This window comes from Pezoporus flaviventris, unplaced genomic scaffold (assembly GCF_033815535.1).
Source record: "Pezoporus flaviventris isolate CSIRO_AGI_PZ_B2104156 unplaced genomic scaffold, CSIRO_AGI_Pfla_v1 ptg000037l, whole genome shotgun sequence".
Taxonomy (NCBI): Eukaryota; Metazoa; Chordata; class Aves; order Psittaciformes; family Psittacidae; genus Pezoporus; species Pezoporus flaviventris.
In genome coordinates, this window is record NW_026892585.1 from 12,416,975 (window position 1) to 12,556,489 (window position 139,515).

The 139,515-nt window shown below is 43.9% G+C and overlaps 10 protein-coding genes across 10 annotated transcripts; 6 read left to right on the forward strand and 4 right to left on the reverse strand.

The window, feature by feature from the left end:
* Positions 1-3,791: 3,791 nt before the first annotated feature.
* LOC133275244 (U6 snRNA-associated Sm-like protein LSm5) lies at positions 3,792-4,910 on the reverse strand. The gene is made up of 3 exons (XM_061465090.1): positions 4,774-4,910; positions 4,041-4,136; positions 3,792-3,823 (listed from the first exon to the last, which is right to left on the reverse strand). The coding sequence occupies exons 1-3, from the start codon at positions 4,817-4,819 to the stop codon at positions 3,792-3,794; spliced, it is 174 nt and encodes a 57-aa protein (XP_061321074.1). The 5' UTR covers positions 4,820-4,910.
* An 8,196-nt stretch (positions 4,911-13,106) lies between these two features.
* Positions 13,107-18,990, forward strand: LOC133275198 (heat shock factor protein 5-like). The gene is made up of 7 exons (XM_061465055.1): positions 13,107-13,614; positions 14,650-15,029; positions 16,393-16,395; positions 16,766-16,849; positions 17,710-18,060; positions 18,147-18,288; positions 18,926-18,990. Exons 1-7 carry the CDS (start codon positions 13,107-13,109, stop codon positions 18,988-18,990), a joined length of 1,533 nt encoding a protein of 510 aa, XP_061321039.1.
* Positions 18,991-34,388: 15,398 nt separating this feature from the next.
* LOC133275246 (uncharacterized) lies at positions 34,389-34,910 on the reverse strand. Its single transcript, XM_061465091.1, has one exon. The coding sequence runs from the start codon at positions 34,908-34,910 to the stop codon at positions 34,389-34,391; it is 522 nt and encodes a 173-aa protein (XP_061321075.1).
* LOC133275226 (heat shock factor protein 5-like) lies at positions 34,909-40,753 on the forward strand. Its single transcript, XM_061465073.1, has 7 exons — positions 34,909-35,416; positions 36,451-36,830; positions 38,194-38,196; positions 38,567-38,650; positions 39,476-39,823; positions 39,910-40,051; positions 40,689-40,753. Exons 1-7 carry the CDS (start codon positions 34,909-34,911, stop codon positions 40,751-40,753), a joined length of 1,530 nt encoding a protein of 509 aa, XP_061321057.1.
* A 15,404-nt stretch (positions 40,754-56,157) lies between these two features.
* Positions 56,158-56,679, reverse strand: LOC133275247 (uncharacterized). The gene has a single exon (XM_061465092.1). It carries the CDS (start codon positions 56,677-56,679, stop codon positions 56,158-56,160), a length of 522 nt encoding a protein of 173 aa, XP_061321076.1.
* LOC133275231 (heat shock factor protein 5-like) lies at positions 56,678-62,532 on the forward strand. The gene is made up of 7 exons (XM_061465078.1): positions 56,678-57,185; positions 58,220-58,599; positions 59,963-59,965; positions 60,336-60,419; positions 61,255-61,602; positions 61,689-61,830; positions 62,468-62,532. Exons 1-7 carry the CDS (start codon positions 56,678-56,680, stop codon positions 62,530-62,532), a joined length of 1,530 nt encoding a protein of 509 aa, XP_061321062.1.
* Positions 62,533-77,939: 15,407 nt separating this feature from the next.
* On the reverse strand, positions 77,940-78,461 carry LOC133275248 (uncharacterized). Its single transcript, XM_061465093.1, has one exon. The coding sequence runs from the start codon at positions 78,459-78,461 to the stop codon at positions 77,940-77,942; it is 522 nt and encodes a 173-aa protein (XP_061321077.1).
* Positions 78,460-84,324, forward strand: LOC133275233 (heat shock factor protein 5-like). Its single transcript, XM_061465079.1, has 7 exons — positions 78,460-78,967; positions 80,002-80,381; positions 81,745-81,747; positions 82,118-82,201; positions 83,047-83,394; positions 83,481-83,622; positions 84,260-84,324. Exons 1-7 carry the CDS (start codon positions 78,460-78,462, stop codon positions 84,322-84,324), a joined length of 1,530 nt encoding a protein of 509 aa, XP_061321063.1.
* A 16,378-nt stretch (positions 84,325-100,702) lies between these two features.
* On the forward strand, positions 100,703-106,568 carry LOC133275230 (heat shock factor protein 5-like). The gene is made up of 7 exons (XM_061465077.1): positions 100,703-101,204; positions 102,240-102,619; positions 103,983-103,985; positions 104,357-104,440; positions 105,291-105,638; positions 105,725-105,866; positions 106,504-106,568. The coding sequence occupies exons 1-7, from the start codon at positions 100,703-100,705 to the stop codon at positions 106,566-106,568; spliced, it is 1,524 nt and encodes a 507-aa protein (XP_061321061.1).
* Positions 106,569-122,667: 16,099 nt separating this feature from the next.
* Positions 122,668-128,530, forward strand: LOC133275238 (heat shock factor protein 5-like). Its single transcript, XM_061465085.1, has 7 exons — positions 122,668-123,175; positions 124,211-124,590; positions 125,956-125,958; positions 126,329-126,412; positions 127,250-127,600; positions 127,687-127,828; positions 128,466-128,530. Exons 1-7 carry the CDS (start codon positions 122,668-122,670, stop codon positions 128,528-128,530), a joined length of 1,533 nt encoding a protein of 510 aa, XP_061321069.1.
* Positions 128,531-139,515: the final 10,985 nt, after the last annotated feature.

Below are 139,515 nucleotides of genomic sequence, written 5' to 3' on the forward strand. Positions count from 1 at the left end.
TAGTAAGAAGTTTTCAATGTATTTCAAGGCAAGACCCAGCTAGCAGAAGGCAGAGTTTCTGACAGATAAAGCAAGGCAAAAGGATCTTCCTTGCAGTCTCTTGCTCCTGAGCCCCCTTCTTCAACTCCTCTTCTGGTGGCAGGAAGGCAAAGCATGTCCTGTCTCTGTGAGCCTGTGCGCTCCTTGGCTACGGTAAGAGCAGGCACCTGTGATTCCTTCTCCAAAGACATTTACACATTGAGATCAGTTGAATTCTGCATTCTGAAAGCATAAGCTGCAGTGGACATGATTTAGAATCAGTTACTTTTTTGCCCATCATGACAAAATAGAAATGGCAATTCCTTACTTTACAGACATTCTCTTGATGCAGCAGTTGCTCCAAACATCTGTCAAGTTTTTATATCCCAGGAGAACAGATGCAGCCAAAAGAATGTTTATTCTAACTCCTCTGAACTTCACAAGCAGGCAGGGGCAGCTCCCAATTCAAACATACACACAGCAACTCCCAGTTCAATTAAGGATACACAGCGCCACCTCGTGGTGAAAGCAGTCACCACTGACGTGGATGAGAAGTACCACCAGCCTTTTTCTTTACTCCCCCCAAACACGAGCCAGGTCTGCTCTGTCTCTCCTCGCTAGCCAAATACTATTACAGTGTCTTTACTACAAGAAAGCGTATCTACCAAGCAAAAGACGTCCAAGAGAGCTGAACCTCAAGGCCAGTAGAGCGAAAGGCTGCTGAGTATCAAACAGATGCATCCACTTTGAAGAGCTTTTCAGCATTCTCCAGCACTGTACCAGTTCCTGGTGACACAACCTCAAGCAGTGTTTAATCAAATGATCCAGCTTAGTATCTGCCTGTACTTCAAAGAACAGCAATGTCTTGGCTCACGACTTGTCTTTTATATAGACTTGGGTCATCAACAAATGCAACAGATGCAGAAAAACTAAAGACCGACTTTCCACCCCATCAACCAGTTATAAAAACTAACTTGTGCACTTACATAACAAAACACAGTAACTAAAAGAAAGCCTTTCATTCAGGACAGATTAGTGCATCTTTACAAGAATGTAATGACTTCAACTGACAAAGTCAGCATCATCACTAGCAGCGCACCTTTCCTGAAGAGGAAATCCCTGTCTGTTATCAAATATCAACTGCAAGAGCGCGTAAACAAAATAAACAACCAACAAACACACCCATACCCCAAAAGCTCTATTTATATTATATTCTATACATATATATATACATATGTCTTCATAGATGACAACTGTATCGATTTATACTTCAGGTCCTTCTCCTCCAGGAACCAGCTATAAAAGAATAAGACAATTGTGTGTTAGTGCCATAGATTAAAGTTTTACAAACTCGTATGCGACTGTTCTTCCTTTAGAAGATTTTAGCAGATGGAGACTTCATGGTAGACCACAAAAACGGTGTTTAGATTTTATATTATCTTCCTCTGGCAACAGAAGTCAGTTACTACCAGAGAAACACATGCCAAAAAGAACCTCCAAAATACAAAGACTGTTTAACAAGACACAAAGGAGTTCCTAGATAAGACACGGTTTGGGTTTTGTCTTTGTTATTCACTTCAAGGAGATTTTTTTGTCTAGAAACACTACAGCTTGTTTTCAGAAAGACATAGAACTTCTTTCCCACTTTCAGAAATCATGTGGGATTTCTCCAATTGCTCATTCTTCCCCAGACTGTCGCTATACTGGGAAGCTGGTTTTCCCCTTCTGAGTTCTATTGCTAAGCACAGCCCAAAAACTAATAGAGCCTGAACCCTTCTACAGGCAGCAGGGTAAGTCAGCACAGCATTCTCCTGTGAAGAGAGTAAAGAATTTTCTTTAAGTAAACAACTGAACATCAGAAAAAGAAATGGAAAAGGAAAAATATGACTAAGGGGAAAAAAGAAGAGGATCATTTCTTTCACTGACACATTCTTAATAGTTAGCTGAGCACTTCTAAAGACAAAGAGCTCTGCTGCTTTTGGGACCAAAATAAGAAAACATCTAAAGCGTAGTTTCCCTTATGTGGAAAGGTGTGTCCCCAAAACAGACACCAGATCTAATATAGAAACATATTCGTGTCTTACTGAAAATCTGCACTCTAAGAATCCCCAGCTTCTGCTTCGTGGGCAGCATCCCACCAGCTGAACTGGAAGGTAGTACCCCATACAAGGGGTCACAACACGCACTGTTCTTCAAGGACGCAAAACAATAACCAGAAAAAGGATTAAAAATGAAGTCAAGATGGCACTTGCTGAGACACACAGTGAGGAGGCGCAAGGCAGGTACAACAGCAAAACGGAGATTATTCCTCATTCACACAAAGCCAACTGGAGTCTAAGTCAGTCTTCCTCTTATCTTCCTACAAAATTAGGAACACCCTTATGTAGGAATTCCGGACTTCAGCGCAGACAAGCAAAAAACTCTGGGTCTGCTTCTGCAGTACTTAGGAAGTTGCAGACTCCAGTTTAAGGATGCATAATCATAATATCTAATTACTGTTTCAGTACTGATCTACATACATCAGCACATGATAAACAAAACCTGTAGTGCTTTCCATCTGGCATCATCCAACAGGCCTCCAAATCCTTTTTCAGAGCATGTAAAGGTACGCACAGCTCTCTGAGCATCAGGTGGATAATCATCACCAAATCACTCAACAAGCTTGTAAGCATCCAAACTTCTGCAAACACATTTATATACACAATAATGGATAAAATCTATTCCACCTACATACTTAGGCAAGCAAACACTCACAGGAGTTTAAAGCCACTGTATGAACCAGCCTCCAGAGTGGGTAACAAAACCAGTGATTCCATTGCACATCTCAAGACTGGAAAAACAGTCACCTAAGTAAAATCAGGGTCATGCTCTTTTTGTTATTATTCTTTTTAAGCTGTAACATGAGCCAAGTAAGGCAATAATACCACTTTTCCAGCACCACTCATAGACAAATATGCCCTGGAAGGGAAAATACCTTATGCAATGGAATTCTCTGGAAAACTCAGCTTAAAGTAACCTAATTGCTGACAGACTTACAGGTACAGAAAATAAATGCATGCTGCCTTTTAACCACGATGACTTACCATTGTTCTGATACTTCCATTTAACAAAATCTGGTCTAGTTTTGTGATTCTTCTGCCCTCAGGTGTAATCTCACTGAAGCAGCATTAGAAAAAGAACATGAGAACATGTAACCAGGGACAATGATTCACGTTTTGATTACAGAACTGACAAACATCTCTGCATTAAGATGACAATTGCTGGAACTAATGAAGAAATCACCCACCCTGAGGTGTAACTGACCACCTGGGTAAAGAAAGCTACCTGGCAACTATAAAGTTCCATTGTACTTTTCTGCTCAGTACATAAAGACACAGATTCACCCTGTAAATCCTGGCAATTTCTTGAATACCACCAACACTCAAAATAGGTTTCAAATATAAACATGGCACAGCAAAGTAATAAATACTTAACTTTACGTCTGCCAGCTTTTTAAATCTTTGCTTAGACGTTAAGAAAATGTAAAAGCAAACAACCAGCTAGTTCTACACACAAGCCATGCAAAATTAAGGCTACAAAATAGGAACCTGATTACAAGTATATATCATGCAACAGCTACTCTATGACACAGCTGTCCTGAATACATCACCACTATAGTTGAACTCCAAGATATAAACTATTCAGCTGGCAAGTATTCAAAAAAATATAAATCCACTTTGCTTATAGATTTTATACAATATTTTTTTCCTCAGGAAACTAAATAGAAATAATGCTTAGAAATCTGTAACATCTTCTAACACCACATCTGAATACCCAGCTTCAAAGAAAATAAGGCCCAGTCTTAAAATCAAAATAAAGTTATTTTCATTTTTACTGAACTGTGATTCTATCTGTAAAATAAAAACACCAGAATAATACAACCCACCCATACAAAAAGTTTCTATCCAGTGAACTCAAACCTCTCCTCTCACATACGACAAATGAATTGAGCAGAAGCATAAAACATTTCCATCAAAGGATACTGACAAAGTCATCAAATCCTAGAAGTGTTCCAACAACTTCTTTATCACTCTTCATCACAACATGAATGCGGGAGCCCATGCATTTGCCCACGAGCTCTGCAAATAAAAACAAACAATAAAGTTGAAAGGGACAAGAGACTGTTTTATAGAACAAGACATTCATCTGAACAAAACCCCTGAGACTGTGTGCAGTGAAAATATATTTTTAAAGGTGCACCCGTACTGCTAGTACACGACCACGTTTCTTGAGGCTGGAACTCTGCAAGGAGACGTTCCCGAGGCTGGAACTCTGCAAGGAGACGTTCCCTTCAGTGAGAACACTTTAATGCCATAGAATCATAGCTTGGGTTGGAAGGGACCTTTAAGCTCCCCCGGCTCCAACCCCCTGCCACAGGCACGGACACCTTTCACTACAGCAGGTTGCTCCAAGCCCCGTCCAGCCTGGCCTCAAGCACTGCCAGGGTGCGCAGTTCATTACCGCACACCGGCCGAGCACCAACACTTGGCCCCAGCTGGTGTCTGCTCCGCACTCAAAGACATCCACCGGGATTTCCGTTTGCTGCAGGCGCCTCCCGAACTCGTCCACCCCATTCAAGCTTCCCGCCAAGCGACAGCGCCGCTCACACCAACCACAAGTGCCCGTAAACAGGCTTTCCCTCCTCTCCCTTCCGTCCCGTTCCATGCTGTCCCGTCCCGTCGCACACCGGAGCAGCGCAGCAGCACCACCGATTACCGAGCGGCAGCAGCTGAGACGGGTTGCTGGTCGCGGTGGCCGCCATGTTGGACCCACGCCTGACCAATCGCTGCCACCTCCCGCTTCAGATGTGAAGGGCGGTGCGGCAGCCCCGATGAGCGGATGACAGAGCAATCGCTCCGCCCTTTTCCCCTGATTAAATACACTTACCCACCCTTCAAATAGCTCTTCTTTTCGCGGGGAGTGCCAGGGGGAAGGATTTTAATCGCTGTACGCCATAGTTATCTTTATTTCCCCACCCAGATTTGTTCATTAATTCACAAGTGGGCTGCAGCAAGAAGGATTTTTGGAAGCCCTTTTGGATACACACATGGCTTGGAGCAAAAATCACTGGCTGTTCGAACACGCTTTGCTTGCTTCATACTGCAGCACTGAGCAACCTGCTCTAGTGAAAGGTGTCCCTGCCAAAGGCAGGGGATTGGAAGTGGGTGAGCTTTAAGGTCCCTTCCAACCCAAACCAGTCTATAGTTAGATAACACTGGTATTTCAACACCTAGAGGCATCACACATTTTGTGCCAGGCTGCCTCTGGAAGAATCAAGCCTAAATAAATTCCATCCTCTGCCTTAGAGGAAATGAACCTTTGGAGGATGTAGAGCTGCTGGGTGCAGGGCGGCTAGCTCAGTTCTTGTGTGGTTAGTTCCCAGGCAAATCTGAATGTTCACAAAGTCAAATCCAACCTCTAGCATCAGCAGATGCCGCGCGGCTCCACACAGGATCACTTCACGGTTACCAAAGCAATGTGAGGAGAGGCTTGTCTCATAGCGAGGGTGCAGGGCTGTGTCTCTCCCTGGAGCAGAGTGCGTACAAAGTTAAAGTCAGGGTAGTTGTAATGATGACGTAAATTGGCACAGGCAGAGTGCAGAGACAGCCACAGAACCACAAGTGAAATGCATAGAGTAAGCTTATTTTCTTTATCTCACCAAACACAGGATCTAGTGAGCAGAACCCAGGCAGAGCCACTTAAGCAGGGACACAGGCATCACGGAGCTTGATCAATGCTGAAGGATCACCAGCACTGCTGTTTTCCCTGTCAATCATGGATTCATGCAGGCTTCATTTACCACTGTGCTTTGATCTTCTCCATAACAAGGCAGGAATTTCAAGTGTATCCGATAGGATGCCTCCATGTATATTATAGGCCTATGTTACCTAAATACAGATGCTCTGCTTGTCAAGCACACAAAGACAAAGCACAGACTTCACTGGACTGCGAACGTCCAGATCCTGATACTAAGCCTAAGGTACCAAGAGAGAAAGCTGGTGCTGGGCAACAGCTATACAGGGTGCCCTCTGCAAGTGACACCAACATGGCAAATCCACCCTTGCTTAGCCATGTAAACCTCCATCTCTGTACCACCACATAGGGCAGTGCTCTTAACCAACATGGATATTCTCAATTCCTCATCCACCTAAAAATCCATCTGTGTAAAGCCTCACAGGACAGCACTCTCTGGTGACCAAGATACCAGCTCCCTAAGTGCAAATGTCCAGATCCCAATGCTAAGACTAAGGTGCCAGGACAGAAAGCTGATGTTGGGCATCAGCTATACATGGTGCCCTCTGCAACAGTGACACCAATGGCAATCAGCCCTTTCTTAGCCATGTAAACCTCCATCTGTGTACGACCTTGCAGGCAGCACTCTCAGATGCTCCATAAACAAGGTCCCTAAGTGCAAATCTCCAGAGTTTTTTGCTGCCATGAGCAGCCATGAGCAGCGATGCCTCACACTTGACCATGTCACCCAAGGCTCTGTCCAACCTGGCCTTGAACACTGCTAGTGTTGGAGCATTTACCACTTCTTTGGGCACCCTGTGCCAGTGTTTCACCACCCTCAAAGGAAAGAACTTCTTCCTTATACCTAACCAGAACATCCCCTGTTTAAGTTTAAACCCATTACTCCTTGTCCTATCACTACAGTCCCTAATGGAGAGTCCCTCCCCAGCATCCTTATAGGCCCCCCTCAGATACTGGAAGGCTGCTATGAGGTCTCAATGCAGCTTCCCTTCTCCAGGCTGAACAGCCCCAGCTTTCTCAGCCTGTCTTCATACAGGAGGTGCTCCAGCCCCCTGGTCAACCTCGTGGCCTCCTCTGAACATACTCCAACAGCTCCATGTCCTTCTTATGTTGGTGACACCAGATCTGGACTTAACCGCTTTTTGTTGCATAACGTTTCAAGAACAGTATTACTGCTGTACACAAGTGCATTATAAATGCTATCAATGTTAGTCTCATCCCTCCTATACCTTAGCGCCAGGTTTTTTGCTTTCATTGAGCAGAGACCTTCACTGAACCATCCATAACAATTCTGTTCCATTTCAGAGCTGCTGCACTTAACTGAGAATCCTCTTAAATCTTAAGGACCCTGAAAATTGTAGAAAATAGACTGGACGGACTGGACGGGATGGTCAGAAGTATCGGTTCCCTTGGTAACCACTGGATGCTTTTAACAGCGCGGCTCCTTACTTCAGCCTTAATTGCAATAGTTGAAAAAAAGCAAGCACAATTGGAGAAGGGGAGTCATAGTGAAGGAAAAATTACTTCAGCAAATGCACAAAAGCACAAACAAATCATTACGTCTGTAGACCTTTTATTACTAAAACTGAGAGAAGGAAGGGGGCGCTCCATGCGTCAAGTCACCTTGCACAGAACCTGAACACTGCAGCAGCACAACACTGGAAGCCAATAATAGAGAGCATACCAAAAAAGAGTCATTCTCAGTGGAAAGGTGATTTTCTCCGAAGAACAACTTTTACACTTGCTGTCAAGTTGAAGAGGAGCCCACAGCAGAAAACAATACCTGACAGCAACCACAACTTGATTGCTTAGAAAACTGCTAACTAAGCACACAGAGTATTTATTTGCCTCTCCGAAATGTGCAACTTGCCATGGCAATTTAAGTCTGTGGGAAACTATGTCTATCAGAATCCACAGAAATGCTTACTCACTGCAACAATGTTCTGTGTCCTAATGAGACGCCTTTCCTGAGGCAGTACAGCATTACAAATACAGTACTTTTAGGTGCCCGCTTTCAAGTTGACTTTTCCCTGCATTTGCAGTAACACCAACACTGCAGACCTCTACCATTAAAAAAAAAAACCAACACAACTACTGTGTGAATATTGAAGTCCATTTTTAAGTCCATGTAATCAGTCACAACTGAGTACTGATGGACATCCTTTTGTTGACCATTCTTCCCTCGCAGAGGCTGTATCTTTAGGTAGACATCAGTAACAAACTGCAGAGGAGTGAAGTTTTTCCACATCTCACATAATGAACCAGGGAAGATCTGGGTCTGTGGAGAATTCCTGGTACTCTGAGTAAATATATTGTTAATGTGAAGGACAAGAAAGGCACTGGGGAAGGGGTGACTTCCCTTCACATCCCTCCCTCTCCCTTCTGATCCAGAACAACTTGTGAAGCCCTGACATGCTTTGCAAGGCTGCTGGGCCATTAGGTGAGCCCCAATTACACAACCGACTCCTTGGGAACCCCCAAACTCGATGCTGAACTCTTCCGAGTCCTTCTACCCCTTTCAGCAAGGTTCTCCTACCATGTCCCCTTGGTCACTTGCACCTGAGGCTGGCTGTGTTCCCACCAGCACCTCTGAGGACCCGCTCCATCCATCAGCTGATCCCAGTTCAGTGTCCAGGTGATGCTGTTTAAATCAGGGCAGGCTCCAGCCTAGAACACCTCGGGTGGGGAAAGACAGGGTTCTTGTTCTCAGCCAGGACCAGCTCTTACAGGAGTTAGGTGTGGAAAGGGCAGCAGTGTATGTTTCCTTTTGGAAGGAAGAGCAGTAGCAGCTCAGCCTGCAGAAAGAAGAAGGAACAGGGGAGAAAAGTGGGGGGGTTGGAAAACTCCACCAACCAGAAGGGAAAAAAAGGGTAGGGGAAAAAGGGGGAGGGGGAAGTGTGTGTGTGGGGAAAAATGTGGAACAAAAACCATGGATAAAATATAAATAAAATAATAATAAACTAAGGAGGAGTGTGGAGGAGAGGAGAAAAAGGCGGGGGAGAGAAACTGGGAAAAAAAAGAGGGCCCTCACCAACCGGTGGAGATAAAAAAGCGGGGGGGGGGGGGGGGAGGGAAAAAGCTGTGGGGTTGAAAAATGTGGAGCAAAAAACTGGGATGAAAAAAAAATCCTGGAATAAAGAACCCTGAAAAAAAAAAAAGGAGGGGGAACCCAAACAAACAGGAACTCCACCTAAAACCCTACCCCAGCTTGGTGCAAAATCCCAGCTGAAATAAAAAAGGGGGGTGAGGGATAACCCCAACACTGTGGGGAAGAAATCAAACAACCAGTGGGGGAAAAAAAAGTCGTTGGGGAGGGGGAATAACGTGGATAAAAAACAGAGATAAAATCCAGCAAAATATAAATGAAATAATAGTAATTTAAAAAATGGATAAAAGGAATAAAGAAAAAACAAAACGCAAAAAATCTTTGGGGGGAAGAAAAACCAGAAAAAAAAAAACCAAACTTCACAATCCCAGAAACCCAACAAAAAACACACCACATACCAAAAAAAACCCAAACAAACAAAAAGCACTCACCCGGGGGAAACCCAGCAAAAGAAAAGGAAGGGGAAGGGGGAAAACCCCAAGAATAAAAAAAAACACCAAAAAACCCCACCCCCTGGGGTTGGAAATGGCGGGGTGGAGGTGAAGTGTAGAGGGGAGGAGAAAAAGGCAGGAGGAGAAACTGGAAAAAAAGACACACACCCCCCTCCCTACCACCACCAACCGGTGGAGAGAAAAAAATGGTAGTGGGGGGGGGGAGGGGAAAAAACCCGGGGAGAGGTTAAAAAATGTTGGACAAAAAAATGTGGGAAAAAATACAGGAAAAAAAAGGAACATGGAAAAAATTAAAAACCAAACCCAACCAAACAAAAACTGCACCCAAAGCCCCACACCAACTTGGGGAGAAAAACCCAGTCTGAAAAAAAAAAGGGGGGGCGGGGGGGGGGGGTGGTGGGCAAAAAAACCCTCACGCAAAACCATCAATAAAAACAACCTCCCCAAAAAAACAAATGAACCCCCCCGGAGGGGAGGGGGGGGGAGAGAGGAAAACAAAAGGGGGGGGTGTCAAAAAATCCCCATCCTTGTGGGGAAAACCCAACCAAACAATGAGGGGAAAAAAAAGAGGGGGAGGAATGGGGAAGAAAAGTGGCAGGGGGAAACTGGGGGGAAAACCCCCACCAACCAGAAGGGAAAATCTGTGTGAGAAAACAAGTGGGGAGGGAATTGTGCATGTGGGAAACCTTGGGATAAAAGCCTACCAACCTGGGGGGAAACAGTGGGAGGGAGAAAGGGGGAGGGAGGAAAATGTGTGTGTGTGGCGGGAAGTGGGGGAAAAAAAAGCGTGGAACAAAAAACACCATGGAAAAAACTCCAGCAAAAGTAAGAAAACCATCGAAATAAACAAAAAACAACAAACACCGCCCCCCCCCCCAAAAAAAAAACCCAACAAAAACCCAACAAAAACACCTAAAAAAAAAAAAAAAAAACAAAACGGGGGGGGGGGGGGGGGGGGGGAAGAAAAAAAATCCCCGAACAACTCTGGAGGGAGAGAGAAAAAAAGGAGAGACCTGTGGGAAAAAAAAAATAATTAAAAAAAGGGGGGGTGTGTGAAGATGGGAGCAGGAGGGGAACTGGAAGGGGGAAAACGTGGGGATAAAATAACCGTGGGGGTAAAAAGAGTGGAACAAAACCCGTGGGGAAAACCCCAGGAAGAAAAAAAAAAAAAAAAAAGGAGAGGTGGTTGACACCGAAATGGATTGCCCTGTTGGTGGCACTGTTGCAGAGAGCGCCGTTTGTGGCTGATGCCCGGCATCATCTCTCTGTCCTGGCACCTTAGGCTTAGCATCAGAGTCTGGACATTCACGCTCAGGGAGCCGGTGTCTCGGTCACTGAATGGTGGTGTCCAGTGAGGCTTGAGAAATGGAGTTTTATGTGAGTTAAGTAAGTGAGGATATCCGTGTTGGTGGCACCCTTCCAGAGGGCTCTCTGTGTAGAACATGCCCAGCTATTTGTTTCTGTCCTAAGACATGAGGCTTAGGAGCAGGGTCTGGCTATTCGCACATAGGGGCCTGCTTTATGGCGTGTCTGAGAGTGCTGCCGTGTGGCCGTACACAGGTGTAGGTTTAAGTGGCTAAGCAAAGGTGGATTGCCATGTTGGTGTCACTGTTGAGGAAGGCACCTTGTTTACGTGATGCCAAGCACCAGCTTTCTGTTTCTTACTGTATTCCGAGCATGGGAATTTGGACGGTCACACTTTGGGAGCTCTTTTGTGGATCATCAGAGAGTGCTGTTCAGTGAGGCTTTCCAGGGATGGGGTTTTAGGTGTGTAAGTAAGTGACGCTATCCATGTTGGGAGCACTGTTCCAGAGGACTCCCTGCGTAGAACATGTCCCGTTACTTGTTTCTGTTCTAACCCATTAGCCTTAGGAGCAGGATCCGGACATTTCCACTTAGGGAGCTTGGTTCTGTGGCGCTTGAGAGTGCACTCTGTAGGCAGCACGCAGATGCACTTCTATGTGGCTAAGCAAGGGTGGTTTGCCATGTCGGTGGCACTGTTCCCAAGGTCTCCGTGTGTAGGTGATGTGCAGCAAGAGCTTTCTGTCCTGGCACATCGCGCGTGCATGTTCCAGGCCACCCGTGTGCATTCAGCAGAGGGGCGGAACGCAGATGGTGGTTTTGGTGGCAAACAAGGTCTCTTTGCCGCGTTGGCAGCACCATTCTGCAGGTCTCCCTGTGGAGGTGCTGCTCAGCGACTGCTTTCTGTCCTGGCACTACGTCCTTTGGAACAGCGGCTGCACGTTGGCACTGTGGAGCCGCGCTCCAGGACACCAAAGCGATGCAGCAGAGGATCAGTACGGCAGTGGTGTTTAAGGTGGCAAGGCAAGGGCAAATTACCGTGTTGGGGGCACCTTTCTGGAGGTCCCCACGTGTAGGAATTAAGTTGATATTTCCGTAAGTCCTCATAAAGCCCGCTGGATTATTTTTGGTGGGCTTCAGCTACAGAATGAGCAGTGAGAAGAGTGGGAGCAAGGTGCTCACAAGTGGGCTTTGTTACCCTTAGCAGGCACCAGAAGGTTCCCTGAAGCTGCTGATTGTTCCGGGAGAGTTGAGCTTGGAGAGAGAGGAAGGTGTGCAGGGAGTTGGCTTCATTTTATCGTGTTTTGCTGAGATGAAAAGCATGAGTTGAATTTGGCTTTGCTTTGGGAAGAAAGGAGTTTTGGTTTTGTTGGAGTGCTGGGGTCTACCGATGTCCATGGGCTTCTCCTTGGCTTCTCCTCCGCTTGCTGCCTTGAGCCCTCGCTGTGCTTATGAGGGAGAGTTTAGTGGTTCCTTCTTCCTTGAGGTCTAAGAACAACAGCACGGCAGAGAAAGGAGGTAAGGAGATGCGGAAGGAGATTGCCTGCTGCCCTTAGAGTGCTATGGAGAAAGCAAGTTGTCTCTTTTCTGAAGGTCTTAAAGCTCTGAAGAATTAGTTTGACCTGGCATGACGGGAATGGTATGGAATAAGGGGTGGACACTGTCCTGGTTTTGGCTGGGCTAGAATTGATTCTCTTCCCCGTGGCTGGCGCAGTGCTGTGTTCTGGCTTGGTTCTGGGAAGCACGCTGGTAGCGCACCGATGTTTTAGCTGTCGCTCAGTAGCCCTTCGGCTGAGCAAAGGACTTTGCAGTCTCTCCTGCTCTGCCAGTGAGGAGGGGCACGGGAAGCCATGAGGAAGCAGAGTCAGGACACCTGACCCAAGGCAGCCAGAGGGGTATTCCATAGCAGAGCACGTCATGGCCAGTATAGAAAGTGGGGGGAGTCAGCCGGGAGGCGCAGGTCGCCGCTCGGGTCAGGTTGGTTATCGCTGAGCGCGTGCCGAGCAGTTGCATTGCGCATCAGTGCTGGTTCGTGTTTCTCTTTTCCCTGCCTAGACGTAGAGGAGCAAAGTTTGTTGGAGAGCTGTTCATAGCGATGAGATTTGAGCTTTTGTCTTGGTGCTGCAGGTTTGGTTTTTAACTTGTTGTCGTGATTTTGTTCTTGGGGCTGAGGGACCGGGGAGCGGCCGAGGGGAGCGGCGGGGCTGGGGGAGCGGGGAGGCGCTGCGGGCCCGGCGGGCTCCGGCGATGCTGCAGGTGCGGCTGTGCCGAGGCGGTGGCGGGGCCGGGGCCGGCGGACAGCGCGGGCTGAAGCCGGTCCCGTGCCGGGCGGCGCTCGGGCCGGTGTCGCTCCCCAGGGCGGGCCGACGGGGCCGGGCGTTGCCCGGCGGCCGCTGGAGCGCGAGTGGCCAGTGCGTCCGTTGTCGGGGAGCGCCATGGAGGGCCAGCGGCTGCCCGCTGCTCTCAACCCCAGCCATTTCCCGGCCAAGCTCTGGGAGCTGGTGAACAGCCCGCGCTGCGGCTCCGTGCGCTGGGATGCCCGCGGCGAGGGGCTGCTCATCGACCAGCGGCTCTTCGAGCGAGAGCTGCTGGGCGCGGAGGCGGCCGGCGACGGGGCGGCGCTGGACGGCGAGGTCTTTAAGACCAGGAACTTCGCCAGCTTCATCCGCCAGCTGAACCTCTATGGGTTCCGCAAGCTGGGGCCGGGGCCGGGGCCCGGGCCCCTGCAGGACCCGGCGGGGGGCGATGGCGGCAGCTCCGCCGGGGCTCTGCTCCATTTCTACAGCCCCCATTTCCGCCGCGACCGCCCCGAGCTCCTCGTAAACCTCAAGCGCCTGACGAGGGCCAACAAGGCGAAGCTGGCGGCCGGCCTGGAGCTGCCCAGCCGCCCGGCACAGCGCTCCCAGCTCCCGCCCTCGACGCTCGGCGAGGCTGCCAGGCCCGGTGAGCTGGGGTGGCCCCGGGCTGCGGGGCCCCGAGAAGCACTGGGTGCTGCGGGGTTTCTAGATCGGCACCCCCGCAGGCAGCAGGCTTGCCTGACCTTGCTGGCGGCCGCTCAGCTCCGCCGCTGCGGGAAAGCCGTTGTTGTTCATGCAGGGAGATGGGCTGCCGGCAGGCACGGGGAGCGAGGTTCGCGTGTGGTTCCGTCTGCCCCTCGGCTGCAAGACAGCCTCCGTCGGGGGCTGCAGTAACAACACCCTCACCCTGGCTCTGTGGAGCTGGCACAGCCCTACCAGATGGACGTTCCTTCTCCTTGAAGGGTTGCTCCATAAGCTGTCGTTAAATCTGTGTGAAGCGATGGGTAACCGTGTGAGGGCAAGTACCATTTCATGAAACCGTAACTGACCGAGAGAGGAAACCAGGGAAGATGAAAGGGAATATCTTGGAAGTAACAAAACGGCAAAGTCTGAGCTTTTTTACACTCAACCGGTTGAGCTACCTGGAAAAAAGCTGGCTTTGGTTTTGTTTTCCTTGACAAACTGAAGGACTTGTGATCAAGTGCTCTCAGAGTCACGTTTAGGATTTGGACATTGCCCCTGCCTTGGCTGCCCCTGTGCTGTCCGCACTGGAGTTCGGTAGAGCCCCGCTTCACCATTCCCCCTTTATTTTACCTTACTGCCTGATGTAACGCGCTGCACTTCCTAAACGGCTTGTGCCGGTTTGGTCAGCTCCTGCGCATTTTGATTTCTAATAGCGCATTTCTAAGTAGGGATCACTTGCTCCTGAGGGTTTCAGGAGACTGAATGCTCCAGAGATGGCTGTGTGTTGGCACAGCACTGGTGTTCCTGTGTGTTCAGGTGGTAGTGCTGCAGCAGTTACTGTATGTTTAGGTGTAAGAATAGAGTCTGTTTCTGGATGAAGAATATCGGAGCAAAGGTGGTCTTCCCAGGGAACGTTGTGGAGCCTTGGCTCCTCATCCTGCCTTTCAGGGCCAGTGAAAACTCCTTCCCTTAGTCCTTGTTTCCCTTTGTTTTGCAGGACTGGTGACTGCAGGAGAGGCTCCTCAACCTTGTCATCCAGACAGCTGCTTTCTGCCCTCCAGCACAGCCGCCTCATGCCAGGAGCCCCCTGCTTTCCAGGCAGCGACTTCCCAGCAGCCTCCGGTCCCTTCCAGACCATGGCAGGGTTCTGTTGCGTGGCTGCCATGGCACGGGGCTCTCCCAGCTTTCCCAGGCCAGGGGGCTCCCTTTCCCGTCCTCCACAAGTGTTGCACGGAGGTCACGTACACTCTCCAGACCGTGTGCTCACTTCTGCCGCTTCAGCGAGGGGCTCCAGCCGGTGCTGCCCTTCCAGAACGGGGCAGCTGCGCGTCTCCAGGGCAGTGCTTGCAAGGCCGGGATCCAACAGGTACGGCAAAAGTTCTCCGCTTGCTGCTCGAGAAGTTCCTGCCAAGTGATGCATGAAATGTTTTCCGCCAGTGCTCTGTCACTGCGTGTGTATCTGACGCGTGTGCTCGCAAAGAGATGTGTGTTCCCTGTCCGTATACTTGCAACCAGCCTGTGACAGAATGTGCTTTAGCCGCTCATTTCTTCTGGCTCTGATGAGATGAGCTGTATCAGAGACAGGAGAGCTTAGAAATGCCTTCTCTGCAATGAGCAGGGAAGGACAAAAGCGTGTGGGTGAAGCAGGTGTGTGTGGAATCTTGATTCAGCTGGAGCACTTGAAGTATTACAAAAGAATTGGCCCCTTTGCCAGCCGAGCCCATCAGTGGGATTTCCACAGGTGCAGTTTTTCTTGCTGTTAGATCAGGCACTGCTGCAGCTGGCAAAAAAAAACCAAGAAAAGGTGGTGTGAGTGCAAACCGTTCTTTCTGTGCACCCTTCTGCACTTCAGACCCGGTCAGAATCGCTCACCAGTCTGGGCTGCTACACGGTTACCTGTGTTCTCGTCCCCTTGATGTACAGGCATTACAGCGCGTTTGATTCACGAGCTGCTTTCACTATAAGCTCTACTAAGTGCAAGAGTTGTGCAATTTCTACTTTACTCATAGCTTTTTATAGCCTATGGTGAGGACGTTACGTTTTACACCTGCCTCCTGTTTCACAAGCGCTTTTTCCCTTTGGGTTCTTCCTTTTCTTCTCTTAGAAACTAGGCTCTTTGTACTACATGTTTGTTTCCTTAGGATCACTCCAGCAGGTTACAGCCAATCTCTCCTTTGCTCTCTCGCCCTGTTTTTACAGTAGCCCTTTAGGTTTCTTTGGTGGTTTGCTTGCCTTTGTCAACATCCTTTGGCGTTCCCAGGGAGTGAAGCCCAGGTATCATTCGATTTTTGGCACAATCCAGAACTGTAATATGTTTGCAGGTCACAGGGTGTTCTTCTGAAAGATGTCCAGATTTCATCCTAAGGTTGCTCAGAACGAGCTTTTGAGGTAGCAGGAGTCAGACACGTGTCTCGTGCTGCTGTGGAAGGATGTCCACGAGCTCGCTCCCTGTTGTTTAGCTCTTGTGTTTGTTGCTCCAAAATGGACAAAAGTTCCCCTGATCACGTGGCCGCCTCAAGTCACACTTGTACCATTTAATTACTGTGAACATTGGCCTAGATTTGATTTCATGGGGGATTTCTCTCTCGCCCAGAAGGACTGCAGATTTTAAAGATTCTCTGTCCTGCCAGTAGTGCCTTTCCTTGTAAGTTCTCTCTGCGTGGCACCAAAACCTGAGACCCGCAGAAACTGCTTCATCTACAGAGCTGCTTTTTGGAATAAGATCCCATTTTCATTCCAGTGTGTGTGCGTGAACATGCATGCCCTTCCTGTCTGAATCCCCTTTCTGTGGCGTGTTGTGTTGAGACAGTCGAGCAGCCAAATCCAAAAAAGGTGATATTAAGATAGAGAGGAGTGAATATGAAGATTCCGTGTGTGTTGGTTAATTCTGCAATGCGTATGTTGGATCTGTGTCTACATACTTTAGAAGAAATATGTTTTAAGGTGGAGAACTCAGTCTTACAATCGGCGGGGAGGTCATAATCCATTTCAGGGAGTTGGCTTACAGAGCGGTTACTGCAGTGTTTAATGCAAGTAAGCAACAGAACTGTACACCCTGGGCACCAGTTCTGGCAGTCTGATCCCTGTGTTTGAATTTTGCAGGCACCCCGCAGTGTTCACCCCCTGCCCAGGGAGGTCTTCTGAGTGTCAGCGCCAGTGCTGCTGCTGCGGCGTCCACCGACTTCGTCTTTGTGCAGGTGAGTGCAGCGCACAGAGAGCAGGGGGAAGGGAGGAGACCCCATGCATGGACCGCAGGGTTCTGGGTTCTTGCAGCAGGAAGGAGAGAAGTTTGGGACTGGATCTGCTTTCGAAAGGGAAAGTAACGTGGTTTGCCAATGGCCATTTGAAAGCACCGCTTTGAAACACGAAAGGGGCAGTGCTGTAATGCAGGTGAGGTTTCAGGGCAGTGGGATTGCGGGTGTCCTCATCGGCAGAGTGTTCTTTTCCTCGAAAAGTGTTATGTTTGACTTCACCATAATTCGCTTTAGTTCACGAGTCTCCGTTTATCTTTGAAGAAAGTCCTTGCCTGCACAAAATGGGATTCTTTAATGTTATGATACTGGGAATCAGCTCCACTTCTGTGTCCCAGACAACTTGTGGCAGTCCTGAGTTTCATTGTCTGCGTGAGAAGAACCAAGTTGACTTTTGGAGTTGGCCCCAGCTCAGAGCTATCCTATCCTATCCTATCCTATCCTATCCTATCCTATCCTATCCTATCCTATCCTATCCTATCCTATCCTATCCTATCCTATCACTGGAGAGCTCCAGTGCTACCTGTCAATGCTTTCTAGAATTCTGGTGGAAACTGCACCTTATTGGGTGGCCTGGCTTATGAAATAGTAAAAGAACCTCAGTAAAAATGCCAGGGCTTCCTTTCGCATTCCAGCAGCTTGGAGATACTTTTTTCCTCAGAGGGAATAAGCAAAGCAAGCTCTGCTGGTGTGTGCTGAAAAAGGGTTGACCTGCACAGTCCTCAGAAGCAGTAAAGCCATCAGCCCTGACTCAAAACGATTGTGATTTTTTGATCTGGAAATTCCCTGTGTTTTGTTTCTCGCAGAGTCCTGAATTGCAGCCACCTTCTGCAGCTGAATGCCTGCCTTCTGATGGGGCACATCATGCATCTGAGGACGAGGAGAAGTTGCCGGAATTAAGTTACGAAGATGTGTTTCAGTTTCTCGAGGAGATGTATGCATCACAGAGCGCTGATGTAGTGACACCGGAGCCTGCAGAAAGCTGGGATGGAGAGCTGTTGGAAAGCTACATCAATGCGGCCATAGAAAGCGCTGCTGCTGCTGAAACAGCGCAAGACTCTGTGAGCACACAGGGAGCCCCTGAAGAACAGCTGGATCACAACCCAGCTCAGCCATCTGAAATGTTTGCTGTGGATGAGCTGTTCAGTGCAGAGCAAGTAAGTGCTAAATGGAGGTAAAACTCCCCAGGAAACTATTGAGTGGTCTTTGGGTTTATTTCATTTGTTGGTGTGTTTATTTAAAGGAGAATGAGAGTGTTAAATGTGGATCTGCGAGGGAAGAGAGAGAGCTCACTTCAGGAAGCGAGGCAGTGAAGAAAGCTGCGGAAGAGCCAGGGTCCTCTGCAAAACCTCCGTGCAGGAAGAGAAGACACAGCTCACAGCAGGGTAAGTCCCTGCTAAGAGAGCCTGCCTTTTTTAGAGGTGGCCAAGACAGCTGCTCTGAAACTCTTGCGGCAAGGGGAGATCACAAGAGCTGAGTTATTGTCTGCAGTGTTAAGTACCTCACTGGGCCTTCAGTTCAACTCTTGCACTCGTAGGAGCTCTCGGCGTACTTGCCGACACGCTTCTATACGCAAGCTGGTGGTGAGGACTCCTAGGTGGACCAGGGAATAAATTCTCTCAGTCAATAAACGCTGAAGTTGTGGGAGTTGTGTCAGAGCCCTGCATGTCACAGTACACAGCAGTGAGATGCAGGCTGTGGGTATGTTTGCTGGAGGGTGAGAGTGCCACAAAGGGAACTCCGACTAATGAGGTGACTGTTGACGTAAGAGGGGAAAACCCCACCACGCTGCCCAAGTGAGTGCCCGAGCGCAACCTTTGTGGCTCAGATCACTAAATAAATGTCACAGCAGCCTGCTGATACGTGTGCTGCAACACAGGAGAAAAACACGCTCAGATTTTCAAGTCGCAGGCCGCCTTTGGCCAGATTGGACTGTCCCTGATGGCAGCAGAGGTGCTGTGCGTGCTGCCAGCTGAGCCGTAGGCAAAGCCTGCCACTTCCTCGGTGGTGTTTGCTTCCTAGATCCCCAGGAGCCGGAAGGTGGAGCCTGTAAGCGGGGCTGCTTCTGGAGGAAGACGGCGGAGTGAGGAGCGTGTGAACCCGTGGAGCGGCTGGCGGCTGGTTCCCTCCTGCGAGTCCGGCAGCAGCGCTCGGCACAGAGCTGGAGCCTGGGTTCAGGGTCAAACCTCTTCTGTTCTGTTTCCTAACTCTTATGTCCTTGATAGCTCTATTCCTCAATTTATGTGTTATTTCTAGCTTTATTCCTAAATCTGTATGTTATTTATAGCGTTATTTATAACTTAATAAGTTATTTATAGCTTTAGTCATAAATTTATATCTTATTTATAGCTTTAGTCATAGATTTGAATCTTATTTCTAGCTTTATTCCTAAATTTGTATGTTATTTATAGCGTTATTTATAAATTATTTTATTTATAGCTTTAGTCATAAATTTATATCTTATTTATAGCTTTAGTCATAGATTTGTATCTTATTTATAGCTTTAGTCATATATTTATATCTTATTTATAGCTTTAGTCATAGATTTGTATCTTATTTATAGCTTTAGTCATAAATTTATATCTTATTTATAGCTTTAGTCATAGATTTGAATCTTATTTATAGCTTTAGTCATAGATTTGTAGCTTATTTATAGCTTTAGTCATAAATTTTTATCTTTATTTATAGCTTTAGTCATAGATTTGAATCTTATTTCTAGCTTTATTCCTAAATTTGTATGTTATTTATAGCGTTATTTATAAATTAATATGTTATTTATAGCTTTAGTCATAAATTTATATCTAATTTATAGCTTTAGTTATAAATTTGTATATTATTTATAGCTTTAGTCATAGATTTGAATCTCATTTATAGCTTTATTCATAGTTTTGAATCTTATTTGTAGCTTTAGTCATATATTTATATCTTATTTATAGCTTCAGTCATAGATTTGAATCTTATTTCTAGCTTTATTCCTAAATTTGTATGTTATTTATAGCCTTATTTATAAATTAATATGTAATTTATAGCTTTATTCCTAAATTTATATCTCATTTATAGCTTTATTCATAGTTTTGAATCTTATTTGTAGCTTTAGTCATAGATTTGTATCTTATTTATAGCTTTAGTCATAAATTTATATCTTATTTATAGCTTTAGTCATAGATTTGAATCTTATTTATAGCTTTATTCCTAAACCTGTGTTATTTATAGCGTTATTTATAAATTAATATGTTATTTATGGCTTTAGTCATAAATTTGTATCTTATTTATAGCTTTAGTCATACATTTGAATCTTATTTATAGCTTTAGTCATAAATTTTTATCTTTATTTTTAGCTTTAGTCATAGATTTCAATCTTATTTATAGCTTTATTCCTAAATTAGTATGTTATTTATAGCGTTATTTATAAATTAATATGTTATTTATAGCTTTAGTCATAAATTTATATTTTATTTATCGCTTTAGTCATAAATTTATATCTTATTTATAGCTTTAGTCATAGATTTGTATCTTATTTATAGCTTTAGTCATAAATTTTTATCTTTATTTTTAGCTTTAGTCATAGATTTCAATCTTATTTATAGCTTTATTCCTAAATTTGTATGTTATTTATAGCGTTATTTATAAATTAATATGTTATTTATAGCTTTAGTCATAAATTTATATCTAATTTATAGCTTTAGTTATAAATTTGTATCTTATTTATAGCTTTAGTCATACATTTGAATCTTATTTCTAGCTTTATTCCTAAATTTATATCTTATTTATAGCTTTAGTCATAGATTTGAATCTTATTTCTAGCTTTATTCCTAAATTTGTATGTTATTTATAGCGTTATTTATAAATTAATATGTTATTTCTAGCTTTATTCCTAAATTTATATCTTATTTATAGCTTTATTCCTAAGTTTGTATGTTATTTATAGCGTTATTTATAAATTAATATGTTATTTATAGCTTTAGTCATAAATTTATATCTTATTTATAGCTTTAGTCATAGATTTGAATCTTATTTCTAGCTTTATTTCTTAAGTTTGTATGTTATTTATAGCCTTATTTATAAATTAATATGTTATTTATAGCTTTATTCATAAATTTATATCTCATTTATAGCTTTATTCATAGTTTTGAATCTTATTTGTAGCTTTAGTCATATATTTCTATCTTATTTATAGCTTTAGTCATAGATTTTTATCTTATTTATAGCTTTAGTCATAAATTTATATCTTAATTATAGCTTTAGTCATTGATTTGAATCTTATTTATAGATTTATTCCTAAATCTGTGTTATTTATAGCGTTATTTATAAATTAATATGTTATTTATAGCTTTAGTCATAAATTTGTATCTTATTTATAGCTTTAGTCATACATTTGAATCTTATTTCTAGCTTTATTCCTAAATTTGTATGTTATTTATAGCGTTATTTATAAATTGATATGTTATTTCTAGCTTTATTCCTAAATTTATATCTTATTTATAGCTTTAGTCATAGATTTGAATCTTATTTCTAGCTTTATTCCTAAATTTGTATGTTATTTATAGCGTTATTTATAAATTAATATGTTATTTATAGCTTTAATCATAAATTTATATCTTATTTATAGCTTTATTCCTAAGTTTGTATGTTATTTATAGAGTTATATATAAATTAGTATGTTATTTATAGCTTTAGTCATTAATTTATATCCTATTTATAGCTTTAGTCATAGATTTGAATCTTATTTATAGCTTTAGTCATAAATTTATATCTAATTTATAGCTTTAGTCATAAATTTGTATGTTATTTATAGCTTTCTTCAGAAATTTATATGTTATTTATAGCTTTATTCATAGTTTTGAATCTTATTTATAGCTTTAGTCATACATTAATATCTTCTTTATAGCTTTAGTCATCAATTTGTATGTTATTTATAACTTTAGTCATAAATTTATATCTTATTTATAGCTTTATTCATAAATGTGTGTCTTATTTATAGCTTTCTTCAAAAATTTCTCTTATTTTTAGCTTTATTCATAATTTTATGCTATTTATAGCTTTATTAATGAATTTATATGTTCTTTATAGCCTAATTAATAAATTTATATCTTATTTGTAGCTTTATTCATAATTTTATGATATTTATAGCTTTATTAATAATTTTATGATACTTATAGCTTTATTAATGACTTTATAGCTTTATTCATAAATTTGTATTTTATTTATAGCCTTCATAAATTTTTATGGTATCTATAGCTTTAGAAATAATTTTATGTTATTTATAGCCTTCATAAATTTTTATGTTCTTTATGGCTTTATTCTTTTTTTCTGTTATTTATAGCTTTATGTATAAATTTATTTCTTCTTTATAGCTGTATTCATTAATTTGTATCTTATTTATAGCTTTATTCATAAATTTAAATGATATTTATAGCTTTAGTAATGACTTTATAGCTTTATTCATAAATTTGTCTTTTATTTATATCCTTCATAATTTTTTATGTTATTTGTAGCTTTATTCATAAATTTATATGATATTTATAGCTTTAGAAATAATTTGGATCTTATTTATGGCTTTCTTCAGAAATTTATATCTTTATTTTTAGCTTTCTTCAGAAATGTACATCTTATTTATAGCTTTATTCCTAATTTAATGATATTTATAGCCCTATTAATGAACTTACATGTTCTTGAGAGCTTTATTCATAAATTTGTATGTTATTTATAGCCTTCATAAATGTTTATGTTATTTATAGCTTTCTTCATAATTTTATGATATTTGTAGCTTTATTAATGAATTTGTTATTTATAGCCTTCATAAATTTTTATGTTATTTATAGCTTTATTCTTTTTTGTTATTTATAGCTTTGTTTCTAAATTTATATTTTATTTGTCGCTTTATTCATAATTTTATGATATTTATAGCTTTATTAATGAATTTATATGTTCTTTATAGCTTTCTTCAGAAATTTTTATGTTATTTATAGCTTTCTTCAGAAATTTATATCTTATTTATAGCATTAGTAATAAATTTGTATTTTATTTTTAGCTTTCTTCAGAAATGTATATCTTATTTATAGCTTTATTCACAGTTTTATGATATTTATAGCTTTATTAATGATTTTATGTTATTTATAGACTTCATAAATTTTTATGTTATTTATTGCTTTATTCTTTTTTTCTGTTATTTAGAGCTTTATATATAAATTTATTTCTTATTTATAGCTGTTTTCATAAATTTATATCTTATTTATAGCTTTATTCATAAATTTAAATGATGTTTATAGCTTTAGTATTGACTTTATAGCTTTATTCATAAATTTGTCTTTTATTTATATCCTTCATAAATTTGTATGTTATTTATAGCTTTATTCATAAATTTATATGGTATTTATAGCTTTAGAAATAATTTGGATCTTATTTATGGCTTTCTTCAGAAATTTATATCTTTATTTTTAGCTTTTTTCAGGAATTTACATCTTATTTATAGCTTTATTCATAATTTAATGGTATTTATAGCTCTATTAATGAATTTATATGTTCTTGAGAGCTTTATTCATAAATTTCTATGTTATTTATAGCCTTCATAAATGTTTGTTATTTATAGCTTTATTCATAAATTTAAATGGTATTTATAGCTTTATTCATAAATTTGTATTTTATTTACAGCTTTCTTCATAATTTTATGATATTTGTAGCTTTATTAATGAATTTGTTATTTATAGCCTTCATAAATTTTTATGTTATTTATAGCTTTATGTATAAATTTATTTTTTATTTATAGCTTTATTCGTAAATGTGTATCTTATGTATAGCTTTATTCATAAATTTCTATGTTATTTATAACTTTACTCTTTAGTTTATATGGTATTTATAGCTTTAGTAATAAATCTGTATCTTATTTATAGCTTTATTCATAGATTTTTATCTTATTTATAGCTTTATTCATAAATTTATATCTTACTGATAGCTTTCTTCATAAGTTTGTATTTTATTTATAGCTTTATTCTTATTTTTTTATGTTATTTATAGCTTTATGTACAAATTTTTTTTTTATTTATAGCTTCATTCTTTAATTTGTTTCTTATTTATAGCTTTATTCGTAAATTTCTATTTTATTTATAACTTTACTCTTTAATTTATACGGTATTTATAGCTTTAATAATAAATTTGTATCTTATTTCGAGCTTTAGTCATAATTTTTATGTTATTTATAGATTTATTAATATTTTTTGTTATTTATAGCTTTATTCATAATTTTTATTTATTTATAGCTTTATATATACATTTTTTTCTTATTTTTATCTTTATTCATAAATCTGTGTCTTTTTTATGGCGTTATTCATAGATTTGTTATGTATAGCTTTTTTCATAAATTTGTTGTTCATAGCTTTATTAATAAATGTAAATGTTATTTTTAACTTTACTCCTAGCATTATATGTTATTTATAGCTTTATTCATTTTTCATTTATAGCTTTATTCTTAAATTTGTATGTTAATTATAGCTTTATTCATAAATTTGTGTGTTATTTTTAGCTTTATTCATAGATTTTTATTTTATTCATAGCTTTATTAATAAATTTCTTTTATAGCTTCATTCATAAGTTTGTGTGTAATGTATAGCTTTATTAATAAATTTCTGTTATTTATAGCTTTATTCATAAGTTTGTGTGTAATTTATAGCTTTACTAATAAATTTGTTATTTATAACTTTACTCGTAAATTTGCCTGTTATAGCTTTCTAAATTTGTTATTTAGCGCTTTATTCTAAATTTGTATGCTGTTTATAGCTTTATTAATAAATTTATGCTATTTTTAGCTTCATAAATTTCTCTCTTATTTATAGCTTTATTCATAAGTTTGTATCTTATTTTTAGCTTTATTCATAAATATGTTATTTTAACTTTTTTCATAACTTTGTATGTTATTTATAGCTTTATGTATAAATTTGTGTTATAGCATTATTCATAACTTTGTTATGTGTAGCTTTATTAATTTATTTTATTTATAGCTTTATTCATAACTTTATTGCTTTATGTATAAATTTGTTATAGCTGTATTCATAACTTTGTTATGTATAGCTTTATTAATTTATTTATAGCTTTGTTAATAAATTTATCTGTTTCTACCTTTCTTCATATATTTGTATGTTACTTATAGCTTTATTTCTATATTTATATGTTATTATTGCTGTCTGCGTAAATTTGTATGTTACTTATATCTTTATTAATAAATTTATGTTATTTATAGCTTTCTTCCTAAATGTGTATCTCATTTATAGCTTTATAGCTGCGCAGCACGTGTCCAGCTCCTGTTTCTGTCCTAAGACATTAGGCTTAGGAGCAGGTTCTGGACACTGGCACTTAGGGAGCTGGAGTCTTGATTACTGGAGTGTGGTGTCCAGTGAGGCTTTACAGGATTTTAGGTGTGGAAGGAAGTGAGGATATCCATGTTGTTGGCGCTGTTCTGCAGGACACACTGTTTAGAACATGTCCGGGTATTTGTTACTGTTCTGACACATGAGGCTAAGGAGCAGGATCTGGACATTCACACTTAGGGAGCCGGGGTCTCGATTGCTGGAGAGTGGTGCCCTATGTGGCTTTACAGGGATGGACTTGTGTAAGTAAGTGGGAATATTCAAGTTGGTGGCAGTGTTTTGGAGAGCACTGTGTGTAGGACATGCCCAGCTGTTTGGTTTTGAACTAACGCATTAGATTTCGGATCAGGATCTGGACATTCACCCTTCGGGAGCTTGGTTCTGTGGTGCCTGAGAGTGCACTCTATTTAGGCAGGACGCAGAAGTATGTATGCGGCTAAGCAAGGGTGGATTGCCATGTTGGTGGCACTGTGTCCCGAGGTCTCCCTGTGTAGGTGATGGGCAGCACGAGCTTTCTGTCCCGGCACATCGGGTGTCAGAGCAGGTGCCGGGCGTTTGCAGTCTGTGAGCCGTGCTCCCCAGGTTTTCCGTGCGGGTCCTTCCCTCCGTGCGTGTCCCGTGCCCGCCCTCGGGTCTCCGCCAGCAGGCTGGCCGCGGTGCGGAGCGGCTCCAGCTCCCTGGGGCCGTAGTTGTGGTGGCTGCCGTTTCCCTGGCACGAGCAGGTTCTCAGCCTGCAGGTGAGGGTTGCTGTTCTGCAGGGGTGTCTTGTTTGGGGCTGGGGCGGGGGGGGAGCTTCCCCCGGCTGTGCGCGCTGTCGGCTCTGGCCACGGGACCGAGGGTTGAGCCAGCGGGGTTTGTGTTCATAGTGCCCAGCGTAGGGAAGGCAGGAATCTTGCTTGTTTTCCATGCGGACTGCAATAAAAGGAAGCCCTTGATGTGACGGAGCCATCCCTTTCTTACGGAGCTGCGGGATGAAGGATGCTGCGAGCGTGCTGCGGAGCACAGAGCGGCTGCTGCGGGGCCCAGCGGTTTGTCTCCCAGGGAGACTGACTCCGCAGGTTCCCCAAAGGCTCTCCGAGCCGCGGTGCCCAGGAGCAGCCCCCGGGAGCAGCACGGGCAAGGCTGGATGCAGCCCTCCGCGGGGGGGACACGACCCTGCGGTTTGCCCGCGATGAACAAGAGCCCTCCCTCCGCCGCTCCCCGCGTTGGTGCCCCCCGCTTCCCCCCAGCCCCCGGGGCCTCCCGCCGGGGCTCTCCGCGCCGCTGCGCTCCGCTCTGCCGCTCCCGGCTCCGCTCCCGCTCCGAGCCGCTGCCGCTGGGTCTGGCGAGGCAGCACCGGCCCAGAGAAGGAGCCCCTGGAGCGGCTGCACCGCGTGGGAGCGCTGCTGGGCAGCGGCGGCTCCGGGTCCGTGCCCTCGGGGTCCGCCCCGCCCGTCCGACAGCGCCCCGGTAAGTGGCGGGGAGGCGGCGGGGCGGGGTCAGCTCAGCCCCGCGCTGCCCTCGGCTTGCAAGTGGCGGTCAGAGGCGTGCGGCGGGAGCGCATCTCCTGTGCGGGGGTGAACCGGTGGGAGCGGGAGGGGGGCAGCCGGGACAGCGCCAGGGGAGCGGGCAGGGAGGCCCCGGGGGTGCCCGGTCCCGGTGTGTCCGGGAGGGGGTCACCGGAGCATCCCCCAAAGCATCTCACTGGAGGGTGCTGGCCGGTGAGAATTTACAGAGATGGGCTTTTAGGTGCCTAAGTAAGCGAGGATATCCGTGTTGGAGGGGCTGTTCTGGAGTGCACCACCTGTAGGACTTGCCCAGGTCCTGGTTTCTGTCCTAACACATTAGGCTTAGGAGCAGGGTCTGGACATTGCTACTTAGGGAGCTGGTGTGTCGCTCGCCAGAGAGCGGTGCCCAGTGAGACTTCACAGAGAAGGAGTTTTGGGTGACTAAATAAGTGAGGATATCCATGTTGAAGGGACTATTCCGAGAGCAATCTGCAGAGAACATGCCCAGCTCCTGCTTCCTCTCCTAACGCATTAGGCTTAGGAGCAGGGGCTGGACATTTGCATTTAGGGAGCAAGTGTAGCAGAAGAACCTTTTTGTTCCATTCAAAAGATTGCTTTTCAGCTGTTCCTTTTTCTTTCACAGACACCGAGCTGGATGGTTCCCCTTTAAGCAGGAGTGAGGCCAAGAGCAGGTAGCCATTAAGGTGGATGTGAATCGTGATGGGCAACATGCAAATAACTCTCATTTGAAGAGATGGTGAGTAAAGAGCAGACGTGTCTTCTGAGACTCCTATGGATTATAAAGTATGCTGTAATGCCTGCACAGAAAGTCAACTTCAATGAAACGGAGTCAAATTAACCCCAAAGCTTTCAGTTTGGGTCTCAGTGTTGTGCCTGCAGCTTAAATCCTGTGTTTTTCTAGGCTGACAATTGCCGATGGTCTCTACTTCAATGGCAGACTCTTTTCGTGCTAGTTATTCTTCAGGAGGTTGTTCTGAGAGAAGTTGCTTAACATAGGAAGGTGCTGCTGGTGACCTCGTGTTAGAGGTCTGAAAAGAAGCAGCTGAATTGCTTCCATTTCTGTTTTTAAAGGAACGACTTATGGATGATGGGATTGATGAAGACAGTGGAGAAGATGCAGGTGAAGATGCCATACATTTAGTATGTTACCTTTCTGATCACGGTGTACCAAAATGCGTGTGTTTCTTGTTTCCTTTTGGCTTTCTGATGCATTGAATATTTTAAGCACAAGAGGACTACTGCATGCTTTCTTTTAAGACTCTTTTTCTGAGGAATAAAATGTAAAGATATTGGTCTTCCGTGGTTTATTTTAATTAAAAATGTGTATTATACTGAGGCAAAAAGCTTGTACTTAATCTGCACCATTAGGTCTTTAAAGAGCTGTTAAAAAAAAACGTCGATGGATCTTGCAGTACTCGCCATCTGCATAATGTATCTTGTGACCTTGGGTTAGTTTTGTGCAGGGTGTGAATTCTCAGCTGAGATTTGGAGTTGAGACCATTCCTGAAAGAAGGCTGTAAACACAAGGATTACTTGCTAATGGCAGGTTGTCTTCATGCCACAAAAGACGAAGCCTCTTGTCATACATTTAGAAAGCTAAAAACTTTTTCTTGAGACTCTTCTGAAGTTCATTGCAGTTGAGATGTTTGACAGTTCTTCAAAGACAATTGACAGTGATGGGATAAACCTTACAGTTTTGATACATACAATACTTTTTAAGGAAAATATAGCTGTACTGGGGAAAAAAACATGAACATTAGGCTTTTTGATAAAAACTCATGGTAACTCTTTTGGATGTTTCTATGCATATTTGAATGCAAACGACTAAGTAGTGCATCATTAAGGATGAGCATATGTTTCATTTGAGAGTGGAATAAAGCTATCACGGTGGCATTACTAATGGTGACTGAAGTGGTGTGTTTGTAGCAGCGCATCCGCAGTTACAGGTATGATATCAAGAGCAGGCTATCTCTATTCTTAAACTTAACCTAATTAAAACTGAGGAAAGAGAACTTGTACATGAGATAACAGCACAGTGGAACTGTCAGGTTTTTGGATGCTTTCTTTAGCTTTTGACCATGGTCAAGAAGTTACATTTGGTTTTGTTCCTAACCCTAAAGTTAACCATGTGCTGTCTTAACTTTAAAATGGCTGCAAAGACTCTGTTACACTATAAAGCTCTTCAATAAGTCTGAACAAGTGAGAAGTGGGGGTTCCTTTTTTGCTTGCTCATGTCCAGCTGCTGCAGTTTTCTTTGCTTTTATCCTCTGAAACACCCGTCAGGATTTCTAGGCCTTCCTGAAAGTTGACTCAATTGGAGAAATGTGAACAGTGGTTTGAATTTAAACAGGCCAGACTTCCAGGAGTATGTTTAAAGGACATGGAACCTCCCAGCTTCCAGAACCGTACCAAGATCTGAGCAAGGAAAAGAAAAAAGATGGAAAATGAGTCAGAAAGAAGAATGAGATACAAAGCATTCCCAAAAAGCAGTGAAGGAGTTGGAGGCAGGGGAAAGCCAAAGGGTGGATCAAAGAGAAGATGTGATCATGAATGGATATGAAGCAAGCAGCAAGGAGCAGATTGAGGTACAAGAGGTGCAATTTCCTTTTCAGAAAAAAGAAAGAGCTTGATGAGAATTAATCCCATCAGGTCTTTGTTTTATGGGTTTGTGAGGAATTTGGGTATAGAGTTGAACAGTGTGAAATATGTAACAGATGGTGATGGAAGAGAAATGAAAACCCTAGGAAAACAGTTGCTTTTTCTTAGTTGTCCTAACTGTTCTATGACATAAAGCAGAATACAGTTACGTAGTACATGGCTGTAGGCAAAGCTAGAGGCTGAATTCTAGCAAATCTCTAGCATGAAGTGGAACAAAAGGTTTGAGGATTAAGGCAGGCTAGGCTGTACCCCCGGTATTAATGGTTCTGTAACATACCTGTGCATCACCCGCTTTTACAACTCTGAGTACAGCAAAAGTGATTGAAATTCATGCTTTTCTTTACCTTCCAAAGAGGCCGTTTGCTTTTGTTCCATTCCTTCGGAGCAGAGACCAGCCCCCTCCTGGCTCCATCCTCTTGTCAGGCGGTTGTAAAGAGTGATAAGGTCCTCCCCGAGCTTTCTCTTCTCCAGACTAAACACCCCCAGGCGCTGTTACCTGGGTTTTCTCATCCTCGCGTAGCTTTAGGCGTTCAAGGAATAAACTGCAATGTGAGTGGTTGTTTCTGGAGCAGGGCGCTGCAGCTGGAATCTCAAGGTGTGTAAATAGGACAACACATGCAGAAAGCCTGTTGGCTTTCAATACACACACACACACGCACCCCCACCCCACCCCCCCACACCCCCACCCCCACCCCGCGCCTTTGCAGAAATCCTGGGAAGTAGAATCTAGGTGTGAGAAGTTTGTAAGATGGAAGTAAGCTGTGGGCATGTTAGTTTGTAAAATCGGGGGTGGGGGGGTGGTTCGGGCTGTTTGGGGTTTATTTATGTGTGTGTGCCTGTGGGGGTTGGAATGTATCAAAGCTGTCAGAGAGCATGGGAAGGAGGAACTACAGCAGGCGATTAAGAGTGACCTGTCCCTGACTGGTACTTGGAAGACGTTGGAAGTGGCAAGGAACGAGGACGTCAGAACTGGAAAGAGGATGTCGATAAGAAAATCAGATAGACCTTTCACCTGATGTAACCGCAAGGCAAACGCAGATGTGCTTGGCTAATTGCTTGGAAGCATCTAAATATCGTGTCATCTTTTCAATAAACGATCCAGCTTGCACTCTACCTCTGGGTGCGTGCCTCCATTCTCACGTGTGCCCGTGTGTTCTTCACCCCTTTAGACTGCTGAACTTAACTGCTGCCTGCGAAGGGCAGGCAAAACCTGGTTCTTTGCGACAAGGTCAGCGCGCTTGGGTGGCTTTCTTGAAGTGCTTTGGTTAGTAACGTGGCCCGAGGTTCAACTGCAGTAACGCACTAACCGCAGCACTGTGAAAGCATGCTGCTGCAACAATACAATGCGCCTTGCGCCTTGCCGAGGGCACCGGGTGCGCTCATGTGTTCCACCGAGGTAAACGAAGGGGATGAGTAGTAACGGCTCCGGGGCGGAGCGGGCGGCGCTGCTCCAGAGCGCCGCTAGATGGCGCCGTCACACAGCCCCGGCGCGGCACTCGGCGGCGACCGACGGACGGGGCCCGGGACCGCGGGCGGGGGGTTCCGTAGTCCCCGGTGGCGGCGGTCGGACACGGGTGGTGCTGGCTGGGCCGCGGGAGGCAGCCCCGGGCGCGCTGCTCGTGTGCTGCAGGACGAGGGAGAGCTCGTCCTCCTGCATCAGCGAGCGGTGGAATCGCGGGATGGATCCCAGACTGGTTTGTGTCGAAGGGACCTCAAAGCTCATCCAGCTCCAAGCCCTGCCACGGGCGGGGACACCTTCCACTAGAGCAGCTTGCTCCAAGCCCCGTCCAAGCTGGCCTTGAACGCTGCCAGGGATGGGGCAGCCACAGCTTCTCTGGGAGCCCTGGGCCACCTCCTCAGCACCCTCACAGGGAAGAACTTCTGCCTAGGAGCTCATCTAAACCCTCCCTGGATTCTGCATAAGAGAGCAGGAGTAAATTTAGCACTTGTTATTGCTTCTTACTGTCCTTACTCAACGTTCAGTATTACCTCCTGAGGCAGAGAAAGGGGTTACCTTGGCACAGACAGAGCAAAAGGCATCCACGGTGGTACACAGCAGCTTGGCACTACCTGCCCTGCCCTGTCCTGGTTGACCCTGCCTTTAGCAGGAGGGTTGGACTAGAGGATCTGCAGAGGCATCTTCCAACCACAACTATTCTGTGGTATTAACCATGACAGCATCACTGACCACGCCATATTTACAGCTTGTAACTGTTCAGTTTACAGCAGATCTGGCCAGAAACTTTAACAGTAGCAACTAGCACAGCCTTGTAAAACGGGGACGCAGTTCTCAGCCAGTGGAGATTTACAAAGCCATCTTTGATTTTACATCTGTAACATGGGCATCATAAAACCTCACAAGGGCACTGCAAGGTGCAAAGGCACTTCAGCGCCTTTGTAATACAGACTGTGATACTGAGCTTGTTAGGTATTTAAACTGACAGCAGAGTACAGATACATCTTCCTGAGCATATGGTCTCCGTTTTCTCACATAACCCTTTAGGAAACAATCTTTAGCAAAAAAGTCACAACCGACCGCATCTCTGTTGAGAAGTGTCACGCCACTTTAGGAGCTGTTTTGTGGATCATCAGAGAGTGCTGCTCCCAGCCGAAATAAAAAAGGTGGGTGGGGGATAACCCCAACACTGTGGGGAAGAAATCAACCAACCAGTGGGGGAAAAAAAATCATTGGGGAGGGGGAAAAACGTGGAGAGGGGGAGATTTGGGGGGCAGAAGGGACAGGGGAGAAAACGGGGGGGGAAGGGGCACGGTCTGTGTGGAAAAAACGCACCAACCAGAAGGGGGTAAAATGTGCGAGGGGGAAGGGGGGAGAAAAAGTGGATAAAATGCATAGATAAAAAACGGGGGGGGGGGAGGGGAGGGGGGGAAGAAAAAAAATCCCCGAACAACTCTGGAGGGAGAGAGAAAAAAAGGAGAGACCTGTGGGAAAAAAAAATATTTAAAAAAAGGGGGGGGTGTGTGAAGATGGGAGCAGGAGGGGAACTGGAAGGGGGAAAACGTGGGGATAAAATAACCGTGGGGTTAAATCAGAGTCTGGACATTCACGCTCAGGGAGCCGGTGTCTCGGTCACTGAATGGTGGTGTCCAGTGAGGCTTGAGAAATGGAGTTTTATGTGAGTTAAGTAAGTGAGGATATCCGTGTTGGTGGCACCCTTCCAGAGGGCTCTCTGTGTAGAACATGCCCAGCTATTTGTTTCTGTCCTAAGACATGAGGCTTAGGAGCAGGGTCTGGCTATTCGCACATAGGGGCCTGCTTTATGGGGTGTCTGAGAGTGCTGCCGTGTGGCCGTACACAGGTGTAGGTTTAAGTGGCTAAGCAAAGGTGGATTGCCATGTTGGTGTCACTGTTGAGGAAGGCACCTTGTTTACGTGATGCCAAGCACCAGCTTTCTGTTTCTTACTGTATTCCGAACATCGGAATTTGGACGGTCACACTTTGGGAGCTCTTTTGTGGATCATCAGAGAGTGCTGTTCAGTGGGGCTTTCCAGGGATGGGGTTTTAGGTGTGTAAGTAAGTGACGCTATCCATGTTGGGAGCACTGTTCCAGAGGACTCCCTGCGTAGAACATGTCCCGTTACTTGTTTCTGTTCTAACCCATTAGCCTTAGGAGCAGGATCCGGACATTTCCACTTAGGGAGCTTGGTTCTGTGGCGCTTGAGAGTGCACTCTGTAGGCAGCACGCAGATGCACTTCTATGTGGCTAAGCAAGGGTGGTTTGCCATGTCGGTGGCACTGTTCCCAAGGTCTCCGTGTGTAGGTGATGTGCAGCACGAGCTTTCTGTCCTGGCACATCGCGCGTGCATGTTCCAGGCCACCCGTGTGCATTCAGCAGAGGGGCGGAACGCAGATGGTGGTTTTGGTGGCAAACAAGGTCTCTTTGCCGCGTTGGCAGCACCATTCTGCAGGTCTGCTCAGCGACTGCTTTCTGTCCTGGCACTACGTCCTTTGGAACAGCGGCTGCACGTTGGCACTGTGGAGCCGCGCTCCAGGACACCAAAGCGATGCAGCAGAGGATCAGTACGGCAGTGGTGTTTAAGGTGGCAAGGCAAGGGCAAATTACCGTGTTGGGGGCACCTTTCTGGAGGTCCCCACGTGTAGGAATTAAGTTGATATTTCCGTAAGTCCTCATAAAGCCCGCTGGATTATTTTTGGTGGGCTTCAGCTACAGAATGAGCAGTGAGAAGAGTGGGAGCAAGGTGCTCACAAGTGGGCTTTGTTACCCTTAGCAGGCACCAGAAGGTTCCCTGAAGCTGCTGATTGTTCCGGGAGAGTTGAGCTTGGAGAGAGAGGAAGGTGTGCAGGGAGTTGGCTTCATTTTATCGTGTTTTGCTGAGATGAAAAGCATGAGTTGAATTTGGCTTTGCTTTGGGAAGAAAGGAGTTTTGGTTTTGTTGGAGTGCTGGGGTCTACCGATGTCCATGGGCTTCTCCTTGGCTTCTCCTCCGCTTGCTGCCTTGAGCACTCGCTGTGCTTATGAGGGAGAGTTTAGTGGTTCCTTCTTCCTTGAGGTCTAAGAACAACAGCACGGCAGAGAAAGGAGGTAAGGAGATGCGGAAGGAGATTGCCTGCTGCCCTTAGAGTGCTATGGAGAAAGCAAGTTGTCTCTTTTCTGAAGGTCTTAAAGCTCTGAAGAATTAGTTTGACCTGGCATGACGGGAATGGTATGGAATAAGGGGTGGACACTGTCCTGGTTTTGGCTGGGCTAGAATTGATTCTCTTCCCTGTGGCTGGCGCAGTGCTGTGTTCTGGCTTGGTTCTGGGAAGCACGCTGGTAGCGCACCGATGTTTTAGCTGTCGCTCAGTAGCCCTTCGGCTGAGCAAAGGACTTTGCAGTCTCTCCTGCTCTGCCAGTGAGGAGGGGCACGGGAAGCCATGAGGAAGCAGAGTCAGGACACCTGACCCAAGGCAGCCAGAGGGGTATTCCATAGCAGAGCACGTCATGGCCAGTATAGAAAGTGGGGGGAGTCAGCCGGGAGGAGCAGGTCGCCGCTCGGGTCAGGTTGGTTATCGCTGAGCGCGTGCCGAGCAGTTGCATTGCGCATCAGTGCTGGTTCGTGTTTCTCTTTTCCCTGCCTAGACGTAGAGGAGCAAAGTTTGTTGGAGAGCTGTTCATAGCGATGAGATTTGAGCTTTTGTCTTGGTGCTGCAGGTTTGGTTTTTAACTTGTTGTCGTGATTTTGTTCTTGGGGCTGAGGGACCGGGGAGCGGCCGAGGGGAGCGGCGGGGCTGGGGGAGCGGGGAGGCGCTGCGGGCCCGGCGGGCTCCGGCGATGCTGCAGGTGCGGCTGTGCCGAGGCGGTGGCGGGGCCGGGGCCGGCGGACAGCGCGGGCTGAAGCCGGTCCCGTGCCGGGCGGCGCTCGGGCCGGTGTCGCTCCCCAGGGCGGGCCGACGGGGCCGGGCGTTGCCCGGCGGCCGCTGGAGCGCGAGTGGCCAGTGCGTCCGTTGTCGGGGAGCGCCATGGAGGGCCAGCGGCTGCCCGCTGCTCTCAACCCCAGCCATTTCCCGGCCAAGCTCTGGGAGCTGGTGAACAGCCCGCGCTGCGGCTCCGTGCGCTGGGATGCCCGCGGCGAGGGGCTGCTCATCGACCAGCGGCTCTTCGAGCGAGAGCTGCTGGGCGCGGAGGCGGCCGGCGACGGGGCGGCGCTGGACGGCGAGGTCTTTAAGACCAGGAACTTCGCCAGCTTCGTCCGCCAGCTGAACCTCTATGGGTTCCGCAAGCTGGGGCCGGGGCCGGGGCCCGGGCCCCTGCAGGACCCGGCGGGGGGCGATGGCGGCAGCTCCGCCGGGGCTCTGCTCCATTTCTACAGCCCCCATTTCCGCCGCGACCGCCCCGAGCTCCTCGTAAACCTCAAGCGCCTGACGAGGGCCAACAAGGCGAAGCTGGCGGCCGGCCTGGAGCTGCCCAGCCGCCCGGCACAGCGCTCCCAGCTCCCGCCCTCGACGCTCGGCGAGGCTGCCAGGCCCGGTGAGCTGGGGTGGCCCCGGGCTGCGGGGCCCCGAGAAGCACTGGGTGCTGCGGGGTTTCTAGATCGGCACCCCCGCAGGCAGCAGGCTTGCCTGACCTTGCTGGCGGCCGCTCAGCTCCGCCGCTGCGGGAAAGCCGTTGTTGTTCATGCAGGGAGATGGGCTGCCGGCAGGCACGGGGAGCGAGGTTCGCGTGTGGTTCCGTCTGCCCCTCGGCTGCAAGACAGCCTCCGTCGGGGGCTGCAGTAACAACACCCTCACCCTGGCTCTGTGGAGCTGGCACAGCCCTACCAGATGGACGTTCCTTCTCCTTGAAGGGTTGTCCATAAGCTGTCGTTAAATCTGTGTGAAGCGATGGGTAACCGTGTGAGGGCAAGTACCATTTCATGAAGCCGTAACTGACCGAGAGAGGAAACCAGGGAAGATGAAAGGGAATATCTTGGAAGTAACAAAACGGCAAAGTCTGAGCTTTTTTACACTCAACCGGTTGAGCTACCTGGAAAAAAGCTGGCTTTGGTTTTGTTTTCCTTGACAAACTGAAGGACTTGTGATCAAGTGCTCTCAGAGTCACGTTTAGGATTTGGACATTGCCCCTGCCTTGGCTGCCCCTGTGCTGTCCGCACTGGAGTTCGGTCGAGCCCCGCTTCACCATTCCCCCTTTATTTTACCTTACTGCCTGATGTAACGCGCAGCGCTTCCTAAACGGCTTGTGCCGGTTTGGTCAGCTCCTGCGCATTTTGATTTCTAATAGCGCATTTCTAAGTAGCGATCACTTGCTCCTGAGGGTTTCAGGAGACTGAATGCTCCAGAGATGGCTGTGTGTTGGCACAGCACTGGTGTTCCTGTGTGTTCAGGTGGTAGTGCTGCAGCAGTTACTGTATGTTTAGGTGTAAGAATAGAGTCTGTTTCTGGATGAAGAATATCGGAGCAAAGGTGGTCTTCCCAGGGAACGTTGTGGAGCCTTGGCTCCTCATCCTGCCTTTCAGGGCCAGTGAAAACTCCTTCCCTTAGTCCTTGTTTCCCTTTGTTTTGCAGGACTGGTGACTGCAGGAGAGGCTCCTCAACCTTGTCATCCAGACAGCTGCTTTCTGCCCTCCAGCACAGCCGCCTCATGCCAGGAGCCCCCTGCTTTCCAGGCAGCGACTTCCCAGCAGCCTCCGGTCCCTTCCAGACCATGGCAGGGTTCTGTTGCGTGGCTGCCATGGCACGGGGCTCTCCCAGCTTTCCCAGGCCAGGGGGCTCCCTTTCCCGTCCTCCACAAGTGTTGCACGGAGGTCACGTACACTCTCCAGACCGTGTGCTCACTTCTGCCGCTTCAGCGAGGGGCTCCAGCCGGTGCTGCCCTTCCAGAACGGGGCAGCTGCGCGTCTCCAGGGCAGTGCTTGCAAGGCCGGGATCCAACGGGTACGGCAAAAGTTCTCCGCTTGCTGCTCGAGAAGTTCCTGCCAAGCGATGCATGAAATGTTTTCCGCCAGTGCTCTGTCACTGCGTGTGTATCTGACGCGTGTGCTCGCAAAGAGATGTGTGTTCCCTGTCCGTATACTTGCAACCAGCCTGTGACAGAATGTGCTTTAGCCGCTCATTTCTTCTGGCTCTGATGAGATGAGCTGTATCAGAGACAGGAGAGCTTAGAAATGCCTTCTCTGCAATGAGCAGGGAAGGACAAAAGCGTGTGGGTGAAGCAGGTGTGTGTGGAATCTTGATTCAGCTGGAGCACTTGAAGTATTACAAAAGAATTGGCCCCTTTGCCAGCCGAGCCCATCAGTGGGATTTCCACAGGTGCAGTTTTTCTTGCTGTTAGATCAGGCACTGCTGCAGCTGGCAAAAAAAAACCAAGAAAAGGTGGTGTGAGTGCAAACCGTTCTTTCTGAGCACCCTTCTGCACTTCAGACCCGGTCAGAATCGCTCACCAGTCTGGGCTGCTACACGGTTACCTGTGTTCTCGTCCCCTTGATGTACAGGCATTACAGCGCGTTTGATTCACGAGCTGCTTTCACTATAAGCTCTACTAAGTGCAAGAGTTGTGCAATTTCTACTTTACTCGTAGCTTTTTATAGCCTATGGTGAGGACGTTACGTTTTACACCTGCCTCCTGTTTCACAAGCGCTTTTTCCCTTTGGGTTCTTCCTTTTCTTCTCTTAGAAACTAGGCTCTTTGTACTACATGTTTGTTTCCTTAGGATCACTCCAGCAGGTTACAGCCAATCTCTCCTTTGCTCTCTCGCCCTGTTTTTACAGTAGCCCTTTAGGTTTCTTTGGTGGTTTTCTTGCCTTTGTCAACATCCTTTGGCGTTCCCAGGGAGTGAAGCCCAGGTATCATTCGATTTTTGGCACAATCCAGAACTGTAATATGTTTGCAGGTCACAGGGTGTTCTTCTGAAAGATGTCCAGATTTCATCCTAAGGTTGCTCAGAACGAGCTTTTGAGGTAGCAGGAGTCAGACACGTGTCTCGTGCTGCTGTGGAAGGATGTCCACAAGCTCGCTCCCTGTTGTTTAGCTCTTGTGTTTGTTGCTCCAAAATGGACAAAAGTTCCTCTGATCACATGGCCGCCTCAAGTCACACTTGTACCATTTAATTACTGTGAACATTGGCCTAGATTTGATTTCATGGGGGATTTCTCTCTCGCCCAGAAGGACTGCAGATTTTAAAGATTCTCTGTCCTGCCAGTAGTGCCTTTCCTTGTAAGTTCTCTCTGCGTGGCACCAAAACCTGAGACCCGCAGAAACTGCTTCATCTACAGAGCTGCTTTTTGGAATAAGATCCCATTTTCATTCCAGTGTGTGTGCGTGAACATGCATGCCCTTCCTGTCTGAATCCCCTTTCTGTGGCGTGTTGTGTTGAGACAGTCGAGCAGCCAAATCGAAAAAAGGTGATATTAAGATAGAGAGGAGTGAATATGAAGATTCCGTGTGTGTTGGTTAATTCTGCAATGCGTATGTTGGATCTGTGTCTACATACTTTAGAAGAAATATGTTTTAAGGTGGAGAACTCAGTCTTACAATCGGCGGGGAGGTCATAATCCATTTCAGGGAGTTGGCTTACAGAGCGGTTACTGCAGTGTTTAATGCAAGTAAGCAACAGAACTGTACACCCTGGGCAGCAGTTCTGGCAGTCTGATCCCTGTGTTTGAATTTTGCAGGCACCCCGCAGTGTTCACCCCCTGCCCAGGGAGGTCTTCTGAGTGTCAGCGCCAGTGCTGCTGCTGCGGCGTCCACCGACTTCGTCTTTGTGCAGGTGAGTGCAGCGCACAGAGAGCAGGGGGAAGGGAGGAGACCCCATGCATGGACCGCAGGGTTCTGGGTTCTTGCGGCAGGAAGGAGAGAAGTTTGGGACTGGATCTGCTTTCGAAAGGAAAAGTAACGTGGTTTGCCAATGGCCATTTGAAAGCACCGCTTTGAAACACGAAAGGGGCAGTGCTGTAATGCAGGTGAGGTTTCAGGGCAGCGGGATTGCGGGTGTCCTCATCGGCAGAGTGTTCTTTTCCTCGAAAAGTGTTATGTTTGACTTCACCATAATTCGCTTTAGTTCACGAGTCTCCGTTTATCTTTGAAGAAAGTCCTTGCCTGCACAAAATGGGATTCTTTAATGTTATGATACTGGGAATCAGCTCCACTTCTGTGTCCCAGACAACTTGTGGCAGTCCTGAGTTTCATTGTCTGCGTGAGAAGAACCAAGTTGACTTTTGGAGTTGGCCCCAGCTCAGAGCTATCCTATCCTATCCTATCCTATCCTATCCTATCCTATCCTATCCTATCACTGAAGAGCTCCAGTGCTTCCTGTCAATGCTTTCTAGAATTCTGGTGGAAACTGCACCTTATTGGGTGGCCTGGCTTATGAAATAGTAAAAGAACTTCAGTAAAAATGCCAGGGCTTCCTTTCGCATTCCAGCAGCTTGGAGATACTTTTTTCCTCAGAGGGAATAAGCAAAGCAAGCTCTGCTGGTGTGTGCTGAAAAAGGGTTGACCTGCACAGTCCTCAGAAGCATTAAAGCCATCAGCCCTGACTCAAAACAGTTGTGATTTTTTGATCTGGAAATTCCCTGTGTTTTGTTTCTCGCAGAGTCCTGAATTGCAGCCACCTTCTGCAGCTGAATGCCTGCCTTCTGATGGGGCACATCATGCATTGGAGGACGAGAAGTTGCCGGAATTAAGCTACGAAGATGTGCTTCAGTTTCTCGAGGAGATGTATGCATCGCAGAGCGCTGATGTAGTGACACCGGAGCCTGCAGAAAGCTGGGATGGAGAGCTGTTGGAAAGCTACATCAATGCGGCCATAGAAAGCGCTGCTGCTGCTGAAACAGCGCAAGACTCTGTGAGCACACAGGGAGCCCCTGAAGAACAGCTGGATCACAACCCAGCTCAGTCATCTGAAATGTTTGCTGTGGATGAGCTGTTCAGTGCAGAGCAAGTAAGTGCTAAATGGAGGTAAAACTCCCCAGGAAACTATTGAGTGGTCTTTGGGTTTATTTCATTTGTTGGTGTGTTTATTTAAAGGAGAATGAGAGTGTTAAATGTGGATCTGCGAGGGAAGAGAGAGAGCTCACTTCAGGAAGCGAGGCAGTGAAGAAAGCTGCGGAAGAGCCAGGGTCCTCTGCAAAACCTCAGTGCAGGAAGAGAAGACACAGCTCACAGCAGGGTAAGTCCCTGCTAAGAGAGCCTGCCTTTTTTAGAGGTGGCCAAGACAGCTGCTCTGAAACTCTTGCGGCAAGGGGAGATCACAAGAGCTGAGTTATTGTCTGCAGTGTTAAGTACCTCACTGGGCCTTCAGTTCAACTCTTGCACTCGTAGGAGCTCTCGGCGTACTTGCCGACACGCTTCTATACGCAAGCTGGTGGTGAGGACTCCTAGGTGGACCAGGGAATAAATTCTCTCAGTCAATAAACGCTGAAGTTGTGGGAGTTGTGTCAGAGCCCTGCATGTCACAGTACACAGCAGTGAGATGCAGGCTGTGGGTATGTTTGCTGGAGGGTGAGAGTGCCACAAAGGGAACTCCGACTAATGAGGTGACTGTTGACGTAAGAGGGGAAAACCCCACCACGCTGCCCAAGTGAGTGCCCGAGCGCAACCTTTGTGGCTCAGATCACTAAATAAATGTCACAGCAGCCTGCTGATACGTGTGCTGCAACACAGGAGAAAAACACGCTCAGATTTTCAAGTCGCAGGCCGCCTTTGGCCAGATTGGACTGTCCCTGATGGCAGCAGAGGTGCTGTGCGTGCTGCCAGCTGAGCCGTAGGCAAAGCCTGCCACTTCCTCGGTGGTGTTTGCTTCCTAGATCCCCAGGAGCCGGAAGGTGGAGCCTGTAAGCGGGGCTGCTTCTGGAGGAAGACGGCGGAGTGAGGAGCGTGTGAACCCGTGGAGCGGCTGGCGGCTGGTTCCCTCCTGCGAGTCCGGCAGCAGCGCTCGGCACAGAGCTGGAGCCTGGGTTCAGGGTCAAACCTCTTCTGTTCTGTTTCCTAACTCTTATGTCCTTGATAGCTCTATTCCTCAATTTATGTGTTATTTCTAGCTTTATTCCTAAATCTGTATGTTATTTATAGCGTTATTTATAACTTAATAAGTTATTTATAGCTTTAGTCATAAATTTATATCTTATTTATAGCTTTAGTCATAGATTTGAATCTTATTTCTAGCTTTATTCCTAAATTTGTATGTTATTTATAGCGTTATTTATAAATTATTTTATTTATAGCTTTAGTCATAAATTTATATCTTATTTATAGCTTTAGTCATAGATTTGTATCTTATTTATAGCTTTAGTCATATATTTATATCTTATTTATAGCTTTAGTCATAGATTTGTATCTTATTTATAGCTTTAGTCATAAATTTATATCTTATTTATAGCTTTAGTCATAGATTTGAATCTTATTTATAGCTTTAGTCATAGATTTGTAGCTTATTTATAGCTTTAGTCATAAATTTTTATCTTTATTTATAGCTTTAGTCATAGATTTGAATCTTATTTCTAGCTTTATTCCTAAATTTGTATGTTATTTATAGCGTTATTTATAAATTAATATGTTATTTATAGCTTTAGTCATAAATTTATATCTAATTTATAGCTTTAGTTATAAATTTGTATATTATTTATAGCTTTAGTCATAGATTTGAATCTCATTTATAGCTTTATTCATAGTTTTGAATCTTATTTGTAGCTTTAGTCATATATTTATATCTTATTTATAGCTTCAGTCATAGATTTGAATCTTATTTCTAGCTTTATTCCTAAATTTGTATGTTATTTATAGCCTTATTTATAAATTAATATGTAATTTATAGCTTTATTCCTAAATTTATATCTCATTTATAGCTTTATTCATAGTTTTGAATCTTATTTGTAGCTTTAGTCATAGATTTGTATCTTATTTATAGCTTTAGTCATAAATTTATATCTTATTTATAGCTTTAGTCATAGATTTGAATCTTATTTATAGCTTTATTCCTAAACCTGTGTTATTTATAGCGTTATTTATAAATTAATATGTTATTTATGGCTTTAGTCATAAATTTGTATCTTATTTATAGCTTTAGTCATACATTTGAATCTTATTTATAGCTTTAGTCATAAATTTTTATCTTTATTTTTAGCTTTAGTCATAGATTTCAATCTTATTTATAGCTTTATTCCTAAATTAGTATGTTATTTATAGCGTTATTTATAAATTAATATGTTATTTATAGCTTTAGTCATAAATTTATATTTTATTTATCGCTTTAGTCATAAATTTATATCTTATTTATAGCTTTAGTCATAGATTTGTATCTTATTTATAGCTTTAGTCATAAATTTTTATCTTTATTTTTAGCTTTAGTCATAGATTTCAATCTTATTTATAGCTTTATTCCTAAATTTGTATGTTATTTATAGCGTTATTTATAAATTAATATGTTATTTATAGCTTTAGTCATAAATTTATATCTAATTTATAGCTTTAGTTATAAATTTGTATCTTATTTATAGCTTTAGTCATACATTTGAATCTTATTTCTAGCTTTATTCCTAAATTTATATCTTATTTATAGCTTTAGTCATAGATTTGAATCTTATTTCTAGCTTTATTCCTAAATTTGTATGTTATTTATAGCGTTATTTATAAATTAATATGTTATTTCTAGCTTTATTCCTAAATTTATATCTTATTTATAGCTTTATTCCTAAGTTTGTATGTTATTTATAGCGTTATTTATAAATTAATATGTTATTTATAGCTTTAGTCATAAATTTATATCTTATTTATAGCTTTAGTCATAGATTTGAATCTTATTTCTAGCTTTATTTCTTAAGTTTGTATGTTATTTATAGCCTTATTTATAAATTAATATGTTATTTATAGCTTTATTCATAAATTTATATCTCATTTATAGCTTTATTCATAGTTTTGAATCTTATTTGTAGCTTTAGTCATATATTTCTATCTTATTTATAGCTTTAGTCATAGATTTTTATCTTATTTATAGCTTTAGTCATAAATTTATATCTTAATTATAGCTTTAGTCATTGATTTGAATCTTATTTATAGATTTATTCCTAAATCTGTGTTATTTATAGCGTTATTTATAAATTAATATGTTATTTATAGCTTTAGTCATAAATTTGTATCTTATTTATAGCTTTAGTCATACATTTGAATCTTATTTCTAGCTTTATTCCTAAATTTGTATGTTATTTATAGCGTTATTTATAAATTGATATGTTATTTCTAGCTTTATTCCTAAATTTATATCTTATTTATAGCTTTAGTCATAGATTTGAATCTTATTTCTAGCTTTATTCCTAAATTTGTATGTTATTTATAGCGTTATTTATAAATTAATATGTTATTTATAGCTTTAATCATAAATTTATATCTTATTTATAGCTTTATTCCTAAGTTTGTATGTTATTTATAGAGTTATATATAAATTAGTATGTTATTTATAGCTTTAGTCATTAATTTATATCCTATTTATAGCTTTAGTCATAGATTTGAATCTTATTTATAGCTTTAGTCATAAATTTATATCTAATTTATAGCTTTAGTCATAAATTTGTATGTTATTTATAGCTTTCTTCAGAAATTTATATGTTATTTATAGCTTTATTCATAGTTTTGAATCTTATTTATAGCTTTAGTCATACATTAATATCTTCTTTATAGCTTTAGTCATCAATTTGTATGTTATTTATAACTTTAGTCATAAATTTATATCTTATTTATAGCTTTATTCATAAATGTGTGTCTTATTTATAGCTTTCTTCAAAAATTTCTCTTATTTTTAGCTTTATTCATAATTTTATGCTATTTATAGCTTTATTAATGAATTTATATGTTCTTTATAGCCTAATTAATAAATTTATATCTTATTTGTAGCTTTATTCATAATTTTATGATATTTATAGCTTTATTAATAATTTTATGATACTTATAGCTTTATTAATGACTTTATAGCTTTATTCATAAATTTGTATTTTATTTATAGCCTTCATAAATTTTTATGGTATCTATAGCTTTAGAAATAATTTTATGTTATTTATAGCCTTCATAAATTTTTATGTTCTTTATGGCTTTATTCTTTTTTTCTGTTATTTATAGCTTTATGTATAAATTTATTTCTTCTTTATAGCTGTATTCATTAATTTGTATCTTATTTATAGCTTTATTCATAAATTTAAATGATATTTATAGCTTTAGTAATGACTTTATAGCTTTATTCATAAATTTGTCTTTTATTTATATCCTTCATAATTTTTTATGTTATTTGTAGCTTTATTCATAAATTTATATGATATTTATAGCTTTAGAAATAATTTGGATCTTATTTATGGCTTTCTTCAGAAATTTATATCTTTATTTTTAGCTTTCTTCAGAAATGTACATCTTATTTATAGCTTTATTCCTAATTTAATGATATTTATAGCCCTATTAATGAACTTACATGTTCTTGAGAGCTTTATTCATAAATTTGTATGTTATTTATAGCCTTCATAAATGTTTATGTTATTTATAGCTTTCTTCATAATTTTATGATATTTGTAGCTTTATTAATGAATTTGTTATTTATAGCCTTCATAAATTTTTATGTTATTTATAGCTTTATTCTTTTTTGTTATTTATAGCTTTGTTTCTAAATTTATATTTTATTTGTCGCTTTATTCATAATTTTATGATATTTATAGCTTTATTAATGAATTTATATGTTCTTTATAGCTTTCTTCAGAAATTTTTATGTTATTTATAGCTTTCTTCAGAAATTTATATCTTATTTATAGCATTAGTAATAAATTTGTATTTTATTTTTAGCTTTCTTCAGAAATGTATATCTTATTTATAGCTTTATTCACAGTTTTATGATATTTATAGCTTTATTAATGATTTTATGTTATTTATAGACTTCATAAATTTTTATGTTATTTATTGCTTTATTCTTTTTTTCTGTTATTTAGAGCTTTATATATAAATTTATTTCTTATTTATAGCTGTTTTCATAAATTTATATCTTATTTATAGCTTTATTCATAAATTTAAATGATGTTTATAGCTTTAGTATTGACTTTATAGCTTTATTCATAAATTTGTCTTTTATTTATATCCTTCATAAATTTGTATGTTATTTATAGCTTTATTCATAAATTTATATGGTATTTATAGCTTTAGAAATAATTTGGATCTTATTTATGGCTTTCTTCAGAAATTTATATCTTTATTTTTAGCTTTTTTCAGGAATTTACATCTTATTTATAGCTTTATTCATAATTTAATGGTATTTATAGCTCTATTAATGAATTTATATGTTCTTGAGAGCTTTATTCATAAATTTCTATGTTATTTATAGCCTTCATAAATGTTTGTTATTTATAGCTTTATTCATAAATTTAAATGGTATTTATAGCTTTATTCATAAATTTGTATTTTATTTACAGCTTTCTTCATAATTTTATGATATTTGTAGCTTTATTAATGAATTTGTTATTTATAGCCTTCATAAATTTTTATGTTATTTATAGCTTTATGTATAAATTTATTTTTTATTTATAGCTTTATTCGTAAATGTGTATCTTATGTATAGCTTTATTCATAAATTTCTATGTTATTTATAACTTTACTCTTTAGTTTATATGGTATTTATAGCTTTAGTAATAAATCTGTATCTTATTTATAGCTTTATTCATAGATTTTTATCTTATTTATAGCTTTATTCATAAATTTATATCTTACTGATAGCTTTCTTCATAAGTTTGTATTTTATTTATAGCTTTATTCTTATTTTTTTATGTTATTTATAGCTTTATGTACAAATTTTTTTTTTATTTATAGCTTCATTCTTTAATTTGTTTCTTATTTATAGCTTTATTCGTAAATTTCTATTTTATTTATAACTTTACTCTTTAATTTATACGGTATTTATAGCTTTAATAATAAATTTGTATCTTATTTCGAGCTTTAGTCATAATTTTTATGTTATTTATAGATTTATTAATATTTTTTGTTATTTATAGCTTTATTCATAATTTTTATTTATTTATAGCTTTATATATACATTTTTTTCTTATTTTTATCTTTATTCATAAATCTGTGTCTTTTTTATGGCGTTATTCATAGATTTGTTATGTATAGCTTTTTTCATAAATTTGTTGTTCATAGCTTTATTAATAAATGTAAATGTTATTTTTAACTTTACTCCTAGCATTATATGTTATTTATAGCTTTATTCATTTTTCATTTATAGCTTTATTCTTAAATTTGTATGTTAATTATAGCTTTATTCATAAATTTGTGTGTTATTTTTAGCTTTATTCATAGATTTTTATTTTATTCATAGCTTTATTAATAAATTTCTTTTATAGCTTCATTCATAAGTTTGTGTGTAATGTATAGCTTTATTAATAAATTTCTGTTATTTATAGCTTTATTCATAAGTTTGTGTGTAATTTATAGCTTTACTAATAAATTTGTTATTTATAACTTTACTCGTAAATTTGCCTGTTATAGCTTTCTAAATTTGTTATTTAGCGCTTTATTCTAAATTTGTATGCTGTTTATAGCTTTATTAATAAATTTATGCTATTTTTAGCTTCATAAATTTCTCTCTTATTTATAGCTTTATTCATAAGTTTGTATCTTATTTTTAGCTTTATTCATAAATATGTTATTTTAACTTTTTTCATAACTTTGTATGTTATTTATAGCTTTATGTATAAATTTGTGTTATAGCATTATTCATAACTTTGTTATGTGTAGCTTTATTAATTTATTTTATTTATAGCTTTATTCATAACTTTATTGCTTTATGTATAAATTTGTTATAGCTGTATTCATAACTTTGTTATGTATAGCTTTATTAATTTATTTATAGCTTTGTTAATAAATTTATCTGTTTCTACCTTTCTTCATATATTTGTATGTTACTTATAGCTTTATTTCTATATTTATATGTTATTATTGCTGTCTGCGTAAATTTGTATGTTACTTATATCTTTATTAATAAATTTATGTTATTTATAGCTTTCTTCCTAAATGTGTATCTCATTTATAGCTTTATAGCTGCGCAGCACGTGTCCAGCTCCTGTTTCTGTCCTAAGACATTAGGCTTAGGAGCAGGTTCTGGACACTGGCACTTAGGGAGCTGGAGTCTTGATTACTGGAGTGTGGTGTCCAGTGAGGCTTTACAGGATTTTAGGTGTGGAAGGAAGTGAGGATATCCATGTTGTTGGCGCTGTTCTGCAGGACACACTGTTTAGAACATGTCCGGGTATTTGTTACTGTTCTGACACATGAGGCTAAGGAGCAGGATCTGGACATTCACACTTAGGGAGCCGGGGTCTCGATTGCTGGAGAGTGGTGCCCTATGTGGCTTTACAGGGATGGACTTGTAGTTGTGTAAGTAAGTGGGAATATTCAAGTTGGTGGCAGTGTTTTGGAGAGCACTGTGTGTAGGACATGCCCAGCTGTTTGGTTTTGAACTAACGCATTAGATTTCGGATCAGGATCTGGACATTCACCCTTCGGGAGCTTGGTTCTGTGGTGCCTGAGAGTGCACTCTATTTAGGCAGGACGCAGAAGTATGTATGCGGCTAAGCAAGGGTGGATTGCCATGTTGGTGGCACTGTGTCCCGAGGTCTCCCTGTGTAGGTGATGGGCAGCACGAGCTTTCTGTCCCGGCACATCGGGTGTCAGAGCAGGTGCCGGGCGTTTGCAGTCTGTGAGCCGTGCTCCCCAGGTTTTCCGTGCGGGTCCTTCCCTCCGTGCGTGTCCCGTGCCCGCCCTCGGGTCTCCGCCAGCAGGCTGGCCGCGGTGCGGAGCGGCTCCAGCTCCCTGGGGCCGTAGTTGTGGTGGCTGCCGTTTCCCTGGCACGAGCAGGTTCTCAGCCTGCAGCTGAGGGTTGCTGTTCTGCAGGGGTGTCTTGTTTGGGGCTGGGGCGGGGGGGGAGCTTCCCCCGGCTGTGCGCGCTGTCGGCTCTGGCCACGGGACCGAGGGTTGAGCCAGCGGGGTTTGTGTTCATAGTGCCCAGCGTAGGGAAGGCAGGAATCTTGCTTGTTTTCCATGCGGACTGCAATAAAAGGAAGCCCTTGATGTGACGGAGCCATCCCTTTCTTACGGAGCTGCGGGATGAAGGATGCTGCGAGCGTGCTGCGGAGCACAGAGCGGCTGCTGCGGGGCCCAGCGGTTTGTCTCCCAGGGAGACTGACTCCGCAGGTTCCCCAAAGGCTCTCCGAGCCGCGGTGCCCAGGAGCAGCCCCCGGGAGCAGCACGGGCAAGGCTGGATGCAGCCCTCCGCGGGGGGGACACGACCCTGCGGTTTGCCCGCGATGAACAAGAGCCCTCCCTCCGCCGCTCCCCGCGTTGGTGCCCCCCGCTTCCCCCCAGCCCCCGGGGCCTCCCGCCGGGGCTCTCCGCGCCGCTGCGCTCCGCTCTGCCGCTCCCGGCTCCGCTCCCGCTCCGAGCCGCTGCCGCTGGGTCTGGCGAGGCAGCACCGGCCCAGAGAAGGAGCCCCTGGAGCGGCTGCACCGCGTGGGAGCGCTGCTGGGCAGCGGCGGCTCCGGGTCCGTGCCCTCGGGGTCCGCCCCGCCCGTCCGACAGCGCCCCGGTAAGTGGCGGGGAGGCGGCGGGGCGGGGTCAGCTCAGCCCCGCGCTGCCCTCGGCTTGCAAGTGGCGGTCAGAGGCGTGCGGCGGGAGCGCATCTCCTGTGCGGGGGTGAACCGGTGGGAGCGGGAGGGGGGCAGCCGGGACAGCGCCAGGGGAGCGGGCAGGGAGGCCCCGGGGGTGCCCGGTCCCGGTGTGTCCGGGAGGGGGTCACCGGAGCATCCCCCAAAGCATCTCACTGGAGGGTGCTGGCCGGTGAGAATTTACAGAGATGGGCTTTTAGGTGCCTAAGTAAGCGAGGATATCCGTGTTGGAGGGGCTGTTCTGGAGTGCACCACCTGTAGGACTTGCCCAGGTCCTGGTTTCTGTCCTAACACATTAGGCTTAGGAGCAGGGTCTGGACATTGCTACTTAGGGAGCTGGTGTGTCGCTCGCCAGAGAGCGGTGCCCAGTGAGACTTCACAGAGAAGGAGTTTTGGGTGACTAAATAAGTGAGGATATCCATGTTGAAGGGACTATTCCGAGAGCAATCTGCAGAGAACATGCCCAGCTCCTGCTTCCTCTCCTAACGCATTAGGCTTAGGAGCAGGGGCTGGACATTTGCATTTAGGGAGCAAGTGTAGCAGAAGAACCTTTTTGTTCCATTCAAAAGATTGCTTTTCAGCTGTTCCTTTTTCTTTCACAGACACCGAGCTGGATGGTTCCCCTTTAAGCAGGAGTGAGGCCAAGAGCAGGTAGCCATTAAGGTGGATGTGAATCGTGATGGGCAACATGCAAATAACTCTCATTTGAAGAGATGGTGAGTAAAGAGCAGACGTGTCTTCTGAGACTCCTATGGATTATAAAGTATGCTGTAATGCCTGCACAGAAAGTCAACTTCAATGAAACGGAGTCAAATTAACCCCAAAGCTTTCAGTTTGGGTCTCAGTGTTGTGCCTGCAGCTTAAATCCTGTGTTTTTCTAGGCTGACAATTGCCGATGGTCTCTACTTCAATGGCAGACTCTTTTCGTGCTAGTTATTCTTCAGGAGGTTGTTCTGAGAGAAGTTGCTTAACATAGGAAGGTGCTGCTGGTGACCTCGTGTTAGAGGTCTGAAAAGAAGCAGCTGAATTGCTTCCATTTCTGTTTTTAAAGGAACGACTTATGGATGATGGGATTGATGAAGACAGTGGAGAAGATGCAGGTGAAGATGCCATACATTTAGTATGTTACCTTTCTGATCACGGTGTACCAAAATGCGTGTGTTTCTTGTTTCCTTTTGGCTTTCTGATGCATTGAATATTTTAAGCACAAGAGGACTACTGCATGCTTTCTTTTAAGACTCTTTTTCTGAGGAATAAAATGTAAAGATATTGGTCTTCCGTGGTTTATTTTAATTAAAAATGTGTATTATACTGAGGCAAAAAGCTTGTACTTAATCTGCACCATTAGGTCTTTAAAGAGCTGTTAAAAAAAAACGTCGATGGATCTTGCAGTACTCGCCATCTGCATAATGTATCTTGTGACCTTGGGTTAGTTTTGTGCAGGGTGTGAATTCTCAGCTGAGATTTGGAGTTGAGACCATTCCTGAAAGAAGGCTGTAAACACAAGGATTACTTGCTAATGGCAGGTTGTCTTCATGCCACAAAAGACGAAGCCTCTTGTCATACATTTAGAAAGCTAAAAACTTTTTCTTGAGACTCTTCTGAAGTTCATTGCAGTTGAGATGTTTGACAGTTCTTCAAAGACAATTGACAGTGATGGGATAAACCTTACAGTTTTGATACATACAATACTTTTTAAGGAAAATATAGCTGTACTGGGGAAAAAAACATGAACATTAGGCTTTTTGATAAAAACTCATGGTAACTCTTTTGGATGTTTCTATGCATATTTGAATGCAAACGACTAAGTAGTGCATCATTAAGGATGAGCATATGTTTCATTTGAGAGTGGAATAAAGCTATCACGGTGGCATTACTAATGGTGACTGAAGTGGTGTGTTTGTAGCAGCGCATCCGCAGTTACAGGTATGATATCAAGAGCAGGCTATCTCTATTCTTAAACTTAACCTAATTAAAACTGAGGAAAGAGAACTTGTACATGAGATAACAGCACAGTGGAACTGTCAGGTTTTTGGATGCTTTCTTTAGCTTTTGACCATGGTCAAGAAGTTACATTTGGTTTTGTTCCTAACCCTAAAGTTAACCATGTGCTGTCTTAACTTTAAAATGGCTGCAAAGACTCTGTTACACTATAAAGCTCTTCAATAAGTCTGAACAAGTGAGAAGTGGGGGTTCCTTTTTTGCTTGCTCATGTCCAGCTGCTGCAGTTTTCTTTGCTTTTATCCTCTGAAACACCCGTCAGGATTTCTAGGCCTTCCTGAAAGTTGACTCAATTGGAGAAATGTGAACAGTGGTTTGAATTTAAACAGGCCAGACTTCCAGGAGTATGTTTAAAGGACATGGAACCTCCCAGCTTCCAGAACCGTACCAAGATCTGAGCAAGGAAAAGAAAAAAGATGGAAAATGAGTCAGAAAGAAGAATGAGATACAAAGCATTCCCAAAAAGCAGTGAAGGAGTTGGAGGCAGGGGAAAGCCAAAGGGTGGATCAAAGAGAAGATGTGATCATGAATGGATATGAAGCAAGCAGCAAGGAGCAGATTGAGGTACAAGAGGTGCAATTTCCTTTTCAGAAAAAAGAAAGAGCTTGATGAGAATTAATCCCATCAGGTCTTTGTTTTATGGGTTTGTGAGGAATTTGGGTATAGAGTTGAACAGTGTGAAATATGTAACAGATGGTGATGGAAGAGAAATGAAAACCCTAGGAAAACAGTTGCTTTTTCTTAGTTGTCCTAACTGTTCTATGACATAAAGCAGAATACAGTTACGTAGTACATGGCTGTAGGCAAAGCTAGAGGCTGAATTCTAGCAAATCTCTAGCATGAAGTGGAACAAAAGGTTTGAGGATTAAGGCAGGCTAGGCTGTACCCCCGGTATTAATGGTTCTGTAACATACCTGTGCATCACCCGCTTTTACAACTCTGAGTACAGCAAAAGTGATTGAAATTCATGCTTTTCTTTACCTTCCAAAGAGGCCGTTTGCTTTTGTTCCATTCCTTCGGAGCAGAGACCAGCCCCCTCCTGGCTCCATCCTCTTGTCAGGCGGTTGTAAAGAGTGATAAGGTCCTCCCCGAGCTTTCTCTTCTCCAGACTAAACACCCCCAGGCGCTGTTACCTGGGTTTTCTCATCCTCGCGTAGCTTTAGGCGTTCAAGGAATAAACTGCAATGTGAGTGGTTGTTTCTGGAGCAGGGCGCTGCAGCTGGAATCTCAAGGTGTGTAAATAGGACAACACATGCAGAAAGCCTGTTGGCTTTCAATACACACACACACACGCACCCCCACCCCACCCCCCCACACCCCCACCCCCACCCCGCGCCTTTGCAGAAATCCTGGGAAGTAGAATCTAGGTGTGAGAAGTTTGTAAGATGGAAGTAAGCTGTGGGCATGTTAGTTTGTAAAATCGGGGGTGGGGGGGTGGTTCGGGCTGTTTGGGGTTTATTTATGTGTGTGTGCCTGTGGGGGTTGGAATGTATCAAAGCTGTCAGAGAGCATGGGAAGGAGGAACTACAGCAGGCGATTAAGAGTGACCTGTCCCTGACTGGTACTTGGAAGACGTTGGAAGTGGCAAGGAACGAGGACGTCAGAACTGGAAAGAGGATGTCGATAAGAAAATCAGATAGACCTTTCACCTGATGTAACCGCAAGGCAAACGCAGATGTGCTTGGCTAATTGCTTGGAAGCATCTAAATATCGTGTCATCTTTTCAATAAACGATCCAGCTTGCACTCTACCTCTGGGTGCGTGCCTCCATTCTCACGTGTGCCCGTGTGTTCTTCACCCCTTTAGACTGCTGAACTTAACTGCTGCCTGCGAAGGGCAGGCAAAACCTGGTTCTTTGCGACAAGGTCAGCGCGCTTGGGTGGCTTTCTTGAAGTGCTTTGGTTAGTAACGTGGCCCGAGGTTCAACTGCAGTAACGCACTAACCGCAGCACTGTGAAAGCATGCTGCTGCAACAATACAATGCGCCTTGCGCCTTGCCGAGGGCACCGGGTGCGCTCATGTGTTCCACCGAGGTAAACGAAGGGGATGAGTAGTAACGGCTCCGGGGCGGAGCGGGCGGCGCTGCTCCAGAGCGCCGCTAGATGGCGCCGTCACACAGCCCCGGCGCGGCACTCGGCGGCGACCGACGGACGGGGCCCGGGACCGCGGGCGGGGGGTTCCGTAGTCCCCGGTGGCGGCGGTCGGACACGGGTGGTGCTGGCTGGGCCGCGGGAGGCAGCCCCGGGCGCGCTGCTCGTGTGCTGCAGGACGAGGGAGAGCTCGTCCTCCTGCATCAGCGAGCGGTGGAATCGCGGGATGGATCCCAGACTGGTTTGTGTCGAAGGGACCTCAAAGCTCATCCAGCTCCAAGCCCTGCCACGGGCGGGGACACCTTCCACTAGAGCAGCTTGCTCCAAGCCCCGTCCAAGCTGGCCTTGAACGCTGCCAGGGATGGGGCAGCCACAGCTTCTCTGGGAGCCCTGGGCCACCTCCTCAGCACCCTCACAGGGAAGAACTTCTGCCTAGGAGCTCATCTAAACCCTCCCTGGATTCTGCATAAGAGAGCAGGAGTAAATTTAGCACTTGTTATTGCTTCTTACTGTCCTTACTCAACGTTCAGTATTACCTCCTGAGGCAGAGAAAGGGGTTACCTTGGCACAGACAGAGCAAAAGGCATCCACGGTGGTACACAGCAGCTTGGCACTACCTGCCCTGCCCTGTCCTGGTTGACCCTGCCTTTAGCAGGAGGGTTGGACTAGAGGATCTGCAGAGGCATCTTCCAACCACAACTATTCTGTGGTATTAACCATGACAGCATCACTGACCACGCCATATTTACAGCTTGTAACTGTTCAGTTTACAGCAGATCTGGCCAGAAACTTTAACAGTAGCAACTAGCACAGCCTTGTAAAACGGGGACGCAGTTCTCAGCCAGTGGAGATTTACAAAGCCATCTTTGATTTTACATCTGTAACATGGGCATCATAAAACCTCACAAGGGCACTGCAAGGTGCAAAGGCACTTCAGCGCCTTTGTAATACAGACTGTGATACTGAGCTTGTTAGGTATTTAAACTGACAGCAGAGTACAGATACATCTTCCTGAGCATATGGTCTCCGTTTTCTCACATAACCCTTTAGGAAACAATCTTTAGCAAAAAAGTCACAACCGACCGCATCTCTGTTGAGAAGTGTCACGCCACTTTAGGAGCTGTTTTGTGGATCATCAGAGAGTGCTGCTCCCAGCCGAAATAAAAAAGGTGGGTGGGGGATAACCCCAACACTGTGGGGAAGAAATCAACCAACCAGTGGGGGAAAAAAAATCATTGGGGAGGGGGAAAAACGTGGAGAGGGGGAGATTTGGGGGGCAGAAGGGACAGGGGAGAAAACGGGGGGGGAAGGGGCACGGTCTGTGTGGAAAAAACGCACCAACCAGAAGGGGGTAAAATGTGCGAGGGGGAAGGGGGGAGAAAAAGTGGATAAAATGCATAGATAAAAAACGGGGGGGGGGGAGGGGAGGGGGGGAAGAAAAAAAATCCCCGAACAACTCTGGAGGGAGAGAGAAAAAAAGGAGAGACCTGTGGGAAAAAAAAATATTTAAAAAAAGGGGGGGGTGTGTGAAGATGGGAGCAGGAGGGGAACTGGAAGGGGGAAAACGTGGGGATAAAATAACCGTGGGGTTAAATCAGAGTCTGGACATTCACGCTCAGGGAGCCGGTGTCTCGGTCACTGAATGGTGGTGTCCAGTGAGGCTTGAGAAATGGAGTTTTATGTGAGTTAAGTAAGTGAGGATATCCGTGTTGGTGGCACCCTTCCAGAGGGCTCTCTGTGTAGAACATGCCCAGCTATTTGTTTCTGTCCTAAGACATGAGGCTTAGGAGCAGGGTCTGGCTATTCGCACATAGGGGCCTGCTTTATGGGGTGTCTGAGAGTGCTGCCGTGTGGCCGTACACAGGTGTAGGTTTAAGTGGCTAAGCAAAGGTGGATTGCCATGTTGGTGTCACTGTTGAGGAAGGCACCTTGTTTACGTGATGCCAAGCACCAGCTTTCTGTTTCTTACTGTATTCCGAACATCGGAATTTGGACGGTCACACTTTGGGAGCTCTTTTGTGGATCATCAGAGAGTGCTGTTCAGTGGGGCTTTCCAGGGATGGGGTTTTAGGTGTGTAAGTAAGTGACGCTATCCATGTTGGGAGCACTGTTCCAGAGGACTCCCTGCGTAGAACATGTCCCGTTACTTGTTTCTGTTCTAACCCATTAGCCTTAGGAGCAGGATCCGGACATTTCCACTTAGGGAGCTTGGTTCTGTGGCGCTTGAGAGTGCACTCTGTAGGCAGCACGCAGATGCACTTCTATGTGGCTAAGCAAGGGTGGTTTGCCATGTCGGTGGCACTGTTCCCAAGGTCTCCGTGTGTAGGTGATGTGCAGCACGAGCTTTCTGTCCTGGCACATCGCGCGTGCATGTTCCAGGCCACCCGTGTGCATTCAGCAGAGGGGCGGAACGCAGATGGTGGTTTTGGTGGCAAACAAGGTCTCTTTGCCGCGTTGGCAGCACCATTCTGCAGGTCTGCTCAGCGACTGCTTTCTGTCCTGGCACTACGTCCTTTGGAACAGCGGCTGCACGTTGGCACTGTGGAGCCGCGCTCCAGGACACCAAAGCGATGCAGCAGAGGATCAGTACGGCAGTGGTGTTTAAGGTGGCAAGGCAAGGGCAAATTACCGTGTTGGGGGCACCTTTCTGGAGGTCCCCACGTGTAGGAATTAAGTTGATATTTCCGTAAGTCCTCATAAAGCCCGCTGGATTATTTTTGGTGGGCTTCAGCTACAGAATGAGCAGTGAGAAGAGTGGGAGCAAGGTGCTCACAAGTGGGCTTTGTTACCCTTAGCAGGCACCAGAAGGTTCCCTGAAGCTGCTGATTGTTCCGGGAGAGTTGAGCTTGGAGAGAGAGGAAGGTGTGCAGGGAGTTGGCTTCATTTTATCGTGTTTTGCTGAGATGAAAAGCATGAGTTGAATTTGGCTTTGCTTTGGGAAGAAAGGAGTTTTGGTTTTGTTGGAGTGCTGGGGTCTACCGATGTCCATGGGCTTCTCCTTGGCTTCTCCTCCGCTTGCTGCCTTGAGCACTCGCTGTGCTTATGAGGGAGAGTTTAGTGGTTCCTTCTTCCTTGAGGTCTAAGAACAACAGCACGGCAGAGAAAGGAGGTAAGGAGATGCGGAAGGAGATTGCCTGCTGCCCTTAGAGTGCTATGGAGAAAGCAAGTTGTCTCTTTTCTGAAGGTCTTAAAGCTCTGAAGAATTAGTTTGACCTGGCATGACGGGAATGGTATGGAATAAGGGGTGGACACTGTCCTGGTTTTGGCTGGGCTAGAATTGATTCTCTTCCCTGTGGCTGGCGCAGTGCTGTGTTCTGGCTTGGTTCTGGGAAGCACGCTGGTAGCGCACCGATGTTTTAGCTGTCGCTCAGTAGCCCTTCGGCTGAGCAAAGGACTTTGCAGTCTCTCCTGCTCTGCCAGTGAGGAGGGGCACGGGAAGCCATGAGGAAGCAGAGTCAGGACACCTGACCCAAGGCAGCCAGAGGGGTATTCCATAGCAGAGCACGTCATGGCCAGTATAGAAAGTGGGGGGAGTCAGCCGGGAGGAGCAGGTCGCCGCTCGGGTCAGGTTGGTTATCGCTGAGCGCGTGCCGAGCAGTTGCATTGCGCATCAGTGCTGGTTCGTGTTTCTCTTTTCCCTGCCTAGACGTAGAGGAGCAAAGTTTGTTGGAGAGCTGTTCATAGCGATGAGATTTGAGCTTTTGTCTTGGTGCTGCAGGTTTGGTTTTTAACTTGTTGTCGTGATTTTGTTCTTGGGGCTGAGGGACCGGGGAGCGGCCGAGGGGAGCGGCGGGGCTGGGGGAGCGGGGAGGCGCTGCGGGCCCGGCGGGCTCCGGCGATGCTGCAGGTGCGGCTGTGCCGAGGCGGTGGCGGGGCCGGGGCCGGCGGACAGCGCGGGCTGAAGCCGGTCCCGTGCCGGGCGGCGCTCGGGCCGGTGTCGCTCCCCAGGGCGGGCCGACGGGGCCGGGCGTTGCCCGGCGGCCGCTGGAGCGCGAGTGGCCAGTGCGTCCGTTGTCGGGGAGCGCCATGGAGGGCCAGCGGCTGCCCGCTGCTCTCAACCCCAGCCATTTCCCGGCCAAGCTCTGGGAGCTGGTGAACAGCCCGCGCTGCGGCTCCGTGCGCTGGGATGCCCGCGGCGAGGGGCTGCTCATCGACCAGCGGCTCTTCGAGCGAGAGCTGCTGGGCGCGGAGGCGGCCGGCGACGGGGCGGCGCTGGACGGCGAGGTCTTTAAGACCAGGAACTTCGCCAGCTTCGTCCGCCAGCTGAACCTCTATGGGTTCCGCAAGCTGGGGCCGGGGCCGGGGCCCGGGCCCCTGCAGGACCCGGCGGGGGGCGATGGCGGCAGCTCCGCCGGGGCTCTGCTCCATTTCTACAGCCCCCATTTCCGCCGCGACCGCCCCGAGCTCCTCGTAAACCTCAAGCGCCTGACGAGGGCCAACAAGGCGAAGCTGGCGGCCGGCCTGGAGCTGCCCAGCCGCCCGGCACAGCGCTCCCAGCTCCCGCCCTCGACGCTCGGCGAGGCTGCCAGGCCCGGTGAGCTGGGGTGGCCCCGGGCTGCGGGGCCCCGAGAAGCACTGGGTGCTGCGGGGTTTCTAGATCGGCACCCCCGCAGGCAGCAGGCTTGCCTGACCTTGCTGGCGGCCGCTCAGCTCCGCCGCTGCGGGAAAGCCGTTGTTGTTCATGCAGGGAGATGGGCTGCCGGCAGGCACGGGGAGCGAGGTTCGCGTGTGGTTCCGTCTGCCCCTCGGCTGCAAGACAGCCTCCGTCGGGGGCTGCAGTAACAACACCCTCACCCTGGCTCTGTGGAGCTGGCACAGCCCTACCAGATGGACGTTCCTTCTCCTTGAAGGGTTGTCCATAAGCTGTCGTTAAATCTGTGTGAAGCGATGGGTAACCGTGTGAGGGCAAGTACCATTTCATGAAGCCGTAACTGACCGAGAGAGGAAACCAGGGAAGATGAAAGGGAATATCTTGGAAGTAACAAAACGGCAAAGTCTGAGCTTTTTTACACTCAACCGGTTGAGCTACCTGGAAAAAAGCTGGCTTTGGTTTTGTTTTCCTTGACAAACTGAAGGACTTGTGATCAAGTGCTCTCAGAGTCACGTTTAGGATTTGGACATTGCCCCTGCCTTGGCTGCCCCTGTGCTGTCCGCACTGGAGTTCGGTCGAGCCCCGCTTCACCATTCCCCCTTTATTTTACCTTACTGCCTGATGTAACGCGCAGCGCTTCCTAAACGGCTTGTGCCGGTTTGGTCAGCTCCTGCGCATTTTGATTTCTAATAGCGCATTTCTAAGTAGCGATCACTTGCTCCTGAGGGTTTCAGGAGACTGAATGCTCCAGAGATGGCTGTGTGTTGGCACAGCACTGGTGTTCCTGTGTGTTCAGGTGGTAGTGCTGCAGCAGTTACTGTATGTTTAGGTGTAAGAATAGAGTCTGTTTCTGGATGAAGAATATCGGAGCAAAGGTGGTCTTCCCAGGGAACGTTGTGGAGCCTTGGCTCCTCATCCTGCCTTTCAGGGCCAGTGAAAACTCCTTCCCTTAGTCCTTGTTTCCCTTTGTTTTGCAGGACTGGTGACTGCAGGAGAGGCTCCTCAACCTTGTCATCCAGACAGCTGCTTTCTGCCCTCCAGCACAGCCGCCTCATGCCAGGAGCCCCCTGCTTTCCAGGCAGCGACTTCCCAGCAGCCTCCGGTCCCTTCCAGACCATGGCAGGGTTCTGTTGCGTGGCTGCCATGGCACGGGGCTCTCCCAGCTTTCCCAGGCCAGGGGGCTCCCTTTCCCGTCCTCCACAAGTGTTGCACGGAGGTCACGTACACTCTCCAGACCGTGTGCTCACTTCTGCCGCTTCAGCGAGGGGCTCCAGCCGGTGCTGCCCTTCCAGAACGGGGCAGCTGCGCGTCTCCAGGGCAGTGCTTGCAAGGCCGGGATCCAACGGGTACGGCAAAAGTTCTCCGCTTGCTGCTCGAGAAGTTCCTGCCAAGCGATGCATGAAATGTTTTCCGCCAGTGCTCTGTCACTGCGTGTGTATCTGACGCGTGTGCTCGCAAAGAGATGTGTGTTCCCTGTCCGTATACTTGCAACCAGCCTGTGACAGAATGTGCTTTAGCCGCTCATTTCTTCTGGCTCTGATGAGATGAGCTGTATCAGAGACAGGAGAGCTTAGAAATGCCTTCTCTGCAATGAGCAGGGAAGGACAAAAGCGTGTGGGTGAAGCAGGTGTGTGTGGAATCTTGATTCAGCTGGAGCACTTGAAGTATTACAAAAGAATTGGCCCCTTTGCCAGCCGAGCCCATCAGTGGGATTTCCACAGGTGCAGTTTTTCTTGCTGTTAGATCAGGCACTGCTGCAGCTGGCAAAAAAAAACCAAGAAAAGGTGGTGTGAGTGCAAACCGTTCTTTCTGAGCACCCTTCTGCACTTCAGACCCGGTCAGAATCGCTCACCAGTCTGGGCTGCTACACGGTTACCTGTGTTCTCGTCCCCTTGATGTACAGGCATTACAGCGCGTTTGATTCACGAGCTGCTTTCACTATAAGCTCTACTAAGTGCAAGAGTTGTGCAATTTCTACTTTACTCGTAGCTTTTTATAGCCTATGGTGAGGACGTTACGTTTTACACCTGCCTCCTGTTTCACAAGCGCTTTTTCCCTTTGGGTTCTTCCTTTTCTTCTCTTAGAAACTAGGCTCTTTGTACTACATGTTTGTTTCCTTAGGATCACTCCAGCAGGTTACAGCCAATCTCTCCTTTGCTCTCTCGCCCTGTTTTTACAGTAGCCCTTTAGGTTTCTTTGGTGGTTTTCTTGCCTTTGTCAACATCCTTTGGCGTTCCCAGGGAGTGAAGCCCAGGTATCATTCGATTTTTGGCACAATCCAGAACTGTAATATGTTTGCAGGTCACAGGGTGTTCTTCTGAAAGATGTCCAGATTTCATCCTAAGGTTGCTCAGAACGAGCTTTTGAGGTAGCAGGAGTCAGACACGTGTCTCGTGCTGCTGTGGAAGGATGTCCACAAGCTCGCTCCCTGTTGTTTAGCTCTTGTGTTTGTTGCTCCAAAATGGACAAAAGTTCCTCTGATCACATGGCCGCCTCAAGTCACACTTGTACCATTTAATTACTGTGAACATTGGCCTAGATTTGATTTCATGGGGGATTTCTCTCTCGCCCAGAAGGACTGCAGATTTTAAAGATTCTCTGTCCTGCCAGTAGTGCCTTTCCTTGTAAGTTCTCTCTGCGTGGCACCAAAACCTGAGACCCGCAGAAACTGCTTCATCTACAGAGCTGCTTTTTGGAATAAGATCCCATTTTCATTCCAGTGTGTGTGCGTGAACATGCATGCCCTTCCTGTCTGAATCCCCTTTCTGTGGCGTGTTGTGTTGAGACAGTCGAGCAGCCAAATCGAAAAAAGGTGATATTAAGATAGAGAGGAGTGAATATGAAGATTCCGTGTGTGTTGGTTAATTCTGCAATGCGTATGTTGGATCTGTGTCTACATACTTTAGAAGAAATATGTTTTAAGGTGGAGAACTCAGTCTTACAATCGGCGGGGAGGTCATAATCCATTTCAGGGAGTTGGCTTACAGAGCGGTTACTGCAGTGTTTAATGCAAGTAAGCAACAGAACTGTACACCCTGGGCAGCAGTTCTGGCAGTCTGATCCCTGTGTTTGAATTTTGCAGGCACCCCGCAGTGTTCACCCCCTGCCCAGGGAGGTCTTCTGAGTGTCAGCGCCAGTGCTGCTGCTGCGGCGTCCACCGACTTCGTCTTTGTGCAGGTGAGTGCAGCGCACAGAGAGCAGGGGGAAGGGAGGAGACCCCATGCATGGACCGCAGGGTTCTGGGTTCTTGCGGCAGGAAGGAGAGAAGTTTGGGACTGGATCTGCTTTCGAAAGGGAAAGTAACGTGGTTTGCCAATGGCCATTTGAAAGCACCGCTTTGAAACACGAAAGGGGCAGTGCTGTAATGCAGGTGAGGTTTCAGGGCAGCGGGATTGCGGGTGTCCTCATCGGCAGAGTGTTCTTTTCCTCGAAAAGTGTTATGTTTGACTTCACCATAATTCGCTTTAGTTCACGAGTCTCCGTTTATCTTTGAAGAAAGTCCTTGCCTGCACAAAATGGGATTCTTTAATGTTATGATACTGGGAATCAGCTCCACTTCTGTGTCCCAGACAACTTGTGGCAGTCCTGAGTTTCATTGTCTGCGTGAGAAGAACCAAGTTGACTTTTGGAGTTGGCCCCAGCTCAGAGCTATCCTATCCTATCCTATCCTATCCTATCCTATCCTATCCTATCCTATCCTATCCTATCACTGAAGAGCTCCAGTGCTTCCTGTCAATGCTTTCTAGAATTCTGGTGGAAACTGCACCTTATTGGGTGGCCTGGCTTATGAAATAGTAAAAGAACTTCAGTAAAAATGCCAGGGCTTCCTTTCGCATTCCAGCAGCTTGGAGATACTTTTTTCCTCAGAGGGAATAAGCAAAGCAAGCTCTGCTGGTGTGTGCTGAAAAAGGGTTGACCTGCACAGTCCTCAGAAGCATTAAAGCCATCAGCCCTGACTCAAAACAGTTGTGATTTTTTGATCTGGAAATTCCCTGTGTTTTGTTTCTCGCAGAGTCCTGAATTGCAGCCACCTTCTGCAGCTGAATGCCTGCCTTCTGATGGGGCACATCATGCATTGGAGGACGAGAAGTTGCCGGAATTAAGCTACGAAGATGTGCTTCAGTTTCTCGAGGAGATGTATGCATCGCAGAGCGCTGATGTAGTGACACCGGAGCCTGCAGAAAGCTGGGATGGAGAGCTGTTGGAAAGCTACATCAATGCGGCCATAGAAAGCGCTGCTGCTGCTGAAACAGCGCAAGACTCTGTGAGCACACAGGGAGCCCCTGAAGAACAGCTGGATCACAACCCAGCTCAGTCATCTGAAATGTTTGCTGTGGATGAGCTGTTCAGTGCAGAGCAAGTAAGTGCTAAATGGAGGTAAAACTCCCCAGGAAACTATTGAGTGGTCTTTGGGTTTATTTCATTTGTTGGTGTGTTTATTTAAAGGAGAATGAGAGTGTTAAATGTGGATCTGCGAGGGAAGAGAGAGAGCTCACTTCAGGAAGCGAGGCAGTGAAGAAAGCTGCGGAAGAGCCAGGGTCCTCTGCAAAACCTCAGTGCAGGAAGAGAAGACACAGCTCACAGCAGGGTAAGTCCCTGCTAAGAGAGCCTGCCTTTTTTAGAGGTGGCCAAGACAGCTGCTCTGAAACTCTTGCGGCAAGGGGAGATCACAAGAGCTGAGTTATTGTCTGCAGTGTTAAGTACCTCACTGGGCCTTCAGTTCAACTCTTGCACTCGTAGGAGCTCTCGGCGTACTTGCCGACACGCTTCTATACGCAAGCTGGTGGTGAGGACTCCTAGGTGGACCAGGGAATAAATTCTCTCAGTCAATAAACGCTGAAGTTGTGGGAGTTGTGTCAGAGCCCTGCATGTCACAGTACACAGCAGTGAGATGCAGGCTGTGGGTATGTTTGCTGGAGGGTGAGAGTGCCACAAAGGGAACTCCGACTAATGAGGTGACTGTTGACGTAAGAGGGGAAAACCCCACCACGCTGCCCAAGTGAGTGCCCGAGCGCAACCTTTGTGGCTCAGATCACTAAATAAATGTCACAGCAGCCTGCTGATACGTGTGCTGCAACACAGGAGAAAAACACGCTCAGATTTTCAAGTCGCAGGCCGCCTTTGGCCAGATTGGACTGTCCCTGATGGCAGCAGAGGTGCTGTGCGTGCTGCCAGCTGAGCCGTAGGCAAAGCCTGCCACTTCCTCGGTGGTGTTTGCTTCCTAGATCCCCAGGAGCCGGAAGGTGGAGCCTGTAAGCGGGGCTGCTTCTGGAGGAAGACGGCGGAGTGAGGAGCGTGTGAACCCGTGGAGCGGCTGGCGGCTGGTTCCCTCCTGCGAGTCCGGCAGCAGCGCTCGGCACAGAGCTGGAGCCTGGGTTCAGGGTCAAACCTCTTCTGTTCTGTTTCCTAACTCTTATGTCCTTGATAGCTCTATTCCTCAATTTATGTGTTATTTCTAGCTTTATTCCTAAATCTGTATGTTATTTATAGCGTTATTTATAACTTAATAAGTTATTTATAGCTTTAGTCATAAATTTATATCTTATTTATAGCTTTAGTCATAGATTTGAATCTTATTTCTAGCTTTATTCCTAAATTTGTATGTTATTTATAGCGTTATTTATAAATTAATATTTTATTTATAGCTTTAGTCATAAATTTATATCTTATTTATAGCTTTAGTCATAAATTTATATCTTATTTATAGCTTTAGTCATAAATTTATATCTTATTTATAGCTTTAGTCATAGATTTGTATCTTATTTATAGCTTTAGTCATAAATTTATATCTTATTTATAGCTTTAGTCATAGATTTGAATCTTATTTATAGCTTTAGTCATAGATTTGTAGCTTATTTATAGCTTTAGTCATAAATTTTTATCTTTATTTATAGCTTTAGTCATAGATTTGAATCTTATTTCTAGCTTTATTCCTAAATTTGTATGTTATTTATAGCGTTATTTATAAATTAATATGTTATTTATAGCTTTAGTCATAAATTTATATCTAATTTATAGCTTTAGTTATAAATTTGTATATTATTTATAGCTTTAGTCATAGATTTGAATCTCATTTATAGCTTTATTCATAGTTTTGAATCTTATTTGTAGCTTTAGTCATATATTTATATCTTATTTATAGCTTCAGTCATAGATTTGAATCTTATTTCTAGCTTTATTCCTAAATTTGTATGTTATTTATAGCCTTATTTATAAATTAATATGTAATTTATAGCTTTATTCCTAAATTTATATCTCATTTATAGCTTTATTCATAGTTTTGAATCTTATTTGTAGCTTTAGTCATAGATTTGTATCTTATTTATAGCTTTAGTCATAAATTTATATCTTATTTATAGCTTTAGTCATAGATTTGAATCTTATTTATAGCTTTATTCCTAAACCTGTGTTATTTATAGCGTTATTTATAAATTAATATGTTATTTATGGCTTTAGTCATAAATTTGTATCTTATTTATAGCTTTAGTCATACATTTGAATCTTATTTATAGCTTTAGTCATAAATTTTTATCTTTATTTTTAGCTTTAGTCATAGATTTCAATCTTATTTATAGCTTTATTCCTAAATTAGTATGTTATTTATAGCGTTATTTATAAATTAATATGTTATTTATAGCTTTAGTCATAAATTTATATTTTATTTATCGCTTTAGTCATAAATTTATATCTTATTTATAGCTTTAGTCATAGATTTGTATCTTATTTATAGCTTTAGTCATAAATTTTTATCTTTATTTTTAGCTTTAGTCATAGATTTCAATCTTATTTATAGTTTTATTCCTAAATTTGTATGTTATTTATAGCGTTATTTATAAATTAATATGTTATTTATAGCTTTAGTCATAAATTTATATCTAATTTATAGCTTTAGTTATAAATTTGTATCTTATTTATAGCTTTAGTCATACATTTGAATCTTATTTCTAGCTTTATTCCTAAATTTATATCTTATTTATAGCTTTAGTCATAGATTTGAATCTTATTTCTAGCTTTATTCCTAAATTTGTATGTTATTTATAGCGTTATTTATAAATTAATATGTTATTTCTAGCTTTATTCCTAAATTTATATCTTATTTATAGCTTTATTCCTAAGTTTGTATGTTATTTATAGCGTTATTTATAAATTAATATGTTATTTATAGCTTTAGTCATAAATTTATATCTTATTTATAGCTTTAGTCGTAGATTTGAATCTTATTTCTAGCTTTATTTCTTAAGTTTGTATGTTATTTATAGCCTTATTTATAAATTAATATGTTATTTATAGCTTTATTCATAAATTTATATCTCATTTATAGCTTTATTCATAGTTTTGAATCTTATTTGTAGCTTTAGTCATATATTTCTATCTTATTTATAGCTTTAGTCATAGATTTTTATCTTATTTATAGCTTTAGTCATAAATTTATATCTTAATTATAGCTTTAGTCATTGATTTGAATCTTATTTATAGATTTATTCCTAAATCTGTGTTATTTATAGCGTTATTTATAAATTAATATGTTATTTATAGCTTTAGTCATAAATTTGTATCTTATTTATAGCTTTAGTCATACATTTGAATCTTATTTCTAGCTTTATTCCTAAATTTGTATGTTATTTATAGCGTTATTTATAAATTGATATGTTATTTCTAGCTTTATTCCTAAATTTATATCTTATTTATAGCTTTAGTCATAGATTTGAATCTTATTTCTAGCTTTATTCCTAAATTTGTATGTTATTTATAGCGTTATTTATAAATTAATATGTTATTTATAGCTTTAATCATAAATTTATATCTTATTTATAGCTTTATTCCTAAGTTTGTATGTTATTTATAGAGTTATATATAAATTAGTATGTTATTTATAGCTTTAGTCATTAATTTATATCCTATTTATAGCTTTAGTCATAGATTTGAATCTTATTTATAGCTTTAGTCATAAATTTATATCTAATTTATAGCTTTAGTCATAAATTTGTATGTTATTTATAGCTTTCTTCAGAAATTTATATGTTATTTATAGCTTTATTCATAGTTTTGAATCTTATTTATAGCTTTAGTCATACATTAATATCTTCTTTATAGCTTTAGTCATCAATTTGTATGTTATTTATAACTTTAGTCATAAATTTATATCTTATTTATAGCTTTATTCATAAATGTGTGTCTTATTTATAGCTTTCTTCAAAAATTTCTCTTATTTTTAGCTTTATTCATAATTTTATGCTATTTATAGCTTTATTAATGAATTTATATGTTCTTTATAGCCTAATTAATAAATTTATATCTTATTTGTAGCTTTATTCATAATTTTATGATATTTATAGCTTTATTAATAATTTTATGATACTTATAGCTTTATTAATGACTTTATAGCTTTATTCATAAATTTGTATTTTATTTATAGCCTTCATAAATTTTTATGGTATCTATAGCTTTAGAAATAATTTTATGTTATTTATAGCCTTCATAAATTTTTATGTTCTTTATGGCTTTATTCTTTTTTTCTGTTATTTATAGCTTTATGTATAAATTTATTTCTTCTTTATAGCTGTATTCATTAATTTGTATCTTATTTATAGCTTTATTCATAAATTTAAATGATATTTATAGCTTTAGTAATGACTTTATAGCTTTATTCATAAATTTGTCTTTTATTTATATCCTTCATAATTTTTTATGTTATTTGTAGCTTTATTCATAAATTTATATGATATTTATAGCTTTAGAAATAATTTGGATCTTATTTATGGCTTTCTTCAGAAATTTATATCTTTATTTTTAGCTTTCTTCAGAAATGTACATCTTATTTATAGCTTTATTCCTAATTTAATGATATTTATAGCCCTATTAATGAACTTACATGTTCTTGAGAGCTTTATTCATAAATTTGTATGTTATTTATAGCCTTCATAAATGTTTATGTTATTTATAGCTTTCTTCATAATTTTATGATATTTGTAGCTTTATTAATGAATTTGTTATTTATAGCCTTCATAAATTTTTATGTTATTTATAGCTTTATTCTTTTTTGTTATTTATAGCTTTGTTTCTAAATTTATATTTTATTTGTCGCTTTATTCATAATTTTATGATATTTATAGCTTTATTAATGAATTTATATGTTCTTTATAGCTTTCTTCAGAAATTTTTATGTTATTTATAGCTTTCTTCAGAAATTTATATCTTATTTATAGCATTAGTAATAAATTTGTATTTTATTTTTAGCTTTCTTCAGAAATGTATATCTTATTTATAGCTTTATTCACAGTTTTATGATATTTATAGCTTTATTAATGATTTTATGTTATTTATAGACTTCATAAATTTTTATGTTATTTATTGCTTTATTCTTTTTTTCTGTTATTTAGAGCTTTATATATAAATTTATTTCTTATTTATAGCTGTTTTCATAAATTTATATCTTATTTATAGCTTTATTCATAAATTTAAATGATGTTTATAGCTTTAGTATTGACTTTATAGCTTTATTCATAAATTTGTCTTTTATTTATATCCTTCATAAATTTGTATGTTATTTATAGCTTTATTCATAAATTTATATGGTATTTATAGCTTTAGAAATAATTTGGATCTTATTTATGGCTTTCTTCAGAAATTTATATCTTTATTTTTAGCTTTTTTCAGGAATTTACATCTTATTTATAGCTTTATTCATAATTTAATGGTATTTATAGCTCTATTAATGAATTTATATGTTCTTGAGAGCTTTATTCATAAATTTCTATGTTATTTATAGCCTTCATAAATGTTTGTTATTTATAGCTTTATTCATAAATTTAAATGGTATTTATAGCTTTATTCATAAATTTGTATTTTATTTACAGCTTTCTTCATAATTTTATGATATTTGTAGCTTTATTAATGAATTTGTTATTTATAGCCTTCATAAATTTTTATGTTATTTATAGCTTTATGTATAAATTTATTTTTTATTTATAGCTTTATTCGTAAATGTGTATCTTATGTATAGCTTTATTCATAAATTTCTATGTTATTTATAACTTTACTCTTTAGTTTATATGGTATTTATAGCTTTAGTAATAAATCTGTATCTTATTTATAGCTTTATTCATAGATTTTTATCTTATTTATAGCTTTATTCATAAATTTATATCTTACTGATAGCTTTCTTCATAAGTTTGTATTTTATTTATAGCTTTATTCTTATTTTTTTATGTTATTTATAGCTTTATGTACAAATTTTTTTTTTATTTATAGCTTCATTCTTTAATTTGTTTCTTATTTATAGCTTTATTCGTAAATTTCTATTTTATTTATAACTTTACTCTTTAATTTATACGGTATTTATAGCTTTAATAATAAATTTGTATCTTATTTCGAGCTTTAGTCATAATTTTTATGTTATTTATAGATTTATTAATATTTTTTGTTATTTATAGCTTTATTCATAATTTTTATTTATTTATAGCTTTATATATACATTTTTTTCTTATTTTTATCTTTATTCATAAATCTGTGTCTTTTTTATGGCGTTATTCATAGATTTGTTATGTATAGCTTTTTTCATAAATTTGTTGTTCATAGCTTTATTAATAAATGTAAATGTTATTTTTAACTTTACTCCTAGCATTATATGTTATTTATAGCTTTATTCATTTTTCATTTATAGCTTTATTCTTAAATTTGTATGTTAATTATAGCTTTATTCATAAATTTGTGTGTTATTTTTAGCTTTATTCATAGATTTTTATTTTATTCATAGCTTTATTAATAAATTTCTTTTATAGCTTCATTCATAAGTTTGTGTGTAATGTATAGCTTTATTAATAAATTTCTGTTATTTATAGCTTTATTCATAAGTTTGTGTGTAATTTATAGCTTTACTAATAAATTTGTTATTTATAACTTTACTCGTAAATTTGCCTGTTATAGCTTTCTAAATTTGTTATTTAGCGCTTTATTCTAAATTTGTATGCTGTTTATAGCTTTATTAATAAATTTATGCTATTTTTAGCTTCATAAATTTCTCTCTTATTTATAGCTTTATTCATAAGTTTGTATCTTATTTTTAGCTTTATTCATAAATATGTTATTTTAACTTTTTTCATAACTTTGTATGTTATTTATAGCTTTATGTATAAATTTGTGTTATAGCATTATTCATAACTTTGTTATGTGTAGCTTTATTAATTTATTTTATTTATAGCTTTATTCATAACTTTATTGCTTTATGTATAAATTTGTTATAGCTGTATTCATAACTTTGTTATGTATAGCTTTATTAATTTATTTATAGCTTTGTTAATAAATTTATCTGTTTCTACCTTTCTTCATATATTTGTATGTTACTTATAGCTTTATTTCTATATTTATATGTTATTATTGCTGTCTGCGTAAATTTGTATGTTACTTATATCTTTATTAATAAATTTATGTTATTTATAGCTTTCTTCCTAAATGTGTATCTCATTTATAGCTTTATAGCTGCGCAGCACGTGTCCAGCTCCTGTTTCTGTCCTAAGACATTAGGCTTAGGAGCAGGTTCTGGACACTGGCACTTAGGGAGCTGGAGTCTTGATTACTGGAGTGTGGTGTCCAGTGAGGCTTTACAGGATTTTAGGTGTGGAAGGAAGTGAGGATATCCATGTTGTTGGCGCTGTTCTGCAGGACACACTGTTTAGAACATGTCCGGGTATTTGTTACTGTTCTGACACATGAGGCTAAGGAGCAGGATCTGGACATTCACACTTAGGGAGCCGGGGTCTCGATTGCTGGAGAGTGGTGCCCTATGTGGCTTTACAGGGATGGACTTGTAGTTGTGTAAGTAAGTGGGAATATTCAAGTTGGTGGCAGTGTTTTGGAGAGCACTGTGTGTAGGACATGCCCAGCTGTTTGGTTTTGAACTAACGCATTAGATTTCGGATCAGGATCTGGACATTCACCCTTCGGGAGCTTGGTTCTGTGGTGCCTGAGAGTGCACTCTATTTAGGCAGGACGCAGAAGTATGTATGCGGCTAAGCAAGGGTGGATTGCCATGTTGGTGGCACTGTGTCCCGAGGTCTCCCTGTGTAGGTGATGGGCAGCACGAGCTTTCTGTCCCGGCACATCGGGTGTCAGAGCAGGTGCCGGGCGTTTGCAGTCTGTGAGCCGTGCTCCCCAGGTTTTCCGTGCGGGTCCTTCCCTCCGTGCGTGTCCCGTGCCCGCCCTCGGGTCTCCGCCAGCAGGCTGGCCGCGGTGCGGAGCGGCTCCAGCTCCCTGGGGCCGTAGTTGTGGTGGCTGCCGTTTCCCTGGCACGAGCAGGTTCTCAGCCTGCAGCTGAGGGTTGCTGTTCTGCAGGGGTGTCTTGTTTGGGGCTGGGGCGGGGGGGGAGCTTCCCCCGGCTGTGCGCGCTGTCGGCTCTGGCCACGGGACCGAGGGTTGAGCCAGCGGGGTTTGTGTTCATAGTGCCCAGCGTAGGGAAGGCAGGAATCTTGCTTGTTTTCCATGCGGACTGCAATAAAAGGAAGCCCTTGATGTGACGGAGCCATCCCTTTCTTACGGAGCTGCGGGATGAAGGATGCTGCGAGCGTGCTGCGGAGCACAGAGCGGCTGCTGCGGGGCCCAGCGGTTTGTCTCCCAGGGAGACTGACTCCGCAGGTTCCCCAAAGGCTCTCCGAGCCGCGGTGCCCAGGAGCAGCCCCCGGGAGCAGCACGGGCAAGGCTGGATGCAGCCCTCCGCGGGGGGGACACGACCCTGCGGTTTGCCCGCGATGAACAAGAGCCCTCCCTCCGCCGCTCCCCGCGTTGGTGCCCCCCGCTTCCCCCCAGCCCCCGGGGCCTCCCGCCGGGGCTCTCCGCGCCGCTGCGCTCCGCTCTGCCGCTCCCGGCTCCGCTCCCGCTCCGAGCCGCTGCCGCTGGGTCTGGCGAGGCAGCACCGGCCCAGAGAAGGAGCCCCTGGAGCGGCTGCACCGCGTGGGAGCGCTGCTGGGCAGCGGCGGCTCCGGGTCCGTGCCCTCGGGGTCCGCCCCGCCCGTCCGACAGCGCCCCGGTAAGTGGCGGGGAGGCGGCGGGGCGGGGTCAGCTCAGCCCCGCGCTGCCCTCGGCTTGCAAGTGGCGGTCAGAGGCGTGCGGCGGGAGCGCATCTCCTGTGCGGGGGTGAACCGGTGGGAGCGGGAGGGGGGCAGCCGGGACAGCGCCAGGGGAGCGGGCAGGGAGGCCCCGGGGGTGCCCGGTCCCGGTGTGTCCGGGAGGGGGTCACCGGAGCATCCCCCAAAGCATCTCACTGGAGGGTGCTGGCCGGTGAGAATTTACAGAGATGGGCTTTTAGGTGCCTAAGTAAGCGAGGATATCCGTGTTGGAGGGGCTGTTCTGGAGTGCACCACCTGTAGGACTTGCCCAGGTCCTGGTTTCTGTCCTAACACATTAGGCTTAGGAGCAGGGTCTGGACATTGCTACTTAGGGAGCTGGTGTGTCGCTCGCCAGAGAGCGGTGCCCAGTGAGACTTCACAGAGAAGGAGTTTTGGGTGACTAAATAAGTGAGGATATCCATGTTGAAGGGACTATTCCGAGAGCAATCTGCAGAGAACATGCCCAGCTCCTGCTTCCTCTCCTAACGCATTAGGCTTAGGAGCAGGGGCTGGACATTTGCATTTAGGGAGCAAGTGTAGCAGAAGAACCTTTTTGTTCCATTCAAAAGATTGCTTTTCAGCTGTTCCTTTTTCTTTCACAGACACCGAGCTGGATGGTTCCCCTTTAAGCAGGAGTGAGGCCAAGAGCAGGTAGCCATTAAGGTGGATGTGAATCGTGATGGGCAACATGCAAATAACTCTCATTTGAAGAGATGGTGAGTAAAGAGCAGACGTGTCTTCTGAGACTCCTATGGATTATAAAGTATGCTGTAATGCCTGCACAGAAAGTCAACTTCAATGAAACGGAGTCAAATTAACCCCAAAGCTTTCAGTTTGGGTCTCAGTGTTGTGCCTGCAGCTTAAATCCTGTGTTTTTCTAGGCTGACAATTGCCGATGGTCTCTACTTCAATGGCAGACTCTTTTCGTGCTAGTTATTCTTCAGGAGGTTGTTCTGAGAGAAGTTGCTTAACATAGGAAGGTGCTGCTGGTGACCTCGTGTTAGAGGTCTGAAAAGAAGCAGCTGAATTGCTTCCATTTCTGTTTTTAAAGGAACGACTTATGGATGATGGGATTGATGAAGACAGTGGAGAAGATGCAGGTGAAGATGCCATACATTTAGTATGTTACCTTTCTGATCACGGTGTACCAAAATGCGTGTGTTTCTTGTTTCCTTTTGGCTTTCTGATGCATTGAATATTTTAAGCACAAGAGGACTACTGCATGCTTTCTTTTAAGACTCTTTTTCTGAGGAATAAAATGTAAAGATATTGGTCTTCCGTGGTTTATTTTAATTAAAAATGTGTATTATACTGAGGCAAAAAGCTTGTACTTAATCTGCACCATTAGGTCTTTAAAGAGCTGTTAAAAAAAAACGTCGATGGATCTTGCAGTACTCGCCATCTGCATAATGTATCTTGTGACCTTGGGTTAGTTTTGTGCAGGGTGTGAATTCTCAGCTGAGATTTGGAGTTGAGACCATTCCTGAAAGAAGGCTGTAAACACAAGGATTACTTGCTAATGGCAGGTTGTCTTCATGCCACAAAAGACGAAGCCTCTTGTCATACATTTAGAAAGCTAAAAACTTTTTCTTGAGACTCTTCTGAAGTTCATTGCAGTTGAGATGTTTGACAGTTCTTCAAAGACAATTGACAGTGATGGGATAAACCTTACAGTTTTGATACATACAATACTTTTTAAGGAAAATATAGCTGTACTGGGGAAAAAAACATGAACATTAGGCTTTTTGATAAAAACTCATGGTAACTCTTTTGGATGTTTCTATGCATATTTGAATGCAAACGACTAAGTAGTGCATCATTAAGGATGAGCATATGTTTCATTTGAGAGTGGAATAAAGCTATCACGGTGGCATTACTAATGGTGACTGAAGTGGTGTGTTTGTAGCAGCGCATCCGCAGTTACAGGTATGATATCAAGAGCAGGCTATCTCTATTCTTAAACTTAACCTAATTAAAACTGAGGAAAGAGAACTTGTACATGAGATAACAGCACAGTGGAACTGTCAGGTTTTTGGATGCTTTCTTTAGCTTTTGACCATGGTCAAGAAGTTACATTTGGTTTTGTTCCTAACCCTAAAGTTAACCATGTGCTGTCTTAACTTTAAAATGGCTGCAAAGACTCTGTTACACTATAAAGCTCTTCAATAAGTCTGAACAAGTGAGAAGTGGGGGTTCCTTTTTTGCTTGCTCATGTCCAGCTGCTGCAGTTTTCTTTGCTTTTATCCTCTGAAACACCCGTCAGGATTTCTAGGCCTTCCTGAAAGTTGACTCAATTGGAGAAATGTGAACAGTGGTTTGAATTTAAACAGGCCAGACTTCCAGGAGTATGTTTAAAGGACATGGAACCTCCCAGCTTCCAGAACCGTACCAAGATCTGAGCAAGGAAAAGAAAAAAGATGGAAAATGAGTCAGAAAGAAGAATGAGATACAAAGCATTCCCAAAAAGCAGTGAAGGAGTTGGAGGCAGGGGAAAGCCAAAGGGTGGATCAAAGAGAAGATGTGATCATGAATGGATATGAAGCAAGCAGCAAGGAGCAGATTGAGGTACAAGAGGTGCAATTTCCTTTTCAGAAAAAAGAAAGAGCTTGATGAGAATTAATCCCATCAGGTCTTTGTTTTATGGGTTTGTGAGGAATTTGGGTATAGAGTTGAACAGTGTGAAATATGTAACAGATGGTGATGGAAGAGAAATGAAAACCCTAGGAAAACAGTTGCTTTTTCTTAGTTGTCCTAACTGTTCTATGACATAAAGCAGAATACAGTTACGTAGTACATGGCTGTAGGCAAAGCTAGAGGCTGAATTCTAGCAAATCTCTAGCATGAAGTGGAACAAAAGGTTTGAGGATTAAGGCAGGCTAGGCTGTACCCCCGGTATTAATGGTTCTGTAACATACCTGTGCATCACCCGCTTTTACAACTCTGAGTACAGCAAAAGTGATTGAAATTCATGCTTTTCTTTACCTTCCAAAGAGGCCGTTTGCTTTTGTTCCATTCCTTCGGAGCAGAGACCAGCCCCCTCCTGGCTCCATCCTCTTGTCAGGCGGTTGTAAAGAGTGATAAGGTCCTCCCCGAGCTTTCTCTTCTCCAGACTAAACACCCCCAGGCGCTGTTACCTGGGTTTTCTCATCCTCGCGTAGCTTTAGGCGTTCAAGGAATAAACTGCAATGTGAGTGGTTGTTTCTGGAGCAGGGCGCTGCAGCTGGAATCTCAAGGTGTGTAAATAGGACAACACATGCAGAAAGCCTGTTGGCTTTCAATACACACACACACACGCACCCCCACCCCACCCCCCCACACCCCCACCCCCACCCCGCGCCTTTGCAGAAATCCTGGGAAGTAGAATCTAGGTGTGAGAAGTTTGTAAGATGGAAGTAAGCTGTGGGCATGTTAGTTTGTAAAATCGGGGGTGGGGGGGTGGTTCGGGCTGTTTGGGGTTTATTTATGTGTGTGTGCCTGTGGGGGTTGGAATGTATCAAAGCTGTCAGAGAGCATGGGAAGGAGGAACTACAGCAGGCGATTAAGAGTGACCTGTCCCTGACTGGTACTTGGAAGACGTTGGAAGTGGCAAGGAACGAGGACGTCAGAACTGGAAAGAGGATGTCGATAAGAAAATCAGATAGACCTTTCACCTGATGTAACCGCAAGGCAAACGCAGATGTGCTTGGCTAATTGCTTGGAAGCATCTAAATATCGTGTCATCTTTTCAATAAACGATCCAGCTTGCACTCTACCTCTGGGTGCGTGCCTCCATTCTCACGTGTGCCCGTGTGTTCTTCACCCCTTTAGACTGCTGAACTTAACTGCTGCCTGCGAAGGGCAGGCAAAACCTGGTTCTTTGCGACAAGGTCAGCGCGCTTGGGTGGCTTTCTTGAAGTGCTTTGGTTAGTAACGTGGCCCGAGGTTCAACTGCAGTAACGCACTAACCGCAGCACTGTGAAAGCATGCTGCTGCAACAATACAATGCGCCTTGCGCCTTGCCGAGGGCACCGGGTGCGCTCATGTGTTCCACCGAGGTAAACGAAGGGGATGAGTAGTAACGGCTCCGGGGCGGAGCGGGCGGCGCTGCTCCAGAGCGCCGCTAGATGGCGCCGTCACACAGCCCCGGCGCGGCACTCGGCGGCGACCGACGGACGGGGCCCGGGACCGCGGGCGGGGGGTTCCGTAGTCCCCGGTGGCGGCGGTCGGACACGGGTGGTGCTGGCTGGGCCGCGGGAGGCAGCCCCGGGCGCGCTGCTCGTGTGCTGCAGGACGAGGGAGAGCTCGTCCTCCTGCATCAGCGAGCGGTGGAATCGCGGGATGGATCCCAGACTGGTTTGTGTCGAAGGGACCTCAAAGCTCATCCAGCTCCAAGCCCTGCCACGGGCGGGGACACCTTCCACTAGAGCAGCTTGCTCCAAGCCCCGTCCAAGCTGGCCTTGAACGCTGCCAGGGATGGGGCAGCCACAGCTTCTCTGGGAGCCCTGGGCCACCTCCTCAGCACCCTCACAGGGAAGAACTTCTGCCTAGGAGCTCATCTAAACCCTCCCTGGATTCTGCATAAGAGAGCAGGAGTAAATTTAGCACTTGTTATTGCTTCTTACTGTCCTTACTCAACGTTCAGTATTACCTCCTGAGGCAGAGAAAGGGGTTACCTTGGCACAGACAGAGCAAAAGGCATCCACGGTGGTACACAGCAGCTTGGCACTACCTGCCCTGCCCTGTCCTGGTTGACCCTGCCTTTAGCAGGAGGGTTGGACTAGAGGATCTGCAGAGGCATCTTCCAACCACAACTATTCTGTGGTATTAACCATGACAGCATCACTGACCACGCCATATTTACAGCTTGTAACTGTTCAGTTTACAGCAGATCTGGCCAGAAACTTTAACAGTAGCAACTAGCACAGCCTTGTAAAACGGGGACGCAGTTCTCAGCCAGTGGAGATTTACAAAGCCATCTTTGATTTTACATCTGTAACATGGGCATCATAAAACCTCACAAGGGCACTGCAAGGTGCAAAGGCACTTCAGCGCCTTTGTAATACAGACTGTGATACTGAGCTTGTTAGGTATTTAAACTGACAGCAGAGTACAGATACATCTTCCTGAGCATATGGTCTCCGTTTTCTCACATAACCCTTTAGGAAACAATCTTTAGCAAAAAAGTCACAACCGACCGCATCTCTGTTGAGAAGTGTCACGCCACTTTAGGAGCTGTTTTGTGGATCATCAGAGAGTGCTGCTCCCAGCCGAAATAAAAAAGGTGGGTGGGGGATAACCCCAACACTGTGGGGAAGAAATCAACCAACCAGTGGGGGAAAAAAAATCATTGGGGAGGGGGAAAAACGTGGAGAGGGGGAGATTTGGGGGGCAGAAGGGACAGGGGAGAAAACGGGGGGGGAAGGGGCACGGTCTGTGTGGAAAAAACGCACCAACCAGAAGGGGGTAAAATGTGCGAGGGGGAAGGGGGGAGAAAAAGTGGATAAAATGCATAGATAAAAAACGGGGGGGGGGGAGGGGAGGGGGGGAAGAAAAAAAATCCCCGAACAACTCTGGAGGGAGAGAGAAAAAAAGGAGAGACCTGTGGGAAAAAAAAATATTTAAAAAAAGGGGGGGGTGTGTGAAGATGGGAGCAGGAGGGGAACTGGAAGGGGGAAAACGTGGGGATAAAATAACCGTGGGGTTAAATCAGAGTCTGGACATTCACGCTCAGGGAGCCGGTGTCTCGGTCACTGAATGGTGGTGTCCAGTGAGGCTTGAGAAATGGAGTTTTATGTGAGTTAAGTAAGTGAGGATATCCGTGTTGGTGGCACCCTTCCAGAGGGCTCTCTGTGTAGAACATGCCCAGCTATTTGTTTCTGTCCTAAGACATGAGGCTTAGGAGCAGGGTCTGGCTATTCGCACATAGGGGCCTGCTTTATGGGGTGTCTGAGAGTGCTGCCGTGTGGCCGTACACAGGTGTAGGTTTAAGTGGCTAAGCAAAGGTGGATTGCCATGTTGGTGTCACTGTTGAGGAAGGCACCTTGTTTACGTGATGCCAAGCACCAGCTTTCTGTTTCTTACTGTATTCCGAACATCGGAATTTGGACGGTCACACTTTGGGAGCTCTTTTGTGGATCATCAGAGAGTGCTGTTCAGTGGGGCTTTCCAGGGATGGGGTTTTAGGTGTGTAAGTAAGTGACGCTATCCATGTTGGGAGCACTGTTCCAGAGGACTCCCTGCGTAGAACATGTCCCGTTACTTGTTTCTGTTCTAACCCATTAGCCTTAGGAGCAGGATCCGGACATTTCCACTTAGGGAGCTTGGTTCTGTGGCGCTTGAGAGTGCACTCTGTAGGCAGCACGCAGATGCACTTCTATGTGGCTAAGCAAGGGTGGTTTGCCATGTCGGTGGCACTGTTCCCAAGGTCTCCGTGTGTAGGTGATGTGCAGCACGAGCTTTCTGTCCTGGCACATCGCGCGTGCATGTTCCAGGCCACCCGTGTGCATTCAGCAGAGGGGCGGAACGCAGATGGTGGTTTTGGTGGCAAACAAGGTCTCTTTGCCGCGTTGGCAGCACCATTCTGCAGGTCTGCTCAGCGACTGCTTTCTGTCCTGGCACTACGTCCTTTGGAACAGCGGCTGCACGTTGGCACTGTGGAGCCGCGCTCCAGGACACCAAAGCGATGCAGCAGAGGATCAGTACGGCAGTGGTGTTTAAGGTGGCAAGGCAAGGGCAAATTACCGTGTTGGGGGCACCTTTCTGGAGGTCCCCACGTGTAGGAATTAAGTTGATATTTCCGTAAGTCCTCATAAAGCCCGCTGGATTATTTTTGGTGGGCTTCAGCTACAGAATGAGCAGTGAGAAGAGTGGGAGCAAGGTGCTCACAAGTGGGCTTTGTTACCCTTAGCAGGCACCAGAAGGTTCCCTGAAGCTGCTGATTGTTCCGGGAGAGTTGAGCTTGGAGAGAGAGGAAGGTGTGCAGGGAGTTGGCTTCATTTTATCGTGTTTTGCTGAGATGAAAAGCATGAGTTGAATTTGGCTTTGCTTTGGGAAGAAAGGAGTTTTGGTTTTGTTGGAGTGCTGGGGTCTACCGATGTCCATGGGCTTCTCCTTGGCTTCTCCTCCGCTTGCTGCCTTGAGCACTCGCTGTGCTTATGAGGGAGAGTTTAGTGGTTCCTTCTTCCTTGAGGTCTAAGAACAACAGCACGGCAGAGAAAGGAGGTAAGGAGATGCGGAAGGAGATTGCCTGCTGCCCTTAGAGTGCTATGGAGAAAGCAAGTTGTCTCTTTTCTGAAGGTCTTAAAGCTCTGAAGAATTAGTTTGACCTGGCATGACGGGAATGGTATGGAATAAGGGGTGGACACTGTCCTGGTTTTGGCTGGGCTAGAATTGATTCTCTTCCCTGTGGCTGGCGCAGTGCTGTGTTCTGGCTTGGTTCTGGGAAGCACGCTGGTAGCGCACCGATGTTTTAGCTGTCGCTCAGTAGCCCTTCGGCTGAGCAAAGGACTTTGCAGTCTCTCCTGCTCTGCCAGTGAGGAGGGGCACGGGAAGCCATGAGGAAGCAGAGTCAGGACACCTGACCCAAGGCAGCCAGAGGGGTATTCCATAGCAGAGCACGTCATGGCCAGTATAGAAAGTGGGGGGAGTCAGCCGGGAGGAGCAGGTCGCCGCTCGGGTCAGGTTGGTTATCGCTGAGCGCGTGCCGAGCAGTTGCATTGCGCATCAGTGCTGGTTCGTGTTTCTCTTTTCCCTGCCTAGACGTAGAGGAGCAAAGTTTGTTGGAGAGCTGTTCATAGCGATGAGATTTGAGCTTTTGTCTTGGTGCTGCAGGTTTGGTTTTTAACTTGTTGTCGTGATTTTGTTCTTGGGGCTGAGGGACCGGGGAGCGGCCGAGGGGAGCGGCGGGGCTGGGGGAGCGGGGAGGCGCTGCGGGCCCGGCGGGCTCCGGCGATGCTGCAGGTGCGGCTGTGCCGAGGCGGTGGCGGGGCCGGGGCCGGCGGACAGCGCGGGCTGAAGCCGGTCCCGTGCCGGGCGGCGCTCGGGCCGGTGTCGCTCCCCAGGGCGGGCCGACGGGGCCGGGCGTTGCCCGGCGGCCGCTGGAGCGCGAGTGGCCAGTGCGTCCGTTGTCGGGGAGCGCCATGGAGGGCCAGCGGCTGCCCGCTGCTCTCAACCCCAGCCATTTCCCGGCCAAGCTCTGGGAGCTGGTGAACAGCCCGCGCTGCGGCTCCGTGCGCTGGGATGCCCGCGGCGAGGGGCTGCTCATCGACCAGCGGCTCTTCGAGCGAGAGCTGCTGGGCGCGGAGGCGGCCGGCGACGGGGCGGCGCTGGACGGCGAGGTCTTTAAGACCAGGAACTTCGCCAGCTTCGTCCGCCAGCTGAACCTCTATGGGTTCCGCAAGCTGGGGCCGGGGCCGGGGCCCGGGCCCCTGCAGGACCCGGCGGGGGGCGATGGCGGCAGCTCCGCCGGGGCTCTGCTCCATTTCTACAGCCCCCATTTCCGCCGCGACCGCCCCGAGCTCCTCGTAAACCTCAAGCGCCTGACGAGGGCCAACAAGGCGAAGCTGGCGGCCGGCCTGGAGCTGCCCAGCCGCCCGGCACAGCGCTCCCAGCTCCCGCCCTCGACGCTCGGCGAGGCTGCCAGGCCCGGTGAGCTGGGGTGGCCCCGGGCTGCGGGGCCCCGAGAAGCACTGGGTGCTGCGGGGTTTCTAGATCGGCACCCCCGCAGGCAGCAGGCTTGCCTGACCTTGCTGGCGGCCGCTCAGCTCCGCCGCTGCGGGAAAGCCGTTGTTGTTCATGCAGGGAGATGGGCTGCCGGCAGGCACGGGGAGCGAGGTTCGCGTGTGGTTCCGTCTGCCCCTCGGCTGCAAGACAGCCTCCGTCGGGGGCTGCAGTAACAACACCCTCACCCTGGCTCTGTGGAGCTGGCACAGCCCTACCAGATGGACGTTCCTTCTCCTTGAAGGGTTGTCCATAAGCTGTCGTTAAATCTGTGTGAAGCGATGGGTAACCGTGTGAGGGCAAGTACCATTTCATGAAACCGTAACTGACCGAGAGAGGAAACCAGGGAAGATGAAAGGGAATATCTTGGAAGTAACAAAACGGCAAAGTCTGAGCTTTTTTACACTCAACCGGTTGAGCTACCTGGAAAAAAGCTGGCTTTGGTTTTGTTTTCCTTGACAAACTGAAGGACTTGTGATCAAGTGCTCTCAGAGTCACGTTTAGGATTTGGACATTGCCCCTGCCTTGGCTGCCCCTGTGCTGTCCGCACTGGAGTTCGGTCGAGCCCCGCTTCACCATTCCCCCTTTATTTTACCTTACTGCCTGATGTAACGCGCAGCGCTTCCTAAACGGCTTGTGCCGGTTTGGTCAGCTCCTGCGCATTTTGATTTCTAATAGCGCATTTCTAAGTAGCGATCACTTGCTCCTGAGGGTTTCAGGAGACTGAATGCTCCAGAGATGGCTGTGTGTTGGCACAGCACTGGTGTTCCTGTGTGTTCAGGTGGTAGTGCTGCAGCAGTTACTGTATGTTTAGGTGTAAGAATAGAGTCTGTTTCTGGATGAAGAATATCGGAGCAAAGGTGGTCTTCCCAGGGAACGTTGTGGAGCCTTGGCTCCTCATCCTGCCTTTCAGGGCCAGTGAAAACTCCTTCCCTTAGTCCTTGTTTCCCTTTGTTTTGCAGGACTGGTGACTGCAGGAGAGGCTCCTCAACCTTGTCATCCAGACAGCTGCTTTCTGCCCTCCAGCACAGCCGCCTCATGCCAGGAGCCCCCTGCTTTCCAGGCAGCGACTTCCCAGCAGCCTCCGGTCCCTTCCAGACCATGGCAGGGTTCTGTTGCGTGGCTGCCATGGCACGGGGCTCTCCCAGCTTTCCCAGGCCAGGGGGCTCCCTTTCCCGTCCTCCACAAGTGTTGCACGGAGGTCACGTACACTCTCCAGACCGTGTGCTCACTTCTGCCGCTTCAGCGAGGGGCTCCAGCCGGTGCTGCCCTTCCAGAACGGGGCAGCTGCGCGTCTCCAGGGCAGTGCTTGCAAGGCCGGGATCCAACAGGTACGGCAAAAGTTCTCCGCTTGCTGCTCGAGAAGTTCCTGCCAAGTGATGCATGAAATGTTTTCCGCCAGTGCTCTGTCACTGCGTGTGTATCTGACGCGTGTGCTCGCAAAGAGATGTGTGTTCCCTGTCCGTATACTTGCAACCAGCCTGTGACAGAATGTGCTTTAGCCGCTCATTTCTTCTGGCTCTGATGAGATGAGCTGTATCAGAGACAGGAGAGCTTAGAAATGCCTTCTCTGCAATGAGCAGGGAAGGACAAAAGCGTGTGGGTGAAGCAGGTGTGTGTGGAATCTTGATTCAGCTGGAGCACTTGAAGTATTACAAAAGAATTGGCCCCTTTGCCAGCCGAGCCCATCAGTGGGATTTCCACAGGTGCAGTTTTTCTTGCTGTTAGATCAGGCACTGCTGCAGCTGGCAAAAAAAAACCAAGAAAAGGTGGTGTGAGTGCAAACCGTTCTTTCTGTGCACCCTTCTGCACTTCAGACCCGGTCAGAATCGCTCACCAGTCTGGGCTGCTACACGGTTACCTGTGTTCTCGTCCCCTTGATGTACAGGCATTACAGCGCGTTTGATTCACGAGCTGCTTTCACTATAAGCTCTACTAAGTGCAAGAGTTGTGCAATTTCTACTTTACTCGTAGCTTTTTATAGCCTATGGTGAGGACGTTACGTTTTACACCTGCCTCCTGTTTCACAAGCGCTTTTTCCCTTTGGGTTCTTCCTTTTCTTCTCTTAGAAACTAGGCTCTTTGTACTACATGTTTGTTTCCTTAGGATCACTCCAGCAGGTTACAGCCAATCTCTCCTTTGCTCTCTCGCCCTGTTTTTACAGTAGCCCTTTAGGTTTCTTTGGTGGTTTTCTTGCCTTTGTCAACATCCTTTGGCGTTCCCAGGGAGTGAAGCCCAGGTATCATTCGATTTTTGGCACAATCCAGAACTGTAATATGTTTGCAGGTCACAGGGTGTTCTTCTGAAAGATGTCCAGATTTCATCCTAAGGTTGCTCAGAACGAGCTTTTGAGGTAGCAGGAGTCAGACACGTGTCTCGTGCTGCTGTGGAAGGATGTCCACAAGCTCGCTCCCTGTTGTTTAGCTCTTGTGTTTGTTGCTCCAAAATGGACAAAAGTTCCTCTGATCACATGGCCGCCTCAAGTCACACTTGTACCATTTAATTACTGTGAACATTGGCCTAGATTTGATTTCATGGGGGATTTCTCTCTCGCCCAGAAGGACTGCAGATTTTAAAGATTCTCTGTCCTGCCAGTAGTGCCTTTCCTTGTAAGTTCTCTCTGCGTGGCACCAAAACCTGAGACCCGCAGAAACTGCTTCATCTACAGAGCTGCTTTTTGGAATAAGATCCCATTTTCATTCCAGTGTGTGTGCGTGAACATGCATGCCCTTCCTGTCTGAATCCCCTTTCTGTGGCGTGTTGTGTTGAGACAGTCGAGCAGCCAAATCGAAAAAAGGTGATATTAAGATAGAGAGGAGTGAATATGAAGATTCCGTGTGTGTTGGTTAATTCTGCAATGCGTATGTTGGATCTGTGTCTACATACTTTAGAAGAAATATGTTTTAAGGTGGAGAACTCAGTCTTACAATCGGCGGGGAGGTCATAATCCATTTCAGGGAGTTGGCTTACAGAGCGGTTACTGCAGTGTTTAATGCAAGTAAGCAACAGAACTGTACACCCTGGGCAGCAGTTCTGGCAGTCTGATCCCTGTGTTTGAATTTTGCAGGCACCCCGCAGTGTTCACCCCCTGCCCAGGGAGGTCTTCTGAGTGTCAGCGCCAGTGCTGCTGCTGCGGCGTCCACCGACTTCGTCTTTGTGCAGGTGAGTGCAGCGCACAGAGAGCAGGGGGAAGGGAGGAGACCCCATGCATGGACCGCAGGGTTCTGGGTTCTTGCGGCAGGAAGGAGAGAAGTTTGGGACTGGATCTGCTTTCGAAAGGGAAAGTAACGTGGTTTGCCAATGGCCATTTGAAAGCACCGCTTTGAAACACGAAAGGGGCAGTGCTGTAATGCAGGTGAGGTTTCAGGGCAGCGGGATTGCGGGTGTCCTCATCGGCAGAGTGTTCTTTTCCTCGAAAAGTGTTATGTTTGACTTCACCATAATTCGCTTTAGTTCACGAGTCTCCGTTTATCTTTGAAGAAAGTCCTTGCCTGCACAAAATGGGATTCTTTAATGTTATGATACTGGGAATCAGCTCCACTTCTGTGTCCCAGACAACTTGTGGCAGTCCTGAGTTTCATTGTCTGCGTGAGAAGAACCAAGTTGACTTTTGGAGTTGGCCCCAGCTCAGAGCTATCCTATCCTATCCTATCCTATCCTATCCTATCCTATCCTATCCTATCCTATCCTATCCTATCCTATCACTGAAGAGCTCCAGTGCTTCCTGTCAATGCTTTCTAGAATTCTGGTGGAAACTGCACCTTATTGGGTGGCCTGGCTTATGAAATAGTAAAAGAACTTCAGTAAAAATGCCAGGGCTTCCTTTCGCATTCCAGCAGCTTGGAGATACTTTTTTCCTCAGAGGGAATAAGCAAAGCAAGCTCTGCTGGTGTGTGCTGAAAAAGGGTTGACCTGCACAGTCCTCAGAAGCATTAAAGCCATCAGCCCTGACTCAAAACAGTTGTGATTTTTTGATCTGGAAATTCCCTGTGTTTTGTTTCTCGCAGAGTCCTGAATTGCAGCCACCTTCTGCAGCTGAATGCCTGCCTTCTGATGGGGCACATCATGCATTGGAGGACGAGAAGTTGCCGGAATTAAGCTACGAAGATGTGCTTCAGTTTCTCGAGGAGATGTATGCATCGCAGAGCGCTGATGTAGTGACACCGGAGCCTGCAGAAAGCTGGGATGGAGAGCTGTTGGAAAGCTACATCAATGCGGCCATAGAAAGCGCTGCTGCTGCTGAAACAGCGCAAGACTCTGTGAGCACACAGGGAGCCCCTGAAGAACAGCTGGATCACAACCCAGCTCAGTCATCTGAAATGTTTGCTGTGGATGAGCTGTTCAGTGCAGAGCAAGTAAGTGCTAAATGGAGGTAAAACTCCCCAGGAAACTATTGAGTGGTCTTTGGGTTTATTTCATTTGTTGGTGTGTTTATTTAAAGGAGAATGAGAGTGTTAAATGTGGATCTGCGAGGGAAGAGAGAGAGCTCACTTCAGGAAGCGAGGCAGTGAAGAAAGCTGCGGAAGAGCCAGGGTCCTCTGCAAAACCTCAGTGCAGGAAGAGAAGACACAGCTCACAGCAGGGTAAGTCCCTGCTAAGAGAGCCTGCCTTTTTTAGAGGTGGCCAAGACAGCTGCTCTGAAACTCTTGCGGCAAGGGGAGATCACAAGAGCTGAGTTATTGTCTGCAGTGTTAAGTACCTCACTGGGCCTTCAGTTCAACTCTTGCACTCGTAGGAGCTCTCGGCGTACTTGCCGACACGCTTCTATACGCAAGCTGGTGGTGAGGACTCCTAGGTGGACCAGGGAATAAATTCTCTCAGTCAATAAACGCTGAAGTTGTGGGAGTTGTGTCAGAGCCCTGCATGTCACAGTACACAGCAGTGAGATGCAGGCTGTGGGTATGTTTGCTGGAGGGTGAGAGTGCCACAAAGGGAACTCCGACTAATGAGGTGACTGTTGACGTAAGAGGGGAAAACCCCACCACGCTGCCCAAGTGAGTGCCCGAGCGCAACCTTTGTGGCTCAGATCACTAAATAAATGTCACAGCAGCCTGCTGATACGTGTGCTGCAACACAGGAGAAAAACACGCTCAGATTTTCAAGTCGCAGGCCGCCTTTGGCCAGATTGGACTGTCCCTGATGGCAGCAGAGGTGCTGTGCGTGCTGCCAGCTGAGCCGTAGGCAAAGCCTGCCACTTCCTCGGTGGTGTTTGCTTCCTAGATCCCCAGGAGCCGGAAGGTGGAGCCTGTAAGCGGGGCTGCTTCTGGAGGAAGACGGCGGAGTGAGGAGCGTGTGAACCCGTGGAGCGGCTGGCGGCTGGTTCCCTCCTGCGAGTCCGGCAGCAGCGCTCGGCACAGAGCTGGAGCCTGGGTTCAGGGTCAAACCTCTTCTGTTCTGTTTCCTAACTCTTATGTCCTTGATAGCTCTATTCCTCAATTTATGTGTTATTTCTAGCTTTATTCCTAAATCTGTATGTTATTTATAGCGTTATTTATAACTTAATAAGTTATTTATAGCTTTAGTCATAAATTTATATCTTATTTATAGCTTTAGTCATAGATTTGAATCTTATTTCTAGCTTTATTCCTAAATTTGTATGTTATTTATAGCGTTATTTATAAATTAATATTTTATTTATAGCTTTAGTCATAAATTTATATCTTATTTATAGCTTTAGTCATAAATTTATATCTTATTTATAGCTTTAGTCATAAATTTATATCTTATTTATAGCTTTAGTCATAGATTTGTATCTTATTTATAGCTTTAGTCATATATTTATATCTTATTTATAGGTTTAGTCATAGATTTGAATCTTATTTATAGCTTTAGTCATAAATTTATATCTAATTTATAGCTTTAGTTATAAATTTGTATATTATTTATAGCTTTAGTCATAGATTTGAATCTCATTTATAGCTTTAGTCATAGATTTGAATCTTATTTCTAGCTTTATTCCTAAATTTGTATGTTATTTATTTTAGCGTTATTTATAAATTAATATGTTATTTATAGCTTTAGTCATAAATTTATATCTTATTTATAGCCTTAGTCACAGATTTGAATCTTATTTCTAGGTTTATTACTAAATTTGTATGTTATTTATAGCCTTATTTATAATTTAACATGTTATTTATAGCTTTATTCATAAATTTATATCTCTTTTATAGCTTTATTCATAGTTTTGAATCTTATTTGTAGCTTTAGTCATATATTTATATCTTATTTATAGCTTTAGTCATAGATTTGTATCTTATTTATAGCTTTAGTCATAAATTTATATCTAATATATAGCTTTAGTTATAAATTTGTATCTTATTTATAGCTTTAGTCATACATTTGAATCTTATTTCTAGCTTTATTCCTAAATTTGTATGTTATTTATAGCGTTATTTATAAATTGATATGTTATTTCTAGCTTTATTCCTAAATTTATATCTTATTTATAGCTTTAGTCATAGATTTGAATCTTATTTCTAGCTTTATTCCTAAATTTGTATGTTATTTATAGCGTTATTTATAAATTAATATGTTATTTATAGCTTTAATCATAAATTTATATCTTTTTTATAGCTTTATTCCTAAGTTTGTATGTTATTTAGAGCGTTATTTATTAATTAATATGTTATTTATAGCTTTATTCATAGTTTTGAATCTTATTTATAGCTTTAGTCATATATTTATATCTTCTTTATAGCTTTAGTCATAAATTTGTATGTTATTTATAACTTTAGTCATAAATTTATATCTTATTTATAGCTTTATTCATAAATTTATATCTTATTTATAGCTTTATTCATAATTTTATGATATTTATAGCTTTATTAATAATTTTATGATACTTATAGCTTTATTAATGACTTTATGGCTTTATTCATAAATTTGTATTTTATTTATATCCTTCATAAATTTTTATGTTATTTATAGCTTTATTCAGAAATTTATATGGTATTTATAGCTTTTGAAATAATTTTATGTTATTTATAGCGTTTATAAATTTTTATGTTATTTATTGCTTTATTCTTTTTTTCTGTTATTTAGTGCTTTATTTATAAATTTATTTCTTATTTATAGCGGTATTAATAAATTTGTATCTTATTTATAGCTTTATTCATAAATTTAAATGATATTTATAGCTTTAGTAATGACTTTATAGCTTTATTCATAAATTTGTCTTTTATTTATATCCTTCATAAATTTTTATGTTATTTGTAGCTTTATTCATAAATTTATATGATATTTATAGCATTAGAAATAATTTGGATCTTATTTATGGCTTTCTTCAGAAATTTATATCTTTATTTTTAGCTTTCTTCAGAAATGTACATCTTATTTATAGCTTTATTCCTAATTTAATGATATTTATAGCTCTATTAATGAATTTATATGTTCTTGAGAGCTTTATTCATAAATTTGTATGTTATTCATAGCTTTCTTCAGAAATTTCTATCTTATTTATAGCTTTAGTAATAAATTTGTATTTTATTTTTAGCTTTCTTCAGAAATGTATCTTATTTATAGCTTTATTCACAGTTTTATGATATTTATAGCTTTATGAATGAATTTATGTTATTTATAGCCTTCATAAATTTTTATGTTATTTATAGCTTTATTCTTTTTTGTTATTTATAGCTTTGTTTCTAAATTTATATCTTATTTGTAGCTTTATTCATAATTTTATGATATTTATAGCTTTATTAATGAATTTATATGTTCTTTATAGCTTTCTTCAGAAATTTTTATGTTATTTATAGATTTCTTCAGAAATGTATATCTTATTTATAGCATTAGTAATAAATTTGTATTTTATTTTTAGCTTTCTTCAGAAATGTATATCTTATTTATAGCTTTATTCACAGTTTTATGATATTTATAGCTTTATTAATGATTTTATGTTATTTATAGCCTTCATAAATTTTTATGTTATTTATTGCTTTATTCTTTTTTTCTGTTATTTAGAGCTTTATATATAAATTTATTTCTTATTTATAGCTGTTTTCATAAATTTAAATGATATTTATAGCTTTAGTATTGACTTTATAGCTTTATTCATAAATTTGTCTTTTATTTATATCCTTCATAAATTTTTATGTTATTTACAGCTTTATTCATAAATTTATATGGTATTTATAGCTTTAGAAATAATTTGGATCTTATTTATGGCTTTCTTCAGAAATTTATATCTTTATTTTTAGCTTTTTTCAGGAATTTACATCTTATTTATAGCTTTATTCATAATTTAATGGTATTTATAGCTCTATTAATGAATTTATATGTTCTTGAGAGCTTTATTCATAAATTTCTATGTTATTTATAGCCTTCATAAATGTTTATGTTATTTATAGCTTTATTCATAAATTTAAATGGTATTTATAGCTTTATTCATAAATTTGTATTTTATTTACAGCTTTCTTCATAATTTTATGATATTTGTAGCTTTATTAATGAATTTGTTATTTATAGCCTTCATAAATTTTTATGTTATTTATAGCTTTATGTATAAATTTATTTTTTATTTATAGCTTTATTCGTAAATGTGTATCTTATGTATAGCTTTATTAATAAATTTCTATGTTATTTATAACTTTACTCTTTAGTTTATATGGTATTTATAGCTTTAGTAATAAATCTGTATAAATTTATAGCTTTATTCATAGATTTTTATCTTATTTATAGCTTTATTCATAAATTTATATCTTACTGATAGCTTTCTTCATAAGTTTGTATTTTATTTATAGCTTTATTCATATTTTTTATGTTATTTATAGCTTTATGTATAAATTTTTTTTTTTATTTATAGCTTCATTCTTTAATTTGTTTCTTATTTATAGCTTTATTCGTAAATTTCTATTTTATTTATAACTTTACTCTTTAATTTATACGGTATTTATAGCTTTAATAATAAATTTGTATCTTATTTCGAGCTTTAGTCATAATTTTTATGTTATTTATAGATTTATTAATATTTTTTGTTATTTATAGCTTTATTCATAATTTTTATTTATTTATAGCTTTATATATACATTTTTTTCTTATTTTTATCTTTATTCATAAATTTGTGTCTTTTTTATGGCGTTATTCATAGATTTGTTATGTATAGCTTTTTTCATAAATTTGTTTTTCATAGCTTTATTAATAAATGTAAATGTTATTTTTAACTTTACTCCTAGCATTATATGTTATTTATAGCTTTATTCATTTTTTATTTATAGCTTTATTCTTAAATTTGTATGTTAATTATAGCTTTATTCATAAATTTGTGTGTTATTTTTAGCTTTATTCATAGATTTTTATTTTATTTATAGCTTTATTAATAAATTTCTTTTATAGCTTCATTCATAAGTTTGTGTGTAATGTATAGCTTTATTAATAAATTTATGTTATTTACAGCTTTATTCATAAGTTTGTGTGTAATTTATAGCTTTATTAATAAATTTGTTATTTATAACTTTACTCGTAAATTTGCCTGTTATAGCTTTCTAAATTTGTTATTTAGAGCTTTATTCTAAATTTGTATGCTGTTTATAGCTTTATTAATAAATTTATGCTATTTTTAGCTTCATAAATTTCTCTCTTATTTATAGCTTTATTCATAAGTTTGTATCTTATTTTTAGCTTTATTCATAAATATGTTATTTTAACTTTTTTCATAACTTTGTATGTTATTTATAGCTTTATGTATAAATTTGTGTTATAGCATTATTCATAACTTTGTTATGTGTAGCTTTATTAATTTATTTTATTTATAGCTTTATTCATAACTTTATTGCTTTATGTATAAATTTGTTATAGCTGTATTCATAACTTTGTTATGTATAGCTTTATTAATTTATTTATAGCTTTGTTAATAAATTTATCTGTTTCTACCTTTCTTCATATATTTGTATGTTACTTATAGCTTTATTTCTATATTTATATGTTATTATTGCTGTCTGCGTAAATTTGTATGTTACTTATATCTTTATTAATAAATTTATGTTATTTATAGCTTTCTTCCTAAATGTGTATCTCATTTATAGCTTTATAGCTGCGCAGCACGTGTCCAGCTCCTGTTTCTGTCCTAAGACATTAGGCTTAGGAGCAGGTTCTGGACACTGGCACTTAGGGAGCTGGAGTCTTGATTACTGGAGTGTGGTGTCCAGTGAGGCTTTACAGGATTTTAGGTGTGGAAGGAAGTGAGGATATCCATGTTGTTGGCGCTGTTCTGCAGGACACACTGTTTAGAACATGTCCGGGTATTTGTTACTGTTCTGACACATGAGGCTAAGGAGCAGGATCTGGACATTCACACTTAGGGAGCCGGGGTCTCGATTGCTGGAGAGTGGTGCCCTATGTGGCTTTACAGGGATGGACTTGTAGTTGTGTAAGTAAGTGGGAATATTCAAGTTGGTGGCAGTGTTTTGGAGAGCACTGTGTGTAGGACATGCCCAGCTGTTTGGTTTTGAACTAACGCATTAGATTTCGGATCAGGATCTGGACATTCACCCTTCGGGAGCTTGGTTCTGTGGTGCCTGAGAGTGCACTCTATTTAGGCAGGACGCAGAAGTATGTATGCGGCTAAGCAAGGGTGGATTGCCATGTTGGTGGCACTGTGTCCCGAGGTCTCCCTGTGTAGGTGATGGGCAGCACGAGCTTTCTGTCCCGGCACATCGGGTGTCAGAGCAGGTGCCGGGCGTTTGCAGTCTGTGAGCCGTGCTCCCCAGGTTTTCCGTGCGGGTCCTTCCCTCCGTGCGTGTCCCGTGCCCGCCCTCGGGTCTCCGCCAGCAGGCTGGCCGCGGTGCGGAGCGGCTCCAGCTCCCTGGGGCCGTAGTTGTGGTGGCTGCCGTTTCCCTGGCACGAGCAGGTTCTCAGCCTGCAGGTGAGGGTTGCTGTTCTGCAGGGGTGTCTTGTTTGGGGCTGGGGCGGGGGGGGAGCTTCCCCCGGCTGTGCGCGCTGTCGGCTCTGGCCACGGGACCGAGGGTTGAGCCAGCGGGGTTTGTGTTCATAGTGCCCAGCGTAGGGAAGGCAGGAATCTTGCTTGTTTTCCATGCGGACTGCAATAAAAGGAAGCCCTTGATGTGACGGAGCCATCCCTTTCTTACGGAGCTGCGGGATGAAGGATGCTGCGAGCGTGCTGCGGAGCACAGAGCGGCTGCTGCGGGGCCCAGCGGTTTGTCTCCCAGGGAGACTGACTCCGCAGGTTCCCCAAAGGCTCTCCGAGCCGCGGTGCCCAGGAGCAGCCCCCGGGAGCAGCACGGGCAAGGCTGGATGCAGCCCTCCGCGGGGGGGACACGACCCTGCGGTTTGCCCGCGATGAACAAGAGCCCTCCCTCCGCCGCTCCCCGCGTTGGTGCCCCCCGCTTCCCCCCAGCCCCCGGGGCCTCCCGCCGGGGCTCTCCGCGCCGCTGCGCTCCGCTCTGCCGCTCCCGGCTCCGCTCCCGCTCCGAGCCGCTGCCGCTGGGTCTGGCGAGGCAGCACCGGCCCAGAGAAGGAGCCCCTGGAGCGGCTGCACCGCGTGGGAGCGCTGCTGGGCAGCGGCGGCTCCGGGTCCGTGCCCTCGGGGTCCGCCCCGCCCGTCCGACAGCGCCCCGGTAAGTGGCGGGGAGGCGGCGGGGCGGGGTCAGCTCAGCCCCGCGCTGCCCTCGGCTTGCAAGTGGCGGTCAGAGGCGTGCGGCGGGAGCGCATCTCCTGTGCGGGGGTGAACCGGTGGGAGCGGGAGGGGGGCAGCCGGGACAGCGCCAGGGGAGCGGGCAGGGAGGCCCCGGGGGTGCCCGGTCCCGGTGTGTCCGGGAGGGGGTCACCGGAGCATCCCCCAAAGCATCTCACTGGAGGGTGCTGGCCGGTGAGAATTTACAGAGATGGGCTTTTAGGTGCCTAAGTAAGCGAGGATATCCGTGTTGGAGGGGCTGTTCTGGAGTGCACCACCTGTAGGACTTGCCCAGGTCCTGGTTTCTGTCCTAACACATTAGGCTTAGGAGCAGGGTCTGGACATTGCTACTTAGGGAGCTGGTGTGTCGCTCGCCAGAGAGCGGTGCCCAGTGAGACTTCACAGAGAAGGAGTTTTGGGTGACTAAATAAGTGAGGATATCCATGTTGAAGGGACTATTCCGAGAGCAATCTGCAGAGAACATGCCCAGCTCCTGCTTCCTCTCCTAACGCATTAGGCTTAGGAGCAGGGGCTGGACATTTGCATTTAGGGAGCAAGTATAGCAGAAGAACCTTTTTGTTCCATTCAAAAGATTGCTTTTCAGCTGTTCCTTTTTCTTTCACAGACACCGAGCTGGATGGTTCCCCTTTAAGCAGGAGTGAGGCCAAGAGCAGGTAGCCATTAAGGTGGATGTGAATCGTGATGGGCAACATGCAAATAACGCTCATCTTGAAGAGATGGTGAGTAAAGAGCAGATGTGTCTTCTGAGACTCCTATGGATTATAAAGTATGCTGTAATGCCTGCACAGAAAGTCAACTTCAATGAAACGGAGTCAAATTAACCCCAAAGCTTTCAGTTTGGGTCTCAGTGTTGTGCCTGCAGCTTAAATCCTGTGTTTTTCTAGGCTGACAATTGCCGATGGTCTCTACTTCAATGGCAGACTCTTTTCGTGCTAGTTATTCTTCAGGAGGTTGTTCTGAGAGAAGTTGCTTAACATAGGAAGGTGCTGCTGGTGACCTCGTGTTAGAGGTCTGAAAAGAAGCAGCTGAATTGCTTCCATTTCTGTTTTTAAAGGAACGACTTATGGATGATGGGATTGATGAAGACAGTGGAGAAGATGCAGGTGAAGATGCCAATACAATGCAGCAGCCTGGATTCACGGCTTCTGCTTGGTCCTTTATCACAACCTTCTTCACATCACTCGTTCCCGAAGGGCCTCCACACGTTGGCAATTAAAGAGGAAAAGGAACTGAGCAGCTTCAGTAGCCACACATAGAAGTGGAGCAGATTCTAGTGAGCGTTTTAAATACAGTGCAATTCCTGAACATTTAGTATGTTACCTTTTAATTTGGATGGATCTAACTTGATTAATCTTTAAGAACTGTTAAGGAAATTTCCATTTTTAAAGGAATGGCACAGAGGGACGGTCTTGTGTAGGAAACAATTGGTGGCAGCTCTCTGCTGTTAGCAGACTAGATAAAGGAAGTTGCTGTTACGCTATTATGAAGACAGGCTGAGAAAGTTGGGGCTGTTCAGCCTGGAGAAGAGAAGGCGGCATGGAGACCTCATAGCAGCCTTCCAGTATCTGAAGGGGGGCTATAGGGGTGCTGGAGAGGGACTCTTCATTAGGGCCTGTAGCGATAGGACAAGGGGTAACGGGTTAGAACTTAAACAGCGGAAGTTTAGATTGGATTTAAGGGGGAAGTTCTTTACTGTAAGGCTGGTGAGGCACTGGAATGGGTTGCCCAAGGGAGTTGTGAATGCTCCATCGCTGGCGGTGTTCAAGGCCAGGCTGGACAGAGCCTTGGGTGACATGGTTTGGTGTGAGGTGTCCCTGCCCATGGCAGGGGGGTTGGAACTTGATCCTAAGGTCCTTTCCAACGCTAACTATTCTATGATTCTATGTTCCTATTAGACCCGATTTGGTTAAAAAGCATGGGATTATCATTGCTTGTTCTTCTGCAGATGAAGAGGAATTTGTTTATAGGTTATACAAGGTCAAAATAGTGAACTGGGAAATCCTGGCACTTGGTTGGATATTGAGGGAGATATTCTGAGATCTTTAACCAGTTGTGCACCAGAAGTGGAGCAAGCATCAAAGAGGCCAGACTTCCAGGAGTATGTTTAAAGGACATGGAACCTCCCAGCTTCCAGAACCGTACCAAGATCTGAGCAAGGAAAAGAAAAAAGATGGAAAATGAGTCAGAAAGAAAAATGAGATACAAAGCATTCCCAAAAAGCAGTGAAGGAGTTGGAGGCAGGGGAAAGCCAAAGGGTGGATCAAAGAGAAGAGAAGATGTGATCATGAATGGATATGAAGCAAGCACCAAGGAGCAGATTGAGGTACAAGAGGTGCAATTTCCTTTTCAGAAAAAAGAAAGAGCTTGATGAGAATTAATCCCATCAGGTCTTTGTTTTATGGGTTTGTGAGCAATTTGGGTATAGAGTTGAACAGTGTGAAATATGTAACAGATGGTGATGGAAGAGAAATGAAAACCCTAGGAAAACAGTTGCTTTTTCTTAGTTGTCCTAACTGTTCTATAGCATAAAGCAGAATACAGTTACGTAGTACATGGCTGTAGGCAAAGCTAGAGGCTGAATTCTAGCAAATCTCTAGCATGAAGTGTGTCGTGGTTTAAACCCAGTCAGGTAACTTGTTCACTCACTCCCAGTGAGTGGTGCCAAGCTGACAACAATCAAGGTCCGTGTCCGTCTCCCCCCCCCCCGCACCGGGGCTCTCCCCTTCCCCGCTCCCGGAGGAACGGGGAGGAGGATCGAGAGAGTGCAACTCCTACGGGTTGAGACAAGAACAGTCCAGCAACAAATCACCACCGCTACTATCAGCTAATACAATGATAAGGGAAAATAACAAGGGAAGAGAATACGATACCACCGGCCAAGAAAACGAGTTCCACCCGGAAGCTCCTGTCCTTCCGGGTAACTCCCAGTTACCCCCCACCCCGGGCATGACGTGCTGTGGTATGGAATACCTCCCCGGCTAGCCCGGGTCAGGCGCCCCGTCTCTGCTTCCTCACAGCTTCCCCTCCTCCCTGGCAGAGCATGAGCCTCACAGAGTCCTTGGTCAGGGTAAACATCACTTAGCAACAACCGACAACATCGGCTTCACCAACGCTGTTCTCAAACTAGAAGTCAAAACACAGCACTGCACCAGTTAACACAAAGGAAAAAACATGACTGCTACTGCTGAACCCAGGACATTATCCACCCCTTATTCCATACCATTCACGTCGTGCTCAGATCCCACATTTTCAATACACCATCGCTCTCCCACATATATACATCCATATACATACAGACCAAGAGGAAAAAATCATTTTCTTAGTGCATGGACCAATCCCTATAATGCTGCCGAGTCCATTCGGTCCATGATGTTCCAAGTTCATTCTCTGTTGGGATGATGGCTGGAGGGAAGTCAGGGCCAGTCGCTGGTGACCTGGAGACATCTAGTTGATGGGCTATAAAAGCATTACACAGCAGGCAACAGTATACAATTGAGTTCACTGGCTGTTTTCCCATAAAATCAAATCCCCTTGAGGTATACATCGGACTTCCCCATCTTCCCGCATTACCCACCAAGTATATCCAGGTCCCTGAGCAAAAGCAATCCCACGAGTGGGTTTGCCTTTACCTGAAGCAGGAATAACCCAGACTGTCTTCCCCAGCAAATTCTTCATATGCACCACAGGAACTTTGTCCCCCTCTACAATATGTAAAAGTTCTGACTGGGCTGGGCCAGCCCTGTTGGCAGATCCTCTGGTGTTGACCAACCAGGTGGCCTTTGGTAAATGTGTATCCCAATGCTTGAAAGTTCCCCCACCCATCGCTCTCAGTGTAGTTTTTAACAGCCCATTCAGGTCTTTGTTTTATGGGTTTGTGAGCAATTTGGGTATAGAGTTGAACAGTGTGAAATATGTAACAGATGGTGATGGAAGAGAAATGAAAACCCTAGGAAAACAGTTGCTTTTTCTTAGTTGTCCTAACTGTTCTATGGCATAAAGCAGAATACAGTTACGTAGTACATGGCTGTAGGCAAAGCTAGAGGCTGAATTCTAGCAAATCTCTAGCATGAAGTGGAACAAAAGGTTTGAGGATTAAGGCAGGCTAGGCTGTACCCCCAGTATTAATGGTTCTGTAACATACCTGTGCATCACCCGCTTTTACAACTCTGAGTACAGCAAAAGTGATTGAAATTCATGCTTTTCTTTACCTTCCAAAGAGGCCGTTTGCTTTTGTTCCATTCCTTCGGAGCAGAGACCAGCCCCCTCCTGGCTCCATCCTCTTGTCAGGCGGTTGTAAAGAGTGATAAGGTCCTCCCCGAGCTTTCTCTTCTCCAGACTAAACACCCCCAGGCGCTGTTACCTGGGTTTTCTCATCCTCGCGTAGCTTTAGGCGTTCAAGGAATAAACTGCAATGTGAGTGGTTGTTTCTGGAGCAGGGCGCTGCAGCTGGAATCTCAAGGTGTGTAAGTAGGACAACACATGCAGAAAGCCTGTTGGCTTTCATTACACACACACACACGCACCCCCACCCCCCCACCCCCCCCCCCCCCCCGGGCGCCTTTGCAGAAATCCTGGGAAGTAGAATCTAGGTGTGAGAAGTTTGTAAAATGGAAGTAAGCTGTGGGCATGTTAGTTTGTAAAATCGGGGGTGGGGGGGGTGGGGGTGGGGGAGTGGTTCGGGCTGTTTGGGGGTTATTTATGTGTGTGTGCCTGTGGGGGTTGGAATGTATCAAAGCTGTCAGAGAGCATGGGAAGGAGGAACTACAGCAGGCGATTAAGAGTGACCTGTCCCTGACTGGTACTTGGAAGACGTTGGAAGTGGCAAGGAACGAGGACGTCAGAACTGGAAAGAGGATGTCGATAAGAAAATCAGATAGACCTTTCACCTGATGTAACCGCAAGGCAAACGCAGATGTGCTTGGCTAATTGCTTGGAAGCATCTAAATATCGTGTCATCTTTTCAATAAACGATCCAGCTTGCACTCTACCTCTGGGTGCGTGCCTCCATCCTCACGTGTGCCCGTGTGTTCTTCACCCCTTTAGACTGCTGAACTTAACTGCTGCCTGCGAAGGGCAGGCAAAACCTGGTTCTTTGCGACAAGGTCAGCGCGCTTGGGTGGCTTTCTTGAAGTGCTTTGGCTAGTAACGTGGCCCGAGGTTCAACTGCAGTAACGCACTAACCGCAGCACTGTGAAAACATGCTGCTGCAACAATACAATGCGCCTTGCGCCTTGCCGAGGGCACCGGGTGCGCTCATGTGTTCCACCGAGGTAAACGAAGGGTATGAGTAGTAACGGCTCCGGGGCGGAGCGGGCGGCGCTGCTCCAGAGCGCCGCTAGATGGCGCCGTCACACAGCCCCGGCGCGGCACTCGGCGGCGACCGACAGACGGGGCCCGGGACCGCGGGCGGGGGGTTCCGTAGTCCCCGGTGGCGGCGGTCGGACACGGGTGGTGCTGGCTGGGCCGCGGGAGGCAGCCCCGGGCGCGCTGCTTGTGTGCTGCAGGACGAGGGAGAGCTCGTCCTCCTGCATCAGCGAGCGGTGGAATCGCGGGATGGATCCCAGACTGGTTTGTGTCGAAGGGACCTCAAAGCTCATCCAGCTCCAAGCCCTGCCACGGGCGGGGACACCTTCCACTAGAGCAGCTTGCTCCAAGCCCCGTCCAAGCTGGCCTTGAACGCTGCCAGGGATGGGGCAGCCACAGCTTCTCTGGGAGCCCTGGGCCACCTCCTCAGCACCCTCACAGGGAAGAACTTCTGCCTAGGAGCTCATCTAAACCCTCCCTGGACTCTGCATAAGAGAGCAGGAGTAAATTTAGCACTTGTTATTGCTTCTTACTGTCCTTACTCAACGTTCAGTATTACCTCCTGAGGCAGAGAAAGGGGTTACCTTGGCACAGACAGAGCAAAAGGCATCCACGGTGGTACACAGCAGCTTGGCACTACCTGCCCTGCCCTGTCCTGGTTGACCCTGCCTTTAGCAGGAGGGTTGGACTAGAGGATCTGCAGAGGCATCTTCCAACCACAACTATTCTGTGGTATTAACCATGACAGCATCACTGACCACGCCATATTTACAGCTTGTAACTGTTCAGTTTACAGCAGATCTGGCCAGAAACTTTAACAGTAGCAACTAGCACAGCCTTGTAAAAAGGGGACGCAGTTCTCAGCCAGTGGAGATTTCCAAAGCCAACTTTGATTTTACATCTGTAACACGGGCATCATAAAACCTCACAAGGGCACTGCAAGGTGCAAAGGCACTTCAGCGCCTTTGTAATACAGACTGTGATACTGAGCTTGTTAGGTATTTAAACTGACAGCAGAGTACAGATACATCTTCCTGAGCATATGGTCTCCGTTTTCTCACATAACCCTTTAGGAAACAATCTTTAGCAAAAAAGTCACAACCGACCGCATCTCTGTTGAGAAGTGTCACGCCACTTTAGGAGCTGTTTTGTGGATCATCAGAGAGTGCTGCTCCCAGCCGAAATAAAAAAGGTGGGTGAGGGATAACCCCAACACTGTGGGGAAGAAATCAACCAACCAGTGGGGAAAAAAAAATCATTGGGGAGGGGGAAAAACGTGGAGAGGGGGAGATTTGGGGGGCAGAAGGGACAGGGGAGAAAACGGGGGGGGAAGGGGCACGGTCTGTGTGGAAAAAACGCACCAACCAGAAGGGGGTAAAATGTGCGAGGGGGAAGGGGGGAGAAAAAGTGGATAAAATGCATGGATAAAAAACAGATAAAATCCCGCAAAATATAAATGAAATAATAGTAATTAAATAAATGGATAAAAGGAATAAAGAAAAAAGAAACCGCAAAAAATCTTTGGGGGGAAGAAAAACCAGAAAAAAAAAACCCAAACTTAACAATCCCAGAAACCCAACAAAAAACACACCACCCACCAAAAAAAAACAAAACAAAACAAACAAAAAGCACTCACCCGGGGGAAACCCAGCAAAAGAAAAGGAAGGGGAAGGGGGAAAACCCCAAGAACAAAAAAAAGCAACCAAAAAACCCCACCCCGTGGGGTGGGAAATGGCGGGGGGGGGGAGGTGAAGTGTGGAGGGGAGGAGAAAAAGGCAGGAGGAGAAACTGGAAAAAAAGACACACACACCCCTCCCTACCACCACCAACCGGTGGAGAGAAAAAAATGGTAGTGGGGGGGGGAGGGGAAAAAACCCGGGGAGAGGTTAAAAAATGTTGGACAAAAAAATGTGGGAAAAAATACAGGAAAAAAAAGGAACATGGAAAAAATTAAAAACCAAACCCAACCAAATAAAAACTGCACCCAAAGCCCCACCCAAATAATAATTAAAAAAAGGGAGGTGTGTGTGAAGATGGGAGCAGGAGGGGAACTGGAAGGGGGAAAACGTGGGGATAAAATAACCGTGGGGGTAAAAAGAGTGGAACAAAACCCGTGGGGAAAACCCCAGGAAGAAAAAAAAAAAAAAAAAAGGAGAGGTGGTTGACACCGAAATGGATTGCCCTGTTGGTGGCACTGTTGCAGAGAGCGCCGTTTGTGGCTGATGCCCGGCATCATCTCTCTGTCCTGGCACCTTAGGCTTAGCATCAGAGTCTGGACATTCACGCTCAGGGAGCCGGTGTCTCGGTCACTGAATGGTGGTGTCCAGTGAGGCTTGAGAAATGGAGTTTTATGTGAGTTAAGTAAGTGAGGATATCCGTGTTGGTGGCACCCTTCCAGAGGGCTCTCTGTGTAGAACATGCCCAGCTATTTGTTTCTGTCCTAAGACATGAGGCTTAGGAGCAGGGTCTGGCTATTCGCACATAGGGGCCTGCTTTATGGGGTGTCTGAGAGTGCTGCCGTGTGGCCGTACACAGGTGTAGGTTTAAGTGGCTAAGCAAAGGTGGATTGCCATGTTGGTGTCACTGTTGAGGAAGGCACCTTGTTTACGTGATGCCAAGCACCAGCTTTCTGTTTCTTACTGTATTCCGAGCATCGGAATTTGGACGGTCACACTTTGGGCGCTCTTCTGTGGATCATCAGAGAGTGCTGTTCAGTGAGGCTTTCCAGGGATGGGGTTTTAGGTGTGTAAGTAAGTGACGCTATCCATGTTGGGAGCACTGTTCCAGAGGACTCCCTGCGTAGAACATGTCCCGTTACTTGTTTCTGTTCTAACCCATTAGCCTTAGGAGCAGGATCCGGACATTTCCACTTAGGGAGCTTGGTTCTGTGGTGCTTGAGAGCGCACTCTGTAGGCAGCACGCAGATGCACTTCTATGTGGCTAAGCAAGGGTGGTTTGCCATGTCGGTGGCACTGTTCCCAAGGTCTCCGTGTGTAGGTGATGTGCAGCACGAGCTTTCTGTCCTGGCACATCGCGCGTGCATGTTCCAGGCCACCCGTGTGCATTCAGCAGAGGGGCGGAACGCAGATGGTGGTTTTGGTGGCAAACAAGGTCTCTTTGCCGCGTTGGCAGCACCATTCTGCAGGTCTCCCTGTGGAGGTGCTGCTCAGCGACTGCTTTCTGTCCTGGCACTACGTCCTTTGGAACAGCGGCTGCACGTTGGCACTGTGGAGCCGCGCTCCAGGACACCAAAGCGATGCAGCAGAGGATCAGTACGGCAGTGGTGTTTAAGGTGGCAAGGCAAGGGCAAATTACCGTGTTGGGGGCACCTTTCTGGAGGTCCCCACGTGTAGGAATTAAGTTGATATTTCCGTAAGTCCTCATAAAGCCCGCTGGATTATTTTTGGTGGGCTTCAGCTACAGAATGAGCAGTGAGAAGAGTGGGAGCAAGGTGCTCACAAGCGGGCTTTGTTACCCTTAGCAGGCACCAGAAGGTTCCCTGAAGCTGCTGATTGTTCTGGGAGAGTTGAGCTTGGAGAGAGAGGAAGGTGTGCAGGGAGTTGCCTTCATTTTATCGTGTTTTCCTGAGATGAAAAGCATGAGTTGAATTTGGCTTTGCTTTGGGAAGAAAGGAGTTTTGGTTTTGTTGGGGTGCTGGGGTCTACCGATGTCCATGGGCTTCTCCTTGGCTTCTCCTCCGCTTGCTGCCTTGAGCCCTCGCTGTGCTTATGAGGGAGAGTTTAGTGGTTCCTTCTTCCTTGAGGTCTAAGAACAACAGCACGGCAGAGAAAGGAGGTAAGCAGATGCGGAAGGAGATTGCCTGCTGCCCTTAGAGTGCTATGGAGAAAGCAAGTTGTCTCTTTTCTGAAGGTCTTAAAGCTCTGAAGAATTAGTTTGACCTGGCATGACGGGAATGGTATGGAATAAGGGGTGGACACTGTCCTGGTTTTGGCTGGGCTAGAATTGATTCTCTTCCCTGTGGCTGGCGCAGTGCTGTGTTCTGGCTTGGTTCTGGGAAGCACGCTGGTAGCGCACCGATGTTTTAGCTGTCGCTCAGTAGCCCTTCGGCTGAGCAAAGGACTTTGCAGTCTCTCCTGCTCTGCCAGTGAGGAGGGGCACGGGAAGCCATGAGGAAGCAGAGTCAGGACACCTGACCCAAGGCAGCCAGAGGGGTATTCCATAGCAGAGCACGTCATGGCCAGTATAGAAAGTGGGGGGAGTCAGCCGGGAGGCGCAGGTCGCCGCTCGGGTCAGGTTGGTTATCGCTGAGCGCGTGCCGAGCAGTTGCATTGCGCATCAGTGCTGGTTCGTGTTTCTCTTTTCCCTGCCTAGACGTAGAGGAGCAAAGTTTGTTGGAGAGCTGTTCATAGCGATGAGATTTGAGCTTTTGTCTTGGTGCTGCAGGTTTGGTTTTTAACTTGTTGTCGTGATTTTGTTCTTGGGGCTGAGGGACCGGGGAGCGGCCGAGGGGAGCGGCGGGGCTGGGGGAGCGGGGAGGCGCTGCGGGCCCGGCGGGCTCCGGCGATGCTGCAGGTGCGGCTGTGCCGAGGCGGTGGCGGGGCCGGGGCCGGCGGACAGCGCGGGCTGAAGCCGGTCCCGTGCCGGGCGGCGCTCGGGCCGGTGTCGCTCCCCAGGGCGGGCCGACGGGGCCGGGCGTTGCCCGGCGGCCGCTGGAGCGCGAGTGGCCAGTGCGTCCGTTGTCGGGGAGCGCCATGGAGGGCCAGCGGCTGCCCGCTGCTCTCAACCCCAGCCATTTCCCGGCCAAGCTCTGGGAGCTGGTGAACAGCCCGCGCTGCGGCTCCGTGCGCTGGGATGCCCGCGGCGAGGGGCTGCTCATCGACCAGCGGCTCTTCGAGCGAGAGCTGCTGGGCGCGGAGGCGGCCGGCGACGGGGCGGCGCTGGACGGCGAGGTCTTTAAGACCAGGAACTTCGCCAGCTTCATCCGCCAGCTGAACCTCTATGGGTTCCGCAAGCTGGGGCCGGGGCCCGGGCCCCTGCAGGACCCGGCGGGGGGCGATGGCGGCAGCTCCGCCGGGGCTCTGCTCCATTTCTACAGCCCCCATTTCCGCCGCGACCGCCCCGAGCTCCTCGTAAACCTCAAGCGCCTGACGAGGGCCAACAAGGCGAAGCTGGCGGCCGGCCTGGAGCTGCCCAGCCGCCCGGCACAGCGCTCCCAGCTCCCGCCCTCGACGCTCGGCGAGGCTGCCAGGCCCGGTGAGCTGGGGTGGCCCCGGGCTGCGGGGCCCCGAGAAGCACTGGGTGCTGCGGGGTTTCTAGATCGGCACCCCCGCAGGCAGCAGGCTTGCCTGACCTTGCTGGCGGCCGCTCAGCTCCGCCGCTGCGGGAAAGCCGTTGTTGTTCATGCAGGGAGATGGGCTGCCGGCAGGCACGGGGAGCGAGGTTCGCGTGTGGTTCCGTCTGCCCCTCGGCTGCAAGACAGCCTCCGTCGGGGGCTGCAGTAACAACACCCTCACCCTGGCTCTGTGGAGCTGGCACAGCCCTACCAGATGGACGTTCCTTCTCCTTGAAGGGTTGCTCCATAAGCTGTCGTTAAATCTGTGTGAAGCGATGGGTAACCGTGTGAGGGCAAGTACCATTTCATGAAACCGTAACTGACCGAGAGAGGAAACCAGGGAAGATGAAAGGGAATATCTTGGAAGTAACAAAACGGCAAAGTCTGAGCTTTTTTACACTCAACCGGTTGAGCTACCTGGAAAAAAGCTGGCTTTGGTTTTGTTTTCCTTGACAAACTGAAGGACTTGTGATCAAGTGCTCTCAGAGTCACGTTTAGGATTTGGACATTGCCCCTGCCTTGGCTGCCCCTGTGCTGTCCGCACTGGAGTTCGGTAGAGCCCCGCTTCACCCTTCCCCCTTTATTTTACCTTACTGCCTGATGTAACGCGCTGCACTTCCTAAACGGCTTGTGCCGGTTTGGTCAGCTCCTGCGCATTTTGATTTCTAATAGCGCATTTCTAAGTAGGGATCACTTGCTCCTGAGGGTTTCAGGAGACTGAATGCTCCAGAGATGGCTGTGTGTTGGCACAGCACTGGTGTTCCTGTGTGTTCAGGTGGTAGTGCTGCAGCAGTTACTGTATGTTTAGGTGTAAGAATAGAGTCTGTTTCTGGATGAAGAATATCGGAGCAAAGGTGGTCTTCCCAGGGAACGTTGTGGAGCCTTGGCTCCTCATCCTGCCTTTCAGGGCCAGTGAAAACTCCTTCCCTTAGTCCTTGTTTCCCTTTGTTTTGCAGGACTGGTGACTGCAGGAGAGGCTCCTCAACCTTGTCATCCAGACAGCTGCTTTCCGCCCTCCAGCACAGCCGCCTCATGCCAGGAGCCCCCTGCTTTCCAGGCAGCGACTTCCCAGCAGCCTCCGGTCCCTTCCAGACCATGGCAGGGTTCTGTTGCGTGGCTGCCATGGCACGGGGCTCTCCCAGCTTTCCCAGGCCAGGGGGCTCCCTTTCCCGTCCTCCACAAGTGTTGCACGGAGGTCACGTACACTCTCCAGACCGTGTGCTCACTTCTGCCGCTTCAGCGAGGGGCTCCAGCCGGTGCTGCCCTTCCAGAACGGGGCAGCTGCGCGTCTCCAGGGCAGTGCTTGCAAGGCCGGGATCCAACGGGTACGGCAAAAGTTCTCCGCTTGCTGCTCGAGAAGTTCCTGCCAAGCGATGCATGAAATGTTTTCCGCCAGTGCTCTGTCACTGCGTGTGTATCTGACGCGTGTGCTCGCAAAGAGATGTGTGTTCCCTGTCCGTATACTTGCAACCAGCCTGTGACAGAATGTGCTTTAGCCGCTCATTTCTTCTGGTTCTGATGAGATGAACTGTATCAGAGACAGGAGAGCTTAGAAATGCCTTCTCTGCAATGAGCAGGGAAGGACAAAAGCGTGTGGGTGAAGCAGGTGTGTGTGGAATCTTGATTCAGCTGGAGCACTTGAAGTATTACAAAAGAATTGGCCCCTTTGCCAGCCGAGCCCATCAGTGGGATTTCCACAGGTGCAGTTTTTCTTGCTGTTAGATCAGGCACTGCTGCAGCTGGCAAAAAAAAACCAAGAAAAGGTGGTGTGAGTGCAAACCGTTCTTTCTGAGCACCCTTCTGCACTTCAGACCCGGTCAGAATCGCTCACCAGTCTGGGCTGCTACACGGTTGCCTGTGTTCTCGTCCCCTTGATGTACAGGCATTACAGCGCGTTTGATTCACGAGCTGCTTTCACTATAAGCTCTACTAAGTGCAAGAGTTGTGCAATTTCTACTTTACTCGTAGCTTTTTATAGCCTATGGTGAGGACGTTACGTTTTACACCTGCCTCCTGTTTCACAAGCGCTTTTTCCCTTTGGGTTCTTCCTTTTCTTCTCTTAGAAACTAGGCTCTTTGTACTACATGTTTGTTTCCTTAGGATCACTCCAGCAGGTTACAGCCAATCTCTCCTTTGCTCTCTCGCCCTGTTTTTACAGTAGCCCTTTAGGTTTCTTTGGTGGTTTTCTTGCCTTTGTCAACATCCTTTGGCGTTCCCAGGGAGGGAAGCCCAGGTATCATTCGATTTTTGGCACAATCCAGAACTGTAATATGTTTGCAGGTCACAGGGTGTTCTTCTGAAAGATGTCCAGATTTCATCCTAAGGTTGCTCAGAACGAGCTTTTGAGGTAACAGGAGTCAGACACGTGTCTCGTGCTGCTGTGGAAGGATGTCCACGAGCTCGCTCCCTGTTGTTTAGCTCTTGTGTTTGTTGCTCCAAAATGGACAAAAGTTCCTCTGATCACGTGGCCGCCTCAAGTCACACTTGTACCATTTAATTACTGTGAACATTGGCCTAGATTTGATTTCATGGGGGATTTCTCTCTCGCCCAGAAGGACTGCAGATTTTAAAGATTCTCTGTCCTGCCAGTAGTGCCTTTCCTTGTAAGTTCTCTCTGCGTGGCACCAAAACCTGAGACCCGCAGAAACTGCTTCATCTACAGAGCTGCTTTTTGGAATAAGATCCCATTTTCATTCCAGTGTGTGTGCGTGAACATGCATGCCCTTCCTGTCTGAATCCCCTTTCTGTGGCGTGTTGTGTTGAGACAGTCAAGCAGCCAAATCAAAAAAAAGGTGATATTAAGATAGAGAGGAGTGAATATGAAGATTCCGTGTGTGTTGGTTAATTCTGCAATGCGTATGTTGGATCTGTGTCTACATACTTTAGAAGAAATATGTTTTAAGGTGGAGAACTCAGTCTTACAATCGGCGGGGAGGTCATAATCCATTTCAGGGAGTTGGCTTACAGAGCGGTTACTGCAGTGTTTAATGCAAGTAAGCAACAGAACTGTACACCCTGGGCACCAGTTCTGGCAGTCTGATCCCTGAGTTTGAATTTTGCAGGCACCCCGCAGTGTTCACCCCCTGCCCAGGGAGGTCTTCTGACTGTCAGCGCCAGTGCTGCTGCTGCGGCGTCCACCGACTTCGTCTTTGTGCAGGTGAGTGCAGCGCACAGAGAGCAGGGGGAAGGGAGGAGACCCCATGCATGGACCGCAGGGTTCTGGGTTCTTGCGGCAGGAAGGAGAGAAGTTTGGGACTGGATCTGCTTTCGAAAGGGAAAGTAACGTGGTTTGCCAATGGCCATTTGAAAGCACCGCTTTGAAACACGAAAGGGGCAGTGCTGTAATGCAGGTGAGGTTTCAGGGCAGCGGGATTGCGGGTGTCCTCATCGGCAGAGTGTTCTTTTCCTCGAAAAGTGTTATGTTTGACTTCACCATAATTCGCTTTAGTTCACGAGTCTCCGTTTATCTTTGAAGAAAGTCCTTGCCTGCACAAAATGGGATTCTTTAATGTTATGATACTGGGAATCAGCTCCACTTCTGTGTCCCAGACAACTTGTGGCAGTCCTGAGTTTCATTGGATGCGTGAGAAGAACCAAGTTGACTTTTGGAGTTGGCCCCAGCTCAGAGCTATCCTATCCTATCCTATCCTATCCTATCCTATCCTATCCTATCCTATCCTATCCTATCCTATCCTATCCTATCACTGGAGAGCTCCAGTGCTACCTGTCAATGCTTTCTAGAATTCTGGTGGAAACTGCACCTTATTGGGTGGCCTGGCTTATGAAATAGTAAAAGAACCTCAGTAAAAATGCCAGGGCTTCCTTTCGCATTCCAGCAGCTTGGAGATACTTTTTTCCTCAGAGGGAATAAGCAAAGCAAGCTCTGCTGGTGTGTGCTGAAAAAGGGTTGACCTGCACAGTCCTCAGAAGCAGTAAAGCCATCAGCCCTGACTCAAAACGGTTGTGATTTTTTGATCTGGAAATTCCCTGTGTTTTGTTTCTCGCAGAGTCCTGAATTGCAGCCACCTTCTGCAGCTGAATGCCTGCCTTCTGATGGGGCACATCATGCATTGGAGGACGAGAAGTTGCCGGAATTAAGCTACGAAGATGTCTTTCAGTTTCTCGAGGAGATGTATGCATCGCAGAGCGCTGATGTAGTGACACCGGAGCCTGCAGAAAGCTGGGATGGAGAGCTGTTGGAAAGCTACATCAATGCGGCCATAGAAAGCGCTGCTGCTGCTGAAACAGCACAAGACTCTGTGAGCACACAGGGAGCCCCTGAAGAACAGCTGGATCAAAACCCAGCTCAGTCATCTGAAATGTTTGCTGTGGATGAGCTGTTCAGTGCAGAGCAAGTAAGTGCTAAATGGAGGTAAAACTCCCCAGGAAACTATTGAGTGGTCTTTGGGTTTATTTCATTTGTTGGTGTGTTTATTTAAAGGAGAATGAGAGTGTTAAATGTGGATCTGCGAGGGAAGAGAGAGAGCTCACTTCAGGAAGCGAGGCAGTGAAGAAAGCTGCGGAAGAGCCAGGGTCCTCTGCAAAACCTCCGTGCAGGAAGAGAAGACACAGCTCACAGCAGGGTAAGTCCCTGCTAAGAGAGCCTGCCTTTTTTAGAGGTGGCCAAGACAGCTGCTCTGAAACTCTTGCGGCAAGGGGAGATCACAAGAGCTGAGTTATTGTCTGCAGTGTTAAGTACCTCACTGGGCCTTCAGTTCAACTCTTGCACTCGTAGGAGCTCTCGGCGTACTTGCCGACACGCTTCTATACGTAAGCTGGTGGTGAGGACTCCTAGGTGGACCAGGGAATAAATTCTCTCAGTCAATAAACGCTGAAGTTGTGGGAGTTGTGTCAGAGCCCTGCATGTCACAGTACACAGCAGTGAGATGCAGGCTGTGGGTATGTTTGCTGGAGGGTGAGAGTGCCACAAAGGGAACTCCGACTAATGAGGTGACTGTTGACGTAAGAGGGGAAAACCCCACCACGCTGCCCAAGTGAGTGCCCGAGCGCAACCTTTGTGGCTCAGATCACTAAATAAATGTCACAGCAGCCTGCTGATACGTGTGCTGCAACACAGGAGAAAAACACGCTCAGATTTTCAAGTCGCAGGCCGCCTTTGGCCAGATTGGACTGTCCCTGATGGCAGCAGAGGTGCTGTGCGTGCTGCCAGCTGAGCCGTAGGCAAAGCCTGCCACTTCCTCGGTGGTGTTTGCTTCCTAGATCCCCAGGAGCCGGAAGGTGGAGCCTGTAAGCGGGGCTGCTTCTGGAGGAAGACGGCGGAGTGAGGAGCGTGTGAACCCGTGGAGCGGCTGGCGGCTGGTTCCCTCCTGCGAGTCCGGCAGCAGCGCTCGGCACAGAGCTGGAGCCTGGGTTCAGGGTCAAACCTCTTCTGTTCTGTTTCCTAACTCTTATGTCCTTGATAGCTCTATTCCTCAATTTATGTGTTATTTCTAGCTTTATTCCTAAATCTGTATGTTATTTATAGCGTTATTTATAACTTAATAAGTTATTTATAGCTTTAGTCATAAATTTATATCTTATTTATAGCTTTAGTCATAGATTTGAATCTTATTTCTAGCTTTATTCCTAAATGTGTATGTTATTTAGAGCGTTATTTATAAATTAATCTTTTATTTATAGCTTTAGTCATAAATTTATATCTTATTTATAGCTTTAGTCATAGATTTGTAGCTTATTTATTGCTTTAGTCATAAATTTTTACCTTTATTTATAGCTTTAGTCATAGATTTGAATCTTATTTCTAGCTTTATTCCTAAATTTGTATGTTATTTATAGCGTTATTTATAAATTAATATGTTATTTATAGCTTTAGTCATAAATTTATATCTAATTTATAGCTTTAGTTATAAATTTGTATATTATTTATAGCTTTAGTCATAGATTTGAATCTCATTTATAGCTTTATTCATAGTTTTGAATCTTATTTGTAGCTTTAGTCATATATTTATATCTTATTTATAGCTTCAGTCATAGATTTGAATCTTATTTCTAGCTTTATTCCTAAATTTGTATGTTATTTATAGCGTTATTTATAAATTAATATGTAATTTATAGCTTTATTCCTAAATTTATATCTCATTTATAGCTTTATTCATAGTTTTGAATCTTATTTGTAGCTTTAGTCATAGATTTGTATCTTATTTATAGCTTTAGTCATAAATTTATATCTTATTTATAGCTTTAGTCATAGATTTGAATCTTATTTATAGCTTTATTCCTAAACCTGTGTTATTTATAGCGTTATTTATAAATTAATCTTTTATTTATAGCTTTAGTCTTAAATTTGTATCTTATTTATAGCTTTAGTCATACATTTGAATCTTATTTCTAGCTTTATTCCTAAATTTGTATGTTATTTATAGCGTTATTTATAAATTGATATGTTATTTCTAGCTTTATTCCTAAATTTATATTTTATTTATCGCTTTAGTCATAAATTTATATCTTATTTATAGCTTTAGTCATAGATTTGTATCTTATTTATAGCTTTAGTCATAAATTTTTATCTTTATTTTTAGCTTTAGTCATAGATTTGAATCTTATTTATAGCTTTATTCCTAAATTTGTATGTTATTTATAGCCTTATTTATAAATTAATATGTTATTTATAGCTTTAGTCATAAATTTATATCTAATTTATAGCTTTAGTTATAAATTTGTATCTTATTTATAGCTTTAGTCATAGATTTGAATCTTATTTCTAGCTTTATTCCTAAATTTGTATCTTATTTATAGCTTTAGTCATAGATTTGAATCTTATTTATAGTTTTAGTCATAAATTTTTATCTTTATTTTTAGCTTTAGTCATAGATTTCAATCTTATTTATAGCTTTATTCCTAAATTTGTATGTTATTTATAGCGTTATTTATAAATTAATATGTTATTTATAGCTTTAGTCATAAATTTATATCTAATTTATAGCTTTAGTTATAAATTTGTATCTTATTTATAGCTTTAGTCATAGATTTGAATCTTATTTCTAGCTTTATTCCTAAATTTATATCTTATTTATAGCGTTATTTATAAATTAATATGTTATTTATAGCTTTAATCATAAATTTATATCTTATTTATAGCTTTATTCCTAAGTTTGTATGTTATTTATAGCGTTATTTATAAATTAATGTTATTTATAGCTTTAGTCATAAATTTATATCTCATTTATAGCTTTATTCATAGTTTTGAATCTTATTTGTAGCTTTAGTCATATATTTCTATCTTATTTATAGCTTTAGTCATAGATTTTTATCTTATTTATAGCTTTAGTCATAAATTTATATCTGAGTTATAGCTTTAGTCATAGATTTGAATCTTATTTATAGCTTTATTCCTAAATCTGTGTTATTTATAGCATTATTTATAAATTAATATGTTATTTATAGCTTTAGTCATACATTTGAATCTTATTTCTAACTTTATTCCTAAATTTGTATGTTATTTATAGTGTTATTTATAAATTGATATGTTATTTCTAGCTTTATTCCTAAATTTATATCTTATTTATAGCTTTAGTCATAGATTTGAATCTTATTTCTAGCTTTATTCCTAAATTTGTATGTTATTTATAGCGTTATTTATAAATTAATGTTATTTATAGCTTTAATCATAAATTTATATCTTATTTATAGCTTTATTCCTAAATTTGTATGTTATTTATAGAGTTATATATAAATTAATATGTTATTTATAGCTTTAGTCATAAATTTATATCCTATTTATAGCTTTAGTCATAAATTTATATCTAATTTATAGCTTTAGTCATAAATTTGTATGTTATTTATAGCTTTCTTCAGAAATTTATATGTTATTTATAGCTTTATTCATAGTTTTGAATCTTCTTTATAGCTTTAGTCATATATTTATATCTTCTTTATAGCTTTAGTCATCAATTTGTATGTTATTTATAACTTTAGTCATAAATTTATATCTTATTTATAGCTTTATTCATAAATGTGTGTCTTATTTATAGCTTTATTCAAAAATTTCTCTTATTTTTAGCTTTATTCATAATTTTATGCTATTTATAGCTTTGTTAATGAATTTATATGTTCTTTATAGCTTAATTCATAAATTTATATCTTATTTATAGCTTTATTCATAATTTTATGATATTTATAGCTTTATTAATAATTTTATGATACTTATAGCTTTATTAATGACTTTATAGCTTTATTCATAAATTTGTATTTTATTTATAGCCTTCATAAATTTTTATGGTATCTATAGCTTTAGAAATAATTTTATGTTATTTATAGCCTTCATAAATTTTTATGTTCTTTATTGCTTTATTCTTTTTTTCTGTTATTTATAGCTTTATGTATAAATTTATTTCTTCTTTATAGCTGTATTCATAAATTTGTATCTTATTTATAGCTTTATTCATAAATTTAAATGATATTTATAGCTTTAGTAATGACTTTATAGCTTTATTCATAAATTTGTCTTTTATTTATATCCTTCATAATTTTTTATGTTATTTGTAGCTTTATTCATAAATTTATATGATATTTATAGCTTTAGAAATAATTTGGATCTTATTTATGGCTTTCTTCAGAAATTTATATCTTTATTTTTAGCTTTCTTCAGAAATGTACATCTTATTTATAGCTTTATTCCTAATTTAATGATATTTATAGCCCTATTAATGAACTTACATGTTCTTGAGAGCTTTATTCATAAATTTGTATGATATTTATAGCCTTCATAAATGTTTGTGCTATTTATAGCTTTCTTCATAATTTTATATTTGTAACTTTATGAATGAATTTGTTATTTATAGCCTTCATAAATTTTTATGTCATTTATAGCTTTATTCTTTTTTGTTATTTATAGCCTTGTTTCTAAATTTATATTTTATTTGTTGCTTTATTCATAATTTTATGATATTTATAGCTTTATTAATGAAGTTATATGTTCTTTATAGCTTTCTTCAGAAATTTTTATGTTATTTATAGCTTTCTTCAGAAATGTATATCTTATTTATAGCATTAGTAATAAATTTGTATTTTATTTTTAGCTTTCTTCAGAAATGTATATCTTATTTATAGCTTTATTCACAGTTTTATGATATTTATAGCTTTATTAATGATTTTATGTTATTTATAGCCTTCATAAATTTTTATGTTATTTATTGCTTTATTCTTTTTTTCTGTTATTTAGAGCTTTATATATAAATTTATTTCTTATTTATAGCTGTTTTCATAAATTTATATCTTATTTATAGCTTTATTCATAAATTTAAATGATATTTATAGCTTTAGTATTGACTTTATAGCTTTATTCATAAATTTGTCTTTTATTTATATCCTTCATAATTTTTTATGTTATTTACAGCTTTATTCATAAATTTATATGGTATTTATAGCTTTAGAAATAATTTGGATCTTATTTATGGCTTTCTTCAGAAATTTATATCTTTATTTTTAGCTTTTTTCAGGAATTTACATCTTATTTATAGCTTTATTCATAATTTAATGGTATTTATAGCTCTATTAATGAATTTATATGTTCTTGATAGCTTTATTCATAAATTTCTATGTTATTTATCGCCTTCAGAAATGTTTATGTTATTTATAGCTTTATTCATAAATTTAAATGGTATTTATAGCTTTATTCATAAATTTGTATTTTATTTACAGCTTTCTTCATAATTTTATGATATTTGTAGCTTTATTAATGAATTTGTTATTTATAGCCTTCATAAATTTTTATGTTATTTATAGCTTTATGTATAAATTTATTTTTTATTTATAGCTTTATTCGTAAATGTGTATCTTATGTATAGCTTTATTAATAAATTTCTATGTTATTTATAACTTTACTCTTTAGTTTATATGGTATTTATAGCTTTAGTAATAAATCTGTATAAATTTATAGCTTTATTCATAGATTTTTATCTTATTTATAGCTTTATTCATAAATTTATATCTTACTGATAGCTTTCTTCATAAGTTTGTATTTTATTTATAGCTTTATTCATATTTTTTATGTTATTTATAGCTTTATGTATAAATTTTTTTTTTTATTTATAGCTTCATTCTTTAATTTGTTTCTTATTTATAGCTTTATTCGTAAATTTCTATTTTATTTATAACTTTACTCTTTAATTTATACGGTATTTATAGCTTTAATAATAAATTTGTATCTTATTTCGAGCTTTAGTCATAATTTTTATGTTATTTATAGATTTATTAATATTTTTTGTTATTTATAGCTTTATTCATAATTTTTATTTATTTATAGCTTTATATATACATTTTTTTCTTATTTTTATCTTTATTCATAAATTTGTGTCTTTTTTATGGCGTTATTCATAGATTTGTTATGTATAGCTTTTTTCATAAATTTGTTTTTCATAGCTTTATTAATAAATGTAAATGTTATTTTTAACTTTACTCCTAGCATTATATGTTATTTATAGCTTTATTCATTTTTTATTTATAGCTTTATTCTTAAATTTGTATGTTAATTATAGCTTTATTCATAAATTTGTGTGTTATTTTTAGCTTTATTCATAGATTTTTATTTTATTTATAGCTTTATTAATAAATTTCTTTTATAGCTTCATTCATAAGTTTGTGTGTAATGTATAGCTTTATTAATAAATTTATGTTATTTACAGCTTTATTCATAAGTTTGTGTGTAATTTATAGCTTTATTAATAAATTTGTTATTTATAACTTTACTCGTAAATTTGCCTGTTATAGCTTTCTAAATTTGTTATTTAGAGCTTTATTCTAAATTTGTATGCTGTTTATAGCTTTATTAATAAATTTATGCTATTTTTAGCTTCATAAATTTCTCTCTTATTTATAGCTTTATTCATAAGTTTGTATCTTATTTTTAGCTTTATTCATAAATATGTTATTTTAACTTTTTTCATAACTTTGTATGTTATTTATAGCTTTATGTATAAATTTGTGTTATAGCATTATTCATAACTTTGTTATGTGTAGCTTTATTAATTTATTTTATTTATAGCTTTATTCATAACTTTATTTATTGCTTTATGTATAAATTTGTTATAGCTGTATTCATAACTTTGTTATGTATAGCTTTATTAATTTATTTATAGCTTTGTTAATAAATTTATCTGTTTCTACCTTTCTTCATATATTTGTATGTTACTTATAGCTTTATTTCTATATTTATATGTTATTATTGCTGTCTGCGTAAATTTGTATGTTACTTATATCTTTATTAATAAATTTATGTTATTTATAGCTTTCTTCCTAAATGTGTATCTCATTTATAGCTTTATAGCTGCGCAGCACGTGTCCAGCTCCTGTTTCTGTCCTGAGACACCAGGCTTAGGAGCAGGTTCTGGACACTGGCACTTAGGGAGCTGGAGTCTTGATTACTGGAGTGTGGTGTCCAGTGAGGCTTTACAGGATTTTAGGTGTGGAAGGAAGTGAGGATATCCATGCTGTTGGCGCTGTTCTGCAGGACACACTGTTTAGAACATGTCCGGGTATTTGTTACTGTTCTGACACATGAGGCTAAGGAGCAGGATCTGGACATTCACACTTAGGGAGCCGGGGTCTCGATTGCTGGAGAGTGGTGCCCTATGTGGCTTTACAGGGATGGACTTGTAGTTGTGTAAGTAAGTGGGAATATTCAAGTTGGTGGCAGTGTTTTGGAGAGCACTGTGTGTAGGACATGCCCAGCTGTTTGGTTTTGAACTAACGCATTAGATTTCGGATCAGGATCTGGACATTCACCCTTCGGGAGCTTGGTTCTGTGGTGCCTGAGAGTGCACTCTATTTAGGCAGGACGCAGAAGTATGTATGCGGCTAAGCAAGGGTGGATTGCCATGTTGGTGGCACTGTGTCCCGAGGTCTCCCTGTGTAGGTGATGGGCAGCACGAGCTTTCTGTCCCGGCACATCGGGTGTCAGAGCAGGTGCCGGGCGTTTGCAGTCTGTGAGCCGTGCTCCCCAGGTTTTCCGTGCGGGTCCTTCCCTCCGTGCGTGTCCCGTGCCCGCCCTCGGGTCTCCGCCAGCAGGCTGGCCGCGGTGCGGAGCGGCTCCAGCTCCCTGGGGCCGTAGTTGTGGTGGCTGCCGTTTCCCTGGCACGAGCAGGTTCTCAGCCTGCAGGTGAGGGTTGCTGTTCTGCAGGGGTGTCTTGTTTGGGGCTGGGGCGGGGGGGGAGCTTCCCCCGGCTGTGCGCGCTGTCGGCTCTGGCCACGGGACCGAGGGTTGAGCCAGCGGGGTTTGTGTTCATAGTGCCCAGCGTAGGGAAGGCAGGAATCTTGCTTGTTTTCCATGCGGACTGCAATAAAAGGAAGCCCTTGATGTGACGGAGCCATCCCTTTCTTACGGAGCTGCGGGATGAAGGATGCTGCGAGCGTGCTGCGGAGCACAGAGCGGCTGCTGCGGGGCCCAGCGGTTTGTCTCCCAGCGAGACTGACTCCGCAGGTTCCCCAAAGGCTCTCCGAGCCGCGGTGCCCAGGAGCAGCCCCCGGGAGCAGCACGGGCAAGGCTGGATGCAGCCCTCCGCGGGGGGGACACGACCCTGCGGTTTGCCCGCGATGAACAAGAGCCCTCCCTCCGCCGCTCCCCGCGTTGGTGCCCCCCGCTTCCCCCCAGCCCCCGGGGCCTCCCGCCGGGGCTCTCCGCGCCGCTGCGCTCCGCTCTGCCGCTCCCGGCTCCGCTCCCGCTCCGAGCCGCTGCCGCTGGGTCTGGCGAGGCAGCACCGGCCCAGAGAAGGAGCCCCTGGAGCGGCTGCACCGCGTGGGAGCGCTGCTGGGCAGCGGCGGCTCCGGGTCCGTGCCCTCGGGGTCCGCCCCGCCCGTCCGACAGCGCCCCGGTAAGTGGCGGGGAGGCGGCGGGGCGGGGTCAGCTCAGCCCCGCGCTGCCCTCGGCTTGCAAGTGGCGGTCAGAGGCGTGCGGCGGGAGCGCATCTCCTGTGCGGGGGTGAACCGGTGGGAGCGGGAGGGGGGCAGCCGGGACAGCGCCAGGGGAGCGGGCAGGGAGGCCCCGGGGGTGCCCGGTCCCGGTGTGTCCGGGAGGGGGTCACCGGAGCATCCCCCAAAGCATCTCACTGGAGGGTGCTGGCCGGTGAGAATTTACAGAGATGGGCTTTTAGGTGCCTAAGTAAGCGAGGATATCCGTGTTGGAGGGGCTGTTCTGGAGTGCACCACCTGTAGGACTTGCCCAGGTCCTGGTTTCTGTCCTAACACATTAGGCTTAGGAGCAGGGTCTGGACATTGCTACTTAGGGAGCTGGTGTGTCGCTCGCCAGAGAGCGGTGCCCAGTGAGACTTCACAGAGAAGGAGTTTTGGGTGACTAAGTAAGTGAGGATATCCATGTTGAAGGGACTATTCCGAGAGCAATCTGCAGAGAACATGCCCAGCTCCTGCTTCCTCTCCTAACGCATTAGGCTTAGGAGCAGGGGCTGGACATTTGCATTTAGGGAGCAAGTATAGCAGAAGAACCTTTTTGTTCCATTCAAAAGATTGCTTTTCAGCTGTTCCTTTTTCTTTCACAGACACCGAGCTGGATGGTTCCCCTTTAAGCAGGAGTGAGGCCAAGAGCAGGTAGCCATTAAGGTGGATGTGAATCGTGATGGGCAACATGCAAATAACGCTCATCTTGAAGAGATGGTGAGTAAAGAGCAGACGTGTCTTCTGAGACTCCTATGGATTATAAAGTATGCTGTAATGCCTGCACAGAAAGTCAACTTCAATGAAAGAGAGTCAAATTAACCCCAAAGCTTTCAGTTTGGGTCTCAGTGTTGTGCCTGCAGCTTAAATCCTGTGTTTTTCTAGGCTGACAATTGCCGATGGTCTCTACTTCAATGGCAGACTCTTTTCGTGCTAGTTATTCTTCAGGAGGTTGTTCTGAGAGAAGTTGCTTAACATAGGAAGGTGCTGCTGGTGACCTCGTGTTAGAGGTCTGAAAAGAAGCAGCTGAATTGCTTCCATTTCTGTTTTTAAAGGAACGACTTATGGATGATGGGATTGATGAAGACAGTGGAGAAGATGCAGGTGAAGATGCCAATACAATGCAGCAGCCTGGATTCACGGCTTCTGCTTGGTCCTTTATCACAACCTTCTTCACATCACTCGTTCCCGAAGGGCCTCCACACGTTGGCAATTAAAGAGGAAAAGGAACTGAGCAGCTTCAGTAGCCACACATAGAAGTGGAGCAGATTCTAGTGAGCGTTTTAAATACAGTGCAATTCCTGAACATTTAGTATGTTACCTTTTAATTTGGATGGATCTAACTTGATTAATCTTTAAGAACTGTTAAGGAAATTTCCATTTTTAAAGGAATGGCACAGAGGGACGGTCTTGTGTAGGAAACAATTGGTGGCAGCTCTCTGCTGTTAGCAGACTAGATAAAGGAAGTTGCTGTTACGCTATTATGAAGACAGGCTGAGAAAGTTGGGGCTGTTCAGCCTGGAGAAGAGAAGGCGGCATGGAGACCTCATAGCAGCCTTCCAGTATCTGAAGGGGGGCTATAGGGGTGCTGGAGAGGGACTCTTCATTAGGGCCTGTAGCGATAGGACAAGGGGTAACGGGTTAGAACTTAAACAGCGGAAGTTTAGATTGGATTTAAGGTGGAAGTTCTTTACTGTAAGGCTGGTGAGGCACTGGAATGGGTTGCCCAAGGGAGTTGTGAATGCTCCATCGCTGGCGGTGTTCAAGGCCAGGCTGGACAGAGCCTTGGGTGACATGGTTTGGTGTGAGGTGTCCCTGCCCATGGCAGGGGGGTTGGAACTTGATCCTAAGGTCCTTTCCAACGCTAACTATTCTATGATTCTATGTTCCTATTAGACCCGATTTGGTTAAAAAGCATGGGATTATCATTGCTTGTTCTTCTGCAGATGAAGAGGAATTTGTTTATAGGTTATACAAGGTCAAAATAGTGAACTGGGAAATCCTGGCACTTGGCTGGATATTGAGGGAGATATTCTGAGATCTTTAACCAGTTGTGCACCAGAAGTGGAGCAAGCATCAAAGAGGCCAGACTTCCAGGAGTATGTTTAAAGGACATGGAACCTCCCAGCTTCCAGAACCGTACCAAGATCTGAGCAAGGAAAAGAAAAAAGATGGAAAATGAGTCAGAAAGAAAAATGAGATACAAAGCATTCCCAAAAAGCAGTGAAGGAGTTGGAGGCAGGGGAAAGCCAAAGGGTGGATCAAAGAGAAGAGAAGATGTGATCATGAATGGATATGAAGCAAGCACCAAGGAGCAGATTGAGGTACAAGAGGTGCAATTTCCTTTTCAGAAAAAAAGAAAGAGCTTGATGAGAATTAATCCCATCAGGTCTTTGTTTTACGGGTTTGTGAGCAATTTGGGTATAGAGTTGAACAGTGTGAAATATGTAACAGATGGTGATGGAAGAGAAATGAAAACCCTAGGAAAACAGTTGCTTTTTCTTAGTTGTCCTAACTGTTCTATAGCATAAAGCAGAATACAGTTACGTAGTACATGGCTGTAGGCAAAGCTAGAGGCTGAATTCTAGCAAATCTCTAGCATGAAGTGGAACAAAAGGTTTGAGGATTAAGGCAGGCTAGGCTGTACCCCCAGTATTAATGGTTCTGTAACATACCTGTGCATCACCCGCTTTTACAACTCTGAGTACAGCAAAAGTGATTGAAATTCATGCTTTGCTTTACCTTCCAAAGAGGCCGTTTGCTTTTGTTCCATTCCTTCGGAGCAGAGACCAGCCCCCTCCTGGCTCCATCCTCTTGTCAGGCGGTTGTAAAGAGTGATAAGGTCCTCCCCGAGCTTTCTCTTCTCCAGACTAAACACCCCCAGGCGCTGTTACCTGGGTTTTCTCATCCTCGCGTAGCTTTAGGCGTTCAAGGAATAAACTGCAATGTGAGTGGTTGTTTCTGGAGCAGGGCGCTGCAGCTGGAATCTCAAGGTGTGTAAATAGGACAACACATGCAGAAAGCCTGTTGGCTTTCAATACACACACACACACGCACCCCCACCCCACCCCCCCACACCCCCACCCCCACCCCGCGCCTTTGCAGAAATCCTGGGAAGTAGAATCTAGGTGTGAGAAGTTTGTAAGATGGAAGTAAGCTGTGGGCATGTTAGTTTGTAAAATCGGGGGTGGGGGGGGTGGGGGTGGGGGAGTGGTTCGGGCTGTTTGGGGGTTATTTATGTGTGTGTGCCTGTGGGGGTTGGAATGTATCAAAGCTGTCAGAGAGCATGGGAAGGAGGAACTACAGCAGGCGATTAAGAGTGACCTGTCCCTGACTGGTACTTGGAAGACGTTGGAACTGGCAAGGAACGAGGACGTCAGAACTGGAAAGAGGATGTCGATAAGAAAATCAGATAGACCTTTCACCTGATGTAACCGCAAGGCAAACGCAGATGTGCTTGGCTAATTGCTTGGAAGCATCTAAATATCGTGTCATCTTTTCAATAAACGATCCAGCTTGCACTCTACCTCTGGGTGCATGCCTCCATCCTCACGTGTGCCCGTGTGTTCTTCACCCCTTTAGACTGCTGAACTTAACTGCTGCCTGCGAAGGGCAGGCAAAACCTGGTTCTTTGCGACAAGGTCAGCGCGCTTGGGTGGCTTTCTTGAAGTGCTTTGGCTAGTAACGTAGCCCGAGGTTCAACTGCAGTAACGCACTAACCGCAGCACTGTGAAAGCATGCTGCTGCAACAATACAATGCGCCTTGCGCCTTGCCGAGGGCACCGGGTGCGCTCATGTGTTCCACCGAGGTAAACGAAGGGGATGAGTAGTAACGGCTCCGGGGCGGAGCGGGCGGCGCTGCTCCAGAGCGCCGCTAGATGGCGCCGTCACACAGCCCCGGCGCGGCACTCGGCGGCGACCGACAGACGGGGCCCGGGACCGCGGGCGGGGGGTTCCGTAGCCCCGGTGGCGGCGGTCGGACACGGGTGGTGCTGGCTGGGCCGCGGGAGGCAGCCCCGGGCGCGCTGCTCGTGTGCTGCAGGACGAGGGAGAGCTCGTCCTCCTGCATCAGCGAGCGGTGGAATCGCGGGATGGATCCCAGACTGGTTTGTGTCGAAGGGACCTCAAAGCTCATCCAGCTCCAAGCCCTGCCACGGGCGGGGACACCTTCCACTAGAGCAGCTTGCTCCAAGCCCCGTCCAAGCTGGCCTTGAACGCTGCCAGGGATGGGGCAGCCACAGCTTCTCTGGGAGCCCTGGGCCACCTCCTCAGCACCCTCACAGGGAAGAACTTCTGCCTAGGAGCTCATCTAAACCCTCCCTGGACTCTGCATAAGAGAGCAGGAGTAAATTTAGCACTTGTTATTGCTTCTTACTGTCCTTACTCAACGTTCAGTATTACCTCCTGAGGCAGAGAAAGGGGTTACCTTGGCACAGACAGAGCAAAAGGCATCCACGGTGGTACACAGCAGCTTGGCACTACCTGCCCTGCCCTGTCCTGGTTGACCCTGCCTTTAGCAGGAGGGTTGGACTAGAGGATCTGCAGAGGCATCTTCCAACCACAACTATTCTGTGGTATTAACCATGACAGCATCACTGACCACGCCATATTTACAGCTTGTAACTGTTCAGTTTACAGCAGATCTGGCCAGAAACTTTAACAGTAGCAACTAGCACAGCCTTGTAAAACGGGGACGCAGTTCTCAGCCAGTGGAGATTTCCAAAGCCAACTTTGATTTTACATCTGTAACATGGGCATCATAAAACCTCACAAGGGCACTGCAAGGTGCAAAGGCACTTCAGCGCCTTTGTAATACAGACTGTGATACTGAGCTTGTTAGGTATTTAAACTGACAGCAGAGTACAGATACATCTTCCGGAGCATCTGGAAAAAAAGACACACACACCCCTCCCTACCACCACCAACCGGTGGAGAGAAAAAAATGGTAGTGGGGGGGGGAGGGGAAAAAACCCGGGGAGAGGTTAAAAAATGTTGGACAAAAAAATGTGGGAAAAATACAGGAAAAAAAGGAACATGGAAAAAATTAAAAATCAAACCCAACCAAACAAAAACTGCACCCAAAGCCCCACACCAACTTGGGGAGAAAAACCCGGCCAGAAAAAAAAAGGGGGGGGCGGGGGGGGGGGGTGGTGGGCAAAAAAACCCTCACGCAAAACCATCAATAAAAACAACCTCCCCAAAAAAACAAATGAACCCCCCCGGAGGGGAGGGGGGGGGGAGAGAGGAAAACAAAAGGGGGGGGTGTCAAAAAATCCCCATCCTTGTGGGGAAAACCCAACCAAACAATGAGGGGAAAAAAAAGAGGGGGAGGAATGGGGAAGAAAAGTGGCAGGGGGAAACTGGGGGGAAAACCCCCACCAACCAGAAGGGAAAATCTGTGTGAGAAAACAAGTGGGGAGGGAATTGTGCATGTGGGAAACCTTGGGATAAAAGCCTACCAACCTGGGGGGAAACAGTGGGAGGGAGAAAGGGGGAGGGAGGAAAACGTGTGTGTGTGGCGGGAAGTGGGGGAAAAAAAGCGTGGAACAAAAAACACCATGGAAAAAACTCCAGCAAAAGTAAGAAAACCATCGAAATAAACAAAAAACAACAAACACCGCCCCCCCCAAAAAAAAACACAACAAAAACCCAACAAAAACACCTCAAAAAAAAAAAACAAAACGGGGGGCGGGGGAGGGGGGGGGGAAGAAAAGAAATCCCCGAACAACTCTGGAGGGAGAGAGAAAAAAAGGGGAGACCTGTGGGAAAAATAATAATTAAAAAAAGGGGGGGGGGGTGTGAAGATGGGAGCAGGAGGGGAACTGGAAGGGGGAAAACGTGGGGATAAAATAACCGTGGGGTTAAAAAGAGTGGAACAAAACCCGTGGGAAAAAACCTAGGAAGAAAAAAAAAAAAAAAAGGAGAGGGGGTTGACACCGAAATGGATTGCCCTGTTGGTGGCACTGTTGCAGAGAGCGCCGTTTGTGGCTGATGCCCGGCATCATCTCTCTGTCCTGGCACCTTAGGCTTAGCATCAGAGTCTGGACATTCACGCTCAGGGAGCTGGTGTCTCGGTCACTGAATGGTGGTGTCCAGTGAGGCTTGAGAAATGGAGTTTTATGTGAGTTAAGTAAGTGAGGATATCCGTGTTGGTGGCACCCTTCCAGAGGGCTCTCTGTGTAGAACATGCCCAGCTATTTGTTTCTGTCCTAAGACATGAGGCTTAGGAGCAGGGTCTGGCTATTCGCACATAGGGGCCTGCTTTATGGGGTGTCTGAGAGTGCTGCCGTGTGGCCGTACACAGGTGTAGGTTTAAGTGGCTAAGCAAAGGTGGATTGCCATGTTGGTGTCACTGTTGAGGAAGGCACCTTGTTTACGTGATGCCAAGCACCAGCTTTCTGTTTCTTACTGTATTCCGAGCATCGGAATTTGGACGGTCACACTTTGGGCGCTCTTCTGTGGATCATCAGAGAGTGCTGTTCAGTGAGGCTTTCCAGGGATGGGGTTTTAGGTGTGTAAGTAAGTGACGCTATCCATGTTGGGAGCACTGTTCCAGAGGACTCCCTGCGTAGAACATGTCCCGTTACTTGTTTCTGTTCTAACCCATTAGCCTTAGGAGCAGGATCCGGACATTTCCACTTAGGGAGCTTGGTTCTGTGGTGCTTGAGAGCGCACTCTGTAGGCAGCACGCAGATGCACTTCTATGTGGCTAAGCAAGGGTGGTTTGCCATGTCGGTGGCACTGTTCCCAAGGTCTCCGTGTGTAGGTGATGTGCAGCACGAGCTTTCTGTCCTGGCACATCGCGCGTGCATGTTCCAGGCCACCCGTGTGCATTCAGCAGAGGGGCGGAACGCAGATGGTGGTTTTGGTGGCAAACAAGGTCTCTTTGCCGCGTTGGCAGCACCATTCTGCAGGTCTCCCTGTGGAGGTGCTGCTCAGCGACTGCTTTCTGTCCTGGCACTACGTCCTTTGGAACAGCGGCTGCACGTTGGCACTGTGGAGCCGCGCTCCAGGACACCAAAGCGATGCAGCAGAGGATCAGTACGGCAGTGGTGTTTAAGGTGGCAAGGCAAGGGCAAATTACCGTGTTGGGGGCACCTTTCTGGAGGTCCCCACGTGTAGGAATTAAGTTGATATTTCCGTAAGTCCTCATAAAGCCCGCTGGATTATTTTTGGTGGGCTTCAGCTACAGAATGAGCAGTGAGAAGAGTGGGAGCAAGGTGCTCACAAGCGGGCTTTGTTACCCTTAGCAGGCACCAGAAGGTTCCCTGAAGCTGCTGATTGTTCTGGGAGAGTTGAGCTTGGAGAGAGAGGAAGGTGTGCAGGGAGTTGCCTTCATTTTATCGTGTTTTCCTGAGATGAAAAGCATGAGTTGAATTTGGCTTTGCTTTGGGAAGAAAGGAGTTTTGGTTTTGTTGGGGTGCTGGGGTCTACCGATGTCCATGGGCTTCTCCTTGGCTTCTCCTCCGCTTGCTGCCTTGAGCCCTCGCTGTGCTTATGAGGGAGAGTTTAGTGGTTCCTTCTTCCTTGAGGTCTAAGAACAACAGCACGGCAGAGAAAGGAGGTAAGCAGATGCGGAAGGAGATTGCCTGCTGCCCTTAGAGTGCTATGGAGAAAGCAAGTTGTCTCTTTTCTGAAGGTCTTAAAGCTCTGAAGAATTAGTTTGACCTGGCATGACGGGAATGGTATGGAATAAGGGGTGGACACTGTCCTGGTTTTGGCTGGGCTAGAATTGATTCTCTTCCCTGTGGCTGGCGCAGTGCTGTGTTCTGGCTTGGTTCTGGGAAGCACGCTGGTAGCGCACCGATGTTTTAGCTGTCGCTCAGTAGCCCTTCGGCTGAGCAAAGGACTTTGCAGTCTCTCCTGCTCTGCCAGTGAGGAGGGGCACGGGAAGCCATGAGGAAGCAGAGTCAGGACACCTGACCCAAGGCAGCCAGAGGGGTATTCCATAGCAGAGCACGTCATGGCCAGTATAGAAAGTGGGGGGAGTCAGCCGGGAGGCGCAGGTCGCCGCTCGGGTCAGGTTGGTTATCGCTGAGCGCGTGCCGAGCAGTTGCATTGCGCATCAGTGCTGGTTCGTGTTTCTCTTTTCCCTGCCTAGACGTAGAGGAGCAAAGTTTGTTGGAGAGCTGTTCATAGCGATGAGATTTGAGCTTTTGTCTTGGTGCTGCAGGTTTGGTTTTTAACTTGTTGTCGTGATTTTGTTCTTGGGGCTGAGGGACCGGGGAGCGGCCGAGGGGAGCGGCGGGGCTGGGGGAGCGGGGAGGCGCTGCGGGCCCGGCGGGCTCCGGCGATGCTGCAGGTGCGGCTGTGCCGAGGCGGTGGCGGGGCCGGGGCCGGCGGACAGCGCGGGCTGAAGCCGGTCCCGTGCCGGGCGGCGCTCGGGCCGGTGTCGCTCCCCAGGGCGGGCCGACGGGGCCGGGCGTTGCCCGGCGGCCGCTGGAGCGCGAGTGGCCAGTGCGTCCGTTGTCGGGGAGCGCCATGGAGGGCCAGCGGCTGCCCGCTGCTCTCAACCCCAGCCATTTCCCGGCCAAGCTCTGGGAGCTGGTGAACAGCCCGCGCTGCGGCTCCGTGCGCTGGGATGCCCGCGGCGAGGGGCTGCTCATCGACCAGCGGCTCTTCGAGCGAGAGCTGCTGGGCGCGGAGGCGGCCGGCGACGGGGCGGCGCTGGACGGCGAGGTCTTTAAGACCAGGAACTTCGCCAGCTTCGTCCGCCAGCTGAACCTCTATGGGTTCCGCAAGCTGGGGCTGGGGCCGGGGCCCGGGCCCCTGCAGGACCCGGCGGGGGGCGATGGCGGCAGCTCCGCCGGGGCTCTGCTCCATTTCTACAGCCCCCATTTCCGCCGCGACCGCCCCGAGCTCCTCGTAAACCTCAAGCGCCTGACGAGGGCCAACAAGGCGAAGCTGGCGGCCGGCCTGGAGCTGCCCAGCCGCCCGGCACAGCGCTCCCAGCTCCCGCCCTCGACGCTCGGCGAGGCTGCCAGGCCCGGTGAGCTGGGCTGGCCCCGGGCTGCGGGGCCCCGAGAAGCACTGGGTGCTGCGGGGTTTCTAGATCGGCACCCCCGCAGGCAGCAGGCTTGCCTGACCTTGCTGGCGGCCGCTCAGCTCCGCCGCTGCGGGAAAGCCGTTGTTGTTCATGCAGGGAGATGGGCTGCCGGCAGGCACGGGGAGCGAGGTTCGCGTGTGGTTCCGTCTGCCCCTCGGCTGCAAGACAGCCTCCGTCGGGGGCTGCAGTAACAACACCCTCACCCTGGCTCTGTGGAGCTGGCACAGCCCTACCAGATGGACGTTCCTTCTCCTTGAAGGGTTGCTCCATAAGCTGTCGTTAAATCTGTGTGAAGCGATGGGTAACCGTGTGAGGGCAAGTACCATTTCATGAAACCGTAACTGACCGAGAGAGGAAACCAGGGAAGATGAAAGGGAATATCTTGGAAGTAACAAAACGGCAAAGTCTGAGCTTTTTTACACTCAACCGGTTGAGCTACCTGGAAAAAAGCTGGCTTTGGTTTTGTTTTCCTTGACAAACTGAAGGACTTGTGATCAAGTGCTCTCAGAGTCACGTTTAGGATTTGGACATTGCCCCTGCCTTGGCTGCCCCTGTGCTGTCCGCACTGGAGTTCGGTAGAGCCCCGCTTCACCCTTCCCCCTTTATTTTACCTTACTGCCTGATGTAACGCGCAGCACTTGCTAAACGGCTTGTGCCGGTTTGGTCAGCTCCTGCGCATTTTGATTTCTAATAGCGCATTTCTAAGTAGCGATCACTTGCTCCTGAGGGTTTCAGGAGACTGAATGCTCCAGAGATGGCTGTGTGTTGGCACAGCACTGGTGTTCCTGTGTGTTCAGGTGGTAGTGCTGCAGCAGTTACTGTATGTTTAGGTGTAAGAATAGAGTCTGTTTCTGGATGAAGAATATCGGAGCAAAGGTGGTCTTCCCAGGGAACGTTGTGGAGCCTTGGCTCCTCATCCTGCCTTTCAGGGCCAGTGAAAACTCCTTCCCTTAGTCCTTGTTTCCCTTTGTTTTGCAGGACTGGTGACTGCAGGAGAGGCTCCTCAACCTTGTCATCCAGACAGCTGCTTTCCGCCCTCCAGCACAGCCGCCTCATGCCAGGAGCCCCCTGCTTTCCAGGCAGCGACTTCCCAGCAGCCTCCGGTCCCTTCCAGACCATGGCAGGGTTCTGTTGCGTGGCTGCCATGGCACGGGGCTCTCCCAGCTTTCCCAGGCCAGGGGGCTCCCTTTCCCGTCCTCCACAAGTGTTGCACGGAGGTCACGTACACTCTCCAGACCGTGTGCTCACTTCTGCCGCTTCAGCGAGGGGCTCCAGCCGGTGCTGCCCTTCCAGAACGGGGCAGCTGCGCGTCTCCAGGGCAGTGCTTGCAAGGCCGGGATCCAACGGGTACGGCAAAAGTTCTCCGCTTGCTGCTCGAGAAGTTCCTGCCAAGCGATGCATGAAATGTTTTCCGCCAGTGCTCTGTCACTGCGTGTGTATCTGACGCGTGTGCTCGCAAAGAGATGTGTGTTCCCTGTCCGTATACTTGCAACCAGCCTGTGACAGAATGTGCTTTAGCCGCTCATTTCTTCTGGTTCTGATGAGATGAACTGTATCAGAGACAGGAGAGCTTAGAAATGCCTTCTCTGCAATGAGCAGGGAAGGACAAAAGCGTGTGGGTGAAGCAGGTGTGTGTGGAATCTTGATTCAGCTGGAGCACTTGAAGTATTACAAAAGAATTGGCCCCTTTGCCAGCCGAGCCCATCAGTGGGATTTCCACAGGTGCAGTTTTTCTTGCTGTTAGATCAGGCACTGCTGCAGCTGGCAAAAAAAAAAACCAAGAAAAGGTGGTGTGAGTGCAAACCGTTCTTTCTGTGCACCCTTCTGCACTTCAGACCCGGTCAGAATCGCTCACCAGTCTGGGCTGCTACACGGTTACCTGTGTTCTCGTCCCCTTGATGTACAGGCATTACAGCGCGTTTGATTCACGAGCTGCTTTCACTATAAGCTCTACTAAGTGCAAGAGTTGTGCAATTTCTACTTTACTCGTAGCTTTTTATAGCCTATGGTGAGGACGTTACGTTTTACACCTGCCTCCTGTTTCACAAGCGCTTTTTCCCTTTGGGTTCTTCCTTTTCTTCTCTTAGAAACTAGGCTCTTTGTACTACATGTTTGTTTCCTTAGGATCACTCCAGCAGGTTACAGCCAATCTCTCCTTTGCTCTCTCGCCCTGTTTTTACAGTAGCCCTTTAGGTTTCTTTGGTGGTTTGCTTGCCTTTGTCAACATCCTTTGGCGTTCCCAGGGAGTGAAGCCCAGGTATCATTCGATTTTTGGCACAATCCAGAGCTGTAATATGTTTGCAGGTCACAGGGTGTTCTTCTGAAAGATGTCCAGATTTCATCCTAAGGTTGCTCAGAACGAGCTTTTGAGGTAACAGGAGTCAGACACGTGTCTCGTGCTGCTGTGGAAGGATGTCCACGAGCTCGCTCCCTGTTGTTTAGCTCTTGTGTTTGTTGCTCCAAAATGGACAAAAGTTCCTCTGATCACGTGGCCGCCTCAAGTCACACTTGTACCATTTAATTACTGTGAACATTGGCCTAGATTTGATTTCATGGGGGATTTCTCTCTCGCCCAGAAGGACTGCAGATTTTAAAGATTCTCTGTCCTGCCAGTAGTGCCTTTCCTTGTAAGTTCTCTCTGCGTGGCACCAAAACCTGAGACCCACAGAAACTGCTTCATCTACAGAGCTGCTTTTTGGAGTAAGATCCCATTTTCATTCCAGTGTGTGTGCGTGAACATGCATGCCCTTTCTGTCTGAATCCCCTTTCTGTGGCGTGTTGTGTTGAGACAGTCGAGCAGCCAAATCGAAAAAAGGTGATATTAAGATAGAGAGGAGTGAATATGAAGATTCCGTGTGTGTTGGTTAATTCTGCAATGCGTATGTTGGATCTGTGTCTACATACTTTAGAAGAAATATGTTTTAAGGTGGAGAACTCAGTCTTACAATCGGCGGGGAGGTCATAATCCATTTCAGGGAGTTGGCTTACAGAGCGGTTACTGCAGTGTTTAATGCAAGTAAGCAACAGAACTGTACACCCTGGGCAGCAGTTCTGGCAGTCTGATCCCTGTGTTTGAATTTTGCAGGCACCCCGCAGTGTTCACCCCCTGCCCAGGGAGGTCTTCTGACTGTCAGCGCCAGTGCTGCTGCTGCGGCGTCCACCGACTTCGTCTTTGTGCAGGTGAGTGCAGCGCACAGAGAGCAGGGGGAAGGGAGGAGACCCCATGCATGGACCGCAGGGTTCTGGGTTCTTGCGGCAGGAAGGAGAGAAGTTTGGGACTGGATCTGCTTTCGAAAGGGAAAGTAACGTGGTTTGCCAATGGCCATTTGAAAGCACCGCTTTGAAACACGAAAGGGGCAGTGCTGTAATGCAGGTGAGGTTTCAGGGCAGCGGGATTGCGGGTGTCCTCATCGGCAGAGTGTTCTTTTCCTCGAAAAGTGTTATGTTTGACTTCACCATAATTCGCTTTAGTTCACGAGTCTCCGTTTATCTTTGAAGAAAGTCCTTGCCTGCACAAAATGGGATTCTTTAATGTTATGATACTGGGAATCAGCTCCACTTCTGTGTCCCAGACAACTTGTGGCAGTCCTGAGTTTCATTGGCTGCATGAGAAGAACCAAGTTGACTTTTGGAGTTGGCCCCGGCTCAGAGCTATCCTATCCTATCCTATCCTATCCTATCCTATCCTATCCTATCCTATCCTATCCTATCCTATCCTGTCACTGGAGAGCTCCAGTGCTACCTGTCAATGCTTTCTAGAATTCTGGTGGAAACTGCACCTCATTGGGTGGCCTGGCTTATGAAATAGTAAAAGAACCTCAGTAAAAATGCCAGGGCTTCCTTTCGCATTCCAGCAGCTTGGAGATACTTTTTTTCTCAGAGGGAATAAGCAAAGCAAGCTCTGCTGGTGTGTGCTGAAAAAGGGTTGACCTGCACAGTCCTCAGAAGCAGTAAAATCCATCAGCAAACGGTTGTGATTTTTTGATCTGGAAATTCCCTGTGTTTTGTTTCTCGCAGAGTCCTGAATTGCAGCCACCTTCTGCAGCTGAATGCCTGCCTTCTGATGGGGCACATCATGCATCTGAGGACGAGGAGAAGTTGCCAGAATTAAGTTACGAAGATGTGCTTCAGTTTCTCGAGGAGATGTATGCATCGCAGAGCGCTGATGTAGTGACACCGGAGCCTGCAGAAAGCTGGGATGGAGAGCTGTTGGAAAGCTACATCAATGCGGCCATAGAAAGCGCTGCTGCTGCTGAAACAGCGCAAGACTCTGTGAGCACACAGGGAGCCCCTGAAGAACAGCTGGATCACAACCCAGCTCAGCCATCTGAAATGTTTGCTGTGGATGAGCTGTTCAGTGCAGAGCAAGTAAGTGCTAAATGGAGGTAAAACTCCCCAGGAAACTATTGAGTGGTCTTTGGGTTTATTTCATTTGTTGGTGTGTTTATTTAAAGGAGAATGAGAGTGTTAAATGTGGATCTGCGAGGGAAGAGAGAGAGCTCACTTCAGGAAGCGAGGCAGTGAAGAAAGCTGCGGAAGAGCCAGGGTCCCCTGCAAAACCTCCGTGCAGGAAGAGAAGACACAGCTCACAGCAGGGTAAGTCCCTGCTAAGAGAGCCTGCCTTTTTTAGAAGTGGCCAAGACAGCTGCTCTGAAACTCTTGCGGCAAGGGGAGATCACAAGAGCTGAGTTATTGTCTGCAGTGTTAAGTACCTCACTGGGCCTTCAGTTCAACTCTTGCACTCGTAGGAGCTCTCGGCGTACTTGCCGACACGCTTCTATACGTAAGCTGGTGGTGAGGACTCCTAGGTGGACCAGGGAATAAATTCTCTCAGTCAATAAACGCTGAAGTTGTGGGAGTTGTGTCAGAGCCCTGCATGTCACAGTACACAGCAGTGAGATGCAGGCTGTGGGTATGTTTGCTGGAGGGTGAGAGTGCCACAAAGGGAACTCCGACTAATGAGGTGACTGTTGACGTAAGAGGGGAAAACCCCACCACGCTGCCCAAGTGAGTGCCCGAGCGCAACCTTTGTGGCTCAGATCACTAAATAAATGTCACAGCAGCCTGCTGATACGTGTGCTGCAACACAGGAGAAAAACACGCTCAGATTTTCAAGTCGCAGGCCGCCTTTGGCCAGATTGGACTGTCCCTGATGGCAGCAGAGGTGCTGTGCGTGCTGCCAGCTGAGCCGTAGGCAAAGCCTGCCACTTCCTCGGTGGTGTTTGCTTCCTAGATCCCCAGGAGCCGGAAGGTGGAGCCTGTAAGCGGGGCTGCTTCTGGAGGAAGACGGCGGAGTGAGGAGCGTGTGAACCCGTGGAGCGGCTGGCGGCTGGTTCCCTCCTGCGAGTCCGGCAGCAGCGCTCGGCACAGAGCTGGAGCCTGGGTTCAGGGTCAAACCTCTTCTGTTCTGTTTCCTAACTCTTATGTCCTTGATAGCTCTATTCCTCAATTTATGTGTTATTTCTAGCTTTATTCCTAAATCTGTATGTTATTTATAGCGTTATTTATAAATTAATAAGTTATTTCTAGCTTTAGTCATAAATTTATATCTTATTTATAGCTTTAGTCATAGATTTGAATCTTATTTCTAGCTTTATTCCTAAATGTGTATGTTATTTAGAGCGTTATTTATAAATTAATCTTTTATTTATAGCTTTAGTCATAAATTTATATCTTATTTATAGCTTTAGTCATAGATTTGTAGCTTATTTATTGCTTTAGTCATAAATTTTTACCTTTATTTATAGCTTTAGTCATAGATTTGAATCTTATTTCTAGCTTTATTCCTAAATTTGTATGTTATTTATAGCGTTATTTATAAATTAATATGTTATTTATAGCTTTAGTCATAAATTTATATCTAATTTATAGCTTTAGTTATAAATTTGTATATTATTTATAGCTTTAGTCATAGATTTGAATCTCATTTATAGCTTTATTCATAGTTTTGAATCTTATTTGTAGCTTTAGTCATATATTTATATCTTATTTATAGCTTCAGTCATAGATTTGAATCTTATTTCTAGCTTTATTCCTAAATTTGTATGTTATTTATAGCGTTATTTATAAATTAATATGTAATTTATAGCTTTATTCCTAAATTTATATCTCATTTATAGCTTTATTCATAGTTTTGAATCTTATTTGTAGCTTTAGTCATAGATTTGTATCTTATTTATAGCTTTAGTCATAAATTTATATCTTATTTATAGCTTTAGTCATAGATTTGAATCTTATTTATAGCTTTATTCCTAAACCTGTGTTATTTATAGCGTTATTTATAAATTAATCTTTTATTTATAGCTTTAGTCTTAAATTTGTATCTTATTTATAGCTTTAGTCATACATTTGAATCTTATTTATAGCTTTAGTCATAGATTTGTATCTTATTTATAGCTTTAGTCATAAATTTTTATCTTTATTTTTAGCTTTAGTCATAGATTTGAATCTTATTTATAGCTTTATTCCTAAATTTGTATGTTATTTATAGCCTTATTTATAAATTAATATGTTATTTATAGCTTTAGTCATAAATTTATATCTAATTTATAGCTTTAGTTATAAATTTGTATCTTATTTATAGCTTTAGTCATACATTTGAATCTTATTTCTAGCTTTATTCCTAAATTTGTATCTTATTTATAGCTTTAGTCATAGATTTGAATCTTATTTATAGTTTTAGTCATAAATTTTTATCTTTATTTTTAGCTTTAGTCATAGATTTCAATCTTATTTATAGCTTTATTCCTAAATTTGTATGTTATTTATAGCGTTATTTATAAATTAATATGTTATTTATAGCTTTAGTCATAAATTTATATCTAATTTATAGCTTTAGTTATAAATTTGTATCTTATTTATAGCTTTAGTCATAGATTTGAATCTTATTTCTAGCTTTATTCCTAAATTTATATCTTATTTATAGCGTTATTTATAAATTAATATGTTATTTATAGCTTTAATCATAAATTTATATCTTATTTATAGCTTTATTCCTAAGTTTGTATGTTATTTATAGCGTTATTTATAAATTAATGTTATTTATAGCTTTAGTCATAAATTTATATCTCATTTATAGCTTTATTCATAGTTTTGAATCTTATTTGTAGCTTTAGTCATATATTTCTATCTTATTTATAGCTTTAGTCATAGATTTTTATCTTATTTATAGCTTTAGTCATAAATTTATATCTGAGTTATAGCTTTAGTCATAGATTTGAATCTTATTTATAGCTTTATTCCTAAATCTGTGTTATTTATAGCGTTATTTATAAATTAATATGTTATTTATAGCTTTAGTCATACATTTGAATCTTATTTCTAACTTTATTCCTAAATTTGTATGTTATTTATAGTGTTATTTATAAATTGATATGTTATTTCTAGCTTTATTCCTAAATTTATATCTTATTTATAGCTTTAGTCATAGATTTGAATCTTATTTCTTGCTTTATTCCTAAATTTGTATGTTATTTATAGCGTTATTTATAAATTAATGTTATTTATAGCTTTAATCATAAATTTATATCTTATTTATAGCTTTATTCCTAAATTTGTATGTTATTTATAGAGTTATATATAAATTAATATGTTATTTATAGCTTTAGTCATAAATTTATATCCTATTTATAGCTTTAGTCATAAATTTATATCTAATTTATAGCTTTAGTCATAAATTTGTATGTTATTTATAGCTTTCTTCAGAAATTTATATGTTATTTATAGCTTTATTCATAGTTTTGAATCTTCTTTATAGCTTTAGTCATATATTTATATCTTCTTTATAGCTTTAGTCATCAATTTGTATGTTATTTATAACTTTAGTCATAAATTTATATCTTATTTATAGCTTTATTCATAAATGTGTGTCTTATTTATAGCTTTATTCAAAAATTTCTCTTATTTTTAGCTTTATTCATAATTTTATGCTATTTATAGCTTTGTTAATGAATTTATATGTTCTTTATAGCTTAATTCATAAATTTATATCTTATTTATAGCTTTATTCATAATTTTATGATATTTATAGCTTTATTAATAATTTTATGATACTTATAGCTTTATTAATGGCTTTATAGCTTTATTCATAAATTTGTATTTTATTTATAGCCTTCATAAATTTTTATGGTATCTATAGCTTTAGAAATAATTTTATGTTATTTATAGCCTTCATAAATTTTTATGTTCTTTATTGCTTTATTCTTTTTTTCTGTTATTTATAGCTTTATGTATAAATTTATTTCTTCTTTATAGCTGTATTCATAAATTTGTATCTTATTTATAGCTTTATTCATAAATTTAAATGATATTTATAGCTTTAGTAATGACTTTATAGCTTTATTCATAAATTTGTCTTTTATTTATATCCTTCATAATTTTTTATGTTATTTGTAGCTTTATTCATAAATTTATATGATATTTATAGCTTTAGAAATAATTTGGATCTTATTTATGGCTTTCTTCAGAAATTTATATCTTTATTTTTAGCTTTCTTCAGAAATGTACATCTTATTTATAGCTTTATTCCTAATTTAATGATATTTATAGCCCTATTAATGAACTTACATGTTCTTGAGAGCTTTATTCATAAATTTGTATGATATTTATAGCCTTCATAAATGTTTGTGCTATTTATAGCTTTCTTCATAATTTTATATTTGTAACTTTATGAATGAATTTGTTATTTATAGCCTTCATAAATTTTTATGTCATTTATAGCTTTATTCTTTTTTGTTATTTATAGCCTTGTTTCTAAATTTATATTTTATTTGTTGCTTTATTCATAATTTTATGATATTTATAGCTTTATTAATGAAGTTATATGTTCTTTATAGCTTTCTTCAGAAATTTTTATGTTATTTATAGCTTTCTTCAGAAATGTATATCTTATTTATAGCATTAGTAATAAATTTGTATTTTATTTTTAGCTTTCTTCAGAAATGTATATCTTATTTATAGCTTTATTCACAGTTTTATGATATTTATAGCTTTATTAATTATTTTATGTTATTTATAGCCTTCATAAATTTTTATGTTATTTATTGCTTTATTCTTTTTTTCTGTTATTTAGAGCTTTATATATAAATTTATTTCTTATTTATAGCTGTTTTCATAAATTTATATCTTATTTATAGCTTTATTCATAAATTTAAATGATATTTATAGCTTTAGTATTGACTTTATAGCTTTATTCATAAATTTGTCTTTTATTTATATCCTTCATAATTTTTTATGTTATTTACAGCTTTATTCATAAATTTATATGGTATTTATAGCTTTAGAAATAATTTGGATCTTATTTATGGCTTTCTTCAGAAATTTATATCTTTATTTTTAGCTTTTTTCAGGAATTTACATCTTATTTATAGCTTTATTCATAATTTAATGGTATTTATAGCTCTATTAATGAATTTATATGTTCTTGATAGCTTTATTCATAAATTTCTATGTTATTTATCGCCTTCAGAAATGTTTATGTTATTTATAGCTTTATTCATAAATTTAAATGGTATTTATAGCTTTATTCATAAATTTGTATTTTATTTACAGCTTTCTTCATAATTTTATGATATTTGTAGCTTTATTAATGAATTTGTTATTTATAGCCTTCATAAATTTTTATGTTATTTATAGCTTTATGTATAAATTTATTTTTTATTTATAGCTTTATTCGTAAATGTGTATCTTATGTATAGCTTTATTCATAAATTTCTATGTTATTTATAACTTTACTCTTTAGTTTATATGGTATTTATAGCTTTAGTAATAAATCTGTATCTTATTTATAGCTTTATTCATAGATTTTTATCTTATTTATAGCTTTATTCATAAATTTATATCTTATTGATAGCTTTCTTCATAAGTTTGTATTTTATTTATAGCTTTATTCATATTTTTTTATGTTATTTATAGCTTTATGTATAAATTTATTTTTGTATTTATAGCTTCATTCTTAAATTTGTCTCTTATTTATAGCTTTATTCGTAAATTTCTATTTTATTTATAACTTTACTCTTTAATTTATACGGTATTTATAGCTTTAATAATAAATTTGTATCTTATTTAGAGCCTTAGTCATAATTTTTATGTTATTTATAGATTTATTAATATTTTTTGTTATTTATAGCTTTATTCATAATTTTTATTTATTTATAGCTTTATATATACATTTATTTCTTATTTTTATCTTTATTCATAAATTTGTGTCTTTTTTATGGCGTTATTCATAGATTTGTTATGTATAGCTTTTTTCATAAATTTGTTGTTCATAGCTTTATTAATAAATGTAAATGTTATTTTTAACTTTACTCCTAGCATTATATGTTATTTATAGCTTTATTCATTTTTCATTTATAGCTTTATTCGTAAATTTGTATGTTAATTATAGCTTTATTCATAAATTTGTGTGTTATTTTTAGCTTTATTCATAGATTTTTATTTTATTTATAGCTTTATTAATAAATTTCTTTTATAGCTTTATTCATAAGTTTGTGTGTAATGTATAGCTTTATTAATAAATTTCTGTTATTTATAGCTTTATTCATAAGTTTGTGTGTAATTTATAGCTTTACTAATAAATTTGTTATTTATAACTTTACTCGTAAATTTGCCTGTTATAGCTTTCTAAATTTGTTATTTAGAGCTTTATTCTAAATTTGTATGCTGTTTATAGCTTTATTAATAAATTTATGCTATTTTTAGCTTCATAAATTTCTCTCTTCTTTATAGCTTTATTCATAAGTTTGTATCTTATTTTTAGCTTTATTCATAAATATGTTATTTTAACTTTTTTCATAACTTTGTATGTTATTTATAGCTTTATGTATAAATTTGTGTTATAGCATTATTCATAACTTTGTTATGTGTAGCTTTATTAATTTATTTTATTTATAGCTTTATTCATAACTTTATTTATTGCTTTATGTATAAATTTGTTATAGCTGTATTCATAACTTTGTTATGTATAGCTTTATTAATTTATTTATAGCTTTGTTAATAAATTTATCTGTTTCTACCTTTCTTCATATATTTGTATGTTACTTATAGCTTTATTTCTATATTTATATGTTATTATTGCTGTCTGCGTAAATTTGTATGTTACTTATATCTTTATTAATAAATTTATGTTATTTATAGCTTTCTTCCTAAATGTGTATCTCATTTATAGCTTTATAGCTGCGCAGCACGTGTCCAGCTCCTGTTTCTGTCCTGAGACACCAGGCTTAGGAGCAGGTTCTGGACACTGGCACTTAGGGAGCTGGAGTCTTGATTACTGGAGTGTGGTGTCCAGTGAGGCTTTACAGGATTTTAGGTGTGGAAGGAAGTGAGGATATCCATGCTGTTGGCGCTGTTCTGCAGGACACACTGTTTAGAACATGTCCGGGTATTTGTTACTGTTCTGACACATGAGGCTAAGGAGCAGGATCTGGACATTCACACTTAGGGAGCCGGGGTCTCGATTGCTGGAGAGTGGTGCCCTATGTGGCTTTACAGGGATGGACTTGTAGTTGTGTAAGTAAGTGGGAATATTCAAGTTGGTGGCAGTGTTTTGGAGAGCACTGTGTGTAGGACATGCCCAGCTGTTTGGTTTTGAACTAACGCATTAGATTTCGGATCAGGATCTGGACATTCACCCTTCGGGAGCTTGGTTCTGTGGTGCCTGAGAGTGCACTCTATTTAGGCAGGACGCAGAAGTATGTATGCGCCTAAGCAAGGGTGGATTGCCATGTTGGTGGCACTGTGTCCCGAGGTCTCCCTGTGTAGGTGATGGGCAGCACGAGCTTTCTGTCCCGGCACATCGGGTGTCAGAGCAGGTGCCGGGCGTTTGCAGTCTGTGAGCCGTGCTCCCCAGGTTTTCCGTGCGGGTCCTTCCCTCCGTGCGTGTCCCGTGCCCGCCCTCGGGTCTCCGCCAGCAGGCTGGCCGCGGTGCGGAGCGGCTCCAGCTCCCTGGGGCCGTAGTTGTGGTGGCTGCCGTTTCCCTGGCACGAGCAGGTTCTCAGCCTGCAGGTGAGGGTTGCTGTTCTGCAGGGGTGTCTTGTTTGGGGCTGGGGCGGGGGGGGAGCTTCCCCCGGCTGTGCGCGCTGTCGGCTCTGGCCACGGGACCGAGGGTTGAGCCAGCGGGGTTTGTGTTCATAGTGCCCAGCGTAGGGAAGGCAGGAATCTTGCTTGTTTTCCATGCGGACTGCAATAAAAGGAAGCCCTTGATGTGACGGAGCCATCCCTTTCTCACGGAGCTGCGGGATGAAGGATGCTGCGAGCGTGCTGCGGAGCACAGAGCGGCTGCTGCGGGGCCCAGCGGTTTGTCTCCCAGCGAGACTGACTCCGCAGGTTCCCCAAAGGCTCTCCGAGCCGCGGTGCCCAGGAGCAGCCCCCGGGAGCAGCACGGGCAAGGCTGGATGCAGCCCTCCGCGGGGGGGACACGACCCTGCGGTTTGCCCGCGATGAACAAGAGCCCTCCCTCCGCCGCTCCCCGCGTTGGTGCCCCCCGCTTCCCCCCAGCCCCCGGGGCCTCCCGCCGGGGCTCTCCGCGCCGCTGCGCTCCGCTCTGCCGCTCCCGGCTCCGCTCCCGCTCCGAGCCGCTGCCGCTGGGTCTGGCGAGGCAGCACCGGCCCAGAGAAGGAGCCCCTGGAGCGGCTGCACCGCGTGGGAGCGCTGCTGGGCAGCGGCGGCTCCGGGTCCGTGCCCTCGGGGTCCGCCCCGCCCGTCCGACAGCGCCCCGGTAAGTGGCGGGGAGGCGGCGGGGCGGGGTCAGCTCAGCCCCGCGCTGCCCTCGGCTTGCAAGTGGCGGTCAGAGGCGTGCGGCGGGAGCGCATCTCCTGTGCGGGGGTGAACCGGTGGGAGCGGGAGGGGGGCAGCCGGGACAGCGCCAGGGGAGCGGGCAGGGAGGCCCCGGGGGTGCCCGGTCCCGGTGTGTCCGGGAGGGGGTCACCGGAGCATCCCCCAAAGCATCTCACTGGAGGGTGCTGGCCGGTGAGAATTTACAGAGATGGGCTTTTAGGTGCCTAAGTAAGCGAGGATATCCGTGTTGGAGGGGCTGTTCTGGAGTGCACCACCTGTAGGACTTGCCCAGGTCCTGGTTTCTGTCCTAACACATTAGGCTTAGGAGCAGGGTCTGGACATTGCTACTTAGGGAGCTGGTGTGTCGCTCGCCAGAGAGCGGTGCCCAGTGAGACTTCACAGAGAAGGAGTTTTGGGTGACTAAGTAAGTGAGGATATCCATGTTGAAGGGACTATTCCGAGAGCAATCTGCAGAGAACATGCCCAGCTCCTGCTTCCTCTCCTAACGCATTAGGCTTAGGAGCAGGGGCTGGACATTTGCATTTAGGGAGCAAGTATAGCAGAAGAACCTTTTTGTTCCATTCAAAAGATTGCTTTTCAGCTGTTCCTTTTTCTTTCACAGACACCGAGCTGGATGGTTCCCCTTTAAGCAGGAGTGAGGCCAAGAGCAGGTAGCCATTAAGGTGGATGTGAATCGTGATGGGCAACATGCAAATAACGCTCATCTTGAAGAGATGGTGAGTAAAGAGCAGACGTGTCTTCTGAGACTCCTATGGATTATAAAGTATGCTGTAATGCCTGCACAGAAAGTCAACTTCAATGAAAGAGAGTCAAATTAACCCCAAAGCTTTCAGTTTGGGTCTCAGTGTTGTGCCTGCAGCTTAAATCCTGTGTTTTTCTAGGCTGACAATTGCCGATGGTCTCTACTTCAATGGCAGACTCTTTTCGTGCTAGTTATTCTTCAGGAGGTTGTTCTGAGAGAAGTTGCTTAACATAGGAAGGTGCTGCTGGTGACCTCGTGTTAGAGGTCTGAAAAGAAGCAGCTGAATTGCTTCCATTTCTGTTTTTAAAGGAACGACTTATGGATGATGGGATTGATGAAGACAGTGGAGAAGATGCAGGTGAAGATGCCAATACAATGCAGCAGCCTGGATTCACGGCTTCTGCTTGGTCCTTTATCACAACCTTCTTCACATCACTCGTTCCCGAAGGGCCTCCACACGTTGGCAATTAAAGAGGAAAAGGAACTGAGCAGCTTCAGTAGCCACACATAGAAGTGGAGCAGATTCTAGTGAGCGTTTTAAATACAGTGCAATTCCTGAACATTTAGTATGTTACCTTTTAATTTGGATGGATCTAACTTGATTAATCTTTAAGAACTGTTAAGGAAATTTCCATTTTTAAAGGAATGGCACAGAGGGACGGTCTTGTGTAGGAAACAATTGGTGGCAGCTCTCTGCTGTTAGCAGACTAGATAAAGGAAGTTGCTGTTACGCTATTATGAAGACAGGCTGAGAAAGTTGGGGCTGTTCAGCCTGGAGAAGAGAAGGCGGCATGGAGACCTCATAGCAGCCTTCCAGTATCTGAAGGGGGGCTATAGGGGTGCTGGAGAGGGACTCTTCATTAGGGCCTGTAGCGATAGGACAAGGGGTAACGGGTTAGAACTTAAACAGCGGAAGTTTAGATTGGATTTAAGGTGGAAGTTCTTTACTGTAAGGCTGGTGAGGCACTGGAATGGGTTGCCCAAGGGAGTTGTGAATGCTCCATCGCTGGCGGTGTTCAAGGCCAGGCTGGACAGAGCCTTGGGTGACATGGTTTGGTGTGAGGTGTCCCTGCCCATGGCAGGGGGGTTGGAACTTGATCCTAAGGTCCTTTCCAACGCTAACTATTCTATGATTCTATGTTCCTATTAGACCCGATTTGGTTAAAAAGCATGGGATTATCATTGCTTGTTCTTCTGCAGATGAAGAGGAATTTGTTTATAGATTATACAAGGTCAAAATAGTGAACTGGGAAATCCTGGCACTTGGCTGGATATTGAGGGAGATATTCTGAGATCTTTAACCAGTTGTGCACCAGAAGTGGAGCAAGCATCAAAGAGGCCAGACTTCCAGGAGTATGTTTAAAGGACATGGAACCTCCCAGCTTCCAGAACCGTACCAAGATCTGAGCAAGGAAAAGAAAAAAGATGGAAAATGAGTCAGAAAGAAAAATGAGATACAAAGCATTCCCAAAAAGCAGTGAAGGAGTTGGAGGCAGGGGAAAGCCAAAGGGTGGATCAAAGAGAAGAGAAGATGTGATCATGAATGGATATGAAGCAAGCACCAAGGAGCAGATTGAGGTACAAGAGGTGCAATTTCCTTTTCAGAAAAAAAGAAAGAGCTTGATGAGAATTAATCCCATCAGGTCTTTGTTTTACGGGTTTGTGAGCAATTTGGGTATAGAGTTGAACAGTGTGAAATATGTAACAGATGGTGATGGAAGAGAAATGAAAACCCTAGGAAAACAGTTGCTTTTTCTTAGTTGTCCTAACTGTTCTATAGCATAAAGCAGAATACAGTTACGTAGTACATGGCTGTAGGCAAAGCTAGAGGCTGAATTCTAGCAAATCTCTAGCATGAAGTGGAACAAAAGGTTTGAGGATTAAGGCAGGCTAGGCTGTACCCCCAGTATTAATGGTTCTGTAACATACCTGTGCATCACCCGCTTTTACAACTCTGAGTACAGCAAAAGTGATTGAAATTCATGCTTTGCTTTACCTTCCAAAGAGGCCGTTTGCTTTTGTTCCATTCCTTCGGAGCAGAGACCAGCCCCCTCCTGGCTCCATCCTCTTGTCAGGCGGTTGTAAAGAGTGATAAGGTCCTCCCCGAGCTTTCTCTTCTCCAGACTAAACACCCCCAGGCGCTGTTACCTGGGTTTTCTCATCCTCGCGTAGCTTTAGGCGTTCAAGGAATAAACTGCAATGTGAGTGGTTGTTTCTGGAGCAGGGCGCTGCAGCTGGAATCTCAAGGTGTATAAGTAGGACAACACATGCAGAAAGCCTGTTGGCTTTCATTACACACACACACACGCACCCCCACCCCACCCCCCCCCGGGCGCCTTTGCAGAAATCCTGGGAAGTAGAATCTAGGTGTGAGAAGTTTGTAAGATGGAAGTAAGCTGTGGGCATGTTAGTTTGTAAAATCGGGGGTGGGGGGGGTGGGGGTGGGGGAGTGGTTCGGGCTGTTTGGGGGTTATTTATGTGTGTGTGCCTGTGGGGGTTGGAATGTATCAAAGCTGTCAGAGAGCATGGGAAGGAGGAACTACAGCAGGCGATTAAGAGTGACCTGTCCCTGACTGGTACTTGGAAGACGTTGGAACTGGCAAGGAACGAGGACGTCAGAACTGGAAAGAGGATGTCGATAAGAAAATCAGATAGACCTTTCACCTGATGTAACCGCAAGGCAAACGCAGATGTGCTTGGCTAATTGCTTGGAAGCATCTAAATATCGTGTCATCTTTTCAAT

Bases quoted from the DNA above. Each gene is read 5' to 3' on its own strand.
- LOC133275244 (XM_061465090.1), bottom strand. From the start codon at position 4,819: ATGGCGGCCACCGCGACCAGCAACCCGTCTCAGCTGCTGCCGCTCG. The intron at 4,137-4,773 runs GTAATCGGTGGT...TTTTATTTGCAG, and splicing joins GTCTCAGCTGCTGCCGCTCG to AGCTCGTGGGCAAATGCATG. The intron at 3,824-4,040 runs GTATCCTTTGAT...CTGGGTATTCAG, and splicing joins AGGATTTGATGACTTTGTCA to ATGTGGTGTTAGAAGATGTT.
- LOC133275198 (XM_061465055.1), top strand. From the start codon at position 13,107: ATGGAGGGCCAGCGGCTGCCCGCTGCTCTCAACCCCAGCCATTTCCCG. The intron at 16,850-17,709 runs GTGAGTGCAGCG...TGTTTCTCGCAG, and splicing joins CCGACTTCGTCTTTGTGCAG to AGTCCTGAATTGCAGCCACC. The intron at 18,289-18,925 runs GTAAGTCCCTGC...TTTGCTTCCTAG, and splicing joins AAGACACAGCTCACAGCAGG to ATCCCCAGGAGCCGGAAGGT.
- LOC133275226 (XM_061465073.1), top strand. From the start codon at position 34,909: ATGGAGGGCCAGCGGCTGCCCGCTGCTCTCAACCCCAGCCATTTCCCG. The intron at 39,824-39,909 runs GTAAGTGCTAAA...GTTTATTTAAAG, and splicing joins AGCTGTTCAGTGCAGAGCAA to GAGAATGAGAGTGTTAAATG. The intron at 40,052-40,688 runs GTAAGTCCCTGC...TTTGCTTCCTAG, and splicing joins AAGACACAGCTCACAGCAGG to ATCCCCAGGAGCCGGAAGGT.
- LOC133275246 (XM_061465091.1), bottom strand. From the start codon at position 34,910: ATGGCGCTCCCCGACAACGGACGCACTGGCCACTCGCGCTCCAGCGGC.
- LOC133275231 (XM_061465078.1), top strand. From the start codon at position 56,678: ATGGAGGGCCAGCGGCTGCCCGCTGCTCTCAACCCCAGCCATTTCCCG. The intron at 57,186-58,219 runs GTGAGCTGGGGT...TTTGTTTTGCAG, and splicing joins CGGCGAGGCTGCCAGGCCCG to GACTGGTGACTGCAGGAGAG. The intron at 60,420-61,254 runs GTGAGTGCAGCG...TGTTTCTCGCAG, and splicing joins CCGACTTCGTCTTTGTGCAG to AGTCCTGAATTGCAGCCACC.
- LOC133275247 (XM_061465092.1), bottom strand. From the start codon at position 56,679: ATGGCGCTCCCCGACAACGGACGCACTGGCCACTCGCGCTCCAGCGGC.
- LOC133275233 (XM_061465079.1), top strand. From the start codon at position 78,460: ATGGAGGGCCAGCGGCTGCCCGCTGCTCTCAACCCCAGCCATTTCCCG. The intron at 82,202-83,046 runs GTGAGTGCAGCG...TGTTTCTCGCAG, and splicing joins CCGACTTCGTCTTTGTGCAG to AGTCCTGAATTGCAGCCACC. The intron at 83,623-84,259 runs GTAAGTCCCTGC...TTTGCTTCCTAG, and splicing joins AAGACACAGCTCACAGCAGG to ATCCCCAGGAGCCGGAAGGT.
- LOC133275248 (XM_061465093.1), bottom strand. From the start codon at position 78,461: ATGGCGCTCCCCGACAACGGACGCACTGGCCACTCGCGCTCCAGCGGC.
- LOC133275230 (XM_061465077.1), top strand. From the start codon at position 100,703: ATGGAGGGCCAGCGGCTGCCCGCTGCTCTCAACCCCAGCCATTTCCCG. The intron at 101,205-102,239 runs GTGAGCTGGGGT...TTTGTTTTGCAG, and splicing joins CGGCGAGGCTGCCAGGCCCG to GACTGGTGACTGCAGGAGAG. The intron at 105,639-105,724 runs GTAAGTGCTAAA...GTTTATTTAAAG, and splicing joins AGCTGTTCAGTGCAGAGCAA to GAGAATGAGAGTGTTAAATG.
- LOC133275238 (XM_061465085.1), top strand. From the start codon at position 122,668: ATGGAGGGCCAGCGGCTGCCCGCTGCTCTCAACCCCAGCCATTTCCCG. The intron at 123,176-124,210 runs GTGAGCTGGGCT...TTTGTTTTGCAG, and splicing joins CGGCGAGGCTGCCAGGCCCG to GACTGGTGACTGCAGGAGAG. The intron at 127,829-128,465 runs GTAAGTCCCTGC...TTTGCTTCCTAG, and splicing joins AAGACACAGCTCACAGCAGG to ATCCCCAGGAGCCGGAAGGT.